The sequence below is a fragment of the Archocentrus centrarchus genome, chromosome 19 (assembly GCF_007364275.1).
Source record: "Archocentrus centrarchus isolate MPI-CPG fArcCen1 chromosome 19, fArcCen1, whole genome shotgun sequence".
Classification (NCBI taxonomy): Eukaryota; Metazoa; Chordata; class Actinopteri; order Cichliformes; family Cichlidae; genus Archocentrus; species Archocentrus centrarchus.
In genome coordinates, this window is record NC_044364.1 from 18,450,983 (window position 1) to 18,591,994 (window position 141,012).

The 141,012-nt window shown below is 41.9% G+C and overlaps 2 protein-coding genes across 2 annotated transcripts; one reads left to right on the forward strand and one right to left on the reverse strand.

Moving 5' to 3' along the window:
- Window positions 1–3,927: 3,927 nt before the first annotated feature.
- On the reverse strand, window positions 3,928–95,412 carry LOC115798019 (corticotropin-releasing factor receptor 1-like). The gene is made up of 14 exons (XM_030754666.1): window positions 94,868–95,412; window positions 85,577–85,664; window positions 82,839–82,898; window positions 82,364–82,489; window positions 60,756–60,841; window positions 47,468–47,574; window positions 37,812–37,932; window positions 37,122–37,275; window positions 35,431–35,491; window positions 24,150–24,222; window positions 18,780–18,865; window positions 18,204–18,339; window positions 17,916–17,957; window positions 3,928–7,330 (listed from the first exon to the last, which is right to left on the reverse strand). The coding sequence occupies exons 1-14, from the start codon at window positions 94,895–94,897 to the stop codon at window positions 7,190–7,192; spliced, it is 1,311 nt and encodes a 436-aa protein (XP_030610526.1). The 5' UTR covers window positions 94,898–95,412; the 3' UTR covers window positions 3,928–7,189.
- Window positions 26,550–32,892, forward strand: LOC115798018 (uncharacterized). Its single transcript, XM_030754665.1, has 2 exons — window positions 26,550–27,984; window positions 28,087–32,892. The coding sequence occupies exons 1-2, from the start codon at window positions 26,819–26,821 to the stop codon at window positions 32,765–32,767; spliced, it is 5,847 nt and encodes a 1,948-aa protein (XP_030610525.1). The 5' UTR covers window positions 26,550–26,818; the 3' UTR covers window positions 32,768–32,892.
- Window positions 95,413–141,012: the final 45,600 nt, after the last annotated feature.

Below are 141,012 nucleotides of genomic sequence, written 5' to 3' on the forward strand. Positions count from 1 at the left end.
CTGGTACTGCACGCACGCACGCGCGTGCGCACACACACACACACACACACACACACACAGTTCATCAGTGAGTGCCTGTACTTTGCTTTCACATTTGATCAGTAATGAGCATCCTGTACATGTTCGGGGTTCAGAGTTGAGCACACTGCTGCGTGATTTAACAACCACAGCCTATCACCAGTTTACCTTCTCTGCCTCTGACAAAGGCAACGCTGCAGCCCTGTCCTGACCTCCACTCCGGATGGTTTTGTGTCCCAGCAGTTCTCACCTCTCCTCCATGAAGGCCTGATTCACACAGTGTGTCCTGATGTGTTGAGCTCTGGGGAGCATTAACAAGGGCTCTCATATGAAGTGTTAGTAATTGCTTATTTCTCTAACTGTGCTGAACTGCTGGTCCTCCTCGCCTGAAGCGGTCCTCATGAGAGTGTCAGAGTTTGATGCTTTTTTGTACGTGAAGAAATTATTTTATTCAATTTTCTGGACTGACTGACTGACCCTGCAGTCTTAAAGTAATGATGGACTGGTATTTGTCTTTATTTGCTTCTTGCATTAACACTGAATATTTTAGAAGTAGAACAGGGCTGTTTTCTGACCGATGTCTCATTAAGAAGAGAAGAAATCCTGCTAGCTAACTTTTGACAAGGCTCACTTGTTAACTGGAAAATATTCCAGGTGATGGATGAGCGTGTGAGCCTTTGCCAATTAAGTTCAAAGCCATGACCAAAGCAAACAGGGAATCTTGTAAATATACTTAAATCCTTGTGAGTTCTTTCAGATTTGATGTGTTAAGTTTTGTTCTAAACTGGAAGAGCCATGTATGAGTCTGCCCAAAGCTTCATTTTCTAGGACAACTCGTCTGCCTGGGACTGCTGACACCAGACTAACCCCAGAGTCAGGTTTGCCCCAAGTATCCCGAGTTCCCTGTGATATCTGACCCAAGCCCAAACTCTTGTGTTTGAGCCTAATCTGCTAGCTGATCCAGAGCTAGAGGAGCCCATGTCTCCAGAGCCCATTGGTCCTGAGTAACCTGAGCCAGTCTTACTAGTTCCAATGCCCGCCCATCCTCCTCAGGGACTCCGTCTTCCCTGCCAGCCACCTGATCTGCTGCTTATGGAGTTCTAACTCCACCACTGGTCACCTACCCTGCTTTCTGAGGGACATGATTTCCACCAGTGGCTGCCTCACCGTGGCACTGGAAGGTCTCTGCCTCCTTTATCGCCAGCTTCTTCCTTGGCCACCTCCCTCCTTGGCCACCTCCTCTGCTGCCAGTGCTGCTGGTGTTGTTGTTGCTGCTGCAGACTGCTCCACCTCCCCAGCCACCTGAAAAGCTCCATCTCTGATGCTGAACCTCTGCCTTGCCCCATTGTTGAGTGTCTCTGCCACACCTGCTGGTCTCCCCCTTATCCCCGTCGCCCATCTCTTGTTCATCTCTACCTTCTTCTCTCGGCTTCATCCCCAGGCTAGCCTCCAGAAAGGTTCTGGCTCTAGTTTGGTTTCAGATATGTTCATGTGTTGCTCATAAACAGTGTCAAGGCTGGATGAAGCTACTGCGATGCTGTCAATTATCAAGATGAGCATTTTAACCATCGCAATATTGGGATTTTTTGTGATGAGGAGCGGCAGGTAAAACTATGACACTGAAATTTCATTAAGTAATGACTTGCTATTGGCAGTTAATTAGCCAATAAGCAAACCTCACACAATCCTTCTTTCTGAAACACGCTATAACCAAAACAGTCTCATTTCTTTTTGGCCACAGCAGCATTAACTGACAGTGGAGGGAGACAGGAAATGGGGCAAAGATACAGAGGAAGACAAGCGGACAACAGGCCGGGACTTGAACCTGCACTGCCCACACCACAATGCAGTATATACCCATGGTTGCCTGCTCTACCACTGAGCCACCCGGGCATCCAAGTGGCTGAAATTGTCAGTAAACTTATCAGGAAAGTCAGAAAGCCGTTTTCTCATAGACATCCATGGGACTGGAAGTCTTTTTACATTCACATGTACTGCCACCTGGTGGCTAATGAAAACAAATGAAGGGTTAAAGTACTTCTGTAAAGGTGTCACTTTCCAGAGCCAGAAGCTACGTCCATCTTTTATACTGTCTTGCTTCAGAAATGTTTTTGCATAAAAAAAACAACATGGTGGCAGCCAAAAAAGCTAAAACTGAGCCAAGTAGGAAACAGTGTGATGTCACTAACTGTAGAAACAAACTGTCCAAGAAGTCTCTTACTCCAGTATTAGTGAGTAAAAGTCCAATATTTTTATTTTAATGGTACTGATTAGCAAGTATCACGTTATGTGTGATGTTCCCATACAGTTTATGGTTGCAGTTTTCTAGCCAAAATGAGCTAATAGCTTAGCACTACACCTTCATTTTCATCCAACTATGGTCACTTCTGGCTCTTCAAAAAGCAACAGCATGCTAATGGTCAAAATACTAAAGTCAAGGCCAGAAAACAAATTTCAGAAAGCAATAAGTGATGTCACAGTGGCCATGTCCATCTTTTATATACAGGCTATAGTGGTAATGCACTTATGTATCATATTTCACTGAGTTTAGTTTGTTTCCAAGAGTTTAAAATAACATTTATACCATAAACTGTGAGTTTGTGCATATGTAAGCAAAGAAACACAACCTGTTTACTACAGCACTGTGATGCTTTTCCACATAAACAAACAGTTATTATGTAATCATGACAGGAAGCAATGAAAATAGGAAACTGAATCATCCTGACTGCAGTCTAATCAGGAGCTGTGAATATGAGTAACTCTCCCAGAGCGCGAAGCCCTGACTGGAAGAATGAATCCATAAGATGACAGAGAGTAATCGTCCCCCTAAAGCCGCTCTACAGGCGACGACTAACCTTCTTGATCTCTTTAAGTGTTCACATCCAATTAAGCAATAGTGCATCATCGTGAATCCTGTTAAAGTCAATCTCTGTATTTCTTTCCGTTTTAGAGCCATTTAAAAGCAGGAAAAAACTCCCCTCTCTTTCCCAGAAAATGGTGCATGTTCACTTGGGCAGAAGGATCTTATTTAAAAGCCAGTGTCGGGCTGCACTCCCCTTTGAGAGTCACACACAAAGCTTAAGAGGATCACACGATACTCAGGATGTGTTTCTTTCTTTGCTTTCGTCTCGGGGGACTGTAGAGACAAATGGCTGTGTGATCCAGAGTCTCCATAGCAGGTAATGGTAGCTTTTTTTTTTTTTTTTATTTCTGAATAAAAACTGCTCTCTATATATAAAGATCTCACCATTCTCTTCAATATTTCATTCAGTCAAATGCAACACACAGTTTATTATCGCTTGACATTGTTTTAAAGTATGAAAATAACAATATTGAAAATAAATAACAATAAATAATAATCATAAATGACATTGTGATTTTTCATTGACCATCATAAATGTACCACAGAACAATGAAGTTTCTCTTTGCATGTTTCCTCTGCTTCTTATTCCTGCTGATATGAAGCTTTTATTTTGAAAAGTAACACTTCCTAACATAACTCCATGATAACGACATGTTTCTTTCATTTCAGTTGAATTTCTCACCCCCAAAAGGCTCAAATTAAACTAAAGCAGCCGCTCTTTTACAAGTGATGGTTAATAGTATGTGAAATTCAATTATTTTAAATAATTGACTTTTTTAAAATCATAACCAGAGCTCACACATCACCGACAAGGGATTAAAAAAAAAAATCATAATTTTAGGGTGACAAAAAGAGGAGGTTCATATAGAATTTGTTCATAAAAATGCACAGGTGCTAGGCATACTGGTATCATAGGAATGTGGACTGTGAGTTGCTGATCACATGGAAAATGTGCCCATATGATTTACAGTGTGTGGTTTGTGTTTTTGGTTTCTATTCACGGATGTTAACGCCCCCTTTCCCTCCCCTCCCCTCCCCTCCCGCTCTGGTATTTATATATTTACATCAGTAAATACAGTTACTGCAAATGTTCAAATCAATTGAACGCCACAGAAAGTCACGAGCTGTGAATGAGAATGAACACCGTCCTTCCTGGCTGGCTGGTGGAGAGGCAAAAATATTAAGTCTCTTAGTTCAGCTGAAGCGTTTTGTTCCAAAAAAAAAAGCTTTTAATGTGAAGTCACTGAGAGGAGGAGCGGGTCTAGCTATGAATAAGTGTAAAACGTAATCATTTTCTCTGTTTTTTATAGTGATGGTGCGTTTTGTAAAATAAACTGTCATGCTTTTCATTTAGTTTGCTGTTAAATTAGTGATAAATTGAGCACAGCACTGTTTTAGCAATACAGTTGATGGAAGCCACTGTGCAGCCCACCTCCATCCCAGCTCCTCCTCTTCATGTTGCTCCTGACTCATTTCAAGTCTCAGTGCTTTTGTGCATGGTCCCTGACAATAAAAATATAACTAATTAACTTACTTATGACCACTGACAAGTCAACGCTGAACCCATGGTTCATTCACTGTCACTGCACAGTTTTTATACTTTGTGAAAACCTTTGCAAAAAAAAAAAAAATGGTGGATTTAAGTTCAGACACGACCACTCCTGGTGTTTACATCACAGGACACAGATTAAGCCAAGGACACAAAAAGGAGGAGCACTGAGGGAGGTGGGTTGCAAAGTGGCTTGCAGGTTAACGGCAACTATTGGCAGGCTGAAGCAGTGAAAAAGTGAGCCCTCAGAGATTTACTGATAGGATGTGTGAAAGAGTAGCATGTGGGCTGGCAGTGAGATCAATGAAAGCTTGACTTCATGACCTGATCTCATATTACGCTCCATTTGATTTAAAGCTGTACAAGATTCAGCATTCTGTGGGTCAAACTAATGTCACTCATACTGGTCCTGTAGCTCAGCAGCAAACAGAGCAGCTAAAGTGAGGTTTATGTTTCCCTACATTCATCCATCGCTGCAGGTATTACACCGATTATGTTCAGACAGAGTCAAAACTTTTTAGGTTTCTGTGAACACAGAAAAGCTGGATTTTTTTATTTAGCGACACTAAAATAAGATGTGATTCCAGTTGCCTTTCTGTTATTGCACACGACATTCATAAAAGCAGCTAGAAATAAATGTGTGCTGCCACGTGTCTGTGTTTGCTCACACATCAGCTATCATAACTCTATATGACAATATTAAGTGTTTACAACTTGTCTGGCTGCCCCCCAGAGGCTCCACGATTTTAGGTTAAAGTCAGTTTGGATAAAATGATGGAAACATATGAGAAACGTGCATCATTAATGTGGGTGCACTGAAAGCAAAATATGCTGTGTGTGTGTACTTCCTGAGGTAACACATGCATCTTAACTGGTTTGGCTTCAAAAAGGTCCCAAACTGGCTGCCAGAAGTAAAAATCACAGCTCAAGAGACCCCAAGAATGCCAGGGAGGCCGAAACTGAAGGAGGTCTATATCTTAGCCAAATTCAGGTTGGCCCACGTGATTCGGAGTTGGTCCAAATGCAGCCAAAGTAGGCCAAAGTGGGCCAAATCTGCACACAAAAACTGCTACTAAGCCAGATCTGCAAGAGCATAGGTGGTCAACAGAAAACAGGAGTAAGATAAATTAGGAGAAGGGCCATGCGTTATATAACTGAATAGAAACTTTTGTTACAAGTTACAATTAAAAAAAAAAAATGCACCTAAATGTTGTTTCAGCATCATTGCAGAGATGGCCGAAGAAGAACATTTCACGGATGCTGAGTTAAATAGCAGTATAGACCCATGTCAGTGTTTCAGGGATGCTCCTTATGAATCTTTGTCTTAGTTCCACCTCATAACAAGAGTGGTCTCAGGCTTCTTTCCACTGAGTGTGAAGTGCTCTACTGGGATAATGTGCTACTATGAGGTCTTTCAGATATGATGGGGCCTGATTATTTAGGGATTAGTACGTGAGGAGAAGCATTTTAAATCCAATTTGTGGACGAACACCTCCATCACCTCAGCCATGGCCACCCTAAACCTCCCTAATTATCACATATCGACTAGTCTGTTTAATCTGTGCATCAATAGAAACATAAACACGTGCTTTAAGTGAGAGTTATGCCATGCAATTATTCTGCAGTAAAAAGCTGCTTTCACTCTGTATGCTCAGCTGAACTCAAAATGAGAACAACTGATTTGAAACTAGCTGACTAGCTGAGCCACCTTAGCCACAAAAATGACTGATTTACAACCCCGTTTGATTTTACACTGGAATAAATTGTTTTAAAGGCTAAATTATGTCTATATAATATTGTACCATGTTTTCTTTACTCTGTTCTAAGTTAAGAAATTATGGGAGTTAGCTGACTCTCCATCTGCTGTTTTCGTTGTCACTTTGGGCTTCTGCAGCACTACATCTCACTGCTCTCGGTCTGTTGGCCATGTGTCACTCCAAAACATCACAATATAGTAATTAAAGGTGGAAAATTACAATAAAAGCAAAGTCTATAATGTTAAAACTGACACTGCCATCTCAGTGAGCCACTTCCTGCAAAAAACAATGATCACAACGACACATGAAAACATAAATGATCCGGCTCGATCACATGGAGGTTACTAAAAGCTGTAAAAGTCTCTGTTTTCTGGAACAAAACTCCTCCGGTAGGAATTACGGAATGTGTTTAACTTTCCTGGAAAGTCCAGAAAGCAGCGCAAGTGCACCAAGCTGAGAACAGAGGAAGAACGCACAACATCAAATAAACAACACTAAAACCCGACAGCTGTTTGAGAGAGAAAAAAAATACAAATCTGAAAATAAAACTCAAGATGAGTAAGGACTTCGTCACTGCCTCCTGTTAGCACAGGACTCTGTGAGATGGAATCCAGTTCAGTCAGTCCAGGCGCATAAATCCTCAACCGTGATGGAGCAAAAAATTAAAGTGCCAGCGGAGAAACAACAGACAATTAAACAAGTACTGTACATTCAAACTCCAGTACACGCTCATCAGCCTGGTCACGTGTATCTTTTTGATCCACTAACCTCCCATTTTGCAAAGACTGCACTGTCCTCTCCCGCCCGTACCCATCCATTTTCTCCTGAAAGTCTGTGTAATGTCCCTCCTGAGGTTTAGGAGACTGATGCAGCCTCTCTGTAGCTCTCTAGCTGCAGAAAGTGTTTTAGTGTTACTCCAGTGATGTGGCAGAAAAGGATGACAATGACAGCTGGAGGTTTCTCCCAAAGCGAGCACATGTAGGACAAAGCTGGCTTCCTCTTTCATAGCGATGTAGACTGCTTGATGCTGTGAAAGCTGACCCGTGAAGGTGAAGTGGGGATGGACATAGCCTGGGTCATCCTGGCTCGGATGGAGTGCTGCTCCTGCCATCGGTGGAACCGCTTCCTCACAGCTGAGCGCACCTGTCAGCAACAATGACAATAAACCCCAGGATTACCTGTCAGCTGATTGATCATTCTGCTGAAATTATTTATTTACACACTGGTTACAGCGCTATTAACAAGGCAAAGAGTAAAGTTTGGGTAGCTGCTCTGCATTGTGTTGTCAAATGGCAACACAATAGAAAGACTTCCTTAAATAACAGCAACTTCTGACAGGCATCGGCATCTGCTGTATTGAAATGTAGTTGAACCATTACTACAGTTGGACTCATACATTTTGACAGAAGTGCATGCACGCACGCGCACACACACACACACACACACACACACACGCACACACACACACACACACACACACGCACACACACACACACACACACACACACACACACACACACACACACACACACACACACACACACACCACACACACACACACACACACACACAGATATAGACAAAATTGTTGGTACCTTTAATTTAAATAAAGAAAAAACACCAGTGGTCACTGAAATAAGTTCAAACTGACTAAAGCAATAAATAAAAATTTACTGAAAATGAACTCGTGAAAATCAGACATTGATTTTGAATTGTGGTTCAGCAGAATTATTTAAAAAACAAACTAATGAAAGTGGCCTGGACAAAAAATTATGGCACTCTCAACTCAATATTATGTTGCACAACCTTCTGAGGCAATCACTGCAATCAAGTGATTTCTGTAACTCTCAGTGATACTTCTGCACCTGTCCACAGGTCTTCCATTCAGTCCATTTAGGCTCAAACAGAAATGGATGGTGTGGTCTGACCTTGGAGTTGACCTCTAATCTCTTTGGAACTTCTTCTGGGCTTCTTGGTTACCATTCGTATTATCCATCTCTTCAGTTTGTCACCAGTTTTTCCTCTTGTGGCCACATCCAGGGAAGTTGGCTACAGTCCTGTGGACCCTAAACTCCTGAATAATGTGTGCAGCTGTAGTCACAGGAACATCCAGCTGATTGGAGATGGTCTTATAGCCTTTAGTTGTCTATCTCATCTCCTCAGAGTGCTCTCTGCTCAGCTTTCTGTGGTCCATGTTCAGTGTGGTACACACCATCATACCAACCAGCACAGTGACCACTGTCAGCCTTTAAACAGGCAGACTGACTGATTACAGGTTAGAGGACACCTGTGATGCCGATTACAGTTTAGTCTAACATGCCCTTATGGTGGATGTATTTTCAGTTTTTTATTGTCAATCTTTTTCTAGGGGTGCCATCATTTTTTGTCCAGGCCAGTTTCATGCATTAAAATCTGTGCAAAAGTCTTGAGTCACCCCCTCATTTCTTTATATTTTCCTTCCAAGCAGCCACACTGAGCTCTCCAGGCATCATGAAGGTCTTTCAGGGTTTTTCTTTGGATACTGGCTACTTTTTCACTCATTTTCAGTGAAGTCCTTGTACCTGACCATATTTAGAAGTTTTTGACCCACTTAACTCTGACCTTCAAATCATTCAAGCATAAAAAAGGCTCATAACTCATGGATGAACCAGTGTTGTGTCAACATATAACAGACAATGTAGCAAAGAACTTATTTTAAATTGTATCTATATTACCTTTTGCAACCTTATAAAAAAACACATCATTTCTTCCCATACTTTTTGTTTCATCTATGAAAAATGCCAAAGATAAAGTTTGACAGGAATAAAATAGTATTTTTGAACCAACAGGTGATTCAAAGTGCTATTAGCATAAAACTGCATGGTGTGCAGTGTGTCCTTAAAAAACTGAGAAAACTGGACAAGAAGAAGAAAAAAGTGTCAGGTCTGAAAACTGAAATCATCAATTATATATAGAGGAGATCAGGCCAAGCCAGTGAGTGTCTGCAGCCATCTGTTACTCCAATAGAGGACTTTCTTCTCAGACTGCTGGCTTACTTGTGGTTCCTCGGATAATTAAGAGTAGAATGGGAGGCAGAGCCTTCAGCTTTCAGGCCCCTCTTCTGTGGAACCAGCTCCCAGTTTGGATTCAGGAGACAGACACCCTCTCTGTTTTTAAGATTAGGCTTAAAACTTTCCTTTTTGCTGAGGCTTATAGTTAGGGCTGGATCAGGTGACCCTGAACCCTCCCTTAGTTATGCTGTAATAGGACTTGGTTTCTACTTCATTCACCTCTTTTTACTCTGCTTATACCCCACTCTCCATTTAATCATTTGTTATTATTAAGCTCTACTCTCTTCCAGACTGTGTCTTCTGTCCTGTCTGTCTCCCCTCAGCCCAACCGGTCACAGCAGATGACTGCCCCTCCCTGAGCCTGGTTCTGCTGGAGGTTTCTTCCTGTTAAAAGGGAGTTTTTCCTTCCCACTGTCACCAAATGCTTGCTCATAGGGAGTTGTTTTGACTGTTGGGTTTTCTCTGTAATTATTGTAGGGTCTTTACCTTACAATATAAGGCATCTGTTTGTTGAGATTTGGTGTTATATAAATATAACTGAATTGAATTTAATCTGTGAAGCACGGCGGAGGCACTGTCATGCTTTGGGCTACATTCAGCCAGTGCTGTTGCAGATGTTGTCAAACTTGATGGAATTTTAAATGCAAAAAAGTACCATCAGATTTTGATCCACCATATAATAACATCTGGAAAGCATCTGATTGACAGCAGCTTAATTTTTCAGCATGACAATGATCCCAAACACACTGCTAGTTCAGTAAAAGCATCCCTGGATATAAAAACACACAGATGAACTCTATCAGTTGTAGACTGGCCTCACCAGAGCCCAGACCTCAGCGTTACTTATGCCTAATGTACTGTATTTCCATGTATGTTTGCACATTTCCATAAACTGCTGCAGATATTTCCCATTTTCTCAATATATAAAAAAAACGTGTGGTGGCAAAAGACTTTTGCACAGTACTGTATATATGCATATAACAGTCTCTACAGTGTACAGTTGAATTTATGGCTCTCAGCTCATGTGTTTCATATACTATATGGTGACAACTTGCTATAAATTATTCTAATGATGATTAAAACGGGGCCCTCCACTCTCATCACTCCAAAAATCAATCGCCCCATTTCTGTCCACCTCCATAATCTCAATATTCTTAGCTTTCTCTAACCTAAAAGATGAACCACAGAGCTTTATTTTAACACACATTATATTTTACAGGGCAAGTTATCAAATAACTGACCACCATTGTGTTTTCCTCGAGTCATGTGGCCCAAAGTAGGATCCTTTAATCCTCAACACATGTTTTTGCTCCAAATGTTTTCCTTTTCTCCTGAATGTGACCGCGAGTATCCTTTGTTCATCTCTTTCACTTCTTGCCCCTGCTTTTCCCTGCTACCCTGAGCCTGTAACAAAACACTAAATCAATACCCTCTGTAGGCTGCACATGCTGCTTAAGCCCACAGTTCATGATGAGACAGTCATTCATCATTCAGTCGGCTATCACAGTGTGGGACGGCACCAAAGGGCAAGCAGTCAGCTGATATTACATCCACGAGCGAGTGGAGGAATAACTCGTTAGGTAATGATTGTTCTGTCAAATGAGGCTGTGCTCTGAAGCTAAATCAGATTATGATCCTGCAGCTTTACCTTTGTGCCTAGTTTGTGGCTCAGGTGGCACTGTTATGGTCTATTCAGCAATAAAGGTATTGATTGAAACTTTGGAGAGCATAATAGAGCAGTCCATCTAAACACTGCGACGTACCGAATTGCTCCTCTCGAGTTAAAAACATTAGCTATTTCTCAGGCAGCTTCCTGCTATGAGGGATGAGATTCTGCATGAACACAAATTTTATAAGATTTTCTAAATTTCTTTGCTATTTTGGAAAAAGGCTTTTCAAACTTACAACCTCCAGGGCTGAAAAATAAGGGTGGAGCTGCAGTGGAGCTCCCTCTAATGGCCACTTGAAGGTCTCTTCAAAAGTGAGTTAGTTGCCACAGATTCCCACACTAACATGTCCAAGTTTACAGCAGGAAACACACATGATTACAGCCTGGTACAAAGAACCTCTTTGGCCTCTTTGGATTGTTTCTTCCAGCTGTACAGCAGGTGAATTTTTTTAACAACTCACCCGTTTTATTGTGTTAAGGCTTAAATTGATGACAGGCATATCTACTATACACTGTATAAAAAAGATGGATGTAGCCACCATGACATCACCCACTGGTTTTAGACTCCATATTTTTTGAATGCTGACATTGGCGTTTTTGTTTTTTTGAAAACAAAAGTGACCTTATTTGCCTGATAAGATGACGCGTGAGCTACGGGGTTTGGTAGTAACCTCGTGTTTGCTGGAACGAAACCACAGCAAGTTTGGCAAGCATTCATACGCTATATGGGTTCACAGACACACAGAGGCTATTTAGTGCTAGGCAGCAGACTAATACCTCTTGGACTGTCTGTACCACACAGTGAATGTCAGATAGTTCCTTTAAAAATGCAAAATAGCAACAAGATGGTTGAGACGTTCAGTTCAATTTGTCAGAGCGCTCATAAGTAAACCCCTAACTTACAGCATCCATGCCACCAAGTTTAACCCTTATCAAAACATAAAAGGGGGAGTTATAAAAATCCACTGCCTTTACAGGTAGAAATGAGCTCCAAATGAGATCAACACATAGTTTGCAATAGACTGCAAACATGTTTATTTATGCTGTAAAGTGGGACATTTTAATATCAGTGGATACAGGGATTGACTCACTTTTGGAACCAGACTCAAGTGGCCATTAGAAGAACTGCAGTTTTTGGCAATTCATAGGTTGCCACTTTGCCAATTTATGTCACTGAACTGATGGCCCTCTCCATCATGTTTGTGGTTTTGGTGCTTTTTGGAGCACGCTAGAAGAAAATATCTGAATAGCTTGCTTGAATTAGCTGATGACATCTGGCTCCAAAAGACCAACATAACCAAAGTGCTAACACTGGGGCTGATACTGTGGAGTTTAAACTAAACTAATGGGTGTGGACTACCTGTTAGTCACAAGGTGATGATGGTCTTTACTGTGAGAACTGTCAGTCAAATCTGATAAAGATTACACCCACACAGTCCTGATGACTTGCCTTCAGTTTTAATTCCCAAGTATGAGGCTAAGTCTCCAAACATTCACCCTGATTAGCAAACACCAAATTTAACATAAAGAAAATGAGAACATCTTCCCTAGAACCTCTGGCTCAGTCAATCCACATGATTGACTACGTTGTGTGGGACTAAACATCGTATTTCACTATATGCAGATGACATTCTTCTCTATATAGGAAATGCACAGGAGTCTATTCCTAACATTCTATCAATTTTTAAAAATTTGGTGACATATCAGCTACAGGATAAATTGGACTAAATCTGCATTTCTGTCCTTGAATGAACCAATGAAAGCCATATCACTGCCATCTTACATACCAGTGGTTAATAACTTTAAATCCCGGGCATCAGTGTTTCAGCATCCTTGCAGAAGATAGTCAAGGTTAATTTTGAGGATATCCTTGTGCAGATTTCCCGTGATCTTGAAAGCTGGTCCTCATTGCCAAACTCTCTGAGATCTGGCATATCTATTACTAAAATGAATGTACTTCCCAGATTAACTTTGTAAGCTCAATGTTGCCCTTGCCTACTCCAACTGGTTGTTGGCATAGATTACGTGTGATAACTAAATCTGTCTGGAACGGTAAGAACCTCCTTATTAGGTTATCTACGATGCAGAGAGATGGAGTTGATGGGGAACTTTCTCTAACCAACTTCAGATTATATCACTGGGCATTCACCCTACAGCCTTTGATTAGTTGGTACAACAATAAGACAGAGTTTTCATGGTGGGCATTAGAGGAGATTCTGGTTCTCCCACTTAAGCTACAGAAAGTTGTATTTGCTAATGTCCCTGTCAAGCAGTGTAAAATATATTTTGGCCTGGTTATATCCCACCTTATTGCAGTCTGGAGTTTGAGGTATTTTATTTAACTGGAAACCTCATTCGCCTATTTTTAATAATCATGGTCTTTTAATTGACAAGCACCCAATTAAGATTGGTCAATGTCGGCATTGCTATGACAGGGGCATTCACTCTCATGGCAATATGTTTGATAAAGGGGGCCTGTATTCCTTTGAGGAACTTCCTACCCTTTTCTTTTATCTGCAGCTGCGGACTGCAATGAAGACCTGTGGTGTCCCAGGTGGCTCCACTTAGCAGTCACACACTACTTGAGGTTTTGTGTGGGACTCGAGGATATAGTGGAACAGTTTCCAGATTATATTGTTATATTTTGAGAGGAACATACCTTCCAGTGCCAGTGGATTCACAATGGTGCACAGATATTTCGGACCTCAGTCCTAGTTTTGACACTAATTTTATATATAGGACATATATGACTCCACTAAGACTTTGTAGCATGAAACTTAAAGTGGGCCCAAATTGTACATATTGCTCCCTGGGTACAATAGGCACCTTTTATTGTATGGTATGGGAATGCCCTGGAGTGTCTGCATTCTGGAGGGCAGTCAATGAAGGTTTGTCTACTTTGTTACCTATTTCTGTTCCATTTTCCCCCATCTGTTTTAATTTTAAATTAAAACTGCATAAGGCTCAGAAACACGTGCTTTTAGCTGGTTTGACAGCTGCTTAAGAGCTGACTGCCACAAGGTGGAAACTTGGCTTGCTAACTTGGTGGCAATCAATCAATAAGATTACCCGGACTGCATGCTTTCATCTCAGAAACATTAATCGTCTCTGCCCCTCCCTCTCCCCCGCATACTACCTCCATCCTTGTTCATAGTCTTGTTACCTCCAGTAATGATTACTGTAATTCTCTTCTATTTGGCCTCCCTCTCAAATCCCTCCATAAGCTTCAAATGGTTCAAAATTCAGCTGCTCGCATTATCACTAAACCCCCTCATTTCACCACATCACCCCAGTCCTACAGCAACTGCACTGGCTCCCAGTTCAATTCCGTATTCAATTTAAAAATTTTCTGAATACATTCAAAGCCGTCCACAACCTGGCCCCTCCCTATCTATCTGATCTTCTTCTCATCGCCTCCTCCTCCCGCTTCCTTCTTTCTTCCTCTTCCATCTGCCTTAGTGTACCCCCTGCCCGCCTCAGCACCATGCTGAACAGAGCTTTTTCTCGCGCCGCTCCCCGACTGTAAAACTCTCTCCCGCCTGACATCCGTAATATTGACTCTCTCCCTGTCTTCAAAGCACAACTCAAAACTCACCTGTTTAAGATAGCCTACTCACTTTTAGTTCCCTTTAGTTTAGTTTGTTTGTAAAGTGTCCTTGGGTGTTTGAAAGGCGCTTACAAAGAAAATTCATTATTATTATTAATGGCCACTCACTTACATGGATGTTGCTTATCTTGAAGCCCGAATCCATGGTGCTAAAGAAGATGCAGTTAAACTTTGGGCCCAAATAGTGGAGGATCTTAAGGCTTTATTGTATTGAGTGCCTCCTTATCCTTTGCTCTCTGGTTGCACATACCCCCTCTTTTCTCCTTGTTTCCCTTCTTTTCTTCTCGTGCCTTCTTCTGGACGCCCCCCCCCCCCCCCCCCCCCCCTGTTTTTTCTTAATGTTGTTTTGTTTTGTTTTGTTTTGTTTGGTGGTTTTCTTATTTTTGTCTACCTTTAATTGTACTTTTTGATATCACTGCTTACATGTTTAGATTTGTACAAAGGCAATAAAAATTTGATCACAAAAAAAAATGAGAACATCTTTGCATCAGAGTAGCTAATAGCTGCGTTCTCTGACAGAAGAATCAATTAATCATAGCTCTACACTGATTACAGGAGTGAATGCCAAAACGCCGTGTACTGAGGCCAAGGCCAGGAATGGAACAACCCGCAATCAGAACAGTGCTGTGCCACCTGAGCCACAGCCACCAATTTATTAATGTGGGTTATTTAAGGTGATTTGCTCACAGTGAGGACAAAACTGAATGAAGTGGCAAATTAAAATGCTCCAGCAAACGTTCAGTTTCAAGTTGAGTTACGGGTACAAAAGCAAAATCCAAAGCAGATAATGCAACAATGCCAGCTATCCGCTCCCTCATGAAGTCCTGCAGCAGAATACTGGAAGGGTAACTCCAGATTTACACTCGTTTGCTTTTAAATGCACTGTTGTTACACACTGATGTTACCCCCCCTAGGTTTAACAGACATACACTGATATTTACTGCTGCTCAGATCACTGCCATAAAGAAAGGAAATGCCAGTCTTTGATTTTTTTTGTGCAACACTTGATTGAAACTAACTTGTTTACAAAATGACTAGTTTCACCAAAGCCTGTTTTTTAAAAAAATATCTAAACAACACTCCTCATCAGCTGTCTTCTCCCCAGATATCAGAGGTGTTACAGACCTGTGATGGGACCAGTGGGCAGAGAGATGGACTCCAGGGAAGGAGGTCAGGACATCGTGCTGTCCTTTGTTTTACGCAATAAAATGATAACAAAGCTGTTCTTCAACACACATTTCCCTTTGTTAGAAAGTCCAACAAGAATGTCATATCTCCATCATTCGCCATCAACATGTTTTTCAGGTAATACCTACAGCTGTCCACCTGACATCCCTCTCACTCTGCAGGACTTCAGTTCACACAGCTGTTGCTGACTCAGCAGCTTCTTGTACCTATTTAGGAAATTCCTTTTTCACTAAAGGCCAAAAGCTGGACTCAGGAAAGCTCTTCCTCCCTGTGAACTGCTGCTGGATGACTGGCTAAGTGAGCAGTAAGGCTACAGAGGGAGGCAGAGTGTAGTTCACAGAGCTGCAGACCTGATGCTGCTTTAACTTCTCTGAGTGATCATTTTACATGTAACTATGGCTGAAATGACGCTCACGTTGATGACTTTATTGTAAAAATCACATGCAGGTCACTGTCCTCCCCTCTGACTCCAAATTATCTGCTCTTGATTACTAATGAAGCTCTGAAGCCACAGACAGTATTACCAACTATATTTAGCGAAACACACAGAGGTCCTCCTGCAGGAATATTGCATCTAAAACATACAGAAGTCTGCTCTGAAATCTCCCTGTCATGAACGTCACCCTGATGTCCTTGTTGGACTTTCTAGCAGGAGAAAGTTTCCTGTTATTAGATTAGGAGGAAATTAAATAAAGAAAATCATTTTCTATTAAGAGAAGATGAAGAAAGTTAAGAACAAAAACCTACAAGAGTGACCCAAACTGTCAGCCTCTCTCCCGGGTCCTTCCCTTCCTGAGCTAACTGCTCCTGACACACTGTGGGTTCATAATGCTGACACGGGGGCATCGTTTGTGACAGTCCACACAGGAAAGTTCCTCTGATGACGAGCCCGTGTCAGTGAAACTTAAACAGGTAAAGCTGTTGATGTTTTTCAGCGAGAGACCGAGTGCAGACGTGTTCTCTGTGTGAGCTGAGTGAACACCATGTGGCGTCTCTTTCACCCTGCTAGTAACCAGATTAGGTGCCAGTAGATAAAGACGCATGCATTTCATTTCTTCAATCTCATAGATGTTTCTCGCTTTGTTTGGCTGGACCTATGCTGCACATGAAAAACACACTGAACAGTGAGCAGTCTCTGTGCTGGGATGTTGCTCTTTGAACTACTTTAGCATGCATGTTTTTCAGAACGAGCATCTGGATGTATTAAAGTCAGTACAGCTAATGTGTACAGATGCTCTGGATTCCAGACGATAAATGTTGTTTCCACTGCCACCTCGAGCGTCACGTTCAAGGTTTTGAGTAAAATGACACTTATTAATGTTGACCTTCTCTATGCATTACAGTTTCATCATCAGGTCAAAAATTTTATTAAATTTATGACCAAAAACCTTCAAACATCAAGCCTCAGCTGGACTTTAATGCTCATAAACAGTGCAGGTTAGCAGGTTAGCTGGTGTTAGCATTAAAGCAGCAGCGTGGTGATCTGCACAGCATCACACAGCTGCTAGCAGGGCCGCGCACTCTAAATATAGTGTTTCTTCTGTATCAGCCTAAAGCTCGCTGGCCTCTGCTGTAGCGTCTGTTTCACTTCTGCTTTATGCTGCGTATAATATGTAAAAGCAAACAAACAACTGTAAGTGTGCTCATAAGAAAACATCTGGAGATGCAGCAAACAGGGGGAGAGAACAGTTCTTGAAGACAGGAAGGAGCAGGAGGGGAGCAACGCTTCATGCTTTTGTTACTAAATTTAAAATGTGCATAAACATAAATCTTTTTTTTCTATAACACAGATACTCTTAAAAATGCAAAAACTATGACTACTAATATTAATATTAAAAAATGCTCACATTAAAAATAAAGTAGCATCCCTCCATGCATGCACATTAATACTTGAGTTCTATTTCTAGAGGGTTTCAGCCCTGATTTCGCCATGAAACCAAATTAGGGCTGACACTGTCATAAAGTGTAGAGAGTGATGTCACTTATGTCGGCACATGACAAGTCTTAATTGTGCCCTAAATATAAGAGCTTTGAGCTTTATCACTCTATTCCCTGCAAACACACACATGCACACGCACGCACGCGCACAGCAACATGCAGCCACCAAAATGCAGCGTGGAGCTGCCTGAAGAGGGGGAGATATAAATAAGCGTGTGAAGCAGAGGGGCGGGGTTTCAAAATGTTAAATCAATAAGGCGGTGTGATTCTGCTTACCTCGCTGTTTAGGAAGCAGTAAAATACTGACACAAAGAAGCCCTGTGTGAGAGGAAGGGGGGAGATAAAAAGAGGACAGAACATGAACAAAGAGGAGGCCGTGCTAAACATCAATGCTGTGATCCTGCTTTAATCACAGATACACAGCAGCTTATCACACGCACCCATTTAATCATTCCCCAGTTCCATCATTATAATTACTGAGTCTTTGTACAGGAAAAGAAATCAAAAATCCCCCCCCCCCACACACACACAAAGATGTCAGTATACTGCTTAAACAAATCGTACCTGGAAGGACTCCAAGAAGGAGTTGAAGTAGATGAAGACAATTTGAGAGATCTCATCTTCCCCTGGGTTGACAAAAAACAGCATATAGGTGATTCCCAGGAGAGGGAGAAGGACCAGCGTGGCCTTCACGGCTTTCCTGCAGGCATGGAGAGCAGAAATCAGACAAGCGTGACCGACAGGCTCAGCTCGCTGAAGCTGTGTGTGTGTGTGTCACAGGCCGCCCCGGATCCTTTTTTACCTCACAGAGGATCGAGTGTAAAACGTGGCTAATTTAAGGTGTGAGGATCCAGGGTCACCGCTGTGCTTCAGGTGCAGCAGAACTCAGTCAATACCTGCCTTTTTCTCAATGAAACATAAGGTGTCCTTTGGCGTCTGTGCCCGTGGGGTTACGCTGTGAAAGAGCACGTTTTAACCTGAACCTAACCCAGCAACTTTTACTAAGTACTGTTCAGCACCTTAACCCAAAAAGGTTTCTGCACCACATATAACAAAGAAAACTGTGAAGCAGGTGATCTTTGGAAAAATGACCGGTCCATAAAGAGAGGGTGTTTTCACTGCAGGCTATGCTCAGATTACCTGTACTGGATCGTCTCTGATGTCGTAGAGGCTCGCAGTTTGGTCATCAGGATTCGCACGATGTTGAAGAGGAAAATGAAATTGATCTGTGGGAAAATCAAAGCACATCAATATGAGAGTCTTTATGAAGGCTTTATAGAATGTGTCAGTGTCAGAGAAAGGTTATTTTATCTCAGTCTGCTCCTCATTGACGTGTTCCTCATGCCGTTTAACCCCGCTCACCTTCTGTTTTCCTATAAGTGGCTTTTAAAATGATCTTATATCTCATTTCTGACAGAATTGATTTGTTACTGCTGTTCACTGAGGTTCAAGGTTTCTTTATGAGCACCTAAGGCCATACTCGTTGTGCAGTGGACAGATTCAGCAACACCGTTATGTTGATATAAATCGAAAAGACAACAAAGCAAATATATTAAAAAATTACAGTTAAAATGAGTCACAGTGAAGGTGAATGAAAGGAATACCTATAAGGTTAAAAGCCTGCTGGTTTAGTGAGTTCACTAAAAGCTGGTGCGCTTACAGAAAATATATTCCAGCTGCAAATCTCATCTCCTTCCACAGGAGACCTGTGTTTCTGTGTACTGTTCAAATTGCCACCTCTGGGACTGACAAGGCTGACTCAGAGAGCCGGTCAGTGCTCCTGGACTCCAAATATCAAACTTTACAGCAGAAATCAGCATGTTTACAGCCTGGTTTTGCCTCAGAGGCTTCATCTCAGCTAACTGAGATCCCTCAACTGCACCTCTTGACTGCATTTCCATCAAGACCACTATAGTCAAAATATGCGGTCATTTCTATCTGGTGGCGCAGCTTGGATCGTGTTCCACAAACATGCAGGGACAGCAGCAGTACAGAACCGAGCCGGCATCAGTGACAGCAGTCATGACAGTGATGAGGTCAGACACAGCATGAACAGGAGGAGCTTGATTGAAGGTGGGTTGCAAAGCGACTTGCAGAAGCATATGCATCCAAAAGAAGCTTGAACATCTCGGCTGATATGGGATTTGCCGAACGGGATGTGTAGAAGGGTTTGAGCTGTGTGAGATCTGCTAACATTAGCTGATAACTTTGAGCGCTCCACCCTCTAAAGGTCACTTCTGGCCCAGAAAACCAACATGAATAAAAAGCTAAAGCTGACGCTTTAAAATGTGGAGTTCACAGACCAAACAGTTTTTATCTGTAAAGACTTTGTGACCTTTAGGCCAGTTTCTGTTCTCTGATTGAACTGCAGCTTATTATTGTTTGTGTTTAAAAATGAGAACATGTAGCTGCACTGAAAAGAAAACTAATTTCATAATCATAATTTCATAAACAGCTGGCAGGGTCGTTTTTGGAAAGTTTGATTTGTTGGGTCTATTTCAGGCAACACATGCATTAGTGTTCATACAGTTGCTCGGGTGCTTTGGTACATTTCTGATGTACCAAACATCTGCTTTTTTTTAAACATCTACTTTTTCTGATCTCGCACCAACTGCAGAACATCTTATAGTTGGTCACCTCACCTGCTGACCCTGCTGTTGACATGCTTAAACCAAAGTGCTTCTTAAAGCAACTAAAATGTGTTTGATTATTTTGAAGTCCCCAGCTAAGCAAATGGGTCCAGAGCCATAGCTTTAGTTTCAGGGGTCACTGGATGGTTGTAATGATGTGAAGTGTTGGACCCAAATGCAGGACACAGGTGGCAAAATAGTTCTATAAATGTTTGAATAGCTGAAAAGTTCCTAACAAAGAAAGTCCAAAAAGGCTGAAAAAAAAACATCATGAGTGGCATTAAATGACCCAGGACTGCACAGATCTGCATAAACTGACCCTAGAACAGTGAAACAGTCTGAATAAGCACTAAAAACACAAATAATAAAACAAAAACTAAGGGTGTAAAATTACTGAAATAATGAAACCAGACCTCACCCTAACAATAACCAGAGACTCAGAGCACTAGAAAAGCAATAAAATCAAATCCTGCAGAAATCCAAACACAGAAATATTAAAGAATCCAAAGCTTAACTCATGCGAACCCTCAGACTGTGACATGAAAGTAAAGAATCACCAATAAAAACTGCTTCAGAAGTTTGGTGAATTTGGCCCAAGATAAAGTTTAAAAAGCCTTTTTTTCCTCCTGTGAAACACACTCTGCATGTGCACAGTCTCATCACAAAGAACTTCAAGGCGGGTCACCCACCATCTTTGGGGTTTCAGACTCCACCTCTTTTTAAATATCATGTCACATCTGACCTCTGACCTCACTTTGACATTTCACATCTGCCGTTCTTTCAAGTTGACCCCAAAATGTGTTTTATCTTTAAAGAAAGCAGAAAGAGCTGCCAGGTTAGTTAGAAATATACTGCAGTATAATATTATACAATAAGCTCAGATCAGTACCTGCTATCATGACCTGCTCCTACATCAGGTTTGTCAGAGAGGGCGCTGCCTCAGAGGAGGTTTGTATCCATCCATCCATCCATCCATCCCAGTTGTCATAGGGTCACCCTATGGTGACCCTATGACAGGTTTCCAGTATGTCAGGGATAAACTGTGCTGCTCCTGCAGGTGCTGCACAGCTACTCTTGTCGGCTGGTCCAACATTAAACATGATGCAGCTACAAAATGTGATAAACTACCCAATAGCTACATATGAATCAAACTCTGCCCCGACGGGCTACAGCCTTTAGCTGATAATGCTCTGAGTATTTTAATATTTTGCTGCTCTTACTTGCAAGTGAAATCATTTCTTCCTCCACTCTTTATGGCAGCAGGATGGTGATGACTCAAAATAAACCCAGCGTTGATGGTGTTGAGGTGCACGTCAGTCAGCGTTAGCAGCTTCTGTACGACGAGGAGCTCTATGTCGATAAGGCGCTAAGCTATTTGAGGCTTTAGTTAAACAGGAGGCTTTACTGGCAGGGAGACAAAACTAACATAATGCCTACATTCTCCTTTAATCTGGCTGAAAACTGCTCTTTGTATATCTGAAGTGCTTCTGGAGATTATTTTTCCACTATGTGACGAATGACAAAATCAATGGCTCATGCAATAAGTGTGAAATATGTCACATGGGAGTAAAAATAGACATAGAATACTTTCCAGGGCCAGTTTGACCCGACCTTGGCTTGAACAGATGTATGGCAGCCTGTCAGGAACCATGCACTCTACTGTTCTAACTAAACTCATGCAATTTTTAATAACATCCCAGATTCCCTCATTAAGGCAGCACATCACTTTATTGCTGATATTAAGAGTCAACGGTGGTGAGGCCTGGAGACTTCACCGTCGCAGCACCCTCAGAGAAGACACCACAAATTTCCTGCTGACCCCATGATGACCCTGTCGGATTAAGTGCTAGCCTGCAAGAACATGCCATTGTAAGCAAGACTGGAGAGATTCCAGGAAAAGTAGCAGATATTAGAGGAGACAGATATCTGCTTCAGGGGCGAGTAAAGCAGGAGAGAATGTGCAGTGCCTCTTCAAGAGATGATTTTTTTTAACCATGAAGCGAAGATAAAGGGATGCGCTGTTGTGGATGTGGGTGGGGAGGTCACTTAACCAGTCGAGAGCCAGCAGAGACAAAACAGTCAAGCCCGAGCAGAGAAAGGATCAAACAGTGTGTGAAGACACGTGGACAGCAGAGGGACAGGAAGCACTCAGGTCCTCTACTTAAGCAGGACTAATTCTGCTTCTCCTAATTTTCTGTCATACACAGTGTGTCCTGTTCAAGGAGTGGATGCTCATATTAAACATGGCCAAAATGCTACAGTTTCAAATATGGAGGTTTGAGCCAAAAGCTCAGCTTTCACAATGCTCGAAACCAAAACACCAGAACACAAACCATCAAACCATTTCAGTCAACCTGCAGGGAACACTGAACAGCCCCCACGGCCCAAAACACTCAGAAAAAGGAAGCATCATGCTCTGTACTTCTATTTAACTCAACTTCCACTCCTACATGCAGACTTTTCATCCTTACAGATTGCACTCACAGCAAAATGAATAAATAATTGTATTTGCTCATAAACAGCAGATAATTGCTTAATTTGTCTTCATTCAATGGTGTAAACATTTAAAAAGCTTAACACAGCATTTAAGTGAACGTTTGTTTGTCAGAGTGCACTAAAATGTTTGTCCACTAAACACTTACTGTAAAACAATCTTTTCTGTCTGCCAAAGTTCAGCATAATTTAGACTGTTTGCCATGTTTCAGTTCAGTCAGTGTGGCGCTCTGAGTAAAAATCAAGAGCAAACCTCTGAAACTGACAAAGAAAGCCAACAAACCAGTGGCATAAACTGCAGTTCCTCTAACGTCCACTTGAGGCTGTTTCTAAAAGTGAGTCAGTCCCCATAGACTCCAGTGTAAAACTATAAAATTGCATGATTTAGAACCTGGTACGAGAAAATGATTGGAGCTGGGTGAATTTTTATTAACCACCTGGATCCTGCAGAGAGGGGCGTGGCCTGATTGACAGGTGTCCTGCTACAGTCTGCTAAACATGTTTGTGTTGTTGGTAACTTTTGGAGACTTTTTAATGGAACTATGTGAAAATATTATGACTTGCTGTGTTACATAGTTTGTGTTTAACATAGCACTCCACCCTTTCATGAAACTAAGTTGACATTGGGCTGCAGAAAAACCACATTAGTAGCGACTAAAATGCTCACGCTGAAGCTTCAAAATGTGGAATACTCAAAGCACACTCATCTGAATCTTGCATTAAGCTCACAACTCGACTTAATCTATATATTTGCACCAGTGGGCTGAGGACAGCATTTTGGCTGCTCGGTTAGGAGAGGGTTAGTCCAAGTGCCAGCTGATCTGTAAAATCTAGGGGACCTTTCACACAAGCCCTGCTGCAGGGCTGAGATCACAGGGGACTGCTGGCAGGGTGAGGGGGATTCACAGCAATGTGAATGATGAAGGAGAAGTCTTTTTCTGGTTAACAGTTTAGAATTAAGACTCATGCTGGCTGTAATTTGAAGCCAAACTGGATTCAGACGAGAGATCTTTTTAGTTCAAGTGACAAGACAGATTCACAATAGCTGATTCCTGATGAAAGGCGTCCCCTCAGGGAGTGGAAATGGCCCAGCGTAAGAGATAATTCCTTCAAGACTGAACATATATTTGGATTTTATTCATGTTTTTACACCCAAAGTCCAAAACAAGCCCCAAAGCTTGTCAAGTTGCAGAGATTTAAACGTTAATCTTGATAGAAATAGCACCGGGCCTGCTCATTAATCACTGAAATATGTGCTAAACTTTCCAACTTTTCATGCCTGTCAGGCATTTTAAAGACATAATGAGGACTAATTGTACCTGCAAATGATGCTGAACAGGTTCAGTGCCACGTGCTTCTACTGAAGGACAAAAAAAGAGACTCTTACCACTAAAACCAGAATCATGGGACCCTGATAGATGTAGTCGGTGTAGACGCCAGCTCGCTTCCCAAACCAGCATCTGAAATGTCAGCAAAAGCAATCAGTCATAGTTTGTTCTAACAGACAGGCTCATTTATACTGTCACTCATCGCCTCCCCTTCAGTACGTGTTTCATTCATTTCCCAATTTGCACTCAGGGTTTAAACGTGTTTTCCAGACAGTGATTTACCCAAAATATGAACTCCAGTTTAGCCAGAGGTGGGAAACACTTTCAGGACTTGAACCTGTTACAACTCTAAGCTCTATAAATGTAACATTTAAGCATTCGTGCCTTCATATACATGCAGACAATTGCCCATGGGCCCCATGGGAACAGAAGAAAGGATCTTGTTATGTAATTTTCTAAATGAAGGAATAAGGCAGATGGTGGCCACTGCAGTTTTCATCAAATCTTCCTGAAACAGGATTAAGCCGAGCACTTCTTGGGGACTATTTTTGTCTGTGGAATAATACGACCAGCAGTCTTCCATTACCTGGGCCACACCCCTGTTTCCACGGAAACTCTGCTCTTAATGTCCTCATATTAGTATCAGAACAGAGGCTCCAGTAACTGTGTGATCATTGATGAATTATGGGAAATGGGCCCTTAAGCACAGACTGAGCCCTTCAGAATGAAAGGGGCATTAAAAGACTACAAAATAACTCTACTCTGTTTCTATTTCTATCTTAAGCCTCTGATAAGCTCATGTGTTTTCTGGCTTTTAAATAAAACTTCTCCAAATTCGCAGCATTCAGGAGAGAAAAACTGCTTGAATTATGAGAATCTCAGTAAAGACTGTTTTTATTTCTCTTTAGGCCTGAAAAACAAAACAAACAAACAAACAAAAAAACAAACAAACAAACAACTGTGTTGGCTGATATGCAGCTATAACAACAGAACATGCATATAGAAGAGTTTTTGAATAGCTGTCCACTGCAGTGAGCAGCGAAAGGGTGAAAGAATCATGTATTTGTCTCTGCAGAGTGGGGTCGGGGCTGTTTACATCACTGATGAGGGCCTCAGAGTTAATCAATGGTAATCTTTTTTTGTGGAGGCTTTGAACCAGTTTGCAGTCAGATGGATTAATTTTGCATCTTGCTGTATCCTTTTGCATGTTGCGTGTTTGTTTGCATGTCTGCAGCTGTGATGTTATCCTTGTACGTCTCTTTGTGTTACTTTCCCTTCTCTTTGTTCTTTTGTATCTGTGCATGTCATTGTTGATTTCCTGTTTCCTTTTAATGCAGCAGCTTCATTCATGCGTCATATTTCGCTTTGCTTGCTGCCTTGTTGTCTGGGTTTGTTTATGTAGCCCGGATGGAAAAATGGGGATTAAATAAGCTTAATTCCTTTGGACATAAAAGCAAAGTTAACAGGAGTGTAATGTACTTTGCATATAATGTGTATTGTGTAATGGAAGAGGAATAATGTTATGTAAATATAATGTTTTCTTACAAAGTTGCTGAATGTAACAGAGCTAACACTCTTAGTTCGTATTTTCTGAGTGGTCAGTGAAGGTGGTCTGTGCATGTCTACCTGTTGTATTTGGCTGGGTGTGTGAGAGAGGAAGGAGAGGAGAAGAGAGAGAAACGGAGAACGGACGCAGCAGTGTTGGCTCGGAGCGCGCTAGCACACGATAAACTAACAAAAGAGAACTGACTAGTAAATACTATCCAGTGACTGTTAGTAGGAGGCGTTGGGAAACCGCCTGCCCGACAGCTGTGCAGCCGCAGACGACGGTGATTCAGAGCGAGGCATCAGCATCGGCGGCTAGCAGCTAACGGCTAGCAGGAGCTCGTCGCGGTGACGAGCGCCATCTTCTTTGCCCTGTCGGTGGCGAGTGGTGAGCGGAAACAGACTGCAGACGAGAACTGGTTGACTGTCGTCCGGAGGGGACGAGAGGGTGAGCTGGTTCGCAACGCGGAACTGTAAGTCAGACGTTTCTGGTGCAGCTATCGGTGAGTGAAGAGGAGTTTCGCCACTGTGCTGCAGCACGCATCAATCAGGCCTGCAACGTTTGTGTGAATGCGAGCGTGTGTGTGGGGCCCATGTATGAGTACTGTTAAGTGACTGTGTATATTTGAATGACGGAGTAGTCAGAATTAACCCTTATAAGCCTAATCCATTTGGACTGATTGGGAAAAGCTAAGGTTGAGTTCAATATTTTTACTGGTATTATAAGAATACAAGTGTTTTAGTGTTTCATTTGTGTCTTACATTTTGCATATAAAAGTGTGGTTTTCTATCTTGCGTTCACGTTCAGTAAATGTTCAGTTTTGGAGTTAAAGAGTCATCTGAGTCAGTGTTATTTTAAATAGTGTGTGATTTAAGTTTCTTAATAGTCATCACATCATTGTCCACAAGTGAACCTTCGTGGTATCCACTTTGCATCGGACCCACACCCCACCTAGTTTGGTCAATCCTGGGGTTCCCGGTCAGAACACAATATAAAGCGGTGGGGTGCTACATAAAATGGAGGCACTGCTGGGATAAATGCTAATATTAGTCTACCCTTGTTACTGGCTCAGACAACTCTTTAAGTAGAGATAATCTGAAATGAAAATAAGCTATACGTAAACTCGGAGGAAACCAGTAAGCAGACTCTGTGTAATAGAAGGGAAATTGGTACACCAGAGGGATGGCACAGTTACGGCATTGGTGTAAAGGAGAGGGCATTAACCCTACCCATGCCATTCTGCTCAAAGATGTTCCTGAAGACACTGAGATTGAACGCATAGAAGGAACTCTGCAATCCATTAAAGTTCTTCGACGTGTTAAAGTCAGAGGACGCATGTACGATCCTCAGAGTCAATGTTTGACTGTACTGTGTGAATGCAGAGAGAAAGTAAATCCCAAAGCTATTCCCTTAGACATCCTGCCAGAAGGTAGTAATGCACCATGGAGAATTGTTGGATATTCAGAGGAGGAGGAAGGGTCAGCTGACCAAGTGCTCGCAGAGGACTTGCAGTTGCCACCAACAGAGTTAGGCCCTGTTCCACCACTTCAGGCCTCTTCTCCGGAAGCTATCATCAGAGCTGTGGGAGACCTTCTGCAAAGCACAGCCAAGCCGGTAAGTGATAACAGCAACTACAGGAGGCTACGAACCTTCTCAGGGATTGTCCCTACTCCCCCAGGAGAGGAGCCATTGGAGAACTGGATATTGCAAGCTCGTTTGATGATAGAGGAATATGATCGGCCTGACAAAGAAAAGAAAATGAGAATAATGGAAAGTGTAAAAGGTCCTGCTTTGGAGATATTGCAGGCCGTCCGCTTTAATAACCCAGAGGCCACACCCCAAGGGTACGTGGATGTGATTGAGAACACATTTGACACACCAGAGACAGGAGAAGAACTGTACTTCTCATTCAGAATGCTATGCCAGCATCCCGGTGAAAAACTTTCTGAGTTTCTGCGAAGGATGGAAAGATCCCTGAACAAAGTAGTGAAAAAAGGAGGTCTGTCCCCGACTTCCATAGACAAAGCCCGCCTTGATCAACTCATTAAAGGAGCCACAAGGTCTGACATGATGTTATTAAGTTTGCGTTTGAGGGAGCGAAGAGATAATCCACCTACTTTCTTGCAGCTGCTGAATGAGGTGCGCATTGAAGAAGAGTATGAAGCCTCCCGCCGTAGACTTAACCCCACAAAAGCTGTGCATGTCAAAAGTGCTACTGTACCCACAGGGGCATATGTCCAGGATCTTAGAGCTGAGCTCCAAGACCTCAAAACCCAAGTCAGTGGGCTCACGGCTGCGTCAGGGGCTCCATGTGTCCTTTCCCTTGAGTTTCCACCCACGGATGAGGCAGAGCCCAACAGCTTGGAAGAGAACAACAACATTCAAGCTTTAAAGAAAGAAGTGGTGAAACTAAGAAAGCAGATCTCAGTTATGTCTGTTAAATCCAGCAAAGAGCCCGTAGTGTCACCGCTCCGTAACCAGACTTCTCCCGTGCGCATGCATCAGAGAGCTACGGCACTCAGAGATCCCAGTGACTTTTTCTGTTATCGCTGTGGCGAAGATGGGCACATTTCCACCAAATGTAAATCCCCAGAGAACTACCCAAAAGTGATACAGAAACTCCTTCATGCCCAACGGAAACTGAAAGCAAGCCAGAAAGCTCCTGGTAGTGCAAAAGAACAAACTACCACAAATGTAGGGGTCAACCGGAGCGCTGTGAGTGTACACACAGCTGGTGTCCCAGAAGGACTCGTAGGGCCACCCTCCACTGCCTGTGTGAAGGTGGATGGCATAACCTGCACTGCCCTATTAGACAGCGGGTCTCAGGTAACGATAGTTTTCGACAGTTGGTATTCAAGGTACTTGCCTCATGTGCCTCTCCAACCTGTCACTGGTTTAGATATTTGGGGCCTAAGTGAGTCAGAGACCAGCTACCCCTACCGAGGCTACATCCAAATTGAGTTGGAGTTGCCTGGAAAGACCCAAGGGAACGTGAAGGCTGTCCCAGTTCTTGCTTTAGTGTGCCCAGATCCTCGTTGCTCAGATACCATACCTGTTCTAGTTGGCACCAATGTTCACAAAATTAGACCTCTGTCTTCAAGTCAGAAAGAGGGGAGCCCAAAAACTGTTCGCACCAGCAAGGTGAGCGTTTCGCAGTCTCAGCCCTTACCTACCATTAAGTCCGAGTTGCCTACAGATGATGACTTTCCTGTAGCCGAAGTAAAGTGGACGGGTCCTGGACCACTGGTTATTCCGGCTGGGAAAAACCATATAGCCATCTGTAAAGTCAAAGAAACACACACGATCGGAGACAGTATCCTGATCACAGAACGTGCACCTTCACATGCTCTTCCCCCAAGTGTGTTAGTGCAGCCAACGGTGTTGTTCTCCAAGACCCTTGACAAAGACAAGTTCTTGGTTCTTATGCGCAATGAGTCCCTCAAAGCCACTGCCATTCCAATGGGTACTGTGGTTGCACACTTGCATGTGGTGGATATAGTGACTGACATCCCTGGCACACACACAAGAGCTTCATCTCAGCTGGACCCATCACTGTTCGACTTTGGGGATTCCCCTATACCAGCTGAATGGAAAGAGAGGCTGAAACAGAAACTTGCAGAGAGAAGTAATGTGTTTTCAACCGACGAGTGGGACGTTGGATTGGCTAAAGGAGTGCACCATCATATACGACTAAATGACGACACCCCCTTCAGAGAACGGTCTCGCCGTGTGGCCCCTGCTGATCTGGATGATTTGCGCCGTCACCTTCAAGGACTACTGGCTGCAGGAGTAATAAAGGAATCAAGGAGTTCCTATGCTTCACCCATCGTATTGGCACGAAAGAAAACGGGGAAGTTGCGGATGTGCGTGGACTATCGAACACTGAACCGCAGAACTATTCCTGATCAGTACACCATTCCTCGAATTGACGAGGCCTTGGACTGTTTGTCTGGAAGCAGATGGTTTTCAGTCCTGGATCTGCGCAGCGGGTATTATCAAATCCCAATGGCAGAAGACGACAAGGAAAAAACCGCTTTCATATGCCCTTTGGGATTTTACCAATTCGAAAGGATGCCCCAAGGGATAACAGGAGCCCCAGCAACCTTCCAGAGAGTAATGGAAAAAGCGGTTGGGGACATGCACATGCTTGAGGTCATAGTGTATTTGGATGATTTAATAGTGTTTGGAAAAACCTTGGAAGAACATGAACAAAGACTGTTCAAGGTCCTTGACAGACTGGAAGAGACTGGACTGAAGTTGGCAATAGACAAATGTCAGTTCTGCAGACCTCAAGTGACATATGTAGGACACATAGTGTCTGAAAATGGTATTGCCACCGACCCAAGCAAAGTGGAAGCAGTAACTCGCTGGAAGCAACCCACTGACCTTCCATCACTGCAGTCATTCTTGGGGTTTTGTGGGTACTACCGTCGCTTTATAAAAAACTACTCTATTCAAGTCAGACCACTCACCGAGCTCTGCAAAGGTTACCCACCCACTCAGAGAAAGAAGAAAACTGCTAAAGTCCCAGAAAAGACCTATTACAGTGTAAATCAACCCTTTGGAGATAGGTGGGGTCCTGCTTGCACAGAGGCTTTTCAAAAGATTAAACACTGTCTCACAAATGCACCCGTTCTGGCATTCGCCGATCCATCCAAGCCCTATGTGTTACACATAGATGCCAGCCTTCATGGTTTGGGCGCAGTACTCAATCAAGAACATCCTGAAGGTTTGCGACCTGTGGCGTTTGCTAGCCGAAAGCTCAGTTCCTCGGAAAAGAACTACCCGGTGCACCAACTTGAATTCCTGGCGTTGAAATGGGCAGTAGTGGACAAGTTTCACGATTACTTGTATGGTGCTCAGTTCACGGTGAGGACCGATAATAATCCCCTCACGTATATTCTGACCACAGCCAAGCTCAATGCCACTGGTCATCGTTGGCTGGCTGCCCTCTCAACTTACGATTTCACTTTACAGTACCGACCTGGAAGCACTAATATTGATGCTGACTCACTGTCACGCAATCCTCTGCCATCGGAGAGCCCCGAGTGGAAAGCAATGCCCCTCGACAGTGTCAAAGCCCTCTGCAAGCAAATCTCCTGCAGAAAGTCGGCAGGAGGGAACATGGGATATGCCGAGTCATTAGGGGTTTCCCCTGAGGCACTCCCAGAGTGTTTTGTTTTCCCCACTCGATTGGACCACAGTGCTTTGACCCAGATAAGTAAGGCAGAACTTATTAAAGCGCAAGATAATGATCCAGTGATTGCTCCAGTCAAGAAATCTGTGAATGGAGAATTCCTGTTTTCACCAGACAAGGAGGCCAACTCAGAAGCCGTACTGCTTCAGAGAGAAGCCAATAAGTTGGTGATCCGAGATGATCTGCTTTACAGAAAGGTGCAGAGGCAATCTGGTAATGAGGTATATCAGCTAGTGTTACCAAGGGAGCTGGTTGCCATGGTTCTGAAGTCGCTGCACGATGAGTCCGGTCATCTAGGATTGGACAAGACTGTTAAACTCATACGGGATCGATTCTACTGGCCCAAAATGTGTGCAGAAGTAGAGCAGTACATAAGAAACTGTGGTAGATGTATCACGCGTAAAGCTCAGCCCCAAAGAGCTGCACCATTAAACCAGATTACCAGTAGCGGACCACTTGATCTGGTATGCATAGACTTTCTGTCCTTGGAACCAGATTCCCAGGGGTATGCCAACATCCTTGTAGTAACCGATCATTTTACCAGATATGCCCAAGCTTTTCCGGCCAAAGATCAACGGGCGTCCACAGTTGCCAAGATTCTCTGTGAGAAATACTTTGTGCACTATGGACTTCCGGCACGGATACATTCTGATCAAGGTCGGGATTTTGAGAGCAAACTCATTCAAGATCTTCTCAAAATGTTGGGGATTCGGAAGTCTAGGACAACGCCCTACCATCCTCAAGGAGATCCACAACCAGAGAGATTTAACCGTACGCTGCTGTCTATGCTCGGAACCCTAGATCCGAAGCAAAAGCAGAAATGGAGTCAGAGTCTCAGTCATTTGGTGCATGCTTACAATTGCACTCAGAACGAAGCAACAGGGTACTCGCCCTACCTGCTCATGTTTGGCAGGGAGGCACGTCTACCTGTGGACATCTGTTTTGGTGCCCTGGATGAGGATCGAAAGAGTTTGTCACATCACAAGTACGTGGCTAAGCTGAAAGCTGATCTGCGTCAAGCATACCACCTCGCAACACAAGCATCTGACAAGAGTCATCAGAGAAACAAGAAAGCTCATGATAAACATGTGAAAGAGCAGACTCTGGGAAAAGGAGACCGAGTACTACTGAGAAACTTGGGTGTTACCGGCAAACACAAGTTGAAAAGTAAGTGGCGATCTACACCATATGTCGTGGTGGAGAAATTTCCCAACCTACCAGTCTACAGAGTAAAACCTGAGAAGGGACTGGGGGTAGAAAAGACAGTACACCGCAACCACTTACTACCGATTGGCTATCTAGTGAGACTGCCAAATGACACTGAGCCCGAATCATTTCAGACACCGGTCACAAGATCCCAAAGGAGACTCGCAGCGACCAAACAAACTGTAGATCAGGAATATGCCATGTTCTCATCAGAGTCTGAATGTGAATATGCAGGCCCATCACGATCATTACATATGGACTGTGAGAAACTTCTGACACGGCCAGGTCTGTTGTTGAGAGACCGAGGCCAAGGTCAAGCCCCAAGCGTAGTTCCTCTAGAAGTTTCATCCCCTGAACTGGAGGAGGGTGACTCAACTCCAGAAGCTCTCGACTCCCCAAATCTGCTTCACAACTCTGAGGAAGGTACAGTTACTGACTTACAGGCAGTAGCAGTGGAGAGGGAGGCGCTACTGGAAGACAGGGACCCTCCAACGGAACGCACAAAGAGAGTCAAGAAGCCAGTTGTCAGACTGAGTTATGATGAACTGGGAAGACCATCTGATCAGCCCTTAACTGTATTGAGCCAGGGAGTGCTGGTTGGAAGCGGCACGTACAGAGATTCACGATGCCACCCCTGCCAGACCCTCTGGTGTCACCCTATGGCCTTATGCCCTTCCTGCGTTAAATTGAATCTCACTAGACAGTGCATGGAGATTCAAATTAGCTAAGCTGTTGGTTTGATGGGGACATCAAAACATTCTAGAAGGGGGAGGGTGTAGCCCGGATGGAAAAATGGGGATTAAATAAGCTTAATTCCTTTGGACATAAAAGCAAAGTTAACAGGAGTGTAATGTACTTTGCATATAATGTGTATTGTGTAATGGAAGAGGAATAATGTTATGTAAATATAATGTTTTCTTACAAAGTTGCTGAATGTAACAGAGCTAACACTCTTAGTTCGTATTTTCTGAGTGGTCAGTGAAGGTGGTCTGTGCATGTCTACCTGTTGTATTTGGCTGGGTGTGTGAGAGAGGAAGGAGAGGAGAAGAGAGAGAAACGGAGAACGGACGCAGCAGTGTTGGCTCGGAGCGCGCTAGCACACGATAAACTAACAAAAGAGAACTGACTAGTAAATACTATCCAGTGACTGTTAGTAGGAGGCGTTGGGAAACCGCCTGCCCGACAGCTGTGCAGCCGCAGACGACGGTGATTCAGAGCGAGGCATCAGCATCGGCGGCTAGCAGCTAACGGCTAGCAGGAGCTCGTCGCGGTGACGAGCGCCATCTTCTTTGCCCTGTCGGTGGCGAGTGGTGAGCGGAAACAGACTGCAGACGAGAACTGGTTGACTGTCGTCCGGAGGGGACGAGAGGGTGAGCTGGTTCGCAACGCGGAACTGTAAGTCAGACGTTTCTGGTGCAGCTATCGGTGAGTGAAGAGGAGTTTCGCCACTGTGCTGCAGCACGCATCAATCAGGCCTGCAACGTTTGTGTGAATGCCAGCGTGTGTGTGGGGCCCATGTATGAGTACTGTTAAGTGACTGTGTATATTTGAATGACGGAGTAGTCAGAATTAACCCTTATAAGCCTAATCCATTTGGACTGATTGGGAAAAGCTAAGGTTGAGTTCAATATTTTTACTGGTATTATAAGAATACAAGTGTTTTAGTGTTTCATTTGTGTCTTACATTTTGCATATAAAAGTGTGGTTTTCTATCTTGCGTTCACGTTCAGTAAATGTTCAGTTTTGGAGTTAAAGAGTCATCTGAGTCAGTGTTATTTTAAATAGTGTGTGATTTAAGTTTCTTAATAGTCATCACATCATTGTCCACAAGTGAACCTTCGTGGTATCCACTTTGCATCGGACCCACACCCCACCTAGTTTGGTCAATCCTGGGGTTCCCGGTCAGAACACAATATAAAGCGGTGGGGTGCTACATTTAGCTCATCATCGCCTTGCGTATCTGTGAGGTTTGTGTTCCCCCGCTCAGCCATCAGGTCTCTATTTGCTGTCGTTTCTGGGTTGTTGCTTACCTGCGTCCTGGGTTTTGTTGCTCACCTGAAACCTGCGCTATATGAAGCAGGTGAGCACATTGCCCAGGGTAGACTGAACCTAACAACTGCAAACACTCCAAGAGGTCACATGAGGGGGTTTTCATATCTACCCATTTCACACAATAAAAGCTGAGAGAAAAGCTGGCAGACTGTCGGTTTTAATAGGCTTAGACTTGGTCCTGACTGGAACAACAAAGGTGGTTTCCATTCAAGTTTAGATCGTTTAATGGCGTATGGTATATAAGAGAACTCTTGTGGTGCTCAGAAAGGGAGGGAAAAGTATTTGCGCTGTGACAGACTGCCAAGACTTGAGCCGCTCTGTGACCCTGAACTGGGTCAGCTGGTAAGAAAATGAAAGGATAATGTTTAGAAATAAACTAAATTTCAATGGACTCTATGAGCACGCATCAAAGACCCGATCGACCCATCAGAGGTGCTGATTAACAGTGAGGAGGACAGGATTTGTGAGCGTTCTCTTCATGACATCAACTCGAGCGGGAATGTCACAAACCTTGAGCCCCACTGCATTGTTTGCTGGGAGGCGTTAGCTAACACTAATATGGTGCCGAGCAAGCTAATGAGGTACCTGTGCACCAAACATCACTCCTGAGAGAAACCTCTGTAAGCAGAGACTGTGTGAATATTCAGTGGTCAGTGGCTAAAACAGGATAAATGAGCCTCACTCTGTGCAGGTCGGTAAGTCATTGTCAAGAAAAAATCTCATTAATGCAGGTCTATCTACTTTTTAACTACTTATCTCTGTGTGCATATTTCTGCCTGCAGACACTTTCTTCTGCTGATGGGAGCTGGAAGCAAATTTCTGGAATGTGTCATCACACTTGGCCATTAAAGCTGAATCTGATGCTTTCAGTGCTCCAGCGATCTTTATTTTTCTGGCAGCAGGATGGCGTATGTGGGGGACTGAATCAAAATAAACCACAGTGTATGCTCGTGGTAATGAAGTAACATGTCACTCACAGTTTTTAATAGCTCCTGGACCACAGCGTGGCTCAGAAGCACAGAGGACTTTGGAGACTCTGGTTTTGGTCTTTTAAATGTGACAATCAGAGAAATATAGATTCTCACTCGACTTTTCCAATTATTCAGCCCCGTTTCTAAATTGCTGAATCAATTTTCACCTCGCTAATAGGTATGAAAAGAGAGCAAGCGCCCCCAATGAAATGCTGGCAGGGCTAATGTGTAATTAAGAATATTGTACAATGCAAATGTGATTACAGCTGATTATTAATAGACATTCATCTCCCTAATGTAATGCTTTGTCCTTTTATCACCAGGCAGAACAGAAAGTTCCTTCCTCAATATCGTGAACAGCAGCTTACTTCTCATTGTCGTAGTAGAGCTTCCCGATGGCCCATGCCACGATTATGGGGAATGGGATACCTGTAAGGCAAAGAAAAGACAAAATGACAGGTTCTTTCTCTGTTATTTAAATCACAAAATATTACTCCAGGGATTTCATGCTGGAATATGAAATCCTTTTTGTTTTTAGGCACAGCACCAGCGACTGCTGAGCTCTGTCGGGAGCAATTGTTGCCTGTGAGCCGTGATCCACGGATGCAGGCCAAGACTCGTCACCATCTCAATGTTTCTTTGTGCATGAATGAAAAGCTGGCTGATAATGCAGAGTGATCTGTGGTTTATAGGAGCTTAATAAAATAGGAAAACAGCGATTACTCACTTTTAAATGACACTAACAGGAGCACAGAGGCCCTACGAGCCAACAAGTCACAGGTTTGAATTCAATCTCTGGAATATTTCCCCCAAATTTACTGTCATCAGTAGGAAACTCTCCTCTCACAGCCCAGATTATTTGATAAATGACAGTTTTCTTGTGGTTTTCTCCTCCTGTTCACCTCCTGACTGAGGACAGTAATAATGTGCTCCTGCAGCCACAGAAAATGTGATCGGACGTCTTTTTCACAGCTGTTCTGAAATGTGCCGCAGCCTCACCGTCACACTGAGCCTTCACACAGTCCTGGGGAAACGTAATCCAGCTAGCACAATGCAGCTGATCTCAGCAGCTCAAAGTTGAGTCTGACAGTGTGAAATAAGGTGTCAGTGAACTCCACACCAGGACGTTTTCCAGCTGCCGCATGAAATCTGGGAATCTCCATCAAGTCAAGAATCTTTGGTAAAATAGGATATGGCGTTCACTTCCTTCTTTTGAGATTAAACTGATGGGAAACCAACAGTTGATCTCACACACATCTCTTTGATCATCTTATTAAGGCCTCAGTCACAGACCCCCTGGCAAACAGACCATCGGCTGCCAGGGGGTCGGAGGGCCTGTGAGTGATCTACTCCCACTGCTGAAACTGAAGCTAACCCAAAGCGACATTTGGGGAGGTTTTGGGAATTAGTGGGAAAACTGAGCTAAAAAGCTTTAGAGACAGGAGCCACATTAGCTTAAGACTAGAAACACTGCTTTACTTCTGTGACTCCTTTAGAGGTTATATGGACAGATCAATGTGGGTCACACTGAGCCAGCCATCCTGTCACTCTATTAAGAAATTCTACTTAATGAAATGCACCCAAACTGCTGTTATGAAGCCGGTACTTTGGCTTTTCGACAAACACTTAAGAAAAAGCACCTGCATCTTTCTCCATACTTACAGTGGCGGTATGAGAGCGGCTTCAACCCAGTCCCGACTGCCTGCACAGTCACTAAATGTCAGTACGATGCATGCATTTATTATTTTCAGAGTTTCAGCATATGTGCATCCTACCATGTGTCAGATATGAATTTGTTTCTCTCCTGCTACATACATATTGGCTGAACTCAGGAAACAGCTGTTTCCATACACATGCTGAGGACTATGACAGAGCTTTGAGTCATTTACAAGCTAAAATCCTGATTTATAACTTGTTCTCAGTCAGTGATGATCAGGCTTAATATGCTAAGTAAGGTGTGTCAAAAACCTCCTTGATTTGTTGTTAGGCAGTTATTTAAAAAGAAAAAGACTCTTAGTGGTCTAAAAATCTACTTTTCTGATTTGGCAACACTTCGTACACCAGCCGATGCAGATGAACATCCACTTGCGGAGCTTGTCGGTGGAGTAGGTGAGGACGATGGCGGTGTGGAGGTAGCAGCCCTCGCCAAACATCCAAAAGAAGTTGGTGGAGTGGAAATAGTTGAAGGAGGCGGTCACAAGGCGACACCATATCTGCAACATGAAAACAGTTCACTTCCATCATCAGCATCTAAGCAGCTTAATGCTGTTAGTGAATTAAACCCACAGAAACTGCTAACACTACTCAAGCTTCCTTCCATCTGACAAAGGCAACACTGAGACTCTAAAGAGTATCTAAACTCTTTAAGCTTATGGCAACTTTTTAACCAAGACATATTTTTATACTTCTTCTTTGTTTCATGATTCGTACTCGTCACTCTTCAGTGGCACCAAGAAAGATGCTGTTTTTGTCTGTAGTAAAACATAATCTCCCTTTTTTGGTTAAATTAGATGGAAAACGAGCCAGTTTAGTAGTTTTTAATTCACGCTCAATAAAAACTTTAATCTATTAAACAAAAATATTTGCTTCTAACATATAGACTTTATAGACCCATTATTTGAGGATAATAATTTTCTCACTGCCATCAGATAACAGAGAAAGACTGTTTATGGGGTTGAGGGAACACGTGGCTCAGAGTGAACAAAGACGGTCAGACTTCTGCTTAAAGCTCACATAAATGGACACACACCACGTTGCTCTCGTGCACCTCGGGGCTCATGGTCATTTGGACGATGAACCAGGTGGCGTTCCTCAGGATGAAGGCGGTGATGAGGTTCCAGTGGATGATGTTCCTCAGGCAGCGGATGCTCCTGTGAGAACAGAGGAGGGGGGGGGAACTCATCAGCTGATGCTGCTGTTCCAGCATTTCTCTTGATGTTGGATCAAGAACAAAATTTAATTCTAAGAAGAAAAAGATGGAAAAAAAGCTACAGTTTAAAGCAAATGTGAGCAAAGCTGGCGGGAAATCTCTGATTGAATGACCTCCTCCTGCTGAGTTTGAGTGCCTGTCAGACAAACACATTAAAGTCACAGAGAAACTCCAATATTACAAACACAGGAAATGAAGATGGTAAATATGAATAATGAACAGAGATGTAGCCTCAAAGGAACATTTCCCATCACTCCCAGTGCACCTCACCCACTTATTTTATATGAAATAAGATTTAATTCCCGCTCTGCTCTTTTGTTTGTGTCATGCCCTGAAAGCCTGATGTTTTTGTTTTTTTAATGCTGTAAATAAATCCACCTGAGGATACAATTAAAATCTGCCCAACCGCCTCCGAGCGAGCGCTTGAAAATAGAAATCCACGAGCGACCGGACCGAGCTTTAGTTAGTGGTCACCAGCTGACGGCATCATCAGCCCGTGATGGCCGCTTCCTCTCCTGCCCAGCGTGAATGATGTGATTTATTTTGCAGCGTGCATTAATTTTTAACAGGTGCCACTTTCATTGGATTTGTGCTGACTGAGCAGATGCATGAGCAGAGGTTTCTGGCAGCATTGCATTATTTATTTATTATTTAATTCACATTGTACAAATTGTCTCATATTTTTATTTCTCTCTGAAGGCGCTCACCCTCATTAGTGACATAGTCGGCAGCTAAATGCTTCAAAGCTATTTGGATAAATTATAATACCACATAAAGGTTTAAAAAGCAGCCATGAGGTGATAAAAATCACATAAAAGTGTTTTATAAATCCTGTTGTCCCACAAACAAGTAGCTAATTTCCCCACAGGGTGCTATAGCTCTGCCAGGAGCACAGTGGGGATGTTTTTTTTCAGTTCCATTCATTACGGTCTGTGACCTCACTTCCTTCAGCTGTGGCCTGATGGGTATTTATTAGGATACTCCTGCAAACAAGTCTTTGTTAAAAATGCAGTGAAATATTTTCTTATTATGATCTCACACAATCTTTCACTTTTTATTTATTATTATATTATAACTGTATTTAAACATCTTGGCTTTCATTCATGCTATCTTGCACATAAAGAAAGGTCCACAGTTTGTTGGACGAAGACAGTTTCAAAGCTTTCCTTCAAGGCTTTAACAGAAGTGTTACATTAACTGTGTTTTTCTACACAGTGGCACATTTTCAGAGGCTCAGCAGTAATGGGACAGTTGGCCGATAAGCAGCTTCATGCATAAGGCCTGATCCTTCGTTATTTCATGAGAAATTAAGCAGATAAAAGATCTGGAGTTGATTCCAAGTACTGAACCGAATAACTCTCAGCATGAGGGCCACAGAGGTTTGAAGTAAAGGCCTTCATTAGTCTGAGAAAACCCAATAAAGCTATCAGAGAGAGAGAGAGAGAGAGCGAGAGAGAGCAAATCGTCGGGGCTGGCCATCAACAATCTGGTTCCTAAAAGGAGGAACTGGCCAGCAACACCAAAAGGCCTGAAAGACCAGCGTAGAACCCTAAAATGACAGAATTATTTAATAACATCTAATCAAGTCAAGAAAACTGTGGAGGAGGCCGGCAAGTACAACCAAGAGACGCCCTCATGAATGTAAAAACAGTTTTTACAACAAGCTGCAAACCACTGATTCCACTGAAGACCAGGATGGTCAGATTTCACCCAAAGAGACAGAACTGTTCTGATCTTTGGACAAATGAAAGCAAGATTAACTAATGCCAGAGCGAAGAGAAAAGAAGATGTCATCACGGTTCTGGATTTTTAAGTTATTGTTATTAATAATCCTGTGTTTGTTGACATGTATTGTCATGTGTTTCCTGAGGATTTTGAGTCTTTAGTTTCTAGTAACATTTTCTATGCGTATAGAAAATTTGATCCTTTAGGATTCTTCTGTGTTAAGTTCACTCATGTTCAGTGTTTCTGTTTATTTCCTGTTTTACTCTGTGAATCATAGACTGTATTGTCTCTAGTTTGACTTCCTTTGATCATACTCAGCTGTGTTTAGTTTCCCTCCTGTTTCATGTGTATTTATAGCTCGTGTTTTTCACGCTGTATCCCAGCCCTGTTAGTTCCTAGTGCTCCCTGCTGGTTTCTTCTGTTTTTGGACATCAGCCATAATAAAGGTTCACTTTTCGTTTGCTTCACATCTGCTCCTGTAGTCTGCATTTGGGTCCAGTCCTCCTGCATTTCATGACAGAAGGAGAGAAACAGCTGATAATCTGAAGCATCCTGTGTCAAACATGGTGGAGGACATGCTAAGGTATGGATATGCATTACTGCCAGTGGAACTGGGTCATTAGTGTTTATTGATGATGTGAAGCAGCAGGATGAATTGTGAAGTCCACAGGGTCTCAGATGGGAAAGAGCTTTACAGGGAAAACTGATAAAACTGCAAAACCAACCCAAGAGTTTCTTAAGGCAAAGAAATGGGATATTCTTCAATGAACACCTGATCTCAACCCAACAGAGCAGCTTTTCAGTTACTGGAGGCAGAACCGAAGGTAGAGCCCCACAAACAAGCAGCAGCTGAAAGCGCTGCAGTGACGGCCTGCAGAGCATCTCAAAGAGGAAACAGCACGGTCGTGTCTGCGGGCGCTGCTCTTCAGGATTTTCATCCAAGAATTAGAAACAATTCTTATATTTAAAATGATGTCAGAACAACAGATTAAACACTGAAGTGAGGCACAGCAATAATGTCACTGTGGTCTGGAAAACAGTGCCACATGCCAGTGTGACAGATGTGAGGTCAGTCAACACCACAAAGGAAACGGCTCTCGGCTCAGTCTCTCAGCCTGCTCTATGTTTGGTGCATATAAAACAGTAAGAGATGGAACTTCAGAAAACTTTACGGTGTATTTGTTGCAAATTTTGATTTTGATAGGAAACTCTCTCAAAAACCAGAGGATGCTGGTTCGAGTCGCTGTCAATGCAGCTGTCCTTAAATGTTTTTTTTATGCTTTTTAATTGATAAAAGGATTAAATAAAACATTTATTGAACACATTTCCTGTAAGTCCGGAACATTTCGTCATCATCGTTACATCTCTGATGTCGGCCCAACTTTAATTTTTGAACGATTTTTCCACCAAGACTAGGCGTTGAGTAAAGATGGTCAGCTGACAGGTATTCAACACCAAAATGTCTGCTGGGTACTTCTTCCAAATCCTGCTAACGGACCGACAGGCACACAACAAGAACACAAGCCTCCTGGCAGATGTAATAATCCATTTGACACAGCAGAAAAATAAAGACTCTTCAGAGGAAATGATGTTTAGTCTTCTGCTAAAAATAGACATGTGGTCTGAGCTCAGATGGTGCTGGATATCTGCTCAGTGTGGCCACAGTGTTCCCAATCATTTCACTGCAGAACCCGTTTGGTATGCAGGCAGGACCCAGGTAAGATCACGATGACATTTTACATTTGCTGCTGCGCCCCTCTCTTACACGAGGACGGTATGGATCCTGCTTTTGCTTTTTCTGCCTTTGTCTGAGAGTTTCTGCCTGATATTTGGAGCACAAAACTAAACTTTGCTTCTCCGTGTTCCCAGTTCCCAGTTTTGACAGCGTGAGCAGTAAGAAGATGGATCCCAGTAGTGGCCTGGGTGGCCTATTTTTTATTTTTTTTTCTAATCAAAATTACTGCACAGCAAGCTTTTCACTGGTAAGTGTTACACCATGTAGCACATTCTGCCAGGCGAGGATTCAGCATCATAGATTTGTTCGTGCGTGTAGGGAAGACGTGTGAATCCTGAGGTGCATTTCAATTAGAAACACCTGGTTTAAGATGCAGTTACATGAGCCACCGGTGACAGCTACAACTCTTATAAAGCTGATAAAACATTTAAGAGGCTGAATGGGCCAGTTTTGGATGAATAACTGAACTGAAATGACAGCTTTCATAGCTGAGTATTTAAAACAAAGTGTAAGTAGAGCTGCATGTTCACTCATCACAGGGTTGGTAATTTCCAGACTTCTCCTCAAAAATGGTCCTTCAGCAAGACATGTGTCGTGTTTGTGGAGATTACTGAACTCATTATGCATGCATTTTTATATAAACAAGTCATCCAACTGAAGAGGTGCTCTGTGCTGACTATGGGAGTTTTCCTTCTAGGGATTTGTGTGAAAATGTGTGCAAGAATGGGAGAAATGGAAAATCAACACGAGAAGGGACGACCTGCTGTGACCTTCTGAAGGAGAATCTTTTCGATTTATACTCACTTTTATTGCTGATGCAGGACTTTTAATTCTCTACACATTTGTCTTTGAAGTATCAACACAAATGACATTTTCTGTTTGCATTTGCTGTTAGGTACAAAACACCATGGCTATGCTGCAAGCCTCATTATTTACTGTTCTACCTGCAAAAGATTTGTTTCATAACTCATCTCCAGTTTTTGCCCCAGATTAAAGAATATTGGGATTACAGTATAGATAGCATAGCTCTGCACTTCACAATTAAATTTAGGTCACATGTTTACAATAAGCAGCATCTTCAAAGTCCGGGAAATTATTCAAACTGCAGTTCCTCTAGTGGCCACTTTAGGCCGACTCCAGCAGTGAGTCGGTCCCCATAGACTCCCATTTTAAAAATAACTTTACAGCAAAAATAAACATGTTTATAGCCTGATACAAAGAGCAGTTTTGGTCTTTACAGCTGATTCCCCCTTCCTATTTATGCATTATAAGGGAATGTGGCCATTTTGACTGATGGACATCGGCACATGGCATCAACTGCCTCACTTCTGCTAACTGAAGTCAGTGAATCAGAACGTTCAACCAAAAATGTGTTTTTAAGTAGACCTTAGCAGTAACAGCTGGTCCAGAAAGTCCTAGCTGTGTGTTTATGTTGATGAGTGAAATTTGACTGCTGCATTGTTTATATGCAATCACTAATTTGCATGTAAATAATTCTGTTTGATGCACCTGTACAGTTTATGGGTGCACCTGGTCAGTGTTAGCTGATTACTCGCCGTTGCATCGATCTCCAAAAAAACAGCAACACAGACACAATGAAAAGTCCTTCTAGAAGAAACACCCACCGCCACCACCATCACCAACCACCATCCACCACGTCAGTGGAGTACCGTGAACCTTACACTGCCCAACACCATTGGATGAGAGCACAGATAGGACCAGTCTGAATTAATGAGTACATTTACTCGAGCAATTTAGTTTAACGAAGCAGAGGTTTAACAAAGTCTACTTACTTTAAAAGTCCTAGACAACATGTGATGGCATTTTCATTATTGTAGTAATTTTAGTAAATATAATATTTTAAACATAATAAATCTAAAATGTGTGGCAAATACGGCCCAAAAATAAGGCTGAAAACCCCTTTTCTGCCCCCTCATATTGTACTCCTACATTTTCACACCGTTGGCCTCTGAAGAACCTGATCCTCCACCGCATTTCAGCTTCCAGCAGATGAACATAAAACACAGCGGGGACCACCACCATCTTTACAGTAACAGAGTTGTTCCATCGATTTCTATCTGAGATTCTTTGATTCACCTCCTTTTATAATGGCCACAATATAAGAATCAGTTCTTCAGAACAGGACACCACAATCTTTAATATTCAACCATAGTTCATAAAAATAGCCTCTGAGCAACCTTGTACGATTTTACCACCTGATGGTACTACAGTGGACATACTAAATATTACGATGACTATAGTTCTCACTGCTTGCTCTCCATATTTGATCACATCTTTTCCAAATTGGGTACAAAAACATGCATTGTGCCACTGAATAACCTGCAACCTAGTGCCAGCAGCTGATACTGCATTTCGTGTCTTTGAGTTTATTACTTTGAGCAGGTTATCAGAGTTACGTCGGAACTGTTTTATTGTTTTGGCCTCCGCTCACCCTGATGTTTTAACACTCCTTCATTTGATTATTATCCTTGAATCCAACAGTGGTTTTTATTAAGAGGTCTCTGTGTCTGCTTGGGTCTCGGGGAAGTAAGATGCCTATTTCACATTGTGTCCCGGCCTCCCAGACGGGGCGCAACAAACTGTATGACCCAATGCAGATGTGCCGTCAGCATCGAAAATGTTAATATGATAAATGTTAATATTAAGCAAAATTACTTCCAGAGTTTTATGTTAGTACTGCTTTGTGCTGCATGTTAAGCCCAAAGTCACAGCCCACAGCTGCTTTTGAAATTTCTACTTGAAAAACACCTTCAGCTCCACAGTAACTCTGGGCTCTATGAATAAGTGGAAAATAAAAATGGAATATATTTAACCTTTTAGGAATTCTGTGGAACTTGTGTTTTGCTGCTGAAATGTTTGGGTTTGCATGCTTGTGCAGAGTCCTTTTGTCTTTGATAAAAATGGGACAGACAGTATCTGCTAACTGTTGGAGGCCTTGAGGGTGGCAGTGGTTAATTGAACGCATTAATTGATACTTCTTCATGCTGCTGGCGTTCTTCTGTTAGGGTTCAAAGAGACAGAAGACCTCATTTAAAATGCAGTCATCTAATTATCCAGAGGTCCATCTGGGTTCAGAGCACCTCGCATGCAGGTACACTCGAAGAAAAAAGTGCACGCATTTTAATTACATGGAAATATTCCATTCATTACAGAGTTTCAACATAAACAGAGTAATTTAATCCAATGTGTTTTCCAGCTAAAAAACAATTAAAGCCGACATGTTTTAGGTAACCAGTGTAACTACTCAGCCAATCACATAGCAGCAACTCGATGCACTTAGGAATGAGGCCAAGATGACCTGCTGGTGTTCAAACTGAGCATCAGAATGAGGAACGTGGGGTGGTGGTTGTTGGTGCCTTGTCTGAGCATTTTCAGAAACTGCTGATCTGCTGGGATTTTCCCACACAGGCGTCTCCAGGGTTCACAGAGGGTCTGAACAGGAGAAAATATCCAGTGAGCAGCAGCTCTCTGGGAGGAAATGTCTCGTTGAGATCAGAGGTCAGACGAAAATGGCCAGAATGCTTCGAGCTGATAGGAAGGCAACATGAACTCAACCATTCATTACATCCAAGATATGCAGAATGTACAACATGTCAAAACCAGCAGAAGACCCCCTGACTGCCACTCCTGTCAGCTAAGAACAGGAAACTGAGGCTACAATTCACACAAGTTCACCAAGATTGGAAAAACATTGCCTGGTCTAATTTGGTCTCTATTTGTGCTTTTGGGTGGTTGGATCAGAATCTGACATAAACAGCATGAAAGCATAAATCCATCCTGCCTCATATCAACAGTTCAGGCTGCTGCTGGTGTAATAGTGGTGGTGGAGGTACTTTCTTGGCACACTTTGGGCCCCTCAGTACCAGCTGAGCATCATTTAAAGACTGCAGGCTACCTGTGCATTGTTGCTGACCATGTCCATCCCTTTAAGACCACAGTGTACTGTCCTCTCAAAGCTGCTTCCAACAGAATAACACTCCATGTCACAAAGCTCAGATCATCTTAAACTGCATTCTTGACCATGACAGTGAGTTCACTGCACTCAAACGGCCTCCACAGCCACCAGAGTCCAGCAGAGCACCTTTTGGATGTGCTGGAAATCACGACGCTATCATTTGACTGTGGACCTGAATGTCTGAGGAAGTGGAATCTCTGCCATGAAGGTTTAAGGTAGTTCTGAAAGCAAAAGGGGGTCCAACCCAGTACTAGAAATAAAGTGAGTGTTCTTATTAAATTAAATATGCCAATTTATGATCATTTTATGCATCTGCACATCTTTATAAGAAAATCAGGCTCCCCGGGTGCTGAGAGACCTTGTGGTTCCTCTTAAAGCTCTGGGTTCAGGAACCTGTGGAGCATCTACTGGAAACTGAAAGGTGCCATTATGTAAATCCTCATTTGGGGATTGTTTGGGTTTTTAAAGACGGATCAGTCAGGAATAATCTCCTGCCTCGATTAATGGTGCTTCATTATGCTGCAGCGTGTGCCCTGTGCTGTCCCATCTATATTTCTGAGTTTCATGTTTCATAATGTGTATATTTATGATTTTATGTATGTTAGCACAGTTCCTGTGACATACTCATCTTAAAATTCCTTCTTTTGTCTGACAGACAGCTCAAAATGCAAAAAGAAGAGAACACAGTCCAAAATGTCAAGCAAACACAACCCGCAGGTACTCATGGAGAAAAACCTGAGTAGCCTTTGATAAAGACTGAATGGGACTATTTATACACAGAGGGCTGATTAGAGAAGGACCTGCAGGAGGAAGGCCTGAGACACAAGTGAAGAGATTCAGGAGGATTGGTGGGTGACAGACAGGAAGCAGAAAGAACACAGGGCAAAAGAATAAACAAACTTTCAAAGTAAAAGAGGAAATAACCAAAGGAGACTGAAAGAGATGTGAATACTTAACAAGTCCAAGACAAGAAAACTGAACATGGAGGCAGAGATGAGGGCGTACTAAGGATAAAAACAGATCGAGAGAACTTAATGATCATCAACAACCATCAAAACCATCAAAGATGTCACAGGAAACGAAGCTAAAATAAAAAAGGCAAAACAGGAACCCAGAGATCTGAATTTCCAACACTTGGAATAACAATAAACCCTCAACAGGAGCTCAAACTCACATTTTCACAAAGAATTCAAAGCTCAAAAACAGCACAAGTGACAAGCATGATGAATGTATTTCAACAGTCAGAACCTCATCTCCACATCATGCATCTGCATGGCTGTTAGATTAACCAGGAGAATCCTCTGTGGGAAGGATCGCTGTCTGTTACAGTAAGATGTCACTAAGAAATACAGCGAGCTGTCCGCTGCACTATTTCATAATGAACTTTACAACCCGCTCTTCCCTGAGCTCCTAGTTCCACATCAGCAGCCTCGGCCTTTCCCTCCATCACACTGCCAGTGACAGGCTTCCCTTAAATGGTTCTCAGTTCCATTATGAAGTCAAGAAGGTAAGTAATAAATGCCAAACTCCTTCTCTACCTCCTGCCTGACACTTATCCTCCCTCCCTCTCCTTTCATGTCACTGTGGCCCTCAAACACAGGCTGTGCACAAACGCTGTCCTGTAGAGCTTCTACTTATTATGTCTCTCTGTGCCCTTTCACGCTTTTCTCACTCCCCGGGGGTGTCTCGGGGATCGATAACAGCCCCGGCTGTCGAGGGTGCTAAGACCTTTCTCTCGTTAATGCGCGGCTTATTTCGGTTTGTCGGAGAAACCCTTTTCCACCTCCACCGATTGTCCCGGCAGGCCTGTTTTTGCTTCGTTGTGAGATGGGTCTATTATTCCCAATTGTGGGGGAAATGTGGCCTAGTTTTTGCGGGCGTCTAAACCCATTTTACATCTGCGGGATTGAGATAGGGGAGGTTTCATCCCATGACCAAATGGGTTTTGAATAAGAACGAGAGGCGCTTTGAACCTCCTGGGATCTGGAAAATCCTGACGTTTCTGTCACATCGGGGATTATCAGCGAGACCAACACTTACCTCAGACACAAGAAGAGGAAGAAGGCTATGAGCAGCGCCACCATCGAGATGCAGTGACCCAGGAAGTTTATGATCACAGCTATCTGGTAGTGCATCTTGCCTTTTTTCTGCAGGTAGAAGAGAAACACAAGATGAGCTGTTAGAGCCATTTCTGATATATATATATATGTAATATATATATATATATAGCTGTGGAAATCCTCCTTTATTTTTTCAGTGTTTCACGGATGACTCCCCCGGTGATGTTAAACAGGAGTGGGTTTTCCCAGCAGGGCTGTCAAGGCTCACATTTAAATATGAATGCAAAGCTGCTCATAATTAATAGTTAAACTGTCTGTTCATGGCAATAAATTAATCCCCAGAACAAACATACAAATATTCAAATATGAAATAATATCTCTAAATATCCTATAGCTGTTGATGGATTTGGGGAAAATGGAGTCTAAATAAACACACGTGTAACATCACAATACAACATCACAACATAACAGAGCAAAACGGATGACAAAAGCGCACAAAGCCACAGAGCTTTTTGGCATCTTTTTATGGTACCTTTGTGGCCTTTTTGGTCCTTTTTGTATCTGCTACTCATTAATAACTTTGTGGTACTTTTGCATCTATTCAACATCATTTTGTCTCCTTTTCTTCTCTCGTTGTGGTATTTCATCATTTCTTTAATGCCACTTTTTAAGTTTCTGAATTTTTTGTGGAAATTTTGTGAGTCCTCACAATCACTGCAATCTGTGCAATAACCTTTTGTTGTCATTGTGTGTCTCTTTGTAGTTCTTTTGTTCTTTTTTGTGTTCATTTGATGCGCTTTTGTGGTCATTTTGCATCATCTTGTGGGGATTTGTGGGTCATTGTGTCTTTGAGGAAGGTTTTTGTTGGTTTCACATTTCTTATTATTTGTGGAGGTTTTATTCATCTTTGTGGCCATTTTGTGTGTTCTTGTGGTAGTTTTGGATCTTTTGCTTTCATTTTGTGCACGTTGTTGTTGTTTTGTTTCACTTTGTGATCTTATCACATGATATTTTAGCATCAGTTTTTTTCTTTGTAAAATTTTGCTTTTCTCATTTGCACAGCTTTGTTTTGTGGTACTTTTATGTCTGTTTGCAGTCATTGTGTGTGGTTGATGGGTCATTTTTGTACATTTCGGGTGGTTTTGCTGACTCACCTTTAGTTGTGCATCTCTGGATGTTTTGTGTATCTTTGTTGCCATTTTATGTTTTTCTTGCGGGATTTTTGCATTTCTTTTGCATTTTGTAAACTTTTGTTGCTGTTTTGTGTTGTTGTGGTCATTTATACATGTAAGTGCTGTATTATTTCCACTTTACAGTCATTTTGTATATCTTTTGGTGTGTGTGTGTGTGTGTGTGTCTCAACAGTTCATTTTGTCCTCGTTTGTGTTCATTTGGCGCCTCTCTGTCATCTGTGATGTCATTGTGACCTCATTATTTTTATTTTGTAACTCTCCTTTTGGCACTTCTGCATCTCTTTGTTGTTGCTGCTGTGTTGTGTCTCCTTATTGCTGTGATTGTGCACATATGTTTTGTAGCTGCCAGGAGCTGTGAACAGAGGATGGGGTCCAGGGGATAGTAATCCCTGAGCCTTGTAGGAGGGCCAACCAGATTTCACCGGGGCTTGTGCCACCCCTCTGGATCCACTCCTGGTTTGGAAACAGGACTACTGGAAGCATTTGAGCCGGCACACGCTCACACATGCAGAATCCACATGAGGCCTTGTGATAAGATTTCCCATGAACACAGACCCATCTTCCTGTAAATCGGTGCCTGAGCCCACTGTCTGCGGCTCGGAAATCCATTGTGATCAGATTTCCCCCACTCTACCAACAGTAATCTGTGCTGTAAGTGGATTTATGTAACCTGCTGGTGTCTACGCCGAGATTAAATGTGGGCATGTTTAATCCCCGCCTCGCCCACACTGAAACACGTCATATGTCCCATTCACTGTATTTTAGTCCAGCAGCTTTAACTCTTTCTGAGTCTGCAGTGGACAAATGTGATGGTAGCTTGATGTCAACAGCCCCGGCCAATCAGCTTCATTTGAAACTGCTGTATTGGTCCTTGAAAGATGTTTTTATGATAAATCCTTGAGGGGTATTTATAGAAAAATAAGCCACTGTCTCCCTGCAATACTCCCTGCAGAAAGTCATGAGCTCTTTTTCTGACCTTTGTGGTTAAAGGTTGGAAGCAACAAACAGGAATTGTTTGGGGTTTGGGAAAGCTTGTGGCTCTGGGCTCTCATGATGCACCATCATTTAAAGGACAAATGGTCATTATTATAATAACATATTATATTTACAACACTGATATATTATATCCATTTAGAGTAAAATGATTGGGTGCATTATTATATTTTATACAGGTATATGTTTTTAATGGCTCTGATGGTCAAACAGTTTTCTTTGTGTATTTTATGGTTTTATAGCTTTTAAAACTAGAAAACTCCAGTATAATACAGTATCACTGCAGTCACAGTCTCTAATCTACTGATTTGTATTTATGGACATTATTTAATGTATTCATGTCCATATAGATGAACTCAATATTTAACACTTTGGGAGAAAAATCTGACTTTTAAAGGTCAGAATAATTTCTCCACTCATCCGAAGGATCCGGGTTTGAGTCCTACGTGTTTTTACACTTCATGTCTGTCATACATTTTTAAATTAAAATAATGTGGCTCCATGGTGCAGTGATTAACACTTTCACCTTACAAGTAAAAGATCCCCAGTTTAATTCCCAGATAAACAGGAGGGCTGCACCTAATATGCATAATATGGAGGTCCAGCTGCTGCAGTGACCCTTCAGAAAATGAGCGAGTTTTATATATGTATATATATATGTATATATATATATATATATATATATATATATATATATATATATATATATATATATATATACACATATATGTGTGTGTGTCTGTGTGTGTGTGTGTGTGTGTGTGTCTAGATGAACTGGTGACTCTGAAATAAATTCAGACTGGTTCTTCACGCTTTGTTACTTCTGTGCCTCTGCTTCAAACAAACTTCACATTTTACATGTTTAATATTTTTTTTAGAAACATCAAATTTTTGGATTTCTGTTGCCAGCTCATTGCTGTGAACTGAGCTTTTTTCACCACTTTTGCTATTAAATATCTGCCTCAGAGCAATACTAAATCTGCCTGTTCTAGGCCATTAAAATGCAGTCACTCAAAGTGGGAATTTACAATAAAATCAAACCCTACAGTAAAACATACGTATGTATATTTCACACAAATTTCTCTTGTAAAAGAAGCTGTAGAAGTAGATGGAAAAATTCACTGTAAGATACATTTCTATAATTGTTATGATCAATGTTACATTTATAAATATGCGTCTGACTGGGCCACAGGAAGGTTAAATGATGGGAGTCCAGGGTAAAGAGGTCAGAGGTTACTGTTGGGATAGTAAACACATCTCTTCAATGTTGATAGACTTTTCCAGCTGACAGTTAAACCATGAATGTGTTATATCCCCAGATTACCCCCCCCCCCCCCCCCCCCCCCCCCCACACACACACACACACATTTTTCAATCAGTTGTTTTTTTTACTATCAAACAGAAGCTGTGTAGTTTAGATCAGATTACAACTTTTTTTTCTTTGTGTGTGCCTGTTAAACTCTGAGTGTGGAGCAATGCCATCAATCTGTGGGTAAACTAACTAAATGTAATGCAGCAAATCCTCCTTCACAAAGCTTCAAACATTCAGCTTTTTGTAGGAGGTGGAAATCGTTTGCCTCATTCTAAGCTCAAACTAAACACAGCAAAGATCATGTTTGTGTGGGACACATCAGGCTGATAATGGATATATTGTATCTAACTTAAAAGAATAACACCCACAACATAAACATATTAAATACAATTTACCAACCTCTTATGAGCATAAATGGAAGCTAAAGTTTCTTTTCATGTGACTGCCTTTGTACACCTGAGTATTCCCCTTTATTATCCTGCAGCTGCAGGTTTCAGCTGCTGTTCGGTCTGCTGAGCATCTCTGTGTTACAGTCAGAGGTTAGCACTTCTCCTTTGGAGCCACATGTTTCATTTTTTGTAAGCTCCAATAAAAATTCTGGACTTTGTCTCAGTATGTGGGAGAGGGGGACAGCAGACAAAAGTGGTACATCTGGACAGCCTACCAGATATTTGGTTCCTGTATGGTTTCACTATGAGGTTCAGAGGGCTTCACAGGGATAAACATATTTTTAAAACAGGACAAAATAACAAAAATAAGTGTCATGAAATGTAAAGAGGACCCAGATTGAAGATACAGTAAAACCAAAGCGAGCCTTAACTGGCCAAACTAAATAAAGTCCAATAAAAGGAAACCTGAACCTCCAAAATAAGCAGCCTGAAAAGCAGGAGGGGCTGGGAGAAAGTCACGAGGAGACGACTCAGAGCTGTGGGTGATTTCTGGGTTAAGCTCCGAGTTTTCATTGTCACAAAGATGACTCTCTTTTACTGCGATAGAGCACTGCAGTAAAAATGCAGCAAATGCAACAGGGATTATCGTTGAGTCTGTTTATCATCACAAATAGTAAATTAGTAAAATTTCTTTCACTTGAATCTGGCCACAAATGAAAGTAATTTCCAGGTCTGATTGGACTGTGGGACTCAGACCTGAGCGCACTGAGTAACCTTTGATGTTTGAATGGATCCAGTTTACAGACGTCTCATGTACAGCTGTCATATTAGGAATAAGCAGCAGCACTGAGAGGTCAAATCATTATAACAAGCTCATTTTTGCAGCATTGCTTTCTTGACTTATTTGCAGCACCAGTCTTTGCATTTTGCTGCTTTATTTTCATATTCTTTTGAAATCCTTTCACTCTTTCCTCTGATAATGTCTCTGACTAAAGTAGGCGCCAGTCTGTTTAGTGTGAAATGAGGAATATGAGTAAAATGCCCCGTTTTATGTGGGCGCTCATATAAAAGTGCTCACAGAGGAAGAAAAACTTGGAAATAATCGAAGGAGAAAAAAATGATATTGATGAAAAAAGCTGCTCTGTATCAACCTGATTATTAAATGTGTCTGAATCAGTGAGGGTGCTTGCACAGTGCAGCACTGCTACAAAGAGCATCATTGCATAGTCTAATTACAGCATGCAATGCAATTAGTTATGATTACTAATTAAAAACACCAGTTAAAATCCAAGATATGTTAAAAATTCCAGCAGGATGTCATGTGCACCAGCAAAGGACTGTAGACTTTTTGTTTCCTGTTGTTTAAAGGGAACATTTTAAAGGTTATATGACAGGAGGAATGATGAGCAATTACCAATTGAGTGGTCAGCGGCAAGAAAAAAATGTGTGGAATTTGCTGGTTTCTGCTTTAATTGGTCATAAAATGTGATCTGATCTTTAGCCAAGTAAACCAGTAAAGACACAAACACAATATTTTTTAGCATGACATTAAACATTCACAGTGCTGGTGGAAAATTTGATTGAATCCTTTGCTTTAATAACTGATCTTTGGCATCAGTAATCTCAGACAAGTGTTGCCAGTAGCTGCTGACGAGATCTGCACAATGTTAAGGAGGAATTTTCCTCACAGAAACGCTTCAGCTCAGCCAGATTCTCAGGATGTGAACGGCCCTCTGAGGTCAGTTCATGGTATCTATGTTATGTTAAAGGATAATTGTGGATTATATCAGGCTATTGTGGCTTTAAGTATCCTGCCAACCTTACACTTTCCACCCTCTTTTCAGGGAAAGGAGAGGTCACAAACGTGGTGGGCATGCTGGAGATCATTCATACAGTTCATGCAAAGTGTCAAATTTCTGTTTCTCCCTTTGGGTCCAGCAAATGTTTAAAATGTAACGATCACTTTTTGGAAAGCTGCAGGGAGCTTTCACTAATCGGCGTGTTGTGTGATGGAGCTTTTTGGCCTAAACAGAGGTGGAGAGTGCCAAGTTAGCATGACCCACAGAATAAAGCAGAATTCACCTTTAAAGTCATGGTTTTTACTGGACTGCTCAAGTGGAATCTGGTGATTCTGCTGTGTAATTGCTAATAGCCAATGCCATTGCCACTGGGGGGAGTTGGGGATGGGGTCAAGATGCACCCACTTAGGTAGCACAATCCATTAATCCCCTCAATTTCACCCCAAACACTGACAAGTGGAGGAGGGGCTTGGTGGGTCTTCCCACATCCTTGTGTCCGACACCCCTTGTATGATTTGTATATGTGTGTGTGTGAATGAGCAGCCTATATGTGTGTTTGTGTGTGTGGGTGTGTGGTCTGTGTGTGTTGGCATGTGTGGCGTGTGTAAGGTGGGGGTTACTCCTCCCTACAGTTTCCCACTGGTTGTTGCTGTGGGTATTTGTTGGTTCTGGGGTGCGTAGCTGGATATTTTGGCGTGGTTGTTGGTCTGCTTCCTTCGGGGGCTCTGCTGGGTGTCAGGCAGTTCTTGGGCACCTGGGGCCTTGTGTTGGGGTGGCTAGCCTCTGGCGGGGTGGGCTGCCTGTTGCCTCTAGCTCTCTTGCCCTTTGGCTGTGACAGCTCCATCTAGGGCCTCCCTCCTTCCTCCTCTGGGGTGTGCATGCAGTTACCATGGAGATGTGTGGCCTTGGGTCTTCTGAGCTCCTGGGGGGCTGCAGACAGCCCGGGTCCCCTGGTACTTTGTCTGCCTCTGACTCCCGGGGGAGTGTTGTTGTGGCTTCTCACCCTCATTATTATGTACATTTCATGACACAGACATTCTCTCTCTCTCTCTCTCTCACACACACACACACACACACACACAGTCTTGTTGTGTTGTGTGTGTATCTGTGTTTTTTCATATAATTTTTTCTCTTTCGGGTGCTGTTTTTTTTTAAACAGGTGCAGCAGTTGGTGAACCACTGTATGCTTCTACCTGTGCTCTGTCCCTTTATTCATATCTTTTCTCCCCCTTTCCCTTTTTTCTTGCTCTCTTTTTCTGCCTGTCAGCCCTGGTAATATCATATTACATATGCACTTGTATAAATAATAATAGAAATGAATAAATAAATAAAACCACTAACAAGATGAGCCTATAGAGAATCTATAGACTCATCCTGTAAAAGCAACAACAGTGCATTCAGATCATGATTCTGACTGTAAAAGCTGCCCACAGGACAGGTGTTAAAAAAAAATGGTAGCACAGTCTATTCTCTATAATGCATACTGTGTGACCCAAATGCAACTACAACAGTGGTCACAAAAAGGAGCATTTGATGCATCAGCTCAGTTTTCTTCCACACAAAATGGATCAACATGTAATTAAGATCATAAAAAAAAGGAAAAATAAAATAGCAAAAGACAGCACTGGTACAGCTAAGAGACCAAAAGGTAATTCTGTCCCACAGTCTGATGAAGGCAATGTGGAAATCCCTTTGGTTTGATGCCAGATCAAAGTGAAATTAATGTTACAATTTAATATTCTCAGCAATAAACAGACAATCAGTGACTGCCAGTTTTCATCGTTCTAATCTGTGTTCTTGTTATGCAAGAACACAGATTGCATTTCCAACAGTGTAAAACAGAGTTGGCAGCACAATACAAACCGCCACAAAACATTTATATGTTTTCTGTGTCACGACTGAATCAAAATTCTAGCAACAATGTGGCGAGCACTTTTTGAGTCTGGCTTCCTTACATGGTGTTAGAATCAATGAAATAAAATAGAATCGATAAAAAATGACAATTTTACACAGAAGTTGTGAACACAACCTGCTCTGGACCAGGTTATGTGTTAGCATTAGTTACCATAGTGATTTAGTAGAGCCTCCTTCACCACACTGCTGGTGAGGAAGATGCTGAGAACCACGTCTCATTTACTATGAACAATTTAACCAGCTATAATTCATGACATAAATGGACAGGCATCAGCCGAACAGCTAAAACTCTACTGAGTCATAACATCTGCCTCTCTCTTCTAGTATAACTACAGTTTAACAAGTTGCTGAGTTGACTTAGTATGTGTGTAAAATGGCCCACCTGCCTCTGCTCCCTAAATACAGCGCAGTCACACATGCTCAGTATGAATGTGCTAATGGTGAAACAAGCCAAAAACCACTGAGTTACTGGTGATAACTCCACTGACTCCCAAGTAGATGTAGTCCAATGGGGTCAGTGCCGTACTCCCCGACAGCCTCCTTGATATTCATTTCATCATCCATGAAGCAGCAAAAATCATGATGCTACTAACGCCATGCTTCACTATGCAGATGATGGTTTCATGACATATGCAGTGACCTTCTTACACCATATGCAGGGCGCTGCGTTCTTCCCGAGAACTCATCCTTAGTTTCATGAGCCCACAAAAAACTTTTTCCCGGTAGTGTGGTAGAAGTGTTCTTTTTCAAACTTCAGTGTGTAGTTTATGATGTTTCAGTCTTCTGTCTACAGTCACCTCATGTTAACCAGGTCCAGAGAGTCCTTTTAAGGCTTTAGCTACTTTTGAAGTCAACTTCTAGGAAGAGAAAGCACTGGACTAAATCTCTAATGGTACTTTCTAGGTTTATGCAAATCAGCAGTTCCTAGTTTTAAATCTTCTGAGAGCTCTCTTTTGAGAAGATGCAGCAAATTCAAAAGATTTATATATTTTTACAACTCAGAGGAAGCTTTTAACCAAAGCTCCATTCTGCTTTCATTTATCGGACTGCAGCTTTTTGAACTCCAATTAACTTTTGCTGAAGCCACTGGCCTCGGGCTCCACACACTTTTCAATATGGATGAGAAAAATACAAAGAAAACACAAAGATCTCTTAAAAAGGCCTAACCACACATTACCAAAGGGTGCATTATTTTCCATTGCATGCAGTGCATGAACATGTGTATAGAGATAAAATCAGTCCTACAACAGGCACTTCTACAGGGCAGGCTAACACTTCTGGGGATAAATCAAGCAAATGGGAGGTTTTCAAATGGATAGCAGAGAACCAAGTTGAGCCTGAAAGGAAAGGAGGGGGTGGATGGCAAAAGGATAATATAAGACCCACCCACCACCACCAGTAGCCTCAGGTCTCACAAAATGTGTGGGCCATCAAACCAAACCTGACTCACTCTCCTTATAAGAAACAACAAAGACACTTATATTTGAGAAAATAACCTCGAGGAAGACCCAGAAGGAAATGAGGATTTTTCTTTTCCTCAAACAAACTTTCTAATAAGCCTTTGATCCACTCAGTTTCTTCTCCCAGTGGGACCGCTGAATATCCGGTTCAATACCGACTGAACTTTAAAGAGAAGCTACTTCAACTCCCCCTTCTCTCCTCTGATGTCAGTCACTCTGCTGCTGATACCTGGTGATTTATCTCATGGCTACAAAAGGAAGAAAAACCGAGACACATATTTTTAAAAGGTGAGACACTCTATATCTATCTGCTGAAGGGATCGATTGGCTCAGTCAGTCAGTGAAGAAACACTAAATGAAGGGTCTCGCTCCGAACTCTGCTTTCTCATCCTCACAGATCTATAAAGTAAAAATGACTAACTGCCAACCTAATTACAGGAAAACATACCATCACTGCTCGCAACCCTGCTTTCAAAAAAAGTCCAGATGCTGCCAGCGGGTTGGTGTTTATGGACACAAAATATCATTTTTTTAAGTGTATTTCAATAAGTTGCATATTTTGTATCTGATGGCACGCATCTTCATGAAGATCTTCAGAGGGAATGCTTCACTCATGGCAACCAAGAAAACGGGGTTTTGTTAGTTTTATTAGTTAAAGCAAAGAAAGTAAAGAAATCCAGGTGTGAGAGGTCGGGTTCAGGTTCATCAATAAAAATTTTAACACTTCCAGCAGAAATGAGGTCAGGGCACATAAGCTAAAGGCTGCGTCCCCAAATGTTTTCATCCTGCATATTGGAACAACTCTCAGATTCATGTCAGAGAGCTTAAGGAACCATTCTGGTTCACGCAGCCACACAAGGGCCTCATTTACTAACTTTATGAACAATTTAGAAGTGCCTCTGACTGTACAAACAGATGAAGGCCAGGCTGTCTTTACAATGAATAATACTACTACTACTTATTATCCCCTTTTTGTCACTACTTATGGTTTTTCAAAACACTACATGCCACTAAATGCTCAGAAATACAATTAAATGAAAAAAATTAAAAGTTGCACTGCATATGAAGGTGTAGGCTTTAACCCTTTAATTTAAATATAGATTCAATATCAGTCAAGAATAGGAAACTACACTCTTGTAATGAAAAAAAGTTTGGTTTGAATTTGAATCAATCACACAGCCCTGCTCTCTGCAGCTGTTAGTCCAGCATTGATTTCAGGTCAGAAAGGTCGCCTCAGGGTTCAAGCAGGCACAATGTAGATGTTGACAAAGTGCTATTCAATCAACATTTAATCAATATTTCTAATCAATGTACCTGCTGCCAATTTCCCCAACTGAATATTTCAGTACAGACTTTTTCAGTCACTGTTGCTCACATCAGTGATTCTTTCAGTGATGATGGTCGTGTTTGCGTGCTGTGTGTCATTCTGTCTGTAAACATGTCGGCTCAAAAAGCTTTCATTGAATTCTGATTAAACTCTGTAGGGGTGCAGAGGGGGGGTCATGTTTATACATTCAAATGTGGCTCACATCCACGGAGGACTTCAAGGTCAACTTCATGGTTTATTGGTTGAAAATTGACAAAAAGGTTTAAAACTTAGAAACTATGATTTTGGTGTGTATTTTCAACATATAGAAAGTACCATATAAAGATTTAAACATGTCAAATTTGACCTCTGACCTCTCCTAAATTGATCTGAAGGTCAAAGATATTATAACGCTGTATAGAGGCATTTAAAACTTAAAAAAAAATTTTTTGTTTGAAAATGAAATTAACTCTATTTATTACTAAACATTTAAACACATTTTACTAAAAAATAAAATCAATGCTGCACATGTCGTTTAGCCACATAAATAAAAAATAGTAACAAATAATTATACTCAAAATTATGACAAATATATTAAAAAGTGTTTAAACAGGGCAAATAACAAAAGCCTACACTTACTGCAGTACAAACGTCTTAAAGTATGTTTAAAATGATCAAAAAATGCAAAATGAATATATAAAAAAATCCAATACACTGCCCAGAGAGCTGCCTTGGTGGAGGTTCTCTCGAGTGCTTCTTAGTGTTTGTTTCCCTGGATAGAAAAACAGCCAGTTTTATTTAACAGTAAGTATGAAGAAGATACTTTTAGCTGATCCTTCATTTCCCAAAGGAGCACCGCAGCAGACGGATGCACAGATTTGACACCAAACACCCTTCCTGATGCAACCCTCCCAGTTTTAGAGCTTGTGACCCACTGAGGCTGTTTGTGTTTCCACCTCAAACTGGGGATCGTTCATGTGTAAGGCTTAATGTGTTAACTACTAACCATGGAGCCACTATTCAGGAGTTCGAATGGTGTTACAGAAATCCCTCCAAGGCTAAACAAGTGAGTCTAGACGCCCTTCTCCTTAGCAACATTTCCCTGCTCCTGCTGGGTGATCCTGAGGCATCTACAGGGCAGATTACATATATAATCTCAGCACGATGTTCAGGGTCCACCTCTGGGTTTCCTCTAAGTTAGACAGGCCTGAAAACCTCCAGCCAGCAGCATCGTGATCAGAAGCCTGAACCAGCTTCTTTAAATTGAGGAGCAGCGGTTCTACTATCAGCCCCTTCCAAATATTTCAGAAATTATTTCTTTACCACATCATCAAAAAACATACAAGGTTAATGCTGCAAATCTGGGCTTACTCTCAAGAATTTCACTTCCTGGTTAAATAAAGGCTGATAAATAAATCACTGCAAATTCAGAGGTATTCACTTTTGTACAGTGGAGGAAAAAGTGACTCACTGTCTATTCTCCTCACCCTTTCTACCATGTGTATCCAGTATTTATATACATATATTAAAAAATTTACTATTTAAAGTAATACCTGAGCTGGTAGCTCCACCCGGTCCACTGTCCTCAGCCATCTTTGAATTTGGAGCATGTTCTGTTTGGTATAATGGCAGATCGATTACTCCGCCCTCATTTCAACACTTTTCTACTCGTACCCACAAACTTGAATTCGTGTCCACACAGAAGGGAGGAGTTCATAGTCAAAGAAATGAGAGTTGTATTCACAAGACTTTGCACACACAGCTTTTAGATTCATACTCACATATATTTCAGCGGAGATTTAGGTACAAGAATCTTATTGACATACAAATTTTTTGACAGTTATCTTACTCCATAGTGGAGCGGTGTATTTCCACCCAAACAGCAATGTTTTTCTAAACCTGACCAAGAGGTTTTTGGTGGCTATCTTGTACACAGCAGCAACATCCCCAAACAGGACACGAATCGCTGTCTGCTGGCTGAGAAAGCTGCGACATGTGCCGCCGCTTGTCTCCTGTTGAGATTTTGGCATTCATTTAAAAACTGACTGTCAGCTCTTATCATCCACCTGGAGAAAAATTGGCGGATTTGCATTTGCATCGTTACCTTAAAATTTATGGAAACAATGCAAATGGTCACCTAGTGTGTATTTGACTGCCTAGTGTGCATTTGCAATTTCAGGGGGTCAAGGGCAGTTCTTGACCCCCTGAAATGATATGTGAAAAGTGCATTTGTTAGTACCTAATTTGGGTCAGCATGTTCTGCATTTTTATTTGGAGCATTCGGTCCTCATCAAAAAAGAGAGCACTTATAACACTCTGCAGGTGCAGGTTGAGAGTATACACAAAGATAGATGCAGGAGAAAAATGTGAATGGGTAAAAATGTAGAACACAGCAGGACCATAACAGCTGCATGCTGACTGGCTGTGTTTTCTCCTCACAGCACCCGAGGACAGCGCAGTTCAGAAAAAGCACTGCTGTTTCTTTTGAGGATTTTTTTATTTTTTAACGAAAACCTGTGTTTCAAAAGAGAAAAAGCTGCGGGTCGATAAGCTGATTTAAAGCTTCCACCTACATTTAAAACCAGCGAAGCCTCAGTGACTCGGGGCAAGGTGACATTAAAGCTACACTGCAATGCAAAAATCAAAACAAGTAGATTCCTTAAAGTGATGCTCTGGGCCAATTTGTGGTATTTTCGAAGCTTTTCGCTCTATTGTCTGCAGGCAAACAGACCCTGAATTCATATTTACTATAAATACTCCAGTGAGCCTCAAGCAAAGCGGCTTCTTCCACCAGTAACCTCGCCTTTGTCTGTTTCTGATTAACGTGCAGCAGGCTCCACACCGCTGGGATCTTCACCGAAAGCCTCATTAATCAGGACACGTGCACATGGCGAAGCCTTACCTCCTCATGAAGTATGGCCTTACACATCGAGTAGTTCCCCTTCAACGCCCATGTCCCATTTGCAAGACATCTCCTATAAACGTTATCTGTAAACAGAGCAAGAGAAGAAAAAAAAAAAAAACAGATGAGGGGATTCTGTTTGAGTTATCTCATATTTTTTTTTTGCATTTTCATGTTTGGCCTTGTATCCCTGGATGTGAATTCATGCTCAATTCGTAGTGGCACTGTGACCTTTTTCTGCTTTTGAGACTAATAGGGAGCGATATCATTAGAGGAAGTCTCACAAGCTGTGATTTTTCACACGTTTGCTGTCAGAACAGTCTACCACCCTCCTGCCTAAGCACTGTTATTATTCTGTATGTTTAGACCCACGATTTTTCCACGGATGACGTCCATTTAACGTCCATTCCTGCACCACATTGTCCTCACATCTGCAGATGTCGCAAAGACAGAAGAATACACATGCGTGGAGGCTGAGGATATTTCACCGGTTGGTGTTTTCTTCGTGGTGCCTTTGCTTGTTGGCAGCACTGGGAATTAAAATGCAGAATAATATGACAAGCTCAGTTATGCCATGTAGAAATAATAATTTAAACTATTACCTCTGAAATGATGTGTAAGAAAACTGGTTAAAGAGTGACAGCTGATTTTCATACCTGTGTTCAAGGCCAAAGGAGTCCAAAGCACCTATTAGCTGCAGTCTATAAAGGGCTGCTGCTCAAACCATGTGCCCCCTCTAACACTTACACACCTACAGCTGAGATCTTTGTTTAGATTTAGTGTGAAACAGAAGCCTGGTTCTGCTGGAGGTTTTCCTTCTCACTGTCAGCAAGTGGTTGCTTATATGGGGTCGTTCTGACTGTTGAATTTTCTTCCAATTATAATTACACTGTAATTATTGTAGGGTCTTTACCTTACAATATAAAGCGCCTTGAGGCAACTGTTTGATGCTATATAAATAAAACTGAATTGAATTACCAGTCTACAGCGATCAGTCCAGTAGCCCTCACGCTCTTCAAATAAGCATCCTGACCAACTCTCTCGAAACACCTTCTGAAACCAAATGTCTCAGCATCAGATTCTGTCCTTTCTTCTCTCCCAGAGTTATCCTTCCAAGTTGCCGGCTGCATTCCCCTGAACCATCCCTGTTGCTCAGTTTCTCTGTTTTTGCTCAGTCTGTGACAATACAGCCAGTTAAGAGTAAATCACTCACTCTTGGGTCTTGCTTCAGAATCCGCTCATTGATAACGCCCGCCTTTAAGGGCTTTGACACTTTTTTGCAGATGTTTCATGTCTCATTCAAAAGTCTCCTTCAGTTCTGGCCAATAAAGGCTGATTGAGAACTGAAGAAGGTACAATTCTCCAAGAAGTCCTGTTGCCTTTGAATCAAGTACTTTCGTGATCTGGAAGACTGAGAACAAACCCAGACATCCTGACAGTGATGACGTCATTTGAATTTGCTGATCACAGTGTCACAGAGTCACATCGTCTATAGTCTGGTGCTGAAATGATACTAGCACACTAGTATCATAGAAAGAATGTGAGATAGTCACGATAAAGTCATCTGTTTGTTTGTGTTCAAGGACACCAGCTATTTTTTTCCCCCTGAAAACACGACTGAAAGTAAAGTACTTCAACAGGAAGTGTGTTTTGTGTTTAGAACCCTAACTGAGTAGTTTGAAATGCCTAAACATAAGAAATTTGTTTTTAATTGTTAGCCCATCCATCCACTTTCTTAACTACTTATCTAATTCAGTGTTGCAGGGGCCTATGATAAACAGGCGACCCATCCAGGAGGTACCGCACCTCTCGCCCTGTGACAGCTGGGAAAGGCTCCAGAACCCAAACAACCCTGAACTGAATAAGTGGAGGAAAATGGTTGGATGGAAATATGTTTAGTAAGCAGTAACATTAGAACAATTTAGAATATCTCATAAAGGAAACAGTGTAGGAACGAGAAACACAAACAGAGCCATAAATGACCCCATTCAGGCTTGGGCACTTGAGGGTAAAAATCAAAAGCAAGACTCAGAGTACCAAATAATCATTTCTTCACAGTGGTGGATAAAGCAAAACGAATGGTGTGTGTGTGTGTGTGTGTGTGTGTGTGTGTGTGTGTGTGTGTGTGTGTGTGTGTGTGTGTGTGTGTGTGGAGGGGGTGTTGACATGGAGGCGCTGACAAATGATGGGTAAAATTACATTTTTCCACTCAGGCCTGCAGTGTCATAGCACAGGACACAGTAAATCTGGAACAAATTTCACATTTGTCATTTCACATTTATTATCTCTAAAGATGATGGAAATGAAATCCGTCAAATGGGACATCGTGGAACTAAAACACCCGAAACGAGGCCATTTCGAGTTGAAGGGAGACTCTTCTTAGAGATGATGTTTGCCATGCACGGCTGTCTGCAGGTGAGCTGCCGGAGCTCGCAGTGAGTGTGGGAATAAAATGTTGAAATGTAACGCTTGTGGTTTAGTTAACTTGATGATTATCGTGGTTAAAATTAAGTTAGATGTGCTGCCTGCCACGTAATTTCGTTAGCATGTTGTGATGATGAGGCAGGGACCAGAGCGGCTGCAGCATGGGAGACTGTTTCATCTTCAGGTCAGACTTCCTGTCAGGCGATCATCAGCAGTGAAAGCACGTCTGCATGTGTCAGCCAGTTTATCACTTCTCCCATTTCAAAACATTTTCCACAGAGTTTTATGGACAGCTCTGACCCTGATCTTCTCTGTGGGTCACTGAACACCTTTTTCAGTGACAGACGACTTTTTGTTGCTCACAGTAAAAGTCAGAAAGCTGTCAACATCCATAAACAATGGAACTTTCCTTTAAGCCTTTCAACCAAGACCAAAGTCTGCGAAAAGGCACGTAAATGTTTCATCATAACCTGAGTAAATACGAAATGTAGTTTTTAAATGATAATTTCATTTATTAAAGGAAAATAAGCTATCCAAACCTAGCTGAAAAAGTGATTGGCCCTCCTCATTAAATCATGAATTAAATGAATTAACACATTTTTTTTAGAAAGCTGAGTTCAGCTTCACTGCCACACCCAGGCCTGATCACTGCCAGAGCTGCTTGATCTAGAAATCACATAAACAGAACCTGTCTGACAAAGTGAAGCAGGCTAAAGGATCTCAAAGAGCAGCTCATCATGCCATGATCTAAAGAACAGCTGAGAAACATCTATCAGTCTGGAAAGGTTACAGAGCCTGAGCCTGAGGCTTTGGGACTCCAGAGAACCACAGTGAGGTCCATCCATCCGTCCATCAATCCATCTGTCCATCCATCCATCCGTCCATCAATCCATCCATCTGTCCATCCATCCGTCCATCAATCCATCCATCAATCCATCTGTCCATCCATCCATGCGTCCGTCCATCCACCCATCTGTCCGTCCATCCATCTCCTTCCAGTTATCCTCAGGGTTGTGGGGGGATGGGGGTGTTTTGTAGTATTGTGATACAGTTTGCTGGGTAGTTGGACTGCTGCAGAGCACCATGTGGTGTCTGTGCTCACTGTTAGGTTAGTTGAAGGGACTGAGTTTAAGCAGATGATGCTCTTTATTCTAGCTTCATGCTGGCTGCGAGTTGAAAAGCAGCCATGACAGCTCATATAATATCTGCTTATATACTTATATATGACACAGCTGGCTAAGTCCACAGAGAACAGTAAATGTCAGGTCAGCTCCTTAATGTATTACTTTTTACATGGTATTCTACTGTTTTAAGATTTTTAGCTTCTATACTTTATTTTTATGCATTGTTTCTTTACTGGGCACTTTTATTTTTATCTTATAGAGATATTTTGTCATATCATATTTTACTACACTACAAAAGAGATTTTGGGATAAATAAAGTATATCTTATTTAATTTTATCTTTCTGGAGCACAAATCAGTTTGTATTTTATTTGATATTTAGTTATTTTGAGCTCAGTTATTCTTTTTCCACTGCTCTGGATTTTAGGTTCCAAACCTACTAAATCCCATCTTAAGCCCCGAGCAGAGATGAAGACGCCTATGGTTAAGTACACCTGCCAGTGCAGCCACACCCATAACTGGAAGCCTGAGTAAAATCAGAGGGACTGCAGTCTTCACCACTTCAGCACAAGCTTGATTTTTCACCCCCTTTATCAGCTCCATCTTAAAGATAAGCTAAAAAGATGAAGGCAAAAAAAAAAAAAAAAGAAAGTAGACATCAAATGCATCCCCATCAGTGTGCATGTGGACACCTGAGGTGGAGGCTGATAATCCTAAATGCATGTTTTAATAATCATAAATGTCCGGGGAGGGTAGGAGATAAAATCGGATTGGGTTACCTGAGGGCAACAATGTGGAATGAGCTGGTTAAAAATAGGATGTTGACAGTGTAAAGGGACTGTCATTCCCAATCAAGATTACCTGGCTTGTGATATTCCCTAAACCCCAAATGCAATATCCTAGAGAGCTTTCAAATCCATCTGCGGAGAATCGCGTCAGCGCCAAAAGTTAAGACCAACAAAGTTGCTTAATGGACTGATCATGCACATAATTCATAGTTTTTAAATCTAATTAAGACTTTATTGAGATGTGGACACGTAAACAGGAGTTTATCAGTGTTTTATTCCTCTTGTGAAAACGAGTTTCCTGATAGTCTTTTTTTTTTTTTTTTTTTTTTTTGCTGCACCGCCACAAATCTCTTCATTAAAGACACAAAGCTCCCCTATATGGCACTGCATGAGTGCACAACTTTCCTCCGGGTACTTGGTCACACATAATATGAATTTATTAAAGTCAAAGCGATAAAGTCACTTAAAAAAACAAAACAAAACACATTTACAAAAACAAAAATTTACAAATCAAATGTGCAAAAGCAGAAACAAAGGCCACAATAACCACACTGAGACATCACCTTCATGCAGAGCCAGAAGCTTAAAGGCAGAAATGGCTTCAAATGAAGCAGCATGACCTTGAAATTAATTCTCTCTGGCACTGGACCACAGAGTGATTTAAGACTGTTAAACCTCAGTAACACGGGAGGCATTTCTTATGTAATAAGGGAATTAAGTAGCCCGGCATCATTTTTTGGCATCGTTTGACAAGTTGCATGAGAAGAGGTGAGGGGAGTTTTACAACGGAGGCATATTAAGACGGATTTAATGCCCAGACACTGTTATTATCTGCTAGATTTATAGGAAAATGCGTGTTGTTTCAGCAGAGAAACACTTTCCCGTCACAGGATGAATAAACTCTTTGTTTATTATGGCGTTCGCCTCTTCAGAGGCAGTTCATGCCCCAAAACTCTGAATATTTTTGTTTTACAAGTATTAACAATGAAAAGGATCACATTTAAATTCTAGTGATGCAAACAGTAACTGAACAGAATCACAAGACTCATGTTTGTTTATTTCACCCACAGGAAATCTTATTATACTCAGTTTCACCCCTGAAGCCACTGCGCTGACCTTTAGGCAAGTCAAATTCAAGCTCTGTCCTTTTATTGTTAAATAACTTTTCAAAACTCACCTGTTCAAAAAGGCCTTTAATCTCCACTTTATTTTTATTTACACTCTTTGCACAGCGTCCTTGGGTTTCTTGAAAGGCGCTCTATAAATCTAAGTTATTATTATTCTAAATTGTAGAAAAAATACGGCTGTAGACTTTTTTAAGTTTCACAGAGGGATTCAGTATATATACATATAAACATACCTTCTTTCAGCTGCTCCCTTTTTCATCCATAAGAAGTCTGCATACTTGGATTTTTACGCCCTGTGCCCTTCCTGACAGAACCCTCCCAGGGATTTGTGTCTCCAGCTGAGGATCTTTCACATGTTCGGCAAATGTGCATGATCCAGATTACGTGCATATGTTTGGCTTTGGAGGTTATGGTGCATGTGTTTGTGACTTTGAGCAGAATTAAGTTAGCCGTTTAGCTCATCAAAGGGTGAACTGTGATCCAAAAATGAGTGAACTCATTGTTTTTCTTGACTGATTGTATCCATATCGTGAACTAGCATGTGGATTTCAGCCTGAGTAAGTCTGCAGGTGAAACAGAAACATAACCTGCAGAGAAAAAAGGCTGTTGAATCATATTTTGGGGCAAAGCCACCAACATTTGAAAGCATTAAAAAAAATCAGACTACATGGTGACTATTATAAATAAAAGTTATAGCTCTTTCTCAATTAATTTAAATGAGGGTTTGATGTTGTAAGGTGAAATAACTGCCTGGAGATGGTGCCAAGATGGCTGCCAAGTGGTCTCCTCCTCCTCTCTGGGTGGCGCCAAGTGCTCCATTGTGTTCACCATCTGGTCTCTAACACTGTTCATCTCCCGTTTGCTGCCCAAGCGTTATTGATTAAGATCCATTCCTTCATTTTTTCCCGCTCACCTGAGCTGATCTCAGTCCCATCGTGGGAGCAGCTGTCTAAGCAGAAAGGGCATCTTCTAACTGCTCCTTCACCTTTCCCCAAACCAAAGCAAGCAGTTGAGCTGCGTACCTAAACCTAACCAGTGAGTGATCAGCAAGCAAAGTAAAGTGCAGCACACAAAGCTCCTGACTGGATGTAACTATTTCAGTAAGTGTGACTTATGCCATCCCTCTGATCTCCCAACAAAAACTTCACAGTTTGGTATCTATCTGAGGCCAGTGTTGCCACAGCTGGTGCATCACAGCACTGACATCAAAGACACCTTGGACATAACGGGGCAGGCGCAGGTGGCAATATATCACATGACAGGAAGACAAAGCTTTGGCTTCCCAAACCCCCCTCTCCTGAGACCACCCCCAGAGGACACTGAGGTGTTCCCAGCAGGTCCAGATTCAGCCCCAGGGTCTCCTCTCAGCTGGACGTGGCTCACCTGGGAGGCTTCCAGGAAGCATCTTGATGCGATGCCTGAACCACCTCAGCTGGCTCCTTTCAGTGTGTAGCAGCAGCAGCTCTACTCTGAGCTCCTCCTGAATGACTTTCTCTGAGGGAAGCTCACTTTTGTCTGCAGGAAAATATCCAGAATAGTAAATTAAAAAAAGATGAGCATTAAGCTGAAGCTCCTGTAAGAAGAGCGGAGCTGCACCTTGTTTTCACGTTTATTGATCAATCCGGCTTTCGTGTATAATTTAAAAGCCTCACTGAAACACACACAGAAGGATTTCTGGTGATGTATGTGTTGTACTGCTAAACCACCCCCCAAAAAAATAGACCGCATATATACACACACTACTATTTTATGACAAAGAAGAAATATCTCTGTGCATCTGTGTCATTATTTCTGACACAGTTTGCTGTCAGTGTGCATGAGCGAGTTCAGAAGCTGAAGCAAATGAAGGAGGATTAGGCGCCCACGCTGCACAGAGGCAGCAGTATTGTTGGTGGTTGTTTCCTTATGGTCTCAGATACGTGAGAGGAAAATGTTTCACTTCTCAGAGCTGCTAACCGGGCTGTGACCGCAGTGAGAAACACACATGCCAGAACCTCTAAAGCTCACTAATTAACACATTTCAGCTCGTTTCATTTGGCCTCGGCTTTGACTCTAACGCAATAACAGGAGTTTGTGTTTTTCTGGGAGCTTTCTGCAGTGACTGGTTTGAGATGCTGCGATTTTTTAAATGACTAATTTCCAGGCTCATGAAAATGCTAATGAGAGAGAGAGAATCCTTCATAAAACACTGCCGGATTTTAAAGAAAAGCTCGAGTCAAAGCTCCGCACACTGAAGCCTGAGAGGCGCTTCGAATCACAGCACTGGGTTTACATTGTTACTGATTTGCTATTTGGGAATTCGCTTTAAAATGGACACGTTTCCGGTCAACTGACGACAGAATTCCACAACACAAAATCCATATTAGCTCAACAGGAAGCAATTGGCTGCATTTTTATTTACAGATTCATTGATTTCATTGACATCCCCTCCTGCTACAGAGAGAAGTGAAAGCACAAAGGTCAAAGGGTCACCGGGAGCCTAATGAGCCCGAGCTCACTGGTGTATTTTTTTCACTTGGACAGTGTGAGGCTGGCTGCTTCATCCTCTTTACAGTCTTAGTGCTAAGATGGGCTAATTATATCTTGATTTCAGCTCCACGTTCACCAAAAACAGGTGAGATTTATATCCAGCTTTTCAGCTCATTCTTGGACTGAAAGCAAATAAGTAGATTTCCCAAAATATTAAATTGCTATTATAAAACAGAGATAGTTTCCATGAGGAAGATGTGCCTGTGACAGATCTCTTTCTCACGTACGGAGCAGGACCTTTATACTAAACTACGAACTAAAAATATGCTTTAGAAAAAAAATATATTTTGTGCTTATTAAATGCAGTCATTGTGATTTTGTTCACTCTGTGAGCATGCAAGGAGACACTGGTACATACTGAGGTTGCCTTGTTTGTACTGTAAAACTTATTCTTACTCACAGATAATCAGAATAATTAATCAGAAAGAAAAATTGAGGTGAAAACACTGGGCACGCAGCGCCATGTGCAGCCCTGAGCCCTAATGCAGATGTATTATATGAATATGAGTGTTATAACCTCCTCAAGTACAAAAGTTTGAGGTTCTTGGGAAGTAAATCAGCAGCCAAAAGTACCTTCTCTCCCTAAACTCTGAGGGGCTCGGTGCTTCAGGAGCTGCAGGTAATTTTCAAAGAGCTCATCAGAAACCAGCAAACATAGAAATTGACTCTTTGCCATTTTGGCAAAGGATCTGTCAAGTTGCTTATTATTCCAAGGAGAAAAAAAATGTAAATATGTGAACTTCACTTCACTCCCAGACTTGGAAAAATGTGACAGGAGAGGAGGAGAAGAGCTCGTGTTTAAAGATAAGGAATGCTCAGCAAATGACATCTGATAAACTTCAATTCAGGCATTTCATTTATGCATGAGGTCTGTCTTTAATCCATCCATCCATCCATCCTCCCTCTTCTGTAAACTCCACACAGAAAGGTGGAATCAAACCCAGGACCTTCTTGCCGTGAGACAGTGCTAACCACCATGCCATAATAATTGTGTGTTAAAAAGGCTGTACTGCACAGTAAGTGTAGGCAGGGCTGTTCCCAGTATTATGGTATGGCTTACAGTAATGCTGGCAGGGCAGCCTGTGGTGTCCGTGCTCTCTGTTCGTTCAGGGGAGTGAATTTAAGCAGATGATGCTCTTTAGTTTCACTTGCCAAGTTCCACCTTTATACTAGCTTTATGCTGGCTACGGGTCGAAAATCAGCCATGGCAGATCATATAACATCTGCTGATCTGTTGTGTAGGATGCAGTTAGTTCAATCCACAAAGAGCAGTAAATGTCAGGTCAGCTGATCACAGCCTGCCAAAAGGGAAAAAAAAATCAATCTGGGAGTTACTTTGAGGCATCTCATTTTCAGCCTCCGTACTGCTGCACCGGATCTGAGGATTCCTTCACCTGCCAAATCCCACTTTAGCCCCAGCTTACAATTTCTTACATTATGCTCCCGATAAATACACATTATAATAACACAAAAATAAAGCAAACACTACATTTAATAAAAACTATACTGAACCCCCTGTGGAAAGTAAATTAAAAACGAATGATTCATAGACAATGTGAGATCCTCACTGTCCAACTCTTTTTCAGCACACATTACTGTGACTGCTGCAGCACTACTTTATTAACATTCTCCTGCAGTCTTCTGAGGGAATGGAGCCATCGACAGCATCGTAAAATGCCTTTCGTATGGGTCACGAGCTCAAGGTCCCCAAAATAACTGCTGACTTCACACAGAGGCTGCAGCCAAACTGGAGATTTGCCAGCAGTTTTAATAACAGCGGCTAGGTTTGTCTCTTAGAAAGCTCACAGTCGATTTCAGAACTCGAGGAGATGTAAGCTACATCGCACGTATCAACTTTAATCTTTGCTCAGTGACCTCCTATTGTTGTCTGTGAATGGGAGTTAAAAACAGCGATTGGGTTGAGCCAGGTGCTAAATCCTCCCGGTGGAAACAGGAGCTTTAGGTATCCCTCCAAGCCCGGGGGCCAAATGATCTTCTTTTCATCTTATTTCCATACAGCGCAAGCCAAGCAAGCACACAAACACCCAGAGAGTGCCCTCTCTGCGGACGAAAATGCATAACAGAGCAGAAATGTTGGTGTAATTGTACACCCCTTCACAGGCAAATATGCTGACCCAAATTTAGTCACACTGGCTTAGCAGATCAATGGCTGCAGCTAAGAAGCATCTTCCTCCTCTGTGCATTTGGAGAAGGGGTCTAATTAAAGCAAGCATCGGCAGGGTAGAAAAGAACATATGATTTGCATTAATTGAGAGCAAACTACTGTGTTTTCGAGCTGCTGTACAGCAAAACAAACGGCAAAAATCTCAGAGCCTCTGCGGACGAAGTGAGATATTACCATGTTATTATTCATATTAAATCTTTATTTAATCAGGTAGTCTTACCGAGATCAAGATCACATTTTCAAGAGTGTGCCGAGAACATGAAAGGATAATAATCAGACAAAGAAACCATCAACAAACGCGATTAATGCAAGGTCACAATAATAAAGTCGGTTATGAGTGGTGCAGAAAACATCAAATAATAAAAAAAAAGAGAACGAGGTGTGAAGGACTCGACTTTGCAGGCAGTCTGAAGATCATTTCATGTAAAAGGTGCATTGTTCTTTAAAAAAAAAAAAAAAAAACTGCTCCAAGGTTTTTAACGTACATCAGCAGCACGCAAGGCTAAGTGGGCATTTGATTGAGTGGTGTGGTTAAAAGAGAAGTGAAGTAGGAGACTGAAAACTAAAGTTTCAGATATGAATAAGGAGAGATCTTTTTGTCTCTGGTGATGAAGCGGAAAGTGCTGTGAAGTGCAGCAGAATGGTTTCATTAAAAACAAACAGCCTTTGATTATGTGTCAGACTTTTACAACTTTAGCTTCTTCAGCCCAATGCTGAACATGAATCATAAAGAACAGTTTGCTTTCTGTGACTCAGTTATGCAGATACCAAGCCTTTAATGGGGGTGCTGCCAGAGTCACTGGCACCATGCACTTGGTCCTGTCTGCATGTAAAACAGGTCTGTGATTACAAAGAGATAATTAGAGGTCACCAATGCAGACTGAAGAAGAACCAAAGCCTGTGTATAATTGTGCTGTCCACAAAAATGGATTTTAAGGCATGAGTAGGACAAATGATGGTGCTTATGTTAGTATAAAAAAAGAAAAGGACCGAGTATAGACCCCTGTGGCACCCCATTTCTGAGCACCATCAGAAACAATAAAATAAAATGTTATGTTGTAATATTTAGGTTTCCTTCAGAAAACAAAACAAAAAGAAAAAAAAAAGTTGAAGTTGCTTCTAGTCCCATTTTCTTTCTGTGGCTTCATCACACTTCCTGTTGTAAGATTTGTTTTCTAATGTGTCGTGTTTTTATTTTACTTTGTTTTGTCCCTTAGTTTGTGACTGTCTGTCCCACCTTCATCAGTTTCACCTGTGTTTAATCTCTCCTGTTCTCCAGTCATTCGTGTCTCTATATGTACACAGTCCTTTAGTTCCTGTCACCTTTTCAGATTGTCCACTTGTCTATGTCTAATTCTTCTTGTGATTTACTTCTTGGACTTATCGGCATATAAAAGCTTGGTTTTTGCTATTGAACCCGACTTCTGTATGTGTTCAGCTCTTGGGCCATCTCTGATGCAACACCCTGCATTTTCTTTTAATGTTAAATAAGGAAATCAAACTTCTGGGTACAGCTATAGCTCTCTAGGTTGAGCATACATAACTGCACATACAGTCATAATATACTTTTAATATATCTAACATATTTCCATACTTATATAAGATTTCCCAAACAGGACATTTACTTCAAGCAGAGTGTTATTACAATGAGGTATTTGTACCTGTGAAGGCACTGTAATACATCCTCCTCCTCTGGTAAAACAGGAATAAATCCTGAGTCTCTTCATCAAAACAAATCTTTCCACTAACAACTCATAAATTCAGGAGTGAGACCAAACAGCAGCTACATTACTTAAACTTTCCACAATCTCCCAGCACCCAGACTCTGAAATAATCCGCACAGGATTCAGGTGAGCAGCTATACCTGAAAACATGCTGGAAACGTCTGCAGCCACCTCATTTTCATCATAAATAAAACACACTGGAATCGGCCAAAATGGAAAATTACAGGCTGTGTATATGGAAAGGAACTGATGCCAGTTTTCACGCTGGCTGTGTATTCTGGCTCAGAGGAAGAAATCACCTCAAGGGTTTGCAGAGGACTATGAGCTCTGCAGAGACAGGAAGAATTTACTTTGCATGTCTTAGGAGGAGCTCGTGAGAGGGAAGAAATAACACGCATGCACATCACACCGCTTTTTTCTTTTCTATCTTTGATGTTAACCTTCTCCACGCACGCACACGCGCATTCATGAATTTAAATTTGATGAATACTCCGCCCAGCTTGAGCCCATTCAACAAAAAGATGCATGTCGGATTAGTGAGCAGGAGGGCGAGTCGGGGCAGAGCGTTTTGCCACCCGACTGGCTGCCAGCGGCTCTCTCCTCCTCCTCCTCCCTTTCCTATAACTGACACAAGAACCAACATGTGATAGAAAGAGAGTGAAATGAGCATCCACATAAAGCAACACAAGCTGCTCCCACATACATATTAAAATCCACTGGCCTCCCTCTGGGGACCGTTAAGGGAAAGTCAAGCTTGGCAACAAATGGAGGGGCTTCCGGGTGGGGCAAGACGTGCTACAACAAAGACAGCTATTCCAGGCTGAGTCATGAGCCGAGAGGAGGGCACGCAGCCGCCACTGGCACCTGTCACAACTCCGCGGCCGAGTGGGCCGGTCAACGCCCCCCGGATGCCTGCCATCCCCTCCGTGCATATGTTTGACAACACGCTGTAATGGTCCGAGAGAGCGTCAGAGATACTGGAGCGCTCGTAATGATTATAACATGTGGATCTAACTTGAGTGTCTCAGCAGGAAGGTTAACCAAAGTGCATTCAGCTCTTTTTGATCTTCAGATGTGATTTTTTTTTCACGCTCATTACATTTAATTTTTCAGCTTTTCATCTTATTCTTCCATGCAGCAATGAGGACAGATTATTTCAACAGGTCACACAAAACGAGACGGTGTTAAGTGTGTTGAAATGGAGCTAAGACAGTTATGCAGCAAGACAGACACTAACTTATATATATATATATATATATATATATATATATATATATATATATATATATATATATATATAAAATACAGCAATTATACTTAATAAAAAAAATCAACAAATATAAAACACTTTTTTGTGAAAATCTGGTGGATGACATCATGGTGGTTAAGATCATCTTTAAACGTCTGTGGTTTGTACGTGTCTGTGTAGCTTTTGCCATTTTTATTTGTTTACATGAACACGTTTTTTTTTTATCATACTGGTCTCATCTTTTGGTTTGTGTGCACAACCTGAAACTTCTTGAGCTTTAAAGGGACATTCAAATATTCTGACTTGCTGTGTGGAAGTTTGAGCTTAACTCCAGTGCTATAGTGGCCGCTGAAAGGCCAACAGTTATGGCCGCAGTTTATCTGTAGTGAGTGCTGGCTGTCAGTCGCTATTGACCTCAGCTGTGAGAAGTGCTGACCTTTATTTACTCTGGAAGAGGCTGTAAAACTCTGTAAGGAGTGCAATGGGTCAATGAAGCTCTCTGACTGATGACAGCGATGCTGAGGTGAGCTGTTCAGGATATCCAGAACTTTTCTGTGGGCGAGCTGCTGTTAGTGAAACTTTCTTTCAAGTGGAGCTAACATCGTTGGACTCGGGCACTTAGCGAATAAACTCTCATATGACGTGGAAATGAGGGAGGAGAGAGTAGTGGTGGAGGAGGAGAATGACCTAAGTGCTATTCACGATTTTTAAATTAAAAGTAGCTTATGAAGCTGACAGTGACAGTGGTGACAACTGTGACAAGTTCAGGCCAACCAATGATGCTAAATCATTTAGCATCAATGGTTTAGTAAACGATGCCACCATATGTGAATAAAGATCAGGGAAGAGAAAAATTAAACACGCTTACATGACGGAGGAGATTTCAAGCGTCAGATTTCAAAAGGTGATAAAAACTCCTCGTGTTTGGATTGTGGGCCTGCTTTTAACAATCTGACAGGCTTGAATCAATTTAGTCGAGTCTGAGACAGATTGAGACCAAGATTTTATTAGTCATCCTCAGCAGCATGACATGTAATAAAGTGACATGAATGCCTTAAGGCCACATGGTCTTGATATCAGTACTAATATAGTGCATCAGTCACGTCTACAATAAGGTCAAACTCGTCACCTGGGACAGAACATAACATGTATATGATTTACAGGTTATGTTACACCATCTGGGTGGAGCTCAAATGTCATGTAGGTTGCAGGAAATGGACTGTGACGCCATCTGATCAGCAGCACATGGCTAATAAACAGAGAGGAAAGAAAAAAAAGCTTTTTATATAAGATGGATCTATAAAAAAATCTTTCCTGCTCATAGTGTGACCTGAGCTAAAAAAGAAAAACAGCTGCTGTCCTCATTATTTCACTTTTCATCCAAAGCAGCTGCCTGTTGGAAATGTCTAAATATCCAACAAAGTTAGTTTTTCATGCACCAACAGACAAATACAGTGTTTTAGACACACCTGGATAGTAACTGAACTGCCTTAATTCTTTGTGGCACAGATTCAACAAGCTGCTGGAAATGCTCCTCAGAGGTTTTGGTCCATGACAGCATCACACGGTAGCTGCATATGTGTCAGCTGAACATCCATGATGTGAATCTCCCATCCCTTCACATCCCAAATGCCTGGCTGCTGTGGAGGACATCTGAGAACAGCGAACTCACTGTCATGTTCAAGAAGCCACTTTGAGATGGACATGGTCAGCAGCAATGCTCCGGTAGGCAAACGATGCTCAGTTGGTACTAAGGGGCCCAAAGAGGGCCAAGAAAATATCGTCCACACCGTCACACCAGAGATGCTCTTCTGCATACTTTGGTTGTAACGAGTGGTTTTCAAGTGGCATTTCCTCCCAGAGATCTGCCGCTCAGGGGATATGTTCTCTTTTTCAGACTGTTCTCTGTAAACCCTGGAGATGGCTGTGTAGGAAAATACCAGTTGAGCGGTTTCTGCAATCCTCAAACCGGCCCGTCTGGTGCCAACAACCATGCCACGTTCAAAGTTCTTTATTCTGATGCTCAGTTTGAACTTCAGCAGGTAATCTTCACCGTGTCTGCATTGGTAAATGCACTGAGTTGCTGCCATATGATTGTTTAATTAGACATTTCTGATAATAAGCAGTTGAACAGGTGTATCTAACAAAGTGGTTGGTGAGTATAACTGTTTGTGAACTGTCTGACTTGATTTTCTGCTGTAATAGATACAAAAACGATTGGGGGGGGGGGGGTGTCTTTTAGGATCCTTTGGGCGATGGTACTGATGCTGTGTATATGGGGGCCTGTGATGATTTAATGATCTCCCGCAGAGACATCTGCTCTCGGTCTCAAAAATCACATCACAGATTCTTTGTACATATTCTGACATCACTTGTAACTTTGTCCATGTTTAATATGAACATCCACCATCCATCTAACAGTGTATTTAGGTCATAAAAGAAGGAAAAGCAGGAAAGGTCCTCTCTGATAATGTACAATGGCCACTGAGAGTGAAGGGGTTAACACTTCTCCCAGCGATGTATTCATCTGGCCTAATATAATCAATTTGATGAATAAAAATGATGCAGTGAAAGGAACCATACGTATCTGCTCCTTCTGTCTGGCTCAGCAACTTAAGTAGGGGATTTGTCACCATCTAATTTTGGAAATCCAGCCGGGTGCCTCAGCCCTGATTCATGGAAGTGCTGCTATTCAGGGCAGGGACGTGTTCAACCTTCGTCACAATACATGTCAGGGTTACTTCTGTGTGGTGTTGCTATCAGCTCTGATCGGTCGCACACACATCTGCCCGCCTGCTGTGGGTAATCTGCTCTGAATAAAGTTTTGTTCTTTGGGCGACTCATCCAAGTGGGTCAGGATGAGGACAAGTTTGCTGCATAGCAGCTTTAATATTGTGGTTTTTGAGACTGGTTCATGACCCATTGCGCTATCTGTAACTGGAGCACAGACGAGAATTCACTTCCAGTTTCAGACCCTTTTTCTTTTCTGTAAATCTTTTCCTGGATTTGTCTCTGCTGTTGATCTGCGGTTGAAACGTAGCCAAGATCTTTTTTTGTACCCGTAACTCAGACTAACAGGGAAACTGACTTCTGCACTCGTGGATCTGAACTCTGGAATAATCTCCCTCTGGATCTGAGGACAGCAGAACATCCACTCAGGCTTTTAAGTGCCCACTCAAGACTCACCGCTGCCCTTGTCTTCACCTAAAGCCACTTATTACTGCCCCAATACCACTTACTGCTCCTTCCCATGCCAAGATACACCTCCCTGTGATCGCACTCAGACCTTCGTTTCATACGTGCACTGAATGCTTCTTTAGTTCTTTAGACACATATATATACTTTTAAAATGGAGTTATTTTTTATTTTGTTCAAAGTATTTATTGCACTACTATTTGAACTAAATAAAATAACTAAATTTAGAAAAATCTGATTTTCTTCAGAAAGTGAAACATGGAAAGGAGACTAAAAGTATAATAAATGTACTTAAATAAGAAGAACTTAATGATTTTTAGGTGGTTATGTTTTGACCAGCTGGGTGGTTAATTATTTAACTTTGATGTTTGTGTGTATTAACACAGCTTGTGAATACTAACACAAATAAAATGATGAAACAATGTCTGAATGTGTTCAGCAAATCTGTAAAAAGATTAGAGATGATCTGATGTTTCAGATGGTGGAAAGCATTTTAAGATGCAGCACTGCAGCAGCTACAGATGCTTTCTGTGTGCTAATGTGCAGAATAAAACTGTTAAATCACTATTTTTTTTTTTTTACCTTGAAGGTGACTTATTTTCATTTCTCACGCCGTGTTTTCATGTTTGGACTCTACTAGAGCAGCTTTGCATAATTCAAACATAAGTAAAGGCATCTGTTTATGTATTTACATGATGGCTATAAAGACTGAGGGCAGCTCTGCTGTGAGACACGTGCTTAGTTTGAAAATGAAAGAAGCTCATGATTGAGAGAAGACCGCCTGGCTCCATTTGTGCTCAAACGAAATGCACTTTTATCTGTTTTTCTCAGTTTTTCTTTGTGAAGCACAGACAACAAGCCTGAAAACTGCAAACTCTTTCAGTGTGACCCGGCCAGAGCCTGAATAAACAGCAGTAAACTCTGCAGCTTAAGCAGAGCCGCCGTAGCTGCACTGGATCTCACCGACCACAGATTGTACAAGCTGATCTTCTCAGAGTGGATGTTACAAGCACAGTTACAAGTGCAGGATATTCTCCTGTTAAAGATAACCGCCACATGTTAGTCTGAGCAGCTGCATCCTCTAACAGCTCAGTACCCCGTGTTAAACAGCAGCACACAGAAACAGAGGAATTAATGGCGATCTTGGTGGCAGTAAATCAGTTCCAGCTATGAAATGCAGTGGAAGAAATTTGTAACAGCCCGTTTAGCCTCCATCTCCACGTTCTTCAGTTACTACTGAAATAAATTTCAGGCAACACTTTTCAACGCCTCCACGAAACACCTCTTTCCCTCGCCTGTAAAAGCTCAGCAAGTGTTTCCTGTAAAAAAAAAAAAATCCATTCATAACATCTAACATGCTCATGATTAAAAGAAGGGGCTTCATTTATGCGCTGGAATGTGCTGAAATGATTGCACTCGTGATATATGCATGAACAGAGGATCACGCTGCGATAATCCTGATCTCGCTTTTATATGTTCAACTGAAAAGATCTCACGAGGGCTTAAAAAAAAAAAAAAAACTGGAGCCGAACCAAAAAGCTTCGGGGCCACAGTGACCACTAAATGATACCAGGCCACATGCACATCTTCCCCAAATCTTCTGTGACCTCCAGTAAGACGAAACTAAGCGTTTCCCTTCCAGCTGAGTGGGTGTTTGCTTACAGGCAGTGAACATATCTGAGCTCCCTCATGTTTGAGAGAGCAGCCGGAGACTGACAGCATTTTATACGATACCAAAAGCAGCAGCCCAGCGGCCTGCTGCAGTCAGCTCAAAACTTGAATGAGGATGAGGTGACGCCCGGCAGGAGCATCTAAGGTCACAGTGTGCGCTTATCTCAGAAATCAACAACCCATTGTGCATAACGAAAGGACAGCAAAGAGCTCAGGTGTCTCTGCTGACCTCCCCTGAGAAAATCAACAATCAATACTGATTAATAATGAATTCATGCTAAAAAAAAATACACCTCTAATTATAGCATGCATCCTTCCTTTGTCATCTGCTATGCTCATAATATCCCAGAGGAATGAATGAAACTTAAAATCCACATTATTCTGCATCCTGCGCAGCTTTCAGCTTCATTCACAAACGCTTCCTCCACTGCTGACCTTTGCTGGCAGTCAGCTGATGGCCAGTTTTTGTTTTTTAGGCTTTTAGGCTACACTTCAATGGAGATTATGTTAATCCTGAAGGTGAAATGAACCTCGCAGAGTCAAATTACTGGTGTGCCCCTGCTGAGCCTGCTTTCTCTCTCTCTCACATCTTTTGGATCCTGTGGGAGGTTTAGAGTCTAAATGAAACACACTGGCTTTCATCTCATAAAGTCAGATATTTGTGTTGACTCGTCTGTGTTACCTTCAGAGTGCTGCAGTGTCCCAGTGCACATCACGAGCTGCTGATTCACAGTGGATGAGGATAATTGCTGTGACCCCTGTAGTTGGTGATTTTTGTGCACACGGTATTTGTGGATAAAAATCATAGTAAATATTTACGAGACATGCTCGTATACTTTGTTTAAGCACAACATGATACAAATATAAATCTGTTTAATTATAAAAGGTGTTTAATTATTCATTACTTCACTCAAATGGTGTGCTAAAATTCTTTAATCAGGAAAATTCATGAAGGTATATGACCTCATTCTGCTGAATTCAAGATCCATATTTTATTCATGGACTCTGGTAGAGAAGCTTTGCATGATTTACAGTTCAAAATAATCCTTATTTATCTCATACTGGGTGTTGGCACAGGCCCTCTGTATGAAACTCCATTTTAGCTCCACCCCCTTTAATCCAAGTTTATTCTGATTGGCTGTAAACTGCAAACAAAGCATGATTGTGGTGGGTGAAAACCCCTTACTCTACACTGTCTGAAAGGGAACTCTTTATGAATATTAATATAATTATTTTTGTTTGAAACTATGTTCAGGTCAGTGTCAGGCTCAGTTAGCACGACAGGATGAGGCGTGAATGTGAGAGTTGGAGATCAGGAGTTTGAGTCTTCCTTACATGGTATGTGTTTCATCACAGCTTTCATCTTGGAGCTACTTAACAAAGACTAGACACTGAGAAACGACAGCTGTTCAAAAACAGAAATACCTGCTGGGAAACATCACAAAATTAACTTTATAGTCAATAAATCCCCAAACTGGTAATAAAGAACAAAAACTCTTCAGCAACGTGTTTTCAGGGGTCACAGAGTGAGGAAGCCCGGGGACGTTCTTCCATAGATACAAGCACATTTCTTTAGTGTAACCAGAGGAGTCGCCACCTTCTGGTCAACAGAAAGAATGCAGGTTTGAGGCAGGTCTCCATTTGACTTTTTTAATTTTTTGGAGCCAGGAGTCACCTTACATGGATGGAAAGGTGGAGGGCTAATTCATCAGCTAATCCCAACAAGCTTGTTTAGAAGCACTCAGACACAGACAACAGCTAATGAAGTGCTAAATTATGGACTAATACAACACTAGAACCTCTTGCATGGTCTGTACCACACAGTGAGCCACAGCATTAGCTCCAAAACACACCAACAGCACTCATGCTGTGGAGAGTTTAATTATTTGAAGTATCGGATGAGACCTAGCAGACTCCGAGGTGTCAGGGAGCCTGCCAATCAACACGGCCACCCCTAACTCTAGGATCCAGGTGGGTAACTGTTATAAAAAGTTAGATTAAAACTAATTTACCCTGTAGGGGTTGCTATGGAGGGGACTGAAGCATGAGCCTTTCCTTTGATTTATGCTTTCCCACATCATGCAGAGCCAAAGTTTCCTTACACATTCAAGAAACTGGTAACTAACTGGTAAAGTCTCAAACTTTAAGCTCTAAAATCCACAGCAGCTAATGCTCCTGAGCGCATCACTGTGTGCTGCACACTGCAAAATGCTTTCAAGCTTTCAAAATGTGTGGATGCTAAAGGGTTAATGTCTTTAGTCAAGTTGAGAACATTTTGCATGAGAAATGCATCCACTGCGGTGACAAACTGTCCAATAAAGAACGCGATTATGGCTGAAGTCAGACTGAGGGGCCTCAGTGAGAAGAAGTCCCAATTACAAAACAAAAGTACAAATGCAATGCATGTGCACATTTTTCTTTGTCATTTACAACACTTAGCTGAATATACTTATGGTCTGCGGTTTTTTTGTAGCATAAAATGAGCACTTTTAAACACGCAACACTGAGCTTTAAGAAAATAATAGCAAGTGTTCTCAGTGTGTCTGAGAGATTATGGGATAAAGAATAAATCCTGTAGGGAAAATAGTTCCACGTTCTTAGTCTCTGATTGTTGGTCTGCTTGTCTCAACATGTGTAAGGCTTCTCTGTGTAAATGAGCGCTCTGTGCCCTTAAATTGCTGCAAAAATATCTTTGAAGATACATTAGAAATGCTGCTGAGTGCCACGAGTTTGACTGACAGCTCCCAGAGGGAGACAACATAAACAACCTCCTAACTCATCCGTTAAGGACACACAGCGTTTTATCAGAAGACTTTGACCTTAGAAGAAACTTTTTAAGGATGACTTGAAGAATAGTTAAGCAGAAACCTGAACCACTTTCTTCCTTTTACAAAACCACAACAAAAAATATCAGATTTAGACACACTGTGCATAAAAAAAAGCCATGTTTCTCCTTTTCCCACAGTCATGTGTGACGTTCCCCAGTGTTTCCATCACTTTAACCCCCCTTTCATTTGAATCCTGCCAGGGTCTCTGTGTCAAATAACTTTTATCTGTAGTTTATATGCAAATGGGCTACAAAGTAAAGTGTAGTTTCATTTTTTAGCATTTTATTAATTTTCCAACACAAAACAAACAAGACAATCAATTGCAGAGAGTCCTGGAGAGTTAATAGACTTAAGCATCTCAGACAGGAGTCATTGATCTAGATTTTCTCTCTCGGTTTCATTTTTTGGGAACCATTTAAGTCCTGATACCAAAGCACCATTTTTCACAGCGGGACCTCTCCTCTCCTCTCCTCTCGTCTCCTCTCCTCTCCTCTCCTCTCCTCGTTTGGAGCTCTGGCACTTTGTGGTGTGTTATCTGCACTCGTGTACAGATTTTTTTTTACTCTTTTCTGCATCTCTTCCTAATTTGTATGCTCTTGCTAATTTCTGTATAAACAATTACACAAACAGCATTTACCCATGGGAAAGTTGCATGTGGGGCTAAGCAGGGCGTGGGGATCACATGAAATGATAGTTTGTCTGTCATGTCTGTCATGCTTTGTGGTGTCCAGGTTTGGCATTTCTGCAGGCAGCTCATTGACTCACTGGTGGTGTTGTACCGGACGCCGTAAAACATCTCGGGACAGGGTCGTGCCACCAGCTGCCCGGCGCTGCTCCTGGGCCAGCAGGTGCCGATGCCGTCGATGGAGGTTTCACAGTAGATCCCCGAGCCTGAAGCACGGAGACAGAAGCATCAGACACATTCCCACCACGGCTCAGAACTACATATAGACATGATAAAAAAAACCTGACAATGCTCCAATGATCCTGGCAACAAATAGTGGATCAGAATGAGCTGTTTGTGTACACGGGATTTAATTATTACTCCTGTGCTTTGCTGAGCTGAACGCCGTCTCCTGTGGCATGACGCCACGTCTATTTCCAGCATTGTTTTCCTCTTTGATGTTAGTCCTTTATAATCTGGGCTCCAATCAGACTTCTTTCCCCTTGTGGGGTATCTAACAACATCTCTGCTTTGTAGTAACTGTGTGGGGAATCGCTTTCACACGTCTCAACTCACCGCTCCACTGGCTTGTGGCGTTGCTCAGAGTTTGGTTCCAGGTGGCGGCCAGGGACTGCACTGCAACCCAGAGAGAAACAGCTTCATCAATAACCTCCATCGCTGTTTGCTCAGTTCAGAAGAGGCAATGAAAATCTCATCAGATTCAGCTTAACAGCTACAAAGGGTGAGCGTGAAAGGGCAGCGGTAAACACTGATGACAGACCTTTCCTCCAGCAATAAGGGGATGGTAGCAGCAAATATGAATGTAGACGTGCCCCGAGGGTCAGGCTATTACTCCTGTAATAACTCGAGAGGAATTAGATAAGAAAGATCCGGAAATAAGGATGCTCTGCAGGGAAAGGTGACACTCTGTTTTAATGCTTTCATTACAGTTTTTTTTTTTTTTCATGTATGCAGTGAGAAAATGAATGAAATGAGTCAAATATGAAAAGTGCATAAAAGCTTCCACTGGTCATTTGTTCACATGTCTAAAACAATTTTTATATTTTTAAAAGCAAGGTGACGTTATAAAGCTGCCAACGGGGGAAGCTTAAAGGTTACAGTTCGACATATTTAGAAACATAATGACTCGCTTTCTAGATGAGAGCTGAACGAGGACAGCCTGGTACTAGAAAATGTCCCCATAAATGCTAACGAGTGAACATGTTACATCTTTTTTGTTTAAACATAGCAGGTTAGTGTTGTGCATGAACTTGGGCTTATTTTGCCCAGAAAAAGGCAAACGATGGATCATAAAACACTTCTGTGGGTCATGTAATCTGCAGTGTAATTTGGGGGAATTTGCCCTTTAATCCTTCAAATACGGGCTCTAGATCACAAAAAACAACAACATATTTTATCATTTAATTTAGATTATCAGCATGTAACATCAGTATAATGCTGTCAAAGATAACAAACAAAGCTGCACTTATTTTAATCCATAAAAAAATAAAGTTTTACACACTTTTGATTGAGACTCAAATGACATTTTTAAACCGAGGACGCACCATTTATGAAATTATACAAAAATACATGCTTGAAATAACAACTGGCCAATATTCAATGCCAGAGGCAATATGAGCTCAAGTCTTTTAGCTCTTCATTATAACGAATATAAAACTGATGTGCCAACAGATAAACTCATATGTTGACTATTTGCAATGCTTGGCTCACGTGCACCATAAACAAAAGCTGCCTGCATGTGCATGAGCTGCTGGGAAGCTCCCTGTGCACAGTTTAGTGCTGATGTTAATGCCAGAGGAGGTTTGGAGCTCTGCAGTTACTGAGTCAGGACGATGTCGGCGACCCTGCTCTGTAACTTTACAGCCCGGGCGAGTTCCTGTGATTCTGAAAACAGCTGAATTTACAGATTAAGGAGTTCGGCCCAATACTTCTGTCCAACTGTGTTTACATCAGGGGTGTCAAACATGAGGCCCAGAGGTCAGAATGGATGGCTTTGCAAAGTGTGAATATTTAATAATAAAATGCAGTTTCTGGGTGGAGATGAAATATTATTAAACAGGTGTGAAAAAAATGTCTCAAAATGTTTAAATATTTTTAGATCTCAGCGACGGATTTGATTCATGAAGATATAAAATACTGTTGTTGCTGCTTTACTTAAACTCATGTATTAACTATAAATTTGAATGGGTTTACAGATCTGACCCACTTGATTTCAGATTAGGCTCTGAAATTAGAGCTGAAATTTCAAGAATCCACTGAGAAGATCTCTGCTTCTGTGGAACTACATTAGTATCATTATCCTGCAGTCAATCAAGCCATCATTGCAATGGAAACACATTTGCATAAGCATAATTAGCCCATCCAAACAAGTTTTTATTGCAAGTAAATAAATGTGACAAGCTTTGCACACCGCTGAGCTGAATCTCGAGGACCCGATTAAAAATGTAACACGTCTCCATTGGCCAAGACTGGAGTGACAGCTTGCCAAAATTCATCGTTCATAAATAGCAGAAGCAGACTGTAAAGAAGACAGAAAATAACTGTAGTCATGTTATGTTAACACATCTTTAATGTGCTTGTACAGAGAGCAGCGCTGCCTCAACAAGAAACTCAATTCATAATTTCATAATTTAATCCAAAACGTATTAAATTCAGATTAAACATTTTGGGCTTTTGAACTGTGGACATCTGATAAACGGTGATGAACATTTTTCACAATCTCATTAAAATTTCCTCAACATCTGAACAGATTTACCAAAAACAAAGGTAATGATAATAATAATAATTTAATGGCACCTGTAGATGGTTTCTGGTACTCGATGCAGATGAAGTGAACGAAATCCTCACAGCTGTGACAGCACGATAACACTCTGCTATCATCACTCTGTTCAGAGCTAACTGGGTGATTCTGTGACTGTAACCTGGGGCAAACAACAGGAGCATCATTCCTGTGCATTTGTGTGTGCTTGTGTGAGTCCTGTGGGAGTGCTGGTGAGGTCTGCAAGGAAATTGAATAGTACAAAAAGATGGTTTCCTAACATCTGGGTGTGTGTGTGTGTGTCTGTATGTGTGTGTGTGAGACTGAAGATGAGGGTCTGACATTTAGTGGTTATGGCCATGGAAATGGAAAAGACTGAAAATCAATTCAATCTCAAACGTGTGCTAACGGTGGCGCAAGCTAGAACAGACCGGCTGGAGAGTACTGGGAACTGAGTGGCTTTTAAAAGCTTGTAACAGCTGCTGTAGTCGTGCTGGTGTAATAAAAATCCAGCTGATGTTTGTGCAAAACTTACGCGAGATGTTCCCCGACAGCATGAGCAGAGCTTCACATGTCAAATCTGCTAACGGGGCCGACGGCAGGAGGCTCATGACGGCGCACACCTGCAAACAGAGGAAGGTCACAGAGGTCGGGATCAATCAGTCGATCAGATATCTGAAGGTAACGTCAGCTCCCCGCGCCGCTCTTTCAGTCCACGACCAGAGAGGATCTGTGGGAGCTCTCCTGTTCACGCTGCTATAAAACAGATCAGCAAAAAAAATGGGTTTGAACCACTTTTTCCTGCAGTGCAACAATTTTAAAATGTGCTTTAAAATGATAAGAATCTGTGTCCAGCACAGACTTTTAGGATCTTTTCATCACTGTAGGCAGGAAAGAGACGGCTGGTTTCTCCTAGAAAATACTACAGAGGAAGAATAGCAGAGGAATAAAGACCAAGTATGAACCAGTACTGAGGGAACACACAAATATGAGGCTGCAAAGGCAACAAGAACCAGATGGGGAGTCACTGGAAAACAAATCCCACAACCTATTAGAGCAACTTTATCTGTAAGCCCACTCAGTGCCCAAAGATTATTGTCCTCTTTATTACACTGAGAGAACACATTTTTGGTCTTTCTGTTGTTGTCTTACATTTGTCCTTCCTCCTTTCAAATCCATGCAGTGACAACAAGACGCTGCGAGCATGAGTCCGTGTTTTTGGTATAAATCTTCTTCTCCGATAAAAGGCTGAGTTACAAAAACTCTTGTAAACAAACTTTCCCTTGCATCCAGGACGGATGTCGAGCAGAAACATCACACACATCAAACCATCAGCCAGTAATAATCTGGTGCTGAAAGGCCACTGCTATCATTTAGTATACTACAGTTATAATTTTACCACACTTCCCTTTTCTTTTTGATTCCTCAGAACAAAACGAAACAGAAAACTTGTATTTCTCTCCGTCTCCTCAGCGGGTAGCTGCTGTGAAAGGACAGCCTTTACGTCATGGAAATACTCACATGGCTCTGAAAGCTTTTGTGGATGAAAAGTAAAACGGCAGTGCGGTGAAATGCAAATTGTGCCCGGGTGATAACAAGTGTCTGTCAGCTGCAAAGAGCTCTTCTTCACATCAAGGACAGACACTCAGCACAGCAGCTTCACAGCACCGGCAGAGAGGACGAGAATGCAAAGAATGAAAGAGCCATAGTACCAGCATCCGACCAGCTCCGCTCCAAGAGAAATTAATAAGCTTGCTGCTGATTATGTGGTGGATTACTACAAGTGAACTCCATATGCAATGGAGTAATATCAGTACATTCAAAGGTTGCTTCACGAGCTCTGTCAGTATAACCACCGTGCACAATGAATGGCAAAAGTCCCACAAAAGCACAAATAAGTTCATCTTCTCAGTGGGTAACGCTGCAGTGTTACTGATTACTTTAATAGCAGTAATCTTCTGCAGTGCTGTGAGAGAGTATTTGCCCCTTCCTGATTTAAAAACATTTTTTTGCATATTTGTCACACTTAAATGTTTTAGATTCAATTCAATTACATTTTAGTTATATAGCGCCAAATCACAATGAACAGTTGCCTCAAGGCGCTTTATATTGTAGGTAAAGACCCTACAATAATTACAGAGAAAACCCAACAGTCAAAATGATCCCCCTATGAGCAAGCATTTGGTGGCAGTAGGAAGGAAAAACTCCCTTTTAACAGGAAGAAACCCATCCAGGCCCCTTGAACAGTGGCGAACCTTCCCAGGAGAGGCTGGCTACCAAAATTACTCCAAGAGCGCATCAGCGACTCATCCAGGAGGTCACAGAAGAACCCAGAACAACATCTAAAGAACTGCAGGCCTCACTTGGCTCAGTTAAGGTCAGAGAGTTCATGATTCAGAAATCAGATAGACTGGGCAAAAATGGCATACATGGGAGAGCTCCAAGGAGAAAACCACTGCTGATCAACAAGAACACAAAGGCTCGTCTCACATCTGCCAACAAACATCTGGAGGATCTCCAAGACTTCTGGGAAAATATTCTGTGGACTGACAAGACAGAAGCTGAACTTTCTGGAAGGTTTGAGTCCCGTTACATCTGCATAAACTAACACAGCATTTTATAAAAATAACATCATACCAACAGTCAGACATGATGGCGGTAGTGTGATGGTTTGGGGCTGCTTTGCTGCTTCAGGACGACTTGCTGTAATTGATGTAACCATGAATTCTGCTCTCCACCAGAAAATCCTGAATGAGGATATCCGCCCATCAGTTTGTGTCCTGAAGCTCATTCAGGTTATGCAGCAGGACGATGAAACACAGCCGCAAGTCCACCTCTGAATGACTCAAAAACCAAAGTAAAATAAAGGTTTTGGAGCAGCCGAGTCAAAGTCTGGACTTAAATCAGACTGAGATTCTTTGGCGTGACCTTAAACAGGCCGTTCATGCTGGAAAACCTTCCAATGTGGCTGAATTCAGACTATTCTGCAAAGAAGAGTGGGTCAAAGTTCCTCCACAGTGATGTGAAAAACTCACTGCCAGTTGTCACAAATGCTTAATTGCAGTTGTTGCTGCCAAGGACGGCACAGCCAGTTATTAGGTTTAGGGGCCAGTTACTTTTTCACACAGGGCAAGTATGTTTGGATAGATTTGTTCCCTTAATAAATTAAACCATCATTTAAAAACTACATTTTGTATTTCCTCAATTTATCCTTGTCTAATAATAAAATTTGACAATGACCTGAAACATGTAAGTGTGATAAATATGCAAAATCTAAGTAATCAGAAGGGAGTTAATACTCCAATCAGAGACTGAACTGCACTGGAAAAACAAACTGGACGCCGGGGACCAAACACACTCAGGTATGGTTGCCTTGTGCGAGTACACCCTAAATGTAGCATCACAGGGTCCTTCACAGGCATCTTATTGTGTCGCCACATCACAACAAACAGTCACCTCCTGCTGCTTTATATTGTAAGGTAAAGAAACTACAATAATACAGATAAACCCAACAGTAAAAACAACCCCCTGTGAGCAAGCACTTGGCAACAGTGGGAAGGAAAAACTTCCTTTTAACAGGAAGAAACCTCCAGCAGAACCAGACTCTGGGAGGGAGACAAGCTATTCTAGGAATATATTCCTTTGCAGTGCAGTCTAATGAGATACACAAGTTGTTTTTTTTTTCTTCTGAGGCTCAAATATAATGTTAGTTTATAATCCAGTGATTTACAGTAAAGACAGAATTGAGAGTTTAACCCTTTAACGATTCAAAACTTTTAAGTGGGATCAAACATTTAACGGTATAACTGCAAATTTAGCAAAAGCACACTTTTGTGGCAAAAATAAAGCAAATCAACAACAATAAAAACAGGTTCATTATTATATTCAACATTATTTTAGCAATTCTATGATGACAGCAGCTTTTGGGATTATATTCAAACACATTATGTCCTCGGGAATCGCTTCCCTGATGAAAGAAAATTGTACATGTTTATTTATAAAGCTCCAGCATGACTGCTAGCGCTGCTGTTACTCTAAGTTATTTCCACTTCCTCCACTCCTGCAGTCTTACAGCGATTAAAACCATTTCTAATGCACAGAAAATCCACTCTGATCTGCATTTCTCCTTATTATTACCACTTTGGAGGTTTTATTTGTGATCACAGGTCTACGTAGCACTGCCAAATATTAGCCGTGTGGCTCAGCTAAATCAATGGCAGCGGCTGACAAAAGCTGCAGGTGCAAGACTCGAAACAAAATCATATTTGTGTGGAAGCACCTTTAAGATCCTTTACCTCCTTTGTGATGTCCCTGGAGAGGGTGATGCATGAATTAACAGCTGCAAATGCCTCTGAATTTGGAGCAATCACACCCCAACAATCTCATGTTTACGGATACAAAGAAATGACTTCTCAAAGGGCTTTAATGCTAAATTTAAAGTCTCTGTTTCTGGATCGGTAGCCTGTTTTTCAGCTATGCAGGAGGGAAAAACACTGAATAATGTAGATTTTTATAAAACTACAGAATCCGCCGGGTCTCAAGAGACGACAGTTGATAACAGCATTAGATAACATCTGCTCTATTCCGGGATAGAGAACAGGAGAAGGGGTATTTATGGGTTTGTTAAATGGCAGCACAGTGGAAATCAGTGTTTGAATTAATATTTCATCCAAACACAACTGAAATCCCCTCATCCTGGACCGGTGACTCTGCCGGAAAGCATCCAAATAATTAAGGGTGGTGACACAACAAGAAAAAAAAATAGCTCCACAGTGGTGACATCCAGCTGCTGATTCACTGCTGAATTCACAGCCTCTGTCAGCACCTTTATTTTTTTTACAAGAGGCAGGAAAGACCCAAAGACTGTAAAACATCATTTATTTTGATTTGGTTTGGCCTCTCTAAGTGACCCCAAACTGTTACATCTCGATGCAGCCGTCCTTCAGTATATAGGCTGTTCCCTGTGAGGCCGGCTACAATTACCCACAAAGACAATGCCTCATTTCCTCTTTAAATAAAACATTCCCATTAATAATACAGCTTGTGAAACGTTAAACATTTCACCATTTTTCACTTGGAAAAAGCTGCTTTAAATTCATTAACGCTCCTCGCTTTGTTACTGTATAAAAAGCACAGTCATACCTGCTGGTCACAGCAGCGTGAAATATTTGCTCTGTATGAAGTCGCATCATATAAAATGGCCCAGATTTCACAGGTTTTCTGGGTCGCTTGCTGTGTCTGTTTCACGCTCAGTGAGTCCCGAGCAGGTATTGGGGTGCAGAAACCGACCGGCTCCTCTTATTACAACTTCTTTTTATCACAGTGGAAGAAACACTCAGTCTTTAAGCTTTTTGTTTCTCTGCAGCAGCTGTAACACCACAGCCCTCATGCTTCATTTCATAAACTAAACTTTTACATACATGGAAATACAGGGCAGTAAAAAAGGCTACAATATACATTTACAGCTGTTCAAGCTGTTGTTAATTTCTCTAGAAAATGGCCTTTAATGTACTCGCCTGACTCGTGCATAAATGTCACACTCCTTCCACCCTCGTATGTCACGTCTCACTTTTTCATGTGTGATTTAAAACTCATTGGTGTTAGGGTAAAGGACGGGGCTCGGGTCATTGGTCATAAACGCTCGGTGTGAAATGTCACGTTCCCCCAAAGTTCAGTGAAAGGACACAAACGCAGGACACAGGAGTAAGAATAGCAAACAAAAAAGCAGAAAGCGAGTGACTCAGAGGATTTTTACATACTGTAAATATTTCCAAACAGGAAAAACAAAAACATGTAAGAAACAGTGAGAGTGGGCAGAATGGCAGGGAAAGAGGCAGGACTGTAAATACACAATTATAAAAGGTGGAAAAGTGCGCCCAGGTGGCTCAGTGGTGAAGCAGGCAACCGCGTGTACAGTATATGCCGCCTTGCAGTGCAGGCGGCACAAGTTCGAGTCCCAGCCTGTCATTAGCTTGCCCCCATGTAACTTTCCCCCATTTCCTGTCTCCCTCCACAGCCAATAAAAAAAAGCCTGTGGCCAAAAAAGTTAAAAAAAAAAAAAATAAAAAAAAAAGGTGGGAAAATGACAAAGGCAGGAAGACCTTTACCTAAATTTGCCAAAATAAAACAGGAAGTGAAAAAAAGTCTGTGACACAGGAAACACAAACGGAAAGGTGAGCACGAGGAGATCAATTAAATAAAAACACAGGCCAAACTCATTACTGTGACACAAACAGGGCAAATGCATTGTGATAACATAAAATAACCTCAGACTTTAATGAGAAAGACATGCAAGCTAAAAGTAGATGCTAGTGCTCACACACAGAGGACGATGCAGAAGAAGGTTAAATAACAGTCAGACTGTAAACATCGAGGTCAGCCACTGGTTCGCAGAGCCCTGTTTGGGCCCATCATCATCTTTTTTTTTTAATTGCAGTCAGAAGTAGCCATATTTCCACCACAGGTTTGAGTTTGCAAGCTAATGCTAGCAGGTACAACAAACTAGTAAAACCTAAAACCTCACAGCAAGCTTTATTATTAAAGAGATAAAAGTCAAAAAAGTCTCCAGCGTCATAAATGTGATCAACAGGTCTATTTCAGTGACTATTTTAGCAGACAAAATGTCCTGAGTCACAAAGGCCGCTGGCATCCACCAGTGAAGAGGGAAAAACATGTACCCCCTGAAAGGCGGCAGAAACAGAAATGGAGACTGTTTGCCTTCTAAGTAAAATTGTGTCTCTTAACTCAGACATTCTCTGTTTTTGTTGCACTTTTTAAAAGTTTGACTACAGCAAAGCTTGCACTTCGCGAGTGTTTCCATGCAAACTACAGGCAGCTGCAGAAATCTGCTAACAACCCATGCAATCAACTCCTGAGCAATGTCTGCATGATGTCATGCCTCAAGTGGCCACTGGAGGAACTGCAGGTTTTGTTTATTGGCTTTTTTTAAATTAATTTTTTTATTATTTTTTTTAGTTCCGCTGGTAAAAAATTCAAGTGAGAGAGTTGCATCATTCACATGATAGCATATAACCGAGATGATGAACCCCTCATCATTGTTTTCTAAGTATTTGCACTATTAAATGTTTGGGACAAGCAGAAAGAAGTAAATGTAGCACTACATCTATCCAGGAGGCTATCCCAGCTGCCACCGGACAAGAAGCAGGTACACCCTGCACACACTGAATTGTGAGAAGAATTTAATTCTATCAGAAGTGCAAAAAAAAAAAAAATCCACACTTCTAGTAAGAATCACATGATTGACATCACATGAGGATATTGTGTATAAAAAAGAACCAAAAAAATGGTGGAGTCAGGTGGAGGAAAAGGCTTCCCAAGTGGGTACGTTCAGGATGAATGCCTGAGGACGGACGCAGAGCTGCTGATCCAAGACTTTCTGTGTCCCATGTGCCATTTACTGCCTGTTTCCATGCATATACTGAGCATAATAGTCTCCCTTTTGTAAGAGCTTATAGTCATCTTACTCTTGTTTTGAATTCAAGATAGCATCTATATAAAAACAAGCCTCTGCTATGACATATTCTGAGTACTCAGAATGATTCAACGCTGCTCTTGCCAATTTACTGATCACACATGCAGGAGCCTCAATGCCTCCAGCATTTACGCTAGTTCAATTTTTAATCCTTTTTCCTTTTAACTGAGACAGTTTGGCTGTATCTACAGCTCCTTTTCAGAGGGTGCTTCAGAATGGATCTGCTGCAAGAGAATCATAAACTGGCTTTAGAGAGAGATTTGTTAAACTCAGCATGAACAAAATGCAGAAGCATGAACAAACAGCAGTGGGTTGGAGGTGTGGCTCACTGTTGTTAGTCTGCATGAATGACGGCGCAGCATGTTATGGAAACTGATGAGTTTATTGGGAACAGTCTGCAATGAGGGTATCACCATATACAGTACTGACAGGTACTGCTTCTAATACACATGATGCAGTCTTTTGTGAACTTTTTTGCAGTTCTGGTCGCAGTCTCTTGCCATCTCTCTATACTTGCAATTTTAAATTTTAAGTAATTAATTTGCCAAAAATGAGACAAAACAATAACCAAAGCAGAACTCGAGGTTTGCTGCTGACAGTAAAATTGTTCCTGTCATTCCAGTTTTAAAGATATCACAATAACACAAACCACAATAAAGACTTAACGTGTCTAAGAATGTTTTAGCTGTCACAGCTCATACCTCACCTGCCCTAACTCGAGTCCCTGAACTGCACCTCCCACCATGTTTGGGCTGTTGGTGCTTTTACAGGCGTTTTTTAATGGAACTGGTCCAATAATATGGCCTGTTGTGTGGGACCATGTAAGATGTTTGTGCTGTTGAGTACAGTTCTAGTATTTTATTAGCACTAATTAGCCAGTATCTGTTACAGTTTACAGGTTGCTAACCAAACTACCTAGAATTAGCAGATAAAGCAGAGCTCCGCTCTTTAATTCAAATATAGTAACTTGTGGCTCCAAGAACCCAAAATGGCTTCAGCTAAAATGCTGATTTTAAGGCTTTAAATGCAGTCTAAATCAAACGGTTGATGTCACAGTGCTACATGAGAGTTTTTAATATATACAGTCTTTGGTTCTCCCTGTGCCTGCATGGGTTCCCTCACCCACCCAAAGACAGGAGCACTGGGGTGATTTGTGTCATCTCTGCTAGACTGTGAAGGCATCCTGACCAAGGTGTACTTTCCTTTGCCAAAAGCTTCACAAATACTCAAAGTCATATGGGTATTTAAAAGTATTATAATAGACTTTAAAATAAGTTGCAGATGCCCAGCTGTGTCTTTGCATCAGTAAGTATAATCCAATAATGCATGCATTACTCAGAGTTAGGTGTATCTGCAAAGGCAATGCTATGCAAACACTAAAGTACTTAACCATGTAAAAATTTGTATGCATGACTTCTGCTTTGTTCACACACCTTAAAGCTGCACATAGTATTTCTACTTTTATGACCTCAGCTGCTGTGAGTTTGGGGTCTTAAATCACAACAATGGGGCCGCGAATAGAAAGCAGGGGGATTTAAAAACAGGGCTCACGGGATTCTTGGTTATTCTTAGTGCAGCAGCACTTTGCACAATGGGCAGGAGGCAGATGAAATAATTCACCTCAGGCATCTACAACATCAGCAAGTGAGTGCAACAAATCACATGTCCTTATTCTCTGCCGGCTCTGCATTTTGCTCTGAAGGGGTCACAGCATGAGTGATATCAGATCTCTGCGTTATGGGACCGGAGACGTTTCAACACCACTGCGCTCGCTTCTCTTGTTCGCTATAAAAAAGAGTGCACTTGCTGCATTAAAACACCCAGTTTAATCTCCAAAATGTGCCCCAAATCCGCCTCTTTTTGTTTTTTCCATCAGTGTTCAGTTTCAGTGGGTAGAACTGTGCCGCTTGGGATCGTTTTTCTTGCGTCACCTTAGTCCTGGTTCAAGTTTCAGTGTTTGCAGGTAAAAACGTTTCAGGGAAGCTGCAGTGCTTATTTAAATTAATGGGACGAAAACTGTTATTAATATATATTAAAAACAAAAAACATGTGATTATGGGCCGGGATAAAACCTTTTAATTCAGATAAATTAGGCATTTTTTCTTGCCTTTAATGGATTTTATTTTGAATAGTAAACAGAAAAAGAAAAAAAAAATCAGCATCCAAAACTGACATCTGGACGGGGTGGCAGTGCTAAATCCCTCCACATCAAGATTGTCCTTAACTGCAATCCACGATAACAGCGCGGATCTCCCGGAGCTGTTATTCAGATATCTGAATGAAATGCCCAAAGGTGAGAAGACCAAGTGGAAGCGCAAAAGACGCAGAACTTACCTCAAGCAGATAAAAGCACTTGCGACGCATTTCCACGCTTTAATTTTTCACATCATTTCCAGGTATGGGAGGAAACGTCTTCTTGTTACTTCATTCAAATATTTTATCCCTGTGATTGAGAGGAAAAAAATCCCTCAAGAAAAAAACAAAAACAAAAAAGTCACATCAGCGCAATTTTTTGATGCTGTTGTTGGGGGAAAAGCCCAGCGTGGCCAGACTGGGTTTAAATGTCCCGGTGATGTCAGAGGTTACACGGTATTAAGATCATTTAATGAGGAGCTGGAGTATCTAGTCTGTCACCTCTCTGATGGGGTCGCTTTCCCGTGAAATGAACTCGCTCCCTCTGTTAGGACTGAATCCAGGCTGGAGACGCGCGCACCATCCGACAGACGCTATCGCGCCCTTCAAAGCTGTCCACGAACTAAAACTCATTTTCCACGCATGGTTTACTCGGCAGGTTTCCTCGACTACAACCTAACGTCCGTCCGGCTTCCCATCCAGCTTCTGACTCCTGCGCGGAGCCGCCGCGGTTGTGCACATCCTCTCCACAACGCGCCGCCCACGTTGTGCCACTTTGTCGAGTGTATCCAGCGCGACTGAGGAATAACTCGATTCCTCTCCGTGGAGTTAACCATGGAATGACTGCCCGCTGTTCCAGATCCTAATCTTTCACCCCCGCGCGATCCAGACGTCAGTGCTGTGAGAAAGTTTAAAGCACGCGGGCCCCGGGGTGAGCTGATTTTGAAAGGGGAGGCTGCGCGCGCATCGCTCTTATCAAGCATCCAGGAGAAGAGAACCCTTTTAACATGTGCCCCCGTTTCCAGATGAATTAGTGCCAGAGCGCAGAGTCAACAGATTCTGCTGCAAGCCGAGATCGACAGATGGTCCCAGTGTGTCAATAAAGTTAAGTATCCCCGGGGATCCTTTTAAATAAAACCCAGTGCAAATGAGCGTCAAAATTACTCTGAAAAAAAACTCAGCGGATTCAGATTAACACTGAAACAACGAGTCCGAGAGCCCAGCAATTAAAATAGTTATAAACAAGTTTAAAGAGTGGGGCCCAATGTGTGGGTGGGGATCTTCTGTGGGGTCCCAAAGTCACTCAGAGAGGACAAGAAAAAAAACATTCTTCTATTTATGCTGATTTTTATTGACTTTTATCAATTTACTCTGAATAGACCCCCTCAGGGGATTTTACTAAATTAGCCAATTATATATGAGGCGTGGACACAGACTGTATATAAAAGGTGGATGTAGCCACTGTGGGGTCACCCATCGAGCCCTTTATGAAACCTTGAGATGATGGTTTTTGGTCCAGCCATCTTGGTGTTTTGAAGCTGGATGTGAGCCATAAGGACCTCTGTGGAAACAAGGACACTGCACTCCCATATAGTAGCAGCGTGTCAGTCACACAGCCAACCTGCCATAAACAACATCCTGCTTCATCATCTATTTTACTACAAACGTCACCAGAATTTATAAGATGAATATCATGCTGCATTCAGTAAGACTTTAACTGTACAGGCTGAGCAAAAAAACTCATCAGGAAAGTGTTTACTGAGGTCACAGAGCAGGTAAACCAATCGGATGTTTTCCCTCAGCAAGTTAGCAGCTAATGCTAGCAAGCTTGGTTACCATAAACTGTAAGGGAGCGTCCACAGACACAGATATTTGTTAATTAGTGTGATCATAAAGCACATGCACAAGTTGCAGAACATAAAGACATTATTATTATTATTATATGGTCAGAATAATGAATTAAAATACTCACAAAGTAACACAGACACAGCAGATTAGTGAAGAAGATGCCTGCCACGATAAAAACGTGACATTTCTCTGATGACCTCTCAGTCAAAGCAACCACACCCCAAACTTTGTGTTATTACGCACAGTTATTAAAGGGATAAATTAGCTGCAGAGACCAAAACTGTTTTGTTTTTTGTATCAGGCTGTAAATATGTTTATCTCATGGCTGAAGGTGGACATTTTAACATGAGCGTCTGTGGGGGCTGACTCAGGATTTTGGAGCCAGCATCAAGTGGCCACTGGCGGGACTGCAGTTTTTAGCACTTCCCCGTGACTGAGGTTTCTGCCTGGTGGTGAGTGAACACCTTACCGAGACACTTTGTGTTGTTTTTTTTTCCCTTTCATCTGTCACCACATTTGTGTATGTGTGTGTATGAAATTTATAAAGTGTTAAAAAATGATCCCAATGAAGCTTACAAACCTGTGACTCCTCCAACCTGCACATCTTCTGTTCTGTGACAGTGAAAAATGTTTATTGTCTGTTCTTGTATCCAGATCAGAACATATGGACAGGACCGATGGAAATTTGTGTCCAGAAACACGAATGGACAGATTCCAGGTCATGCAACTGTGCTGTCCAAAAGTACAGCAGCTCTGACCCTTTGTGAGGCCCCGGAAACCTTTAAAACTTACCAGTCTTTGAGGAAAATTGTTCTTGGGTTGAAGCGCTCGTTCTCACTCATATTGCTTCACTTTAAGTGATCCCAGGCCAGAAGAAGGTTGGGAAACAGTTTTTAGTCATTTTACAGTGGAAAACTGTCAAATGTTCTCTGATCCCAGCCTGTCAGGTATAATTATATTCACGTTCTGTTCATTGCCCATTTTAATCTGCCGAGCAGATGAAAACAGTCAAATCAGGACATTGCATCACACCCTGCATTTTAATGCTAAAAACACACAGATTTACAGCTTTTTAGAATATTTGTTCATTCCTACTCTGTTCAGGCTTTTATGCACCGGAGCCTGAGTACTCCTGTCCCTGTTCATTCTGTTCCTAATTCATATTTTAACCATTAAACTATCAGATGTGATATTACCCTCACATGCCATGCCTGCTAAAACCATACCGCTGAGGCTTTGAGTTCACAAAATGCTTCATGCACAGTGCGCTGAAGCTTTCTTTAGAGCCAGTGACGCGCAGGGAGGCATTAATCAAAGGATGCCTTCATCCAAGGTGACAGTGCCCTCCGCTGAGTATGCTATCTTGTGAAGTGTCAGTAGTGGCAACTGGGGGATCGTAGCAAACTGGGCTATGGGTTAGGATACTGTTTCCACTCTTCAGCCTGCTTCTAGTAGGACACAGTGTTCCTGCCTGCTGTATGCACGCTCGTCTCTGAGACTAGCAGTCAGGAGCTAAAAAATATTCCTGACAGGTGTCGTGCATGCTGCAGTGGAACCATTTGTTTTGTTCTCGGTGTGGATTTTCTGAGGAGCCACCCGGGTTTATTTCAAGAAGGTTGTGTAAGATGGTCATTTTTAATCCCCTCTTCCTGCAGCTGGAGGAGTTCACCATCAAGCACAATGTAGTCCACCCACTCCTCCTCCTCCTCCTCCTGGTTTAATCTGAAACACAATTTATCTTCAATCAAGGCATGAAACATCCCCAGTGCTGGAGACTCAACACAATCCCATGTGTGCGTGTGTGTGTGTGTGTGCAGAGCAGTGCCAAGGGTCATTCCAGATGCATGGAGGATGACAAAGCAGGCGTAGCACATTTATGTAATCAGCATGTGTCCCTGCAAAGGTTGCTGGCACGAGTGCCCTCACTGGTGAAAACCTACAGACAAACCCTGTGACGGGTTCAGACGGAGGATCATCTGGAGTGAAAATGTTAGAATCACATTAATGAAACTGTTTGTGTTTGTGTGTTTGCTCGGTTATTTCTTTGTTGTAACCAATAAATCTGATAATGTTGGAAAGCCTGTTTATTTCTCCTAAATGGAACCACATCTGTAAGGAAAATGCATCTGTGGGTTGCACCCATGAAAAACCTGCCAAACAGCTTATTCTACTATTGACTCTGTTTTGGAGCTTCTGGTACCCCAGCTGCTGACAATCAGGCTCATCATCCCTGGAGCCGATCTGCAGAGAGATATCGAGATGAGAGGCTGCAGCCAGCAGCAATCCCGTATCTCTGGGCCCGAACTGTGACCACGCTCACCCCCACAGAACACTTGTGGGATCAGCTTGGGTGTACTGTTTGTGCCACAGTGACCAACACAGGCTGTTGTGACTGTGTGTGGTTTATCCACGTGCTGCTGAGGCGCCATTTAAGGTACTTAAGGATAAGATTTAGAGCCACGAAGCAGCAAAGAAATAATCCACCAAACACAAATTTCCTTACTTTTCGTGCTGTCAGTCCAGTTCTCTGAATGAATTTCAGTCCTAACCCAACAAACATGGAGGCAACATGCTGGAAACAGAGGGAATTTTTCCTATTCGCAAGGAGCTCAACGTCCTGTTTTACTCTAGCGTGACTGAATCAGAGGCCATTTCAGAGGTCGATGTCATAGACTGTGTATAAAAGGAGGACGTTGCCACGGTGATGTCACCTGCGGGTTAGTGAAGGCATGTTACAAACCCTCGAGCTGAGCGGTTTCACTCGCGCTGTCTCGGTGTTTTGATGGGGCAGATGTGACAAACAAGGGGCAGAGCAGGCTGAGAAACCAGGATTTTGGCTCAGTGAGCACACACCGGATGATCTTCCTCTCTGACTCTGAGAATAATGTCATTTACAATATGGACTGAAACCTTTGACTTTTATCCAACATTATTTTTACTTGATTTATAATTCATACTAAAGTGTGTAAATTATGTAGTATGAAACATATAAGATGTGCTACAAAGTATAAAAACTAACCACTTTTTTTGTTTTTCTCTGTGACTGAGGGAAGTTTGACAAAAAGGACGAACCCAGCAGATCCTCTGTCGGCACCATAATCTTTAAACTCATGTTTCATGAAATAAAGAGGAGGCTGGGGAGCGTGAGTGGCATTCGGGGGCCCATTTTTATTTTTGTCATTTTTGTAGAATTTAAAGAAAGCCCACATGCAGTTTCAAAAACTCACGCTGCATATCCCCAACACCGAGATTTAAATGTTTAAAGATTTGTGTGATGAGCGTTCAGCAGTGTTGCTGCTTTTGACTTGCTGCGTGTGTGATCTGAAGACACCGTGTGGTTTTGGGCACAGATGATGAGACTGGTTTGATGATGTTTTGAGATGTTACAGGAAGAGTCCGAGGATTACGCAGGTTGAAATATTGGCTTTTGTGTTTGCAGATGTGAGAAAAGCATCTCTTAGGAATTGTGAAAAATAAAACTCGAGGATTCGCACATCTTCTTTGTCTTGTTGACGATGAAGCTAAATGTCAGCAGATGTCAACGTTTTTAAGCACCAAATCCAAGGATCGACTCTCCTGCTCGCTCCGTCAAAAGCACTTCAACAGTACTTGATTACTGAGATTGGATATTTGAGTAGTTCGATTTCCTGTAACAGGCTCGGCTCTTTCACGGCGCTCTCCCAGCATCAATGCTGCGATCATGAATCGATTTAATGAACACGCATGAGCAAAATTCTCGTCTGCGCTTCAAAATTACAGTTGATGGTGGCACAGAGAAAAATCTGAGGTTGTAAGTTGTGCATGATTGTGTGTGTTAGTCTGATGATAGCTTCAGCTGTGGAGGGAAAAAGCTTGAAAGAAACACCTGATGCCAATTAGCTAATACAAGCAGACTTCAGGTCTCTTTTCACCCCACTCACACAGCCCTTATTCGCTCAGCTCAAACTTCAGCTCCGGTTTACCTTCATTTTTCACACATTTTTCATGTCTTTGAGCAGCTTAAAATGATCTCCTCACGTGGTCTGATCCTGTAATTGAGTAAACTCCATCGAGATGATCCTTTGAGTTTAATTATAGCAGGAAAAGTTACAGCAATCTAAATCTACTGGCTGGTGCCAAAGAAGTGTTGCTGAAGAGGAAAAATTTAATTGCTACAACAATCAGCCAAAGCTGAATTACTAGTCGGGGTAGAACAAGCCTCTGGCTTCCTGAAGAGTCACTGTGTGGAAATTATTTGATAAATTGCAAATTAATTTAGTCACAACACTGTGTGGTACCCAAACAGTCTATACTGAAATAACAAGGGTCTCATAAGGTAACGCCTTATTACGTAATCTGGAGGCCTTGGGTTGTATATTCACAGAGAACAATACACATAGGGACCTATGGAGGCCCACAGCTCCTTTTCTGCAGCGGGCCCCTCGGCCATGCAGTCAGTAAGCAGAAAGCCATAGGGTTCAGCTCTGCTCACAGTGGCTGGGTGATACAGTGGCAACCTACAGGCCAAAATCTGTAGTTCCTCTGATTCTATTTCACCTGTTTGGATTTTATTTATGTGTAAAGTTTGTAGTTGTTGCCAGTACCGGGGTACCAACCAAAATCAAAGTCTTAAGCCACTTACTGCTGGCTCTTAGTCCAATCGCCCATGAGCATTGCACACAAAGACCACAATATACAACAAACAAACAAACAAACAAACAAACAAACAAACAAACAAACAGTGAGCAACACACAACCCAGTGCGACAGTGAAAGGTTTTTTTTGTGTGTTTTTCCACATATCAGAGACATCCCTGAGCCAGAGCCCTCAGTTTCTTCCATAGAGCCTGCTCTGCCAAGCTCCTCTACAGCTCCACTGCCTGAGCCTGTCCTGCCTGACAGCCTGTCAGCTCCGCCTCCTCCACCCCTGCTGGCCACCTGCCCAGCCTCCCGAGGGGTTCTGTTTACATCTGCAACTTCCTGCATGGCCTCTTGAGGGGTTCTTACTCCTCCAAAGGCTTCCTGTCTGGACTCCCTGGGGTTTCTGCCTCTGTAAGAATCTTTCTGCACAGCCAGTAGCTGCCTTTACCACCACTCTGGCCCATCTCCTCGTCCTCAGGGTGATCCAGGTAAGCTGTTTTGACAGCGAACACTGCCCGTGTTCTCGGTAGACCCAGCTTCTCCTGTCCTGCCCTCCATGTCACTTGGATCAGCCTCTCCTGTCTACTCATCCTACAGATTGGCTGCCACAGGCTTCCTGTCTGCCTGCAAAAACCTCCAGGGTGTCACCACCTTCTCCACTGGCCCCCACCTGTCTTGCCTGCCTCAGACTCATCCTCCTGATCAGTCCAGTCTGCTTCCCCTGCCTCCCAGCATCCTCTGAAATAGGTCTCTCCAGTCTACTCAACCCTTGGACTGTCCACCCAAGTTCTTCTGTACTGCTGCCTATGGGCCCCCCCCATGAATGGTCCCATCTGCTTACCTATGGACTACCGGCTGGGTCCTGAACTCACCTGTTCCGAGATGCCAGTGCAAACTTTATTTGCTGCTAAAGACTGACAACAACTGAGGAAGACTGAGTTGAAATGTTTTGTTCTATGTAAAGAAGATGAGCCATGATCCTTACCTGTCATGCGCCATTAAAGCCACAACAAAAGGGAGGATTCACAAGATTCAGAGGGTGTTTGCAACAGATGCTGATCACTGGAGATGTTGGAACCGAGGCCTGGGTCCACAGGCTGGAAGGTCAATAAGGAGAGGTCAGTTAATCCACATAAGTGAGATCCAAAGAGCTGGAAGAGGGTGCACTCACTGAGAGTGAGTCTGTCTTTGGGAGGGGTGGGCGCGATGGAACAAACCACAAAGGAACAACACTTGAAGAGCTGATTTACCACTAAACAGTATCCGACTATCAGAGACCGTGTGATATAGCTACACAGAAAGCTGAAACTCAATCAAATTTCAAGAGCGATGAGTAAAAACCATCAAAAATGACAGCTCAGTTTGCTAATGAAGACCGTGCTTGGCTGCACCAGAACAAGTGAAGATTGAGGCCTTGAGTTTAAATTACTTTTTCAAATTCAAAGTTTTAAATACATCAGTTGTCAGTAAAAAAAATATCATGAATTCATTCATCAAATCACTGCAGACACTTCAAAAGCTTTCCAAGAGAGGGAAACTTGTCAAGTCAGTGAGACGGTGACCTAGAAAAAGGCATCGGCTTCATATTTAAGCAGTCGCTGTGTGTGTGTGTGTGTGTGTGTGTGTGTGTGCGTGTGTGTGTGTGTGTGTGTGTGTGTGTGTGTGTGTGTGTGTGAGTGTGTGTGTGTGAGTGTGAGGCATGTATCTTTGTGCTGATTCTTGTTTCAGGTTTTTGCAACATCTGTGCACTGTGTCTTACCGGCACATTCAGAGCAACACTTCAAGAGCCCTCCCAACAATAACAAACACAAAGCAGTCTAAAATACACTGGAACAATCTGCAGGCGCAGTCAGGACGGGTGTGTGAGGAAGAAACAAAGGCAGCATGCTGCAGAGAGAACAAGCAACACTGCTTCTGCTCATGTACTGAGGGAGGACAACATGCTGTATGATGTGCACGCTCCCAATCGGCTCCACTCTCACACGTCCAACGCTCAGAGATATTTCATGTGGTAAACAATCTCAAGACTCAGTCCTTGAACTGAGTTTGTCACAAAGCCAATATGAGTTATCGCCGAAGCCTTCGGAAGATAGCGTATTGATTTTCTGACAAGCTCGGATGTAGTAGCACCTTCCAAATGTGACGCAGCTCTGCATGGTAATGAGGCTGCAAAAAAGATGAGCTTAAAGCACCGCTAACCTGTGTTGATACAAGTAGGTTCATTTTAAAAGCCATACTGGGTTTTTTTTTAGTGATAAGTAGACTTATTAGCATTTTTCATCCACATGCAAAGTAGCCATGACATTTTCGGTCTGCGCTGTAAGGCCAGTGTGGAGAGGCCACCGCAAAAGAGCACCGGATTAAAAAAAATGTAGTGTTCTTCACCACAGGATGAAATAAAGACAGCATTTAATTTCCGATACTGTCCAGAGGATTACGTTCTGACAATCACATTTAGCAGAAATACATTTGGTTTGGGCAATTTTAGTGACATCATCATTTGGCACTCCTGACATTTATGAGCAGAGAGGCAGCGGTTGTGTAACTCGGTAACAAAACAGATGAAATTGCAGTTTTCGCACAGTAATAGCTGTCATTGTGTTGTAACTGTCTAGTGTTGTCCATGGAGCTATCAAATTATGTGGAACCGAAGGCACCGTAACACGTTAGGAGCGGCACGGGGAAAGCATGCAAAGCCAAATAAAATACAGAAAATAAGATAAAATACATTTTAAAACCACACAGTTACAAATAAAAACAGCAAACCATGTGTTTTAACACTTGGTTTACATGGAAGTGACAAATAAATATAAAATACAGACAAAAAAAAATGAATTTAAACAATGTTAAGACTCAGACTGGATTTGTAAACACATTCAGTTATCAATTAAACCATAAAGTAAAAATGCATTATACAAAATGTAAATATAAACAGAAAAGTAAATGCTGAAAAAATAGCTATAAACACATGTTTATGAATAAAACAGAAAATAAATTAGATAAAAGTATAAAGATCCTCTAAAAAATATTCAATTAACTGAATTTAGTTACTGAAAAATATAAAACGAAAACAAAATACAAACTGAAGTAGATATTATTTAAGATAGACAATAGAAGATAAACCTACCAGTAAATATATAAATATATACATTATACTGCCAAAAGTATTCACCATCCAAATCACTGAATTCAGGTGTTCCAATCACTTCCATGGCCACAGGTGTATAAACCAAGCACCTAGGCATGCAGACTGCTTCTACAAACATTAGTGAAAGAATGAGTCGCTCTCAGGAGCTCAATGAATTCCAGCGTTGTACAGTGATAGGATGCCACCTGTGCAACAAGTCCAGTCCTGAAATTTCCTCACTACTAAATATTCCACAGTCAGCTATTAGTGAGACAAACAAATTGCTTAACAAAGTGGCAGTGATGGGGAAAGACAGCAACTCCGCCACAAAGTGTTAGGCCACATAAAATCACAGAGTGGGGTCAGTGGATGCAGAGGTGCATAGTGAACAGAGGTCACCAACTTTCTGCAGAGTCAGTCTCTACAGACCTCCAAACTTCATGTGGCCTTCAGATTAGCTCAAGAACAGTGTGTAGAGAGCTTCATGGAACGGGTTTCCATGGTCAAGCAGCTGCATCCAAGCCTTAGCTCACCAAGCACAATGGAAAGGATCAGATGCAGGGGTGAAAAGCCACTGGACTCTGGAGCAATGGAGACGTGTTCTCTGGAGTGATGAATCACACCTCTCCATCTGCCAATCTGATGGATGAATCTGGGTTTGGTGGTTGCCAAGAGAACAGTACTTGTCTGACTGCATTGTGCCAAGTGTAAAGTTTGGTGGAGGGGGGATTATGGTGGGGGGCTGTTTTTCAGGAGGTGGGCTCGGCCCCTTAGTTCCAGTGAAAGGAACTCTTAATGCTTCATCATACCAAGGTACAATTTCATGCTGTCCTCATTCTCCACTGCACCAGACCCCCTGCACTTTGCATACCTCCCCAACCACTCTACAACATCATCTCCTACACTTTGCACTCTGCCGTACCACACTTGGATGATAGAGACACAAATGTCAGAATGCTGCTCATCAATTTCAGTTCAAATTTAATGCAAGCATCCCCCAGCAGCTGGTGAGGAAACTCCCTCGGCTCAGCCTAGATCTGGACTAGATATCTAGACTTCACACACTCAGTGTGCACTGGCAGCAGAACCTCAGGCATCCCCAAGGCTGTATGCTCAGCCCTCTGCTACCCACACTGCTCACCCATGACTGCGCTGCCAAGTCTGAATCCAACTTCATCATGAAGTACATAGCTGACACAACAGCAGTGGGCCTCATCAGCAGTAACAATGAAACATCAGACAGGGAGGAGGTAGAAAAACTGCTAAGCTGGTACTATAATAGCAACCTGTCTTTTCATGTAGACAAAACCACAGAGGCCGACCTTCTTCTCCTGCTATTTCATGGGCTCTTGGGTGGAGAGAGTCAGAAACGCCAACTTCTTTTTTATGCACATCTCTGATGATCTCGCCTAGTCCATCAACACCATTTCCATCGTGAAGAAGGCACAACACCACCTTCTTGTGGAGACTGAAGACAGACTTCCATCACCAATTCTTGCCATCATCTACAGAGGAACTCTGGAGAGTTTCCTGACCAGCACATGCCTGCTGTGCACTGTGAGGCCAGCTGAAAAAACATCAGGAGTATCCTTCCCCCATCTATCCCCCATCTATGACATCTTCCACACATGCTCCATTCGCAGAACCTCTGCTACTGTGAAGGACCCCACCCAGCCACCCACCCTGCATACAGCCTGTTCGCCCTTCTGCTATCAGGCAGAAGGTTCTTCCCCACTGTGAGGCTCTGCAAACTACCAGGACCCTGAACCCCCTGGAGCTTGTCAGCACTTCATCCCAAATATTTTACTGTCAGCTTGTGATTACTGTTGTCTGTGTGGTTGTGATATTTATTGTTGAATGTGCATGGCTGTGTGTTTATAGGTTCTGCACCTTGGTCCATATGAAACGATATTTCACTCACATATATATATACTGTTTATGGAAGAGTGACAGGAAAGCTGACTTAATTACAAATCAGTGAAAAAAAAAAAAAAAGCTAAAAAGGAAATGAGTAGTCTGCAGTTCATGCGGGTTCTTCACTTCCTGCAGCTGTTTCCACCTCGACCATAAAGAGTTTTTCTTTATTTTTTCTGCAACATTAAACATGTCTGTTTTGATTTATTGCTGTTAAACAATAAAACTCTGCTGAGATATAGAGACGAACAAACAAACAAATAAATAAATAAAAGAAAACACACCCATGCGCGCACGCACACACACACACACACACACACACACACACACACACACACACACACACGCACACACAAAGACAAATGTCCCTCGCCCACAGGAAATTGAAGGGCCTGCACCCTTAATTCATGTGGACACCCAAAGTGTGCTTCTGTCCTACATTCATCCGTTATGGTGCCAGGAAGTCACCAATAAGCAGACAACGCAATGCAGCAGGTTCCTTTCTTTAACCTGTTTTTACCTGTTCTCTTCAGTTTTTCATCCATGTCAGATTTTTTGTGTGTTAATCGATATTTCTGTCCATTCATCCATCTACGGTTTGTTTATCCACGTTTTCACTCTCTTGCCACTGACTGAAAAAAGGAAATGGCTGTAAACAAACCCCACCCTCGATTAATGGACGCTTCATCACTGGCAGCTGGTGAGTGGTGCTTTTTGTGAAGGAACACATAAACACTCAAATATGACAGCGGAAGGAGATGGGACTGCACAGGATCTACATGACGAGACAATGCCCCACATTTTGATTTAGTTTTCCAAAGTCAACAATACAGGACAGACTGTATCCAAAGGCTCTGGGGAAAGCTTTCATCATGGGCTGCGTGTAGATTAATGTGTCAGTGTCATTGCTGTGGCGACACTATGACCACCAGGAAAATTTCAGGGCATCACAAAGTCACAAGTTATGCTGATTTCAGTGAATATGACAGAAACTACCACAAAGAAAAAGGCGTGCAGCTATAGAAAGACTGGAAATCGTGACTTGAGGCCAGGAAAAGTTTTTTTTTTTTTTTTTTTTTCCTAGTGCCTTTTCAGGCTTAATAAAGACTGTATATTTGTCCTTTACACCTTAGGGTTAGGGTTACAATCTTCTGAATAGCTTTGCAGCAACATGTCCTACACAATCAGATTCTATTTCCTACCTTTAGCTAGTTGGGATCTGGTCACCATAGTGAGGCTGTACACTCGAGTTAGCATGTTAGCATGCTCATCCCATAAATTTGTTTCTGTTCACCAGGATGCAGCGGTTTCAGTGGGAGAAAAATTTCATGACCATTTGCAAACTGAGCTGGTGGCTCATTGTTAGGCAATGGTGCATCTGTACTGTTGAAAAGAGTTTAGTGCTGTTGGGTCAGGTTTGCCGTATCAGAAGGCCAGAGAGACATTAGGAGAGATTTGCATTCAGCTGATAAAACCATAGACTGTATATAAAAGAAGGACACAGCCACTGTAATGCCAGTCACTGGTTTCTGAATGAAACGGGACAACATATTTGCAGTGTATTTTATTAACCTGTATGTGTTTGAACTGTGAGAGGAAGGCAGAGTAACTGGAGAGAATCCACAGAGGCAGGGGGAGAACTATAGACTGAACAAAAGATGGAAGTCACCACTGTGATGTCACTTGTTGCTTACCGGACTTGCCTTTTAAAGCTATAATGTTTTAGTCCTCACCGTGGTAGCTTTTTGGAGCCAGCAGTGACCATATTTGGACAAGATGGTGGCATCCAGAAACTTGGAGGATAAGTACCAAGGACCAGCGAAGCTATTGTGGCAGGAACCACAGATTGATGGATGGATCACAGTGATCACGTTTGGTTTCGGGACTCCATATTTTTAAGCTTCAAAATTTGTGTTGGCTTTTGTTTAGAGTCAGGAGTGACCATATTTGGAAGAGGAGGTTACAATACTAAAAAAATCTAGTTAGCTTTGTTAGCAAGCTTCATTCGTGAACTGTACAGCTGTAATTCACAGACACAGACAGCTTCACACTAATAAATACTAGAATTTTACTCGCCAAAACTGGAGCAGGGTCCAGTTTAGTGTCTGAACTGATGGAAGTGGGGCTTAGCACCAGTGTTAATTTCGTTGACTAAATATTTTCGTCATCCATCCATCCATCCATCCATCCATCCATCCATCCATCCATCCATCCATCCATTCTCTTCCGCTTATCCGGGGCCGGGTCACGGGGGCAGGAGCCTAAGCAGAGAAGCCCAGGTTTCCCTCTCCCCAGCCACCTCCTCCAGCTCATCCGGAGGGACCCCAAGGTGTTCCCAGGCCAGCCAAGAGATATAATCTCTCCAGCGTGTCCTGGGTCTACCACGGGGCCTCCTCCCGGTGGGACATGCCCGGAACACCTCACCCAAGAGGCGGCCAGAAGGCATCCTAATCAGATGCCCGAGCCACCTCAACTGGCTCCTTTCGATGTGGAGGAGCAGCGGCTAGTTTTCGTCAACGACCTTTTTTTTTATGACGAAAACGAGACGATAACTAAATTAAAACCACGTAAAAGGATAAAAACGATGATGAAATTAATTGACACTTTTGTCAATGAATGAAAACAAGATGACATCTAATCAGAACTTAATTAATTTTGTGAAAGGCAGGGAAAAGTTATGAAAACATTCAATCAGAACTGATTTAATTTTGCTACAGGGCAGGACAAGTTAGGAAAACATCCAATCAAACGCACAGTTGCACAAATTTGCTCTAAACAGGGGAAGGACAAACTAGCCTGTGATTTGTCTTTACTTCCGATAGAACTAAGTTATGTAAACAATGTCAGCAGGGAGAAAGAGAAGAGCCGATGTATGGACACATTTGTCCTTTGACGTTGTGACACACAACTCGATGTGTAAACCATGTGGGGCGACTATCTCGGGTAAAAACACAACAAATCTTAAACGACATCTGCAAACCTAGAGCTCCATGCAAAGGTAAGCATTTTAATGTCATGCAAGGTAAAGTGTTGTTCCCAGTTTAGCGTTTGTGTTTAGAGAAAAAAAAAAATCATCACACCGCGGTGGATTAGCCTTTCCTAATCTTAGTCCTGAACACTGCCCTGTACCTTTCAGAGCGTGTCCTGCTGTAAAACGCTCGTATTATCTCAGTAAGGTGGTGTTAATGATCAGGTGTGTGGGAAGCAGATGAAATGCTAATGTTAATATTATTAATAATATTCCACAACTTTTAATAAATGTTTAATTTTGTGTGTGTATAATGACTAATTCATCAGGGTTCATCACTGAAAGGACCCTGGTTCAAATCCTCGGGCTGGCATCACTGTGGGTCCCTGAGCAAGCCCACCCCCCCAGGTTGCTCCCCGGGCGCCCTTTGGCTGCCCCCTGCTCCATGCTGTGCTGTGTGTACTACATACTCCATGTGTGTGATGGGTTAAATGCAGAGAATGAATTTCACTGCATGTATATGTATGTGACAAATAAAGCTCTTCTTCTTCTAATTCAAGGGAACTGAAGAAAAAGCATTTACATTTTACACCCTTTATATTTTAGTCATCTAAATCGACTGTAGAGTTAGACAACTATATTACGATAATTTGTCAACTAAAACTAGACTAAAATTAAAACTATTCAGATGACTAAATTATGACTAAAACTAAATTACATTTTCGTCAAAAGACTGACTAAAACTAAATCAAAATTTGCTGTCAAAATTAGCACTGCCTAGCACACAGATGCTAGCCTGTTTAGCTGACATCAGTACCCACACCCCTAAATTTAAGCCTTAAAGAAAATTCACCACTCATACTGTTGTTGTTAAGCAGGAGCCTACACATAGAGGCCAAAACTATTCTGTAAACATTTATCTCTTCTGTAAAGTTGGGCATTTTAACATGCGCAACTATGGAGGGAGAAGATGGCATTTTAGGGGTTAACAAATATCAACTGCAACCATGTGCTTGACAGCACTGAAATCCTTACATGCTGGAGTATGGCCTGTTAGATAATAAACACCTGACAGTTAGCATAGAGCACAAAGTTCAGCTGAGGATAGATTATTATTACTATTAGTTGTCTATTTTTTTATTCTGAAAAAGCTCATTTTGAGGCGAGATGTTGCTGGAGGATTAATGCATTTAATCTGAGGAGTGTTTACAAAATTTAATTGCAATCAGTTCAATAGCTGCTTCCATCAAACCCAAATGTCAACTTCAAAAATCAAATGTCAGCTTGTTGTATGAGGGGATTAGTGAGTTATTTGAATTCATCATGTGAGAGCCGTTAATAAGTCAGGGAACTGACAGTCCTGTATGAAGTGAAAATATTTAGAGAAATCCATCAAACAGTTGCAGAGACATCTCCCTGAAAACCATAAATGTCAAGCAGCTAGCGGGAGAATAAATGTGAAAACCACTAAAGCTCAAACTATGATTTACCTTCTGGCCACCATGAATATTTGTCACCTGAAACAAAATGGCAACCCAGCAGAATATCTTAAAATAACATCTGACTTTCTAATCAGAGAATATTTGAACAGGACTCTCCTGTTTCATTTTAAGGAATTTTAGAGACTTCAAGCTGCTATAATCAGTTTATATTCACCGAATGAAGCGATGGGTGATAAATTGAATGAAAAACAAACACAAAGTGCTTTGGTGTGTATTTAGTTCCACAATAACAATATAAATGAAACCAATGTGGAGGTGACAAAAACTGCACTTCCACAAATGGCCACTTGAGGCTGGCTTTGAAAGTGAGTCAGTCCTCGGTCACTTTTTAATAGAAATAAATAACTCACAATTATAGCTCATACATCCAGTTTTATTTAAGGTATAAATTCACCGATGTGAGAAAAAACAGGTGATGTGGGTGACTACACCCATCTTTTATATACAGTCTATGAGTATAACATTTGCTAATTGGCACTAAAGTGTTTGTGTTTTATTAAAAAGTTAATTTTCACCCAGTGATATGTTGCTTGAGGATAAGTTGGAATATACAGTATAGGTGGTAAATTTAAGACAATCCCTCAAAACCACAAAATGTCTCCTGATGGTGGACGAGGAAAACATCAGGGGCTCAGCTCCGAGAGAAGAATTCATCATCTTGGCACAGTAAATTTTTTGTGTAAAATCCAATGAGAAATTTTACATGAAGTGCTCCATTTTAACTTACATGAAAGTAGGACTAGTTCAGCCTTGAGTATGTTGTAAAAAGTTTTATATGAGCTACCTAAAAGCTGTGGAGACTTGTCACTAACAGCCAGGAACGTCGCCCTTATGTGCTGGAGGAAAAGTTGAGCTATCACTATAATAAGTAGCATTCATTCTCTGGCCAGCATGGTTGTCTGAACAAAATTTAAAGCTTTCCATCCAGTATTTGTCAAAGTATTTCCATCTGCACCAAAGCGGCCGTCTGGCTCATGCACACAGAGCTGGGCCTTTACAGGTGGTTTCAGTTGGGCCTCACACATGCACAGCATTAGGATATTTAATACAGGTATCACAGAGACCATGCAGGACCAGGCACAGGTCGTGGAGAACTGATTATGTCTTGTCAGCGGTTCCGGTGTCAGGCCTTTATTTATCAAGTGGTTGTGTTCCCATGGACCTGGCAGAGCTGCAGCAGGTGTGAAGGTCAACAGGAGAGTCATATTTTAATCAAAGACCAAGGAGCTAAAAATAAAACTCCCTCAGCGGGCACTGCACTGTGAGACTCAAGGAGATGTGAAAAGGCTCTGTAGTGCACAAGTTTTAATTATCACGCATACACACTGGGGTTGTTATTATGCATAAATGTCTTCTAGACAGGGTTGTGCTAAGGAAGCAACAGCAATGCTCCAGGAGTCTGAACTCAGGCCAAGACTGACAGCAGGAATCACATGCGATGGACAAAGTGGCATGGGCAGCAGTTGCTGACACGTGTGCCAAGGCGAGAAACTCATCTGATATGTGTGTGTGTGTGCGTGTGTGTGTGTGTGTGCGTTCGTGCATGCGTGTGTGTGTGTCCATCTGCTTTTGTATTATATGCAGAGTTGGTACTGCAGTCACAGTAATTGCCAGGGTGTGTTGATTACTTTGGTGCAACATCGAATGGAAGCCAAGGTGTGAATTTATAGGCAGACTGAAAATTAAACGCCCTGGAAAAATAAACACACCCAGGTACATGAATACTGAGGAGGCACAGCGAGAAAGACAAAAGAGCGGAAATGTCTCTTTGTTCATTAACTTCCCGGGCTTTGTTGCCTTTCCTGAAATTAGAGCGCACGGCTGATGTTTGAGCCAAAATTGTTTCATCTTGCAAGTGTTGCACTGTGGCTCCAAATCAAGAACTAAATGTATTACTCAAAATGCAAACTAAACTCCAAAGAAAACCTGGGTTTGGTTAAATCAGGTATTCATAAATCTGTTAAAGGGCGTCCACAGATGTCTCTCATGTAAACACGAGGCCCTAAAATGACTATTAAAGCCTTGAATCCATCTTTCAAAACTTATAAAACTGCTTCAGACAACACAAATGAGATTTATTGTCTATTTGAAAATTATTATAAAGAAAATTGATGGGTACCTTCCTGCAGACATGATGTAAGCTCTAAATCCTGGTGTGAACATTGTTTTTCTGGCTTTCACTGTGACTCCAGCAGTATAACAGTGGGGCCAGAATAGAATAAAAGCAGCCCGAGTGTAAAATTGGCTGTAATTTCTTAATGGTCAGTGCTGTGATTTTGTTCAACCCCTCCAGTTAAAGCCATAGTCTACAATTTTAGCCAATATTCATTACATAACTATAATATGAGTATCTATTTTTCCAGTGTCCCAATATGAACCAAACTGCAGCTTTCACATGCAGGTGCATCAAAACAGGTGTGGGCACAATGGGCAGAGCCTGGGTGTCCAGGCCCATCCCAAAAAGTCACTGTGCGCCCTCACTGGAAACATACTTTTAAAACAATGAGCAAATTTAAGTCCCAGAGTTTAGCTAACTGTTTGGTAACAAGTCACTGCTGTAATAACCTAGATCAAGCTAACGATTTGGCTAATGTTAGCTAAGTATGGGTAACTAACATGACTGAGGAGGACCACAGTGGGGGCAAACAGGCTCATGGAGACTGACACCTGTCCTGATGATTTTGGAACAGAGGGCCCTACGCAAGGTAAGAATTTGGGAAGTACGCCTCATGTCCCTTTGGAGCAAACAGAGATCATTCATCAGCACCTGCAGCTACCTGGAAATAGCTGAGGTCATTCTCACTCACTCTCACGTCCCTGAGTCTAACTGTCCCAGTGTGTGGAGAGCTATCTAAAACACCTACTGTCTGCACTTCTGTCACTACAGCTACTTTTCTCTCTGAGTGCACAACACACATACTTCAGTTTCCTGTACAGCCTTTAAAGGGGTTCCAGTGTGTTGGTTTATTTTTGATACAGGATTAATACTCTCACTGAACATCTCAGGTTACATCCTCTGTCTTGTGGACATAGTGCGCGGTGGAACTTTTTACTTATGTGACAGGATGAATGCACACATCATCGTCACAGTCTAAGACACTCGACTTTCAAACATACACAAACCTGCTACAGAGCAGCAAGTGTGAAAGCGCCTTTAATTTAAAGCAAAAGACCCCTTAATATTCAAATGTCTCACAAATGAATATTAAAGGGGTTATATATATTTAAGATATAATATAAAATTATAAAAAAGGATCTTTTAAGTGGTGCTGAAGGTTCAACAGTGTCTTAACTTGACAAGGCCTGTTAGCTTCTTGTCAGTGATCATGATTGATTACAGCTGGTAGTTTCTCTTTGCAGCATAGAAAGCATTTGTTAGGCAGAACTCACTGACTGACCAATACTCAGAGCATTGGGGTCCAATAAACTCAGTGAAGCTCTAAGAAGGAGAATTGTAGATTTACAGAAGTTGGGAAGGTCTCTTGGAGCCATTTCTAAACACCTGCAGATTCCAGGATCATCAGTTCAAACAACTGTATCACCACTCGGCTCTAAAGCTGGGTCTGCGCCAGGAAATGAATTTAAACTCTACCAGTTCTGCCAAGAAAAGCAGTGAAACATCCAGCCAGAATTATGCCAGAAGCTTGTTGATGGCTACCAAAAACATCTGGTTGAGATGCAACTTGCTAAGAGAATTTAACCAAATATTAGTTGGGGTGTATGTGTATATTTGAGCCTGTGTGTATAATTTTACTGTGTGGATCAGAGAAAATCCAAAATAAATTCAAACTTTTGCACCCAGTTCTTGTTTTTAAAAGTCATTAAAGATGGATGCTGTACAATCATTCCACCCTGGAGAAAGAACAGTTCAGATAAATCATTAAAAGACCAAAATTACAATGATGCTCATGCCCATGATGAGCGCATGCACTTCTGACCACAGCTGTAGCTAAAGTGTTCACATTTTGTATTAAATTTTTACCAACAGAAAACTAACACAGGCGCAACCACAGAGCACAAGAGACACAAAGACAAAGGATAAGGGTAGACAGGACTATTTATACACACAGAAACTAATCAGGGGAAGAGTTGGGCCAACTCCTCCTGTGGGTGGAGCTTCCCTTTCCCTGGCTGGTAGCTGTGCACCTGCAGCGTTTGTGTACTTAAGGATCGAGTGTGGCTGCCACTCTCTGCCAGATTGTCTCATCCCCTTTGGTGGTAAATTGGCTTTGCGCTCATGTAATCTCTCCTCACTTGCTTCCCAACTTTACCTACCAGAGGTTTGTTGCCCATCCCTCGGAGTCCTCACCTGTGTGCCTGTAAGGAGTCTGAAGTTCACATCAGGTCACTTACCTGCACCTCCTGCCTGCCTGCTCTCCATTCTTAAGGAAGGGAAACTGCAGAGAAAGGCTGAAGTATGTTATAGAAGAACTGGAGTTCTTCTATAACATAACAGGTCTGGTGGAATGAAAATCCAAATTTGAGGTTCAAATTGTGATCGATACATATGGAGGAGGTCAGGAGAGGTACAACAGTCTGTAAAGCACACAGGTTCTGTCATGGTTTGGAGCCAGATGTGCAGTGGTGTTGGAGATCTTGATGGAATTATTAACTCCGAGAAGTAATCTGGAAAATGTCTGATCGGCAGCTTCATTTGCCACCATGACAATGATCCCAAACTCACTGTCAGTGCAGGGAAGGCATACCTAGATAGAAACACTCAACCTCAGCATTACTGAAGCAGTGTGGGGTCATCCTGACAGAGAACAAAACCAAATACAGAAACATCCAAACAAGAGCTTTGAATGTCCTTCAGGAATCCTGGAGAACTATTCCTGAAGACTGCTTAAAGAAATGACAGGAAGCTGCCTCAGAGAGTTCAGGCTGTGATGAAGACTAAAGGAGGTCACACCAGATATTACACTCAAGCTCATCAGAATTGTACAGATTCTTGTATGAACTCTTTCTTTGGTGCAGCTGTTTAATTTTCTAAACTTATAAACAGGGCAACCTTTATCTGAACGCTCTGAGCTCCCACAGGACTGTTCGCATTAACACAGACGTTACACTTTGGATAATTATGTGTATTTGTGGCTTTGTTTGACTCACTTTCATTTGTCAGTGGCTACACCCCAGGCGTTTTTAAGACTCTCATTTAAATGCTGATAATGAACACTTTTTTAAACTCAAACACACTTTTATTCCATTACAGGGAGCCCATGCATCAATTTTCTGTTCCCTGCTAAAGTAAACTCATTAATTAGTCAGGGTTTTACACACGTGCCACCTCACACTGCAATAAAATGTTGGTCTGAAGCAAATATGTCTTTCAGAATGGGCTCAGCTGCAGTTTTATCACAGAACAAACTTTTGATTACAGCATTTTTTGTTTTCTGTTTCCAGCTCAGTCTCAACCTTTTGCACTGCAGCTTGTTTTTAGTTTAGTACTCAGGTGTAAAATGACAGAAAAATGTGGATTTTACTGAGTATTAAAGGCTTTTGGAAGATGTCTCAGTAAATGTGAGCAGTTCTAAAAATGAACACTGTCCACTTGGAATCACTCGAGAGCTGCTCTTTAAGGTTACTGCGCTTCACTGGAAGGAGGAGCGCTTGATGAATGTGTTCTATTCTTGAGTTTTCATGAGGAACTTTTTCACCCTGAGGGCAGACCTTTGGCCAGTGTGACTGATTTAAAGGGGTAACTGACACATTTTTTAAACCTACTTATGAAGTGATGGCCATGGAGCAGGTGTGGGAAGCATTTTCTCTCACAGGGCCAGAATGAAGCAGTAAGCGATTGGCCACATATCAAAAGACTGAATAGAACTATGCGGTCTCTTTAAAATAAGCCTGGGTCCTTGTTGCACTTTCATTTAGTAATTTTGTTACATTGTTATCATTATATCATTATCATTCTGTGACTTTACTTTGGTGGGACTCAGGTACATAACCAGCACCCCGGGTATGTTTTCTGATTTTTAATTTTTTAGTGATTTTTTTTTTCTTTTCTTTTTAGGGTCAGTAGCTGCTAACAAGCAAGCCTGGCTCTTTCTGTCTCATTTCCCCCTTTGTCTGGTGGATAAGACTCCAACTCTGCTGTCTCTGACTGCATTGGCTAACGGTAATCTTTGTTCTCCTGTGGAAATGTGCTGTAAGTTGAAGGTCCGCTCTAACCAGCAGCAGGGTCTCACCAAGGTTAAAGAGCAGAACAAGCACTACAAACTGCATATGAAGTTTGAGTCCATTCATGGGACGAGAAGCTCAGTGAAGAGTGAACTCATACTTTCTCCATTAGTTATTGTCTTACATAGTATGCTTTATTTATGTATTTAAGAAAACTGCCCAAGCTGCAGCTTTTATTGATTTGGGGGGGGGCAGATGGCTCTCATATTTGCCTTTGTGTGCTGTAGCATAATGATGCCACGGGCTTAAGCCACCAGGTATGGAACAACTTATATAACTGTGGGGGGGGGGGGGGGGGGGTCACAGACATCATGCAGAGATGTCTGTGACTCCCCCCCCCCCCGGTCTAGAACAATCTCTGTTTGTTCTTATTATACTGAGTTTTATCTCCATCATGTTTTTGGATCTTGGTTCCTTTTCTCAGTGCCTTCTGTGTTCCTCCAGTCTGCGTCTAACTCCGGAAATAAATCTGATGCACGTCTGTGAAGAGGTTGTTTTCAGATCACATCAGAAACGTTTAATCTACAAGGGTCTTTTATTTCATTGCCTCCGTGGCCTGCCCAATCCCTTAATAACAGGTAGAAGTAACCCAAGACACTAACGTGTCCTCTACTCATAGAACCCAGCAGTGGGCACTCATTGGATTCTTTGAGTGCTTCTTCCTGTTTTCATGGAGTCTGTCACTTACTGATTTTTGATTCTCCATGAACAACTTGTTTTCAGCACCATTTTTGCACCAGGTAATGCTTCATTTACAATCCCCAAACTATTGAGAAATTAAAATAGTTCTGGGTCAGAAATTGTTCAGATAAGTTAAGCATGAGCCATATCTTATATTGATTTGTTTTATTAGCATTAAATACTTATTTTTACTGTAAATGTTGAATGATATTTTTGTTATTTAAATGTCCTCCCATGCAGGTTTGTCCCTTTTTGATTTTACTCCATTTTAAGGATTTCTGTTCTTCCCTCCTTTGTTCCTTTTTCACGCCCTCATTATTGAGCTCACCTGTGGCTTTTATCCCTCCTGTGGCATGGATCAGTCTGTGTCTGCTGCAGTCTATTGTTAGTGTGTCACTCCCTCGTATTCCTAAATCATCTTTTGTTGGCTGCCTTTTTACATGGATTGAATTTCTTTTTCATTTTGACATCATTTTGGATTTCCATCAAATGTTTGTGTAATTTTCTTGGTAAACAATGGGAGCATCTTTGTTCATTTACCCCTCTGCTAGTCTCTACTCCCTCATGTCCCACAGTTGTTTCCTCCTGTTGGCTCCTTTTGGATTTCTTTTGATTTTTGACAGTGGTTTGGACTCTGCTGCCTAATCGAGGGGTGTTTTTTGTTCTGAGCAATTAAAGTTTCATTGTTCTCTCTGCTTTTGTCTGCACTTGTCTTCATGTTAATCTCATATAATCTCTGCACAGGCACACTAGCTTGATGGTGAATAAATTAGCTCACTCTCTTAGCTGTTGTTTCATCGCTTAAGCTCACTAATGTGAAGATACAATAAAAGAGAGACTTTAAATACCAAAACTAGATGATACAATATCTGGTGAAATTGCAGACTTGGTCTGTGCTTTGCTGCTGAAAAGTTTAATCCATTTTAGGTAGGACCGAACTGAGGGTTTGCAGACTTTTATGTCTGCAAACCCTCAGTTACTATCACTAACCATATGACATTACCTTTTTCCCCATTCTGGATGTGTGATAATGTAGGACCAAGTCACTCAGGGCCCAGTCAGTCAAGCCTAGAGACTGGTCCGCTGACCATCTGGCAACTGCTGGCTTTTCCCTTGTGAAACATCAGTATTCCCGACCAGTGGTGAGTAGTTCCTGGAGGTTGTCAGTTAAAGTTAAAGATGGTTAAATGTGTAGAGTTGTGTGTCTGTGACTGTGTTATGTGTTCTTCTATTGCCAGTGTAAACTTCTCCACGAAGTGTTATAAAATTAAACCTGCAAGATTTTGTACATGCTGAAAGACAGATGAACAGCTGACAGACACCCTCTTTATTTTTAAGCTCAAGCTTAAAGCTTTCCTTTTTAATAAAGCTTACAGTCAGGGCTGGGTCATGTGACCCTTAGTTATGCTGGATGTTTTTAAACTGTGTCTCTTAATAGTTTTGCAGAAGTTACTAAGATGTCTACTGAAGGGTTTTCTATTATGAAATGGGGCTGTAATGTTATGCTGACTACTATCCTATCTACATTTATTTTATATTGCAGGAATAATCTACAGTAAAGATGCAGAAGTTAAAATACAAGCAGATGAACTGTTAACTTAGTCTAGCACGATGCTTAAATTAGGCAATTCTGTTTATACGGCAGTGATACTTCAGCAAGCAGGGTGAGTCTAAAGAGGGTGTGGGGTGTATGAGACCATATTATTTCAAGGCTTTAGTAACATTATTTTGTAGATTTAGACAAATATAAATTAGATAATTGTATGAATTTAAAAAATTTTTTCTGAGGTCAGAAAAAATATACCTGAGCCAGTATAAATATAACTCTGAGCCACTGACCCAGTGCTGTTACGCTTGTCACTGAAGTGGATTAATTATTAACATCTGCACCATCAGAACATTTGTTTTCTGCAGCAGAAAACGTTGCATCAAAGCACAAGACAAACTCAGTTCAGAGTGCTGATATGCTCGCTTTTCAGCATACTTTTAGGAAGCTGTATTTTGTTACATAGTTGTTACATACTTTTGTAAGAAAAAAAGTCATCAGATGGGGCAATGGGTTTATTTTATAGTATAACACAACAAAGTCAACATGGCTTAATAAAATATAAAATACTATTGAACAATGCTGCAGGAACAGGAAAGCCAAAATGTAACGTCCCCTCATGAGGATGCAGAGTCTTGGGACATTAAAGGCTTATAACCACATACTGACTCATTCACCAGCAAACTTCAACACAAAACTGCTTTCACGTGAAGTAAAAGACTTTCCCTGAAAGTGACGATTCATAAATGATTTGTTACATTTCAAGTTTATTTATGCAACTTCAAATTAAAACAGCTATTGCCTCAAGCCTCTGTTGTACTGTAGTACAGCATTTTATAGAAGCCCAACAATCCAATAATCCCCTATATGTTGGAAAGACAGACCTACTGAACATGCTCCAGGCAGGCGGCAGCTGCAGTGTAGTAGTAAGGTAGTAGAGGGTGAGTACTCCAGCACTCGCTACTACTATGCTGACAGGTTTCTTCTTGTCAAAGGGGAGTTTTTCCTCCCTGTTATTGCCAAGTTGTTGTAGAGACCAACCTACTGAGCATGCTCCAGGCAGGCAGCAGCAACATAGTAGTAAAGTTGGCATCCGACCTTGCTAGTAAGGTCGGATGCCGAGGGCAAGTACTCCAGCACTCTCTACTACTACACTGCTGCTGCCTGCCTAGAGCATGCTCAGTAGGTTGGTCTCTACAACAACTTGGCAACAGCAGGGAGGAAAAACTCCCCTTTGACAGGAAGAAACCTCCAGCAGAACCAGGCTCAGGGAGGGGCAGCCGTCTGCTGTGACGGGTTAATGTACTTGGGGCAATTACTGTTTTGGTTCTATAAATACTGCATCTTTAATTTTTTAATGTCATAGTTGTAGGTATCTTCAGTTCTTTCCCTGACCATCAAAAATGTGTCATTTGGTCTGGTTAATGTTGGAATAGTGTGCGTAGATATCCAATTATGAAGTCTTTGCATATTGCAATGTTTTCATGTGGATTATTTTCACGTAATATGCGTAGAATTGTAATCACAAACTCTCTGGGTACTTTAAATACTAGATTTTGAGCCCTCATTGTCATAACACCAGTACAAATGTTAAGAACAAATGTTCTGAAGTTTTCTGGAACTAACAATCTTTCTATCATAGCTGCAGTTCTTTCTCTCACAGCAAAAATAAATCTGTTGAATTGCATTCCTGCAGAAAATAACCATTATGGTAACAGCTCGTCTTGAAGGCTGGCTGGAACTCTCCTCTTTCCCTCTTCTCACTCACTTACTCTCAGATCCTAAGTAGGACTTATGACCACCACCACCTACGGAGATCAGCCCAGGTGCTGGAGGAGGACCTCCTCTAAAACACGGAGATTGGTTAGTTAACATGTACAACAGAATGGGAGACCCAGAGTGAGAAAGAGACCAGCCGGGTCCATGACAATACCCCAGCTCTGTGAGTGTGCAATGTTCTCAGTTTCCCAACGTTACGCCAAACTCCTGGCTAAACTGCTAGCATTGGCGTATAACTCAGTTTCAGTTGAATATTGTGTTAGAAATATTCTCAAGCCAATAGAAATCACCCTCCAAACCCAAGACATGCTTGCAAGTCCAGCATTTACAATGGCTATGCCATTCGAACCTCTATTTATAAATTTTCAAACATCAGAGCCCTTCAGACATATAAGTTCTCCATTTGAGATACTGTAAAAGCAGATTAAATCAATCTATCCTGATTGTGGTACATCTATCAATCAATAGATCAGTTGTGGTATATCAATAAAGTATTGTATATGGACAGTGTGTGGTGTGTTTGTGGATAAGCAGTTACGGCAAGTGCTTGGGTGGAGGTGGGGGGGTGTTATTGATTTTTATTGAAGAATAAAAAAACAGTTGACAGTGTTGGGGCTCAGGTGAGTCCTTCGTTTTGGTATGACTTCCCCAGCCTTAGAAAACACTCACAGAGGACTGAAGAAGCAGGGGTACACAGAAACTGAAGTGCTAATGTGTACAGGTGAGGATCCAGGTGCTTCTCATTATGCTGCTCTAACAGTGGATCAGACTCACCCCAGATCACTCAGAACACTTCCTCTATTTCCCACGTCTTTTTCAGCAAATCACGTGATTTCAGCAATAAGCTTGAATCCAAAACTCAAAATGGCCCAAACTAACAACAAACTAAGCAGAGAAGGACAAAGGTGAAGAATCGACACATCAGCAAACTAAGAAACTGACTGAACAAAAGGAACAGACAGAGCTTCAAGACCAAGCATCAGTTTGTTTCTTAGGTTGTTTATGGTTTTGCGTCTCACCTTTGTATTCCTGTATTATATTTCTGTGTTCTTACTCTCTGGAGTTTAGTGTTCCTTACCTGCCTCATGCTCCTCTTACATCCTGTCTGATTGGCTGTATGTTTGTATCCCTCAGTGTTTGCGCTGCTTCATGTTTTCTCAAGTCTGCATGTGTGTCACGATTGGTCACTTCCTGTTTTATTGTGACAGTCCCTTGTCCCGTGTGTTCTGTGTTCAGTTTTTCTTCAGTTGTGTCATTAATCTAATTTGGTTCACCTGTTCTTCCCTGCGGTCTCCACCAGTGACGTGGGGTGAGGTTTTTGAAGGGTGAGGCACTGATAAATGAAAACAAAACATATATTATCTTACCTTTAGTTGAAGATGAAGTTTATGCGCCCATACTTCTCCAAGAATATCTCCGTTACTCTGTTGCACGATACGGGGCAATGCTGCTGCAGCACTGCCCGTATCGGTGCAGCACGGTACTTTCTGCCTCACCCTGTGTATTTTCACCATTCATTTAAGGCCGAGCACAAATAATTCATTCAATATTATTAGACAGACTGTGGAGCGTGGAACATCAGCATGTGTAGCACATGAGTATTCAGACATGTAATTTGGCGGTACAAAGACAGACAGCAATGGGCATGCGCCAACCTGATGCTTTATTTATTGTATGTAACACAGCGCCACCAGAGGTGAGTCACGGCACTGCACTGGCTCACCCCGCATTTCTTCCAAGTGTTTGAACAGGCAATAAGTAAACTCTGCGATTTTGACCATTAAAGTGTTGAAATAATTCAGAAAACAGTTTTATAGAACAGTCAAATGGTCAAATGTATTTTCTCTTTTCATTGTTAGTATTTTACTTGTCGTGATGACAGCAGAGGCACTGCCTCCCCTAACTGCATGTCACTGGTCTCCACTCTCCCTGATTACCTTGTAGGTATTTAAACCCTCAGTTCTTCTCTGTTGCTGTGTTGCCATCTGTGTGTGTGTGTGTGTGTCTTTCTCTGAGGTTTCCCCTTTTTGTTAATCAAGGATTTTGTATTATGGACTTTGTTTCTGCCCTGATATGGGGATTTTGTGTTTTTGCATATTAACTTCAGGACTGAAACAGCACTTAAAGTTAAGTTTGTTCTCCTGCATTTGGGTCCAAACCTGCATGCCACACAACTACACACTGACAATTCTATATTCTGTTTATGGGCCTTTCTGGGTTTGTCAGATCACAGCGATGTGTGCCTCGTCCTCATTTGCCAGTTAAAACTAAGGAGGTAAAAACTTGTTGCTCTGGTCTAGACTGAATACTCTATTCTGGAACTGACTTAGATGAGCTCACAGACGCACTAGTTACACTCACTTTTGTGAGGAAATGGTGATTCTCGTTCAAAGGTGCAGTTTCCCCCAGTAACAAGCCTTGGATCAGTAAGTCACTTTAATATTATGCAAGAAGAAGCTGTCTTTTCAAGAGGGGATAATAAACTCATGAAATCGGGTACAAAGCCAGGGGATGAGCTAAAGAAGGGGCCCTCAAGGCTGGCCTGGAGAGGAATAAAGTCAAGGGTGGGGATGCAGAACAAGGCTAAAACAGTTTGATATGTTTGATTTTAAAAAAGAGCTTTTTCGTTTTGAGAAAGGCATAGTTGGTTCTAAAACCAAATTTGAAGAGATGCTTGTGTATAAATCCTTCAGATTTATCACTTAGAGGGCAAACCGTGGTTCTGATGGTCTGGGAGGAAAATACTGGAGTGCTGTGCAACAGACCTGAGGGATATTCTCGCATGCATTTTTGTCCTCTTTGGGACAACAGAAAGTTCCCAGCTTATGGAAAGAATCTCCTGTGGTGCCCGTGGGAAGGGGTAAGTCTCTTGTGGCACTCAGTTATTATAGTCCTGTGGTCTTCACATCCCTTAATATGAAAACATTTGATCATGCAGTTTTACAAGCAGGGCATGGCATGCTGGAGCCTTTACAGTTTGCCTGCAGGGCACAAAGGGGAGTGGAGGATGTGATGGGTACTCATAGAGGGAAATAAGATCCATGCATGTTTGCTTTTTATTTACTTTTCTTCTGCTTTTAATTTCATTAAGCCGTATCTTCTTGCACACAGGCTTTCATCTAATTTTAATGAAGAGCAGTGTGCTGGCTCGCTGACTTTTTAACAAACAAATCTCAGAGTTCAAGTTAATAGAATCCAGTGTCAGCCACTGGATCTTTTTAGCACTGTTTGCTTTCACCACTTTCTTTTGTTTTTATAATAATTGTCAGAGCAATCAGATCCATAATTGTCCTTAACTGTGTCAGTGACTGTAAATGTGAGTCTTCTGCAGTTAGTGGAGCATGATCACAGCTATGATGAATTTGTTACCAGAGTTTCAAAACCTAAAAATGCTGATTGATTTATATTGTGCTGAAGCAAACTTTCAACTTTATTCCACATTTCTACTCATACTCATTCCTAAAGTAGAATCAATGTCACCACAACAGTTTTATCTAAAGAGCTCTTCTTCTCTCCCCCACATCCCAGCGTCCTCCTCTGACACACCAGCCCTCTGCATGTCCACCTCTGAGGTCTTCCTCTTTTCCTCCTGCCTGGCAGCTCCATCTTCTCTCCCTCCTCTGCACATGTCCAAACCATCTCAGCCTCTCTAACTTTGTCTCCATACTGCTCAGCCTGAGCTGTCCCTCTGATGGACTTTCATCTGAAGTGCTCTATGGGCTGTTTTTCACTTACTCTGCTGCCAGCTTTGTGGTAACACTTACTCAGGCAATGTTGTGAAGCAGTGCAAAAACAATTTAAGAAGTAATGTGACAAGCTACCGTCTACAGGAAGTAAATAACTCAGGTAATGCATGATTAACACTGTTTATAGCTTTCTTTATCAGTTCTTTTATTGATTCTTTAGATTTTCTCGGTTGAAGAACGTGGGCCGTCACAGGTTTTCATCATTGTTCTTTATCTTTGAGCTGGCGGTGTCCAAAACCTCTGTCTGTGTATCACAATGTGCAGCTGTCAGAAAAACTACCAGCACTGAGGGAAGGAACTGCTAAACTTCCTGGAGATAATATTTGATTGGCCTTTCCCCACTCCTGCACAGGAGTCACAAGATGAGCTGCTTTAATCTGATCTGACTCTCACACAGGCTAACAGAACTGCAATTAGCATGCAGCAGATAACAGCAGGTGGATTTCAGCATGTGTGTGTCAGCACACAGGGGGGGAGCTGATCATTTAAAGCCTGCTGCTGATCACGTCCCTGCATCGCTTTCGTGGTGCTGTGATCTCACAGCTCCGTGAAGATCAGAGGTGCTGATAGTGAAGCCGTGCGCTTCATTTCAGATAATGATGCGTTACACAAATCTCACAGGACATTCACAGGTGACCCGAAGTCAACAGGAGCACTGTGACACAGGTCACCGGCAGCAGGAAATGACTTCTCAAGCTCTCCTCTGCCCCCCGCTGGTGGATTGCACTCCATGCAGGCATACATACTTATATGTGATAATAAAAATAAACTTCAGCTTTAGAGTTTACAAAGAGCTTTGACAGACAGAAACAGAACAGTCAAAGGCAAGATTTTAAACAGCGAAACAAACAAAGTCACACCGACAAAAAAATCCAGACAGGATAAATTAAAAGAGAAATCAATGAAAAACTAAAATTAGGCGGTGAAGATGATAAACAAAGCAGTAATCATATGTAATGCCATGAGTTTGTGAGCCTGATCTGATGGAGAAAGGGCACATACAGAGCTCGACTTTGGAACAGCCAGGAGGGCAGCTGTGAGCACACTCAAATGGGGCTTGGGGTCAAACCCTATCTGGATCTGACCCCAGTGACTTTAATTCTTGCCAAAGACACAGTTATTGTTGTAAATGAACCTTGAGGAAAAAAATAATTTCACAAACCTATCGTGTTTTCATGGTTTAGAATAGTTTGGTTAGTTAACACTGACAGTTTTTGTTGGCCCACTTCTTTTTGCTTTAATGTCAGTAGCTCCTGAGCTACACGCACTTCTCAAGTCTGCCCAAACCCGAAAACTCTCAGAACGTCTCCTAACTGTTCAGATGGGTTTAGGTCAGGTCACAGTGAAGGAAGCTGCATAACAGAAGTTCTTCAGAGTTTTATTTGGACTTGTTATATATGTGGATCCTTCTCCACAGAGCTAAAGGTGGAGGATCTGAAGAACAGAGTGGCGCTTCTTTGTAGTCGGGGTTGATTTAGTCCAACTCTAAAGTAGCTGAACATCTCAGACAGTGTGGCATCCTTCTGTTTCCTGTTTGCCTCCTTACATTCACCCGTCTGTTACTCCCCCTGATTTCTAACTGGGATTTATGAGTGAAGAGGACTTTCTTCCATCAACCGCTATGAAATCCTGGCATGTCTGTTTTAGTCTGCTCCAGAGTTTAGCCTTGTTTCCCATCCTTCAAACTGATTCACAGGCTCTGCTCATCCTCACAGACCAGTGGAGCAGACAAACAGTTTTTACACGAGTGGCCAAGCTGAGACCGTTACTCGCATTGGGGTGAAACTGAAACTACATATTTTTTTTCTGAGCATAGAAAATTGCTGCAGGTCTTGTGTTGGTTACTCAAACACTTGTTTATGAAGGCCTGACTGCACTGTGCACCTTAAAGACTAATGAGCTTTCTATGAAGCCCAAATTGCTGAAAAGGTGATGCTAATTATTTTTTCAGCAAGTGGCTCTGCAGTGGAAATGTTTGCACAGTGAAAGGCTTTTGCTAGAAAGCAGCAGTTACTGGATGTAACTCCAGTTCTACGAGTGTTTTCAAGTCCTGCTTTTAGTCTGTGTTGGCTCTGCCCCTGTCTGAGAGCACTAAGCTGTTGATTAGAATTTGACACTTTCATTTATTTCTGATGTTTTTTCCACTGTTGTGATGTTTCCAGCATCGTTCTGCTGGAAACTCGAAGCACTGCCGTATTTCTAGCTCATTAAAACGGCTTTCAGGACTGATTCTCATACCATGAAAGATGATTTACCTGCTAACTTTGTTTCCACAGCCGCTGGATGCATTTTGCTTTTAATCAACGTTTCCATTTCGCACAAGCATTAACGATTTGAACCATAGCTTTTTAATTTATGTATAGCCAAGTTGGTAAATTAGCTGGTTTAGCAGAATCTGGCATCTTTAGCCTCTGCTGTCCCTTTAGAAAGGAGGCAGGTAAGACAGCACACTTTAATCTGAGGGAGTTGGACTTGAAATATGTTTCCCAACTCATCCCAATGTCTGCAAAGAGACCACTTCATGGAAATTCTTGTGCAATAAGCTGAGGATGCATGAATGCCAGCCTTTCTAAAGCTGTGCTCATCAGAGTCAGGATGGCACTCCTCAGAGGCAGCCAGCTCATTCTGTGAACGCAATACAGAGAAAAGGACACCAGTGACTAAACACAGACCCGCATCTGAACATCTTCAGGATTGTGTGTGCGTTTGTGATTTTGAAGTATTTTACTGAAGTATTGTAGTGGCCTGAATATTGTTTAAAACTGTTCTTTAATATAAATAACAAATGTGAAGCAGTATCACTGTGAGGAAACTCAGTGCCACCTTTGACCAGGATGTGTCCGTTAAAGAGCACATTAGACAAATCTAAAGGACTGTCTTCTTTCATCTGTGCAACGTAGTCAAAATGAGGACTCATGCATGCTGTAAAACTTAACAAACTGGCTTTAATATGTCAAAAATAATAAGTAGAGTTGAGTGTCAGCATGCTGAACTGGAGGAAAACTAACTTTAACTCAATATGATCAACCAAACAAGAGCTCTCATTATATTAGAAAAGCACTTCATACAACCTTTTTGTTTTACAGTCAACTGAGAAAATGTTTCTATGAGTAGCCTAGATTTATGAGCTAAGAGTGCTTGAATGCAACATTCAGATTTTACAGATCTCAGTGTATGATGTATTCTTGTCCTCGCACACAGTTACAGAATTTTTTTAAGCTCTGAAAAAGAAACCTGAGCATGAACTCTGACCCGGAGTCAATAAACAAGCGGGAGCCTCGGTCAGGGCTTTTGGTCACACAAACTGGAAGCTCCAGCACACATCTACAAGAATCAAATGGAGAAGGCCTTAAAGTTTAGCAGTCCTGTGAGTTTCTGTGCTTCAGAAATGTTTAAAGTATGGATAAGTCAGTATAAGTAAATACACTTCAAAAACCAGTATAAATGGGGTTCAGTGTACTAATTTATAGTATAGGACACTGTTGGCATTTACAGTTACCTTTAGGCTGCAGCTACTATTATTGCTTATTATCAAGTATTTGAACAGCTCTCTGAAAACCCTGAAAAGAGTACTGACGGGTGGCTGGAAGCAGAGATGTTGTTTCTTCCATACTGGATTCTCTTACTTGTTGAATGGGAGGCAGAGCCTTCAGCTATCAGGCTCCTCTCCTGTGGAACCAGCTCCCAGTTTGGATTCAGGGGACAGACACCATCTCTCCTCATAAGCTTAGGCTTAAATCCTTCCTGTGTAGTAAAGCTGGAGTAAAGTTATGCTGCTTTAGGCTCAGACTGCTGGAGGACCTCGTGTTTGGAGATGGAGTTCTTCCTTCACACCGTCATCAAGTGCTGCATGCAGACGACTGTCTATGGTTGGGCTTTTCTTTCTAATACTGTAGAGTGTTTACCTTACGATATAAAGCACCTTTGGATGACTGTTGTTGTGAAGTGGCACAAAAAATTCCTCCACCATAGCAAATAAAATTGGCTCCAAAATGAGTTTTATGAATTCTTATTTCTACCCAAGCATGGACAGAAGACAGGAATGTGCTGGCAGGGAGGGAAATTAATACTTTAATACTTTAAGCATTTACAGAGAAAAAAAAAGTGCAGCATGGTGAGGCAGGTAAGAGACAAACTCTAAAAACCATGAAACAGGAGCCAGCAGGAGAGAAGGAACATGAGAGAATTACAGTAGGACCCGAGGTAAACACAGTCAGACAGTCAGGAGGGTGGAGAGAAGGACACTAACGAACCTTAAATATGATGTAGGAATGATAAAGGGACAACAACAATAAACTAACAGAAGGAACATTTAAAACACAAAGACATACACGAGATTTAGAACATAAACCTGCTTTCAGACACTACAAGTAACAGCAAGACTGGGGCTATTAAAAAGATTTACTATCACACTTCTACTCAGCTTAGGGACTTGGTAGAAACATTTACAAAACATTCACAGTAATAATTGATTCAACAGAGGCTGAGACACAAGTTTTAGCAGTATGAGTTGAGCCCTAATAGCCCATTAATCCTGCATGTGGTGGAGTTTAGTTTTATACCCTATAAAATATTATAAACTTGATGCTTTGACAGGCTGTTGATTATAACTCTGGTGCAGGCAGGTGTGCATGTGAAGGTAACTTGGACACCAATGGAACCTCACAGGGTTAGACTCAAACTGCTGCTGACTCTATTCTGACAGTGGAAATAAAACTGTCCATATTTGTCATAAGTATAAATTCATTTGTGTCTGAAAGGAATAAATTAGTTATTACTGGATTTCTTTTCCTCTTTCAAACTTTTTGTTTCACACATTTTGAGCTCTTTGCCACTTTTGTGTTGTTTTGATCTGAGTCCATATTGTGCAGTTGTTGGTCTGTGTGCTTCACTGCCACTCTGCCTTCATCACAGGTGAACACAGAAACATTTTCAGACTGACCTCCTGATCATTTTCTGTGTGAGAGATGATGAAGCCAAATATCATCTGGTACAGAAATATCAGGCCCAAATGTCAGAGCTGCTGGAGGGCTCAGCTGGCTGCATCTGCGGTTTTTCACGCAGGGGCTCAGGGTTCAAGTCTGGGTCAAGCTTTAATAAATCTTTGTGCTTGTTACGTCACAGTGCCCAACAAGGACCCATCTTTTCTGACTTTTCATTCATGCATATTTTAGTTTAGAAGAGCTCAGTGATGTTGTCAAGGTTAGTGGCGAAGACAGGACATAAACACAGGATGTAAAAATATCAGACTGAAATAAAAGTACTGTGGCTGAGTCCAAAAAATGAAGTCCATAAAGGATAAACAGGGATCCAAAAACATGAAAGACATGAAACACACACGCGCGCACACACACACACACACACACACACCAGTGGCATGTAGTGACTTGTACAGAAAGGTACTGTGAGCCGAGGCAATAACCCCCCACTCTGCAAGTGTTTAACAAGACAGAGTTTTTGTTTCATATGTATATGGCTATTATTGTTTTGATACAGTAAATAAATATAACACACTAACACCAGTCTTGGCTGAAGAATGGTAAAAGTTGTTGTGTGGTCATCATTAATGTGTCACAGTCCCGGCTCTTTGACCCGCTGTTTGTTGTTAGCTTCTTATTCATTGGAGTTTCAGCTGTGTTCTCTGGTGTGTCTTCCTCATTTCCTGCTGTGTATTTATCGTCTGAGTCTCTCTGTTCTTGGTCGTGTCCTCCCTCATGGCTGTGATCCTTAGTTCTGTGTGTTTCCTTATATTCTTTGTTTGATATTTCGAGCTCCAGCTCTGCCTTGTTTGCATTTTTCCATTTGAATTTTGAGAGATTTCAGCATTAAAACTGTTTTTGCATTTAAGTACCATCTCCCGAGTCCTGCATTTGGGTCCAACTCTACAAAATATCATTTTCATGCCGTAAAAGTAGCAATAAAACAATATGAAAATACCTCACTACACATAAACTGTATTATTGGCAAGTTGTACATACATTATCAAAGGAAAAGTACTCTGCAGAAAAATGTTCCCCATCAGTGTTATTTGGATTAATATTACAGCTGCAGATGTTTAAGGTTGAGCTCATTTAAGGTTGATCATATATCTCTAAAGGCCAGCTCAAACACAGGCCTACATGATTTTAAAAAGTATTTTAAAATGTAGGAATAAAATAGCAAATCACAGCTGAATTCAAAGGCTTGAGTGCTGTGTAGCATGGTTAACTGAATGTATCTACAGGGTGATCAAAAAGTAATGAAGAATGAAGGTGATGTATTGGCAAAATAACTAGTTTGTTCAGTCAGCCAAGTGATTTCTCAGAGATGTTAATGTGAGAGTGCCGGTGGAGCCTGTATATGTTCAACTTGCTTGTTTCATTAAAGCGGACATGGCCAGAGTCCCTTCTCCATTATCAAGGCTTTCCTTGTTAATGTGCTAATGGAGTTAATAAAAACTTTTCCACACTGCACTCTAACTCCTCTACATCACGCGCTGGCCGAGGCATGAAACAAGAGACTCATCATCAGGTAAGATGATAAATGAGAGCACTTGTTTGCTTGCTGATTGTCACCTTCCTAAAATAATGTTTGTTTGTTTTTCCTAAAATCATCATATTTTCAATATTTGGTTCAGTTATTTTTGTGTTTTCTGAAAAACCTGAGCAAACAACTTGGGCTATTATTTTAAGAGGTTGTCGTGATGCTGACTCTGTTTCCACACAACACACAGATCGTGACTGATCTCAGCGCAGTTAAAGCTGAGCCAGTGGTAGTGCGTCTAGCTCACTGGTCTCCCATCAGTTTTCCATCAATGAGCAGAAGTTTATCTACAATTTGCATGCACAAAACACCAGAAGAAGTTGCCGCCCAGTTCAAGCTTTTGCTAACAGGGCACAAACATAAAATCAACATATGCTATAGACTAGAATGGAATTAGAGGCATGTAAAGTTAATCCAGCTTCCAGAGACAATAGCCAACTGTGGCCACAAGATGGCAGTAATTTAAGGATGATGCAAACAAGTAAGAAGCTATATGACAGCACTCTTTGAGATGCGAAGAGAGAGATTGCTCTCACTTTGGTCTTAATTGATGTCTAATGATAGATTTCACAGGGCAAGTAAGGTAAACAGCACCTGCCTTGCTTGCCCTGATGCAATGCAACTGATATACATGCACACACATAGAATACAAGCGGAACCAATTATATGAAGACAATCACAAAGTAAGGATTGGGCAGGAAATGATACTAGAACTGCACATCAAGAAAACTAACATAAGAACACAGGAAGGAACAAAACAGGAAGTAACCAGCTCTAAATGTAAACTGAAACTAAATAAAGACTAAGGACTCAAAACCAACACTAGAATACTACACCCTCTAAACTCCATAAATACTAAACAGTAGTTAGAGCTCATATCATACAATAAAATTGAGTCTCAGCATGCATCAGAATGAAAGGACAAAACAGGAATCTGAACTCAACATGCAAAAAAATCTGAATCAAAACTTCAAACAGTAAACAAAGACAGATATATCAACAACTGAGGATTCAGATGGCAGAAAATCCTGATGAAGGGAAGTTCATCAGCTCCAGAAAAACTTCAGGTCCCGAGTTATACAAAGTATTTTCAGTAGCTGATATCAGACCAGCTGGTGAGTTCAGCTGGTCATCTCTGTGGATTTAAACTCGGAGGTTCAAGGCCAGAAAAAGTCATATTTTATCTCCTTATATAATCACAGTGTCTAAGAATCACAGCTCCACAGTGATTTAGCACCTGGATTGAGAGAAGGACATCTCAGTTAAGTGAAAGGTCAGGGGTCAGCTTGGTTCTGTCTGTGGATTCTTAGATTGAAATGTTTTTAATTCTATAACTTTATCATTGTAACCATCATGCTGCCTGCCTGTTATTCCCTGTATGGTGTGATGTCTGCTTCTTTACCTCAGTAGGTTAAGAAAATATTACAGAATTATGGCTTTTATCTCAACTTGTGTCATGTTTTCTAACATAACTGTTAACGCATGCATCCTTAAGGTCGAATTCAAGTCATGGCTACTCATCTGGGGTGTCCATGTAAGAGAGTTCCTTATACTTGTGTTGGTTTATGATGTGAGTTTAACTTTATGTGTGATGCTGTGCCTTTAATTACATATCTGTCTCATGCTCAGCCTCTAATTTTAACAGATATTTCTGATGCTTCAGATGTATTTGCCTGCAGTGGAAGCACCAGCTTGTTTGCACACTCTGCTGGTACGAGTTCCCACATCAGCCTTCTGACTCCCCCTCAGCACTCTGGGTCAGACTGATCTATCAGACCTTCTGAAGCAACTCTCGGTCTCCCTTCAGGTTTGCAGTATTTCAACTGGAGCAGAGCCTCATAGTTACCATTTATTCAGACATGAAGCCTCAGAGTCTCTATGTTTTAAGGGAGACTTGGGTTTCCTATTGTGCATTTTGCTTTGTTGAGCTCATTTAGTCCTCCATCAACCCTCCAGACCTGCCTGCTCAGACCTGCATCTCTGGCCACTGCTTTCCACTCCTTGTTGGTACATCTCCTAGTTTCTCTGCTATAAAACACCAGCTGAAGCTAAATAAAGATCAAGGACTCACAGCTTGCCAAACTCCCCACGCTCTCATTCTCATTTCTGGGGTGTCAGTTAATTCGGTTTTGCCAAAGCTGCTGGCGTGTCTTTGTTATGCAGTTATCAGTGGAGCATTAGAGCATCACAGTAAGAGTCCATCTGGGTGTTTTTCACATGAGGGATTGCCTCACTTCACAGCATTGCACACTTAATGCACAGTCCACTAGTGATGATAGATGATTGACAGTGGCTTTAGATCAACCCTGATTTGCCTAAATTAGCCAAGAGCTCAACTTTATGCTAAAGAGGAGTGAGTGACTCAAACAAAATGCAAAGCTAGCAGAATGTACTGCCTGGCTGCCTGCCAAGCCAAAATAATGACTTTGTAAATTGGAACAGATCAATAAAATACATGATGAAATATCCATCCATCCATCTTACAGACACAATGACAAGAGTGAAATTAAACAGAAATCTAAATAAAACACAACAAAAGACGGTGCAAAAAGCGGCCTGCCATAAATGTATGTGTTACATAACTAACTTTGCGTTTGTATGTTACTCAGGAATAACTGGTGCTTTCACACAGGACACACTGTTGCCACATGTGGATGCTGCGTGCTGTGATGAATGCCCACGCGGCCAATAGGAAGGAGGCCTGCAGTCAGAAAGCGCATTAAATAACACATGTTTAAGTTTGTATGGAGATCACAGGAGGGAAACACATTCTCAGAAACAGGTTTCCATCCAAGCAGACAGGTGAGAACGAGTGTGTTAACAGCTTTGTTCTAAAGCTTTAATGGGAACGAGGTGCAGAAAACATCCTCACATTCTGCTGGAAGATTTAAAGATGTTCGGCTCTGTCCTCTGCAGTGAACCCAGTGACTGCTGCAGCGCGTGACGAGTCATCTGTGAGAGCCTCACAACACCCAAAATATATTTATGAGTAATGAAGAGACTGAATGTTATGAGACAGGAACTGATAACAAAGAATTTAATATTTATGAATAGGTCATGCTCCCCCTGTCCTCTCAGGTCCATCTCTCTTTCTGTTCTATCCTTCCTCGTGTGTGGGGGTGTGTATGCGGTTAATTACCTCTTCCAGGAAGTGGGCGTGGCATCACAGAGACTGGCACACCTGTTTCTCATCAGCACTGACTGCAGCATTTAACCGCAGCTCTTCTCTCAGTGGGATTCCTTCCTGGTGCATCAACCTGTCAGCTTCTGGAAATCCCGGCTGTCCCACTCTCACCCCGCTGAAGAGAACTTAACTGAGGTCTGTGGAAATCTGAGAGCACGCACCTGTGCCAAAACGCCTGCAAACTAGACCCAAACCTCGAAACAAGAATCTGGACATACCTTGAGCTGAATCCTATGAATACCTGAATTAACTCAGTTTCTTTTTCCTCTAAATCTTTTCAGCTGTATAATCCTTTAAAACTTTGTAGCTGCATCCTGCAGTTGAGTCTTTTGTACAATCAGTGACCAAAATATAACATCTAGTTAATCACCTTTACATAAGCTATTTCAGCTCATGCAGGTTAACAGCCAACTTTTAGCCTCTCTATGGATAAACTTTAACATCTGAAATGTCTCAGCTGTGCATAAATGAATAATAATGAGATGGTCTTTTCTTGCTAAGTTACTGTTAAAGTGATTTATTTCTCTTGTCTATTATTACCGTCACTCCCAGCAGACGGTTAGAAACATTTCAGTTTTTCTAGAAAATGTTGTAGAAACATCACAGTAGTGACCTCATATTTTCTCACAGCCCTTTGCCATTTATAGTACTGGTTACACCTATTACAGTGTCCTGGTGTACATGTCACAGTAATAAAAGTATTAAGATTACAAAAATCAGTTACAGCCTAAATGGAAACAGCTGAATATACAATAAACTGTCTCAGGATAACCAGCGTGGAAAGTGTGGAGAAAATTTAGCGTCACTTTTTAACTTCCACGTGTAAAGCAGCCGGTTTACCGCTTCATCATTTTCACCCTTTCCTAACGAGACCTCTAACCCACGACCATCTGCCTCTGATCAAACTCAGCAGCTGAAAGGCTTGAACATGTTTCCACATTTACAGTCTTTTTCTTCCTCGATGCACGCCACGCTGCTGCTGTTTGTTGCTCAGCATGAGGATCTTGTTTGGAAAAACATGAAGCAACACCAGGCATGTGATGAAGAGGCCTCCAGGAGAACAATGGCCCACTGTGTCCTTCCTCCCCTGCTGATTCAAGGATGCTTCCTGATCTGAGTGCTGAAGAATGTGATGCACAATCACTTTAGTCATGAGCTTAATTAAGTTTCCCTGTGTTTATGTAAGAGTGTCAGCAGCAGCTTTAGTCTATTTTATGATGTTCCAGCCGCAGCAGGATAACTGTCAAAACATGTTTTCTTTATGAAGCCATTAAAAGACATTTGTTTCAGTGAATAACAACCTACTATAGAACAAATGAGCTCCACACTTAAACAGCTGTAATGAGAGGTTTGCCCAATCCCACTTTAATTTCCAAACTGATGAGGAAGTTACCGGAATGTTTGCTGATAAGCCAGCCTGATTAAATTAGCCTTTTGTGAACGTTGCATTCATAACTGTCACACCTTCAAATGACACGTATATGTGAGCTATTGTGATATTTTCAACCAATCTATAATTCTTTCCATGAACTGGTCCAGCGGTGCTGCGAGGGTCATCGAAGGTTGTGTGTACATGTCTAATCCTCTGCTCACTGTGATGTGAGCCAGGGCTAAGAGACCCAGAGCAGTGAGATTAATGCTGCAGAGGCTTTAATCTGGAGCGTCTCTGCACATGGGATTTGAAATCCTACGCATCTACACACCAAATGTTTCTTTATATTCACTTTGAAACAGAACCGTGGAGGTAACAAAGGGCAGTAGAACCACCTTTGGCAGCCATAACTTGAAGTGATCATTTCTGTGTGACTTTATCAGTTTCTCACATCATTGTAGGGACATTTTGGTCCACTCATCAGCTCATTGAGGCTTCCAGGCACTCCTTTATTCTCAGCTGTCTGAAGGTCCCACCTCAGTATTTCAGTCACGTTGAGTTTTAGACTCTGACTGGGTCATTGCAACGCTTTCTTTTCTTTTTCAGCCGTTCTGTTTTAATAATGCTGCTGTGTTTGGGACCGTTGTTGATGACTCAGTTTGAGCCAAGCTTTAGCTGCTGGACAGATTTGACTCTAGACCACTTTGGTATTCAGAGGAGTTCATGGTTGACTCAGTGACTGGAAGGTGCAAAACAAGCCCGGTTCATAACCCCTCCTCCACTGTGCTGACAGCTGCTCTGAGGTGTTTGTGCTGATATGCTGAGTTTGGCTTCCTCCAAACGTGCTGCTGAGCATTATGGGCCACTTTGGTCTCCTCTGTCCAAAGGATATTGTTCCTGAAGTCTTGTGCTTTGTTCAGGTGCAGCTTGCAAACCTAAGCTGGGCTGCTGTGTTCTTTTAGAGAGACGATTGAGGCACGATCCAAACGCTATTTTCCGGAGACTTGATTGGTTAGTAACCCTCTCCAGAACAGGTTGGGTTCACAGCATGTTACCATGACAATATGCCTTGATAAGAAGTGAACCACGTACAGTGGAAAACTCAGGGTTAACCCTGAAGTTACCTGATAAGATGCAATCTTGCTTGCAGGCCTCAGAGGTCTCTGATGGATGTCAAGCCACGATAAGGGCTGAAAGAATCTTCCTGCTTCCCTCCCAGTCACTTTCCCTTGATCTTGATGTGAAATGTCATGAGAGGAGAGATTTATATGGACTTAGAAAAACTTACAGTGGGCTTTACAGATTTTGATACATTTCTTATATCAGGAACATCATTCTCACCGCTCTAAACTCCAGTTATTCATTTATCATAACACAGACTGACCTGTGCAAACACTCTGAAAAGCACCAAAACCAAGTCTGTCCATCACTTCAATGCTGCGGCCTGTCATGAAGCTGGAATTATGACCCAGATGCAGACATACAGGAGGCAGACCCAGAACAAAAGCTGAGACATTTGTTCTGGCTGACGGACAACAGGACTAAGTTCATAAAACACAACCAGATACACATAAGGGGGATTCACAGACACTGAAACAAAGAGGATCATTAAACACAGCAAGCAAAGAGAGGCAGGTGATAATCACAGGCAATGAGACAGGAGGGAAAGCACATTTAAACAGGACACCAGAGACACGTAACAAGCAGAATAATAATTAAAAAAATAAATAAATAAATACATATATATATATATATATATATATATATATATATATATATATATATATATATATATATATATATATATATATATATATATATATATATATATATATATATATATATATATATATATATATACAGAGGACACACACACACACACACAGTACTGTGTGGCATCTCACTGGCATCCAACTCATGTACACACTGAAATGGTGTAGCTAAGAAAAAAGGAGAAAATATCTATATCATTGTGTGGGTGTCTTAGCTTTTTATACTCTCTGTTCTTGTGCAGCTGTTTTACAGAACCAGCATGTCTGCTCGGGGCCCTGCATCAGCTGGACACTCACAGAGCCAATGCTTCAACAATGTCCTTCAAATGTCCTCAACAAGATCTCTTAATCTCATCTTTTTCTCTCATCATGTCCATTTTCCGTCTGCTGCTCGGGCTAAAACTGGTCCTCTCCCACCAGAGTGAGGCAGCGGCAGCATTCTGACAATACAGCTGTTATACAGCTGTTATACAGCTGTCACAGATTCTACATTTACAATGAACTGGAGAAATCCAGTAAAGGAGATACCTGTTCTCATTCCTGAACGTTCATATGAGGCTGCACCCATCAACCAGCTTCAGCCAGACTCAGGCCATAGTAGATTTGTTTGTCCAGGTTCTTCATATTTGAGTTCAGCCAAATACTTTCTAAATTTTCACCTAATTCAGACATGAATAAAACCCTCCGAGCAGACGTGAAAGCTATCACAGCCCCACAGACCGGATCTCTGTAATGAAAATGAAATACCACAGAGCCAAGCATACAGCTTTTTTCTAAGAATAAATCCACAAACACCTCTGAACATTGCCTGGAAAAAAAAAAAATCCTCGAGCAAAAGAATTTTTAATTAAATATTAAAGATGATAAATATGACAGCCCCCTGCTGTTGGTGAGTGATGAAAGCAGGCAGAAAGAAAGTTGGATCGAAGGGAAGCTCTGAAAGAGTCCAACACTGAGCCCGTCTCTGAATTTCTGCCCTAATGTGAAAAACAGAAGGAGAAAACCTGCACAGAAGCCCTAAGACAGATTTATGGTGAGATGTACTGGGCTCATCTTCAGAATAGCAGACACAGCAAAACCAGAACTCATTAAAGTGCTTATTTATTTTGAAGCATTATTTCAGTTTGCTGTAATTTAAATAATACATAAAAACTGCATGTATAGAAGCAGCAGTAAAACAGAAAGGAAAAAAAAGACCAAAACAAGGTTTTAAAAAGCTTTTCTCTGCTGGACCTTCTGCCTCTGGTGCCATCTTTGCTCTTCTCTTATAGATTCCAGTTCATGTCTTACTCCGGATCTTCTTGTTCCTCTTGTGTTCCAGCTTTCCGGCATTCCTTGTGTTTGCAGTTGTTCCCTGCGGATGGCCTTTTTTTTGCCTGTCCCTGCTTCACTGACTGATACTCTGTGTATGACTGCCATCTAGATTTCACTCTTTCTGCCTCCTGCATTTGGGTGCTCTTCCTCTAGTATTCCCTAGAGGAAGAGCCCTTCCCTAGTATGCTCCCTCCATATTCGCCACTTACTTTCATTAAATAGCACAAAAACAAAAAGTATTTTCCACTTGATGCTGTTGTCTTGACATTACACATTCTATAAAAATATAAAAGTTATAATATAGAAAGTTGACAACAAGACTAAGAGAAAAAGCCAACACAATAACCACATAAACATGAAGAAAAACACAGTCACACAAACAGCAGTTTTCTCTGTATTAATTACTTCTCACTGTGGCAATAAAGAGCTCAGAGTAATAAAGGCCTTAAATGATGATTGTGGAAATTTGGCCTGTGAGAATAATTATGGGCACATTTTGCTGTTTTCTGACATTTTATGTGGTGAAAAATCCATTTATTCTTAACGAGAATATCTGTCAGATGCATTGAAAATAAACGTAATCATTGGTTGCAGCCTCACAATGTTTCTGATAGAATAATACAGCCTTACCTGAGGCTCTCTGTGTATTAATTACTTCTTACTTACAAATAACTGGAAAAAATAATAAATTTTGAGAAGTCCAATTTCAGGAACTGGGGCCATAGAACATGTTTCAGATGGATAAAAATAAGTTATATTATCCTTTGTCAATCAGGCTCAGTCAGTCAGGCATATATATTTATTTAAGATAAGATTTTAAAAAGATAACATAGCAGTAATATTTCAAGGTGACTGATGACTTGTAAATTAGTTCAGTAAAGTTTATACACCTGTCCACAGAGGAGGATCTCAGTGACTGAGATCATTGTCCTAAAGCATGAGCTAATGTGGGCCGAGCTTTGGCTGTTGGACAGATGTCCTCACATTTGACTCGAATACTTTGATATAAACTGCAGGAATGTCATAAAGGCCTGGATGACCTCTAATTTCCTACTTTTAAATTCACATCAAACTGAAGTTTTTGTACTCGGCCCCATAAATCTTAGAAACATGATGTCTAACCAGATACTTACTCTGGATGGCATTTCCTTGGCCTCCAGTAACACTGGGAGGAATCTGGGAGTCATTTTTGAGCAAGATAAGTCCTTCAATGTACATATTGTGCAATATTTCTAAAATTAGGAACATCCTGTCTCAGAGTGATGCTGAAAAGCTAATTCATGCATTTATTACTTCTAGGCTGGACTATTGTAATTCGTTATTATCAGGCTGTCCTAAAAGCTCCCTGAAAAGCCTTCAGCTGATCCAAAATGCTGCAGCTAGAGTACTGACAGGGACTAGAAAGAGAGAGCAGATTTCTCCCATATTGGCTTCTCTTCATTGGCTCCCTGTTAAATCTAGAATATAATTTAAAATCCTTCTTCTCACATTCAAGGTCTTGAATAATCAGGTCCCATCTTATCTTAAAGACCTCATAGCACCGTATCACCCCAATAGAGCTCTCAGACTGCTGGCTTACTCGTGGTTCCCAAGTTTACTTAAGAGTAGAATGGGAGGCAGAGCCTTCAGCTTTCAGGCCCATCTTCTGTGGAACCAGCTCCCAGTTTGGATTCAAGAGACAGACACCCGTTTTGATGAAGCTTATAGTTAGGGCTGGATCAGGTGACCCTGAACCCTCCCTTAGTTATGCTGCTATAGGCCTAGGCTGCTGTGGGGTGATGATGCAATGAGTGTTTCTTTTTTTTTTTTTTTTAATACCTCTTCCACAGTGTGTTTTGTCCTGTCACGTCCCTCTGCCCCAACCGGTCGCAGCAGACAGCTGCCCCTTCTTGAGGTTTCTTCCTGTTAAAAGGGAGTTTTTCCTTCCCACTGTCACCAAGTGCTTGCTCATAGGGGGTAATTTTGATTGTAGGATCTTTACCTTACAATATAAAGCACCTTGAGGTGACTGTTGTGATTTGGTGTTATATAAATAAAATTGAATTGAATTGAATTGAATTGAATACAGAGGAGTTCATGCTCAACTCAATGACTGTAAGGTGCTTAAGTCCATGTAGCTGCAAACTGCTTAAGTCATTAGCCCTCCACCACTGTGCTGACAGCTAGTATGTGCTGATAAGCTTTTGTTTTGTCCATATAAGGTTGATCACAGACAAACTCCACTTTGGTCTCGTTTGTTTCAGACGTCTTTGTGGTTTGTTCACATGCA

Coding starts and splice junctions, on each gene's coding strand:
- LOC115798018 (XM_030754665.1), top strand. CDS start 26,819: ATGGCACAGTTACGGCATTGGTGTAAAGGAGAGGGCATTAACCCTACC. Junction 27,985..28,086: donor TTTCCACCCACGGATGAGGC/AGAGCCCAACAG, acceptor TAAATCCAGCAA/AGAGCCCGTAGTGTCACCGC.
- LOC115798019 (XM_030754666.1), bottom strand. CDS start 94,897: ATGCGTCGCAAGTGCTTTTATCTGCTTGAG. Junction 82,899..85,576: donor GCTGTCGGGGAACATCTCGC/GTAAGTTTTGCA, acceptor TCTGGGTTGCAG/TGCAGTCCCTGGCCGCCACC. Junction 18,340..18,779: donor TCAGAGACGATCCAGTACAG/GTAATCTGAGCA, acceptor CCATGCCTGCAG/GAAAGCCGTGAAGGCCACGC.